Source organism: Ostrea edulis, chromosome 3, assembly GCF_947568905.1.
Source record: "Ostrea edulis chromosome 3, xbOstEdul1.1, whole genome shotgun sequence".
NCBI lineage: Eukaryota > Metazoa > Mollusca > Bivalvia > Ostreida > Ostreidae > Ostrea > Ostrea edulis.
The window spans coordinates 81,386,377-81,530,555 of NC_079166.1; the positions used below are offsets into that span (position 1 = coordinate 81,386,377).

The 144,179-nt window shown below is 35.2% G+C and overlaps 3 protein-coding genes and 3 long non-coding RNA genes across 6 annotated transcripts; 4 read left to right on the forward strand and 2 right to left on the reverse strand.

Annotated features, from left to right (window-relative positions):
* Positions 1 to 3,408: 3,408 nt before the first annotated feature.
* On the forward strand, positions 3,409 to 27,457 carry LOC125675317 (uncharacterized). The gene is made up of 5 exons (XM_048912847.2): positions 3,409 to 3,688; positions 8,278 to 8,409; positions 14,453 to 14,618; positions 16,569 to 16,953; positions 26,556 to 27,457. The coding sequence occupies exons 1-5, from the start codon at positions 3,460 to 3,462 to the stop codon at positions 26,763 to 26,765; spliced, it is 1,122 nt and encodes a 373-aa protein (XP_048768804.2). The 5' UTR covers positions 3,409 to 3,459; the 3' UTR covers positions 26,766 to 27,457.
* Positions 27,458 to 36,708: 9,251 nt separating this feature from the next.
* On the forward strand, positions 36,709 to 40,657 carry LOC125673669 (uncharacterized). Its single transcript, XR_007369690.2, has 3 exons — positions 36,709 to 37,100; positions 37,949 to 38,015; positions 40,280 to 40,657. It is a non-coding gene; the product is annotated as an uncharacterized LOC125673669 (long non-coding RNA).
* Positions 40,658 to 44,855: 4,198 nt separating this feature from the next.
* Positions 44,856 to 49,983, reverse strand: LOC125673667 (uncharacterized). The gene is made up of 3 exons (XR_007369688.2): positions 49,855 to 49,983; positions 46,443 to 46,533; positions 44,856 to 45,825 (listed from the first exon to the last, which is right to left on the reverse strand). It is a non-coding gene; the product is annotated as an uncharacterized LOC125673667 (long non-coding RNA).
* Positions 49,984 to 66,082: 16,099 nt separating this feature from the next.
* Positions 66,083 to 78,285, forward strand: LOC125673664 (uncharacterized). The gene is made up of 4 exons (XM_048910350.2): positions 66,083 to 66,822; positions 73,191 to 73,319; positions 73,936 to 73,998; positions 77,637 to 78,285. Exons 1-4 carry the CDS (start codon positions 66,138 to 66,140, stop codon positions 77,642 to 77,644), a joined length of 885 nt encoding a protein of 294 aa, XP_048766307.2. The 5' UTR covers positions 66,083 to 66,137; the 3' UTR covers positions 77,645 to 78,285.
* Positions 78,286 to 87,141: 8,856 nt separating this feature from the next.
* Positions 87,142 to 95,419, reverse strand: LOC130052927 (uncharacterized). Its single transcript, XR_008801310.1, has 2 exons — positions 90,533 to 95,419; positions 87,142 to 87,643 (listed from the first exon to the last, which is right to left on the reverse strand). It is a non-coding gene; the product is annotated as an uncharacterized LOC130052927 (long non-coding RNA).
* A 342-nt stretch (positions 95,420 to 95,761) lies between these two features.
* Positions 95,762 to 127,888, forward strand: LOC125673657 (single-minded homolog 2-like). Its single transcript, XM_048910340.2, has 10 exons — positions 95,762 to 96,837; positions 102,160 to 102,344; positions 113,287 to 113,363; positions 119,369 to 119,458; positions 120,556 to 120,664; positions 121,610 to 121,695; positions 121,862 to 122,061; positions 122,379 to 122,485; positions 124,045 to 124,192; positions 124,294 to 127,888. The coding sequence occupies exons 2-10, from the start codon at positions 102,170 to 102,172 to the stop codon at positions 125,414 to 125,416; spliced, it is 2,115 nt and encodes a 704-aa protein (XP_048766297.1). The 5' UTR covers positions 95,762 to 96,837; positions 102,160 to 102,169; the 3' UTR covers positions 125,417 to 127,888.
* Positions 127,889 to 144,179: the final 16,291 nt, after the last annotated feature.

The following is a 144,179-nucleotide window of genomic DNA, read 5'->3' on the forward strand; positions in this document are numbered from 1 at the left end:
TGAAGCATTGTGACGTCATTGTGACGTTATCAGTTTCAGAGGATACTGATACGGAATCAGAAAACAACAGGGTGTGTTACGGCACGTTTCGTCGTTTTGGTACGTTTGGTCGCCGAAGACCATTCATGTCGCACGTTTCACCGCCGACCGACCGAGCGTGTCTTGAGGGTGGACACGATTGGTCGCCAATTTTAGGCCATACCCGAGCACGAATGGTCGCCACCCAAGCCCCAACTCCACAACCCCAACTTGCTCTTCACGCCATATTTATGTTTACTCCTTTATAAAGATATCTAATATAATCTATACGATATCTTCTATTTTAAATAAGATATCTAATAAATTTCCTAAGATGTGTACTAAAACTTTATAAGATATTGGTGGCCTGGGTGACGACCATTCGTGCTAAGGTATGTCCTAAAATTGACGACCATTGGTGTCCACCTTCACGGCACATTCGGTCGCCGGGCGACGATACGTGCGGCATGTTTGGTCGCTGGCGACAAAATGTGCCGCATGAATGGTCGTCGGCGACCAAACGTGCCGCACGTATATCGTCGCCGAGCGACCGAACGTGCCGTAACAAGGGTGGTGATCCGGAAAACCGGATCACACTCTGTGAAATCCACAGTATCAAAGAACGATACATTGATGGGTATATAATAAATTAAAATATCTATAAAATAATTTTCAGTGATATAGTCTATTCTTTCATTTATATCGTGCACCCTTTATAATCTAGAGATGCATACGAATTTATTGCGCATTAGTTTACTTCGCATTAAATATTATCGCCGTGTGAACGCTATTTAATTCGAATTAATTTAATGCGCATTATTTTACTTCGCATCAAATTTAATATAGGATTAAACATTCTTTTTGAAGAATTTATCGATGTGTAAACTCCGGACATTTTACTCACAAACTGAATAAAAGTGCTTTCTGAAGCTAAGGACGCGCCGCCATTTTGCCCGACAACAAGCGAAAATTCGACATTTTATCGGATTGTTTACATTGGTTTATGTCAACGCAATTATGGTGAAACGTTGCTGTTGGGGCACTTGTAACACTGATAGCAGATACCCAGATCGGCTTCAAGGAGGGATAGTGTTCATTCCTTTTCCAAAAACCTGGAAGAAACTTGGAAAAAGCTAAGAGGTGGATACGCTTGTGTGGTCGTCCCCATTATCAGTTAAATGAAGATATACTCAAAGAAAGAGGGAAAGCGAAACATGTATACGTATGTTCAAAGGTAATGTACTCACCGATACTTGTAACGCTCATTAAAATATTATTAAACTCGTAAATAGAAAGTACAAAGGGGACATAGGCCTAGCTGCAGATCTGGTGCCCGTGCAGGTCGACTGCATCATCAGTGCATGATGACTCGTGTAAATACAAGTTTTTTGTCATGCACAGTTACATGTAAAGTGCTAGGTAATATGAACTGCAAATGAATAGGTTGGTATATCAAAATATTAGTGATTATGTTATACATATTTATGCAAACTCATGCAGTTAAATACGACCTGATCTGATGACTAAATATAGCATGGAAGGATCCAGGATTTTAACAGGGGGATAAAAATTTTGGCAAAATAACCATTCTATTGGTATTCATTTTGTTTTTATTTTAAGCTTCTGTCATGTATAACCTGAATTTTTTGTGAAACCTTTTAAACATATTAGACAGTAGAATTTCATCACTAAAACTTAGTGAAAAATAAAATTATGAGGAAAATGTTGAATTAGTCCCTTTAAGACTTAAGTACTGTACATGTACACAATCACTGTGACAGTAGATTCAGGTATTCTATAATCATATAACACGGATACTGAAACATGTATACATATTCTACAATGATGCCAACCAGAATTCTGTTTTAGCAAATTGCACTACATAGGGTTGGCAAAAAAGTGGTCAATATGAGTATTGACCGGGCCGGTGGTCAATACTGGTTAAAACCGCTCAATAATGGTCAATACTGGTTGATTGAAAATTCGTTGGTCATTATAGTCTGTGTTGTTGGTTATTTTAAATGTTTCAGTGGCCATCATTATGGTAAATACTGTAATTCATAACATGCACTATCAGTTTATAATATACTTGCAAGTCATAATATTAAATAAATAATGTAAATGACTCTGTTAGATTGGGATACTGTGATGGGGGAAGTGTTTTCTATTTCTGTTCAAATTCTTTAGTTTATCAAGAACTACCTATTGTTTCAAATCTTCATTTAACTGTTAAATAAACATTTGAGGGGGTGTGTTGGTGATGTTTTCATAACAATAACATGTACACTGGTCCTCTCTGGTCCCAGAGTATGCTAATTAACACCTGTCAACTTTGTTTCCTGTGCTCTGGTACATCTCCTGCTCTGTACATTGCAACACATTGTTTATCTAGAGCACCTGTCACCCAATTCATATTAAATAACTGTGTTTATTTAATGTCCATCTACCTGTTATTCTTAATCTGTCCAGGTACATGTATAAGCAGGTCTGTCTCCTATTGTCTAGTTATGCTATATGTGACCCTCTTTTATAGTTCTGAAGATATTATGATCACAGTTTCAGCAAACCAAATATATTAAACTTATGAAATTACATCTAATTATCTAATGAAAGTTATTGATAACCAATTGATCCATATATTATAAACAAGTAAAAACTATTTCAATAACTCAAAATAACCGTATACACACCCAGCTTTGCAACTGCAATGTGCATCGTCTAATTTCTTCCCATCAAAGTTGACATCAATGTTGATCTTGTGTGGGTCCTCCGTTTTCCTCTGACTCCGATATACTTCGGCTTTTATTAGCATATTTTCGCGTTCTTGTGCATATAATTTGACTGATTTAACATAAGAATCCTTCATAAACGCGACAGCCCGTAGTTTTTGCCGAAGGGACGGTGTATGTAACATGTATGATGCGGAAAAATCGTCTGGTATGTCCTTTAACGACATGATCCGCGCCATGTTGTTTATGCGTTTAATGTCGGGCTAGTTACCGTCGTCATGGTGGGCGGGGCTTACACGAAAATCGGCGATCCGCCAATTAGACTTCCTGGAAAAATTTGCTTAGGATAAAACATGCACCAAGAAAATCTTTTTCCGGATAAGACGACCTTGCTAAACCAAGAAAACATTTAAGTTTGACCGTAGTCCAAATGTTGGAATTTCGAAGGGTGTGCATAAAAAGCTGCATGTATTGCTGGACCTTTCTCTGCCGACACAAATGCCATTGGCCTACTGACGGATACGTTTTGAACGTTTCTGTACGACTGCATACCCGCGCAATTTATCTAAGGTCATAACGTCAATAATTACGTCATAGATGATGATAATGACCTTGACGTTGCAACGTCAACAATCTAGATGAGCCAGTACGTCATAGATGATAATAATGACGTTGACGTAACTTGTCCTTTTGCCGGATAATAAATTCAAAAATGGAAGAACATCATCAAATGAGGATATTATCCGCTGTGTTACTTGCTTTATTAACATTTTCACTTGTGTCTGCTGGCAGTCAGCCTTTTTACATGGTTGGAGAGGATGGGGGGTGTTCTTTGTCTAATCTAACAGCTGTAGAAGCCCCGGCAATCAACGTCCTTCCGTACGACAAAACTTTCCCCACCAAAGCAACAAGTTGTTCATTCTACTGGAATTCAGCACCAGGTAATTTTGTTATCATATGAAGCAGAGGAATATTTATGTATTAGGCACGACTCTGAGTTCTTGTAATGTTTGTCAATAAAAACGTCTCTCTTTTCAATGAAACATGTAGTCCGAAATATCTGACGTTTTCCTGGCTTTTTTATGATTTGGATATTTACCTGGCACGGTAAAATAATAATGATTAAAAAAAATCATAATCAAATCATAAAATAATTTAAAAAAGCCAGGAAAACGTCAGATATTTCGGACTATGAAACATGCAGTTCTAAGTTGGATAAAAGGATGAGTCTAGCCCATTAAATCTAAATCTGTATCTAAGCAAGGCTCACAATGTCATTGCTGTTTGTGAAAACTCGTATTAATCCAATCTGATTAAAATAAGATCTTTGATCCGCTCCGTTATTATGTCGCTTTGTGTAGCGACATAAAATCACACGTTTTTTCAACACTGAGTATTAAAATAATGAAATGAGTAATGCAGAAATAATCCTCTCTTACCTACTTGTACTTTAAAATTTTTAATAGTCCGAAATATCTGACGTTTTCCTGGCTTTTTTATGATTTTGATATTTAACATGCCTGGCACGGTAAATATTAAAATCATTAAAAAAAAAAAAAAAAAAAAAAGTTTCAAGTTTATATTTCTAATGGTCAAAAAGTATTTCCGCACTGCTAATTTTCACTATACAATTCATTGAATAATAGCATTTTAAAGTACTGACAAAAATATATTTCTACTGCAACCATCACAAATTTCATTTGTGAAAATTTCACAAATTGCCTAGATTTAAATCTGCTATTGATATTTTTTTCTATATATACAAATTTTAACACTCACTAGGATAACCATGCTGTAAGAACTTTATTTGAACTTAATCTTACACATTTCATATAAATTAGCATTAAAAACAAGTCTACCCCGTAATTTATAAATCGAACCACAATGAATAGATAGAAAATAACACTAAAAGTAGGATATGTCATGAATATTCTGAAAATTTTCTTATTGATAACATTAATCATCAAGCTTTAGCGAGGGTTTTTTTAAAATTTGAAAGTTGTAATAAATTGAATATGTAGTGAATATTATTTGTGCAGAAATACTTTCGACCTTTGAGTCCAGATAATTTTAGGGGCCAATCTACAATCTGTGGTTATAGGTTTTGATGTTAAAGAAGGGGGTACGAACCAAGACACTAGGGAACCGGGGGAGAGCTAGAGAGCCAACCCTCTCTCGAAAGCTCAAATGTTTTGAATGTAATGAAGCTTCTCCTCATCAAATTCTAATGGGGCAGTTTAATTTCATTCTGACAAAATATAAATTTCTTTTCATGCAAGCGATAGTATTACAGCGCCATTTACAAAACACGGACAAGTCACGGACGCACGAATGCACGAACACATATTCCCTACCAACATGCACAAAAAAAACAACAACAACAAACAAACAAAAAACACCCCCCCCCCAAAATAAAAAAAAATGCACGGAAAATGTTATCATCCGTGTAAAATGATTGATTGATTGATGTTCGCCACACACAACAATTTTTCAGTTATCTGGTGCCGGTGGCACCCAGTTTTTATTGGTGGAAGAGAGAACCCAGATACAATGTACCTGGGAAGAGACCACCGACCTTCCGAATGTAAACTGGAAAACTTTCTCACTTAAGTTACCGGCGCGAGCGGAATTCAAACCCGCGCCGAAAGAGGTGATAGGCCGTGTGATTTTAAAGGGAATCTTTTTATGTAAACAAACAAACCAGTGAAACGTTAATTTTTGTAATTTAAAGCATCTTCATTTTGTACAATCACAGATTTTAACTTTTAAATGATACGTTTTACTTAAAGTATACTTGAAATGTGATATATCTAATAAACTTGGATCAATATCCCTTTATTTTGAAAACTTCGTAAGCAATAACACGCCTCAATCTTTGTTTTCAAAACAAATAATAAACTCTCTATAATGAATAACCTTTTTTTTTTTTTTTTTTTTGGTGAAACCTTCTAAACATATTAGACTATAGAGTTTGATCATTTAAAGTGAAAAACAAAATTTGAGGGGAAATCGTGAATCAATCCCTTTAAGCGTGATGCTTTAACCACTCGAGTCCGTGCAAAATTAATCCGTGATTTGTACATTTTTTTCTCTATTTCCGTGCGTCCTTGACTGTGTTTACATCCAAAGAAATTTTCCTAAGGGATTTCATATAAAGCACCTTTGAGCGTACATAGTGTATGAAACGGGTGCTATATAAATATGGTATTATTTATTATTTTAATATTTATAGGTTATAGACTTTGTATGGGAAAATATGACGACCGAGTTTTTTGGCGCGTAGACGGACCGAGCTTGCGAGGTCCGTTCGCGACAAAAAACGAGGTCGTCATATTTCCCATACAAAGTCTATAACCTTTTTATTATATACTTTCAATTTCATTTAGAAACTAACAATAATTTTATTTCTAACAATAACTTTATCGGTTTAACTGATTAAAAGATGAAAAACACGAAAAATTTCAAAATTAACGGCGTAGAAATTTGATTGTGACGTAATGTTTGCGGGCCGGAATGTTTCCGGGCATATATCATGTGATATATGCCCGCAAACTTTTAAAGAAAAAAGAAGAGATGAAATTGAAAGTATATAATAAAAAACTTATAGATCTAGTTAAAAAAAATATGAATTAACCTTCATGAACTTTAGAAATGTCAGCGGTTGATGTCATAATGATTAGAATAATTAGTATGATGACTAATTTTGCAGAGATATAACGATTGGATTTCAAAGTAAAACATTTTAATATATGTACATGTACACTCAATCATCAAAAGTACATCTACACTGAGTGTAGACTTGAAACATGCCATTGTTGCAAGGGGATTGTTATATTTGAATTTTATTTTCTTTAGATACAGTATTGTGCCATTCAATTAGTGATCGTCCAAATTCAAAATGGCCACCTTCATTGCGCAACTCGCTTGAATAACTAAACTTGAAATAAAAAGAAAATAAACAACCATTTTTTCCTTACCTTTTTAGTTTCAGGCTCTGAATGCAGTCTACTAGGATATTTGTCCATACTTGTCTAATGGCCATCTCCAGTTCTTTATTTTCTTCTTTTTTTGTTTTTTTTGTTTTTTTTTGAGGTAATGATATTGTTGCCATTTTTTAGTTCTCGTAACTTGAGTCTAAGCCAGACATTTTCTATCAAAATCTGGAGTCTGGGCTGGACAAACCATGGAGTGAATGTTACTTTGTAATTTGAATTCCTGCACTATACGAGCTTTATGTATGGGCCCATTGTCGTCTTGGAATATATACTTCTAATCATTTCAAGGAAAATGCCGTGCAACAGGTTTTCATCAATTACAGTATTTCAATGTACTTTCGAAGGGGCGGATCCAGGAATTGTGGTTACCGGGGGGGGGGGGGCACTTTACGAGGCTGTGGGTCCAGGGCGAAGCCCTGGTGGGGGTCCAGGGGGCAAAGCCCACGGAAGCTCCTGGATTTTACAGATTTTATGGGGCTTGAAATATTTCTCCTATTAAGTCATTTGTACTATTTTCTTTTATTTTAATAAGGTGAAATCAATATTAAAATGATCCAAATTTTAAGGGGTTTTTGGAAAAAATTAAGTTCTCCCAATAAAGTAATTCAAGAAATCAAAGGATTTTGTCATTTATTTCTCCTTGAGTGGAAGAAATTATCGCTTCTTTTATCGTATAGTACTTTTTCCGAAACAAGATACAGCAATTTACCTTAAATTTGAAAATTTTAGGGGGGGGGGGGGCTGAGCCCCCTCTAAATCCGCCACTGTTTCGTGCATTTATATTGTCATCCACAACAGTAATTGTTCTCACACCGTTGAAAGTAACATAGCCTCATATCATTAAATTGAACTTGGGCGCGACTATAATAATGACGATGATGATAATTGGTTTTATATATAAGCGCTTTTCCCAGCGTATGCTGCTTAAAGCGCTTTACAATACATTATTACCCCGTCAGACCTTATATCAACCCGCACAATCCCCCTAAAATAGCCCTGCTTGTACAAAGTTCTTTGCACAGTTCGTTTGGAAACAGTTTCATATCATATATATACATGTATATTGATTAACAGTTCATCAGCAGCTACTCTATACGCAAGCATACAGAGCGCAGACAATACTAATTTAGTTAGTCTATGAATGTCTAAGAATAAAATAGCTCAAACAAAAATAGATTTCACCATTTCTCTGTTAAATATTTAAATGTATCAATCGTATGGTAGAATAAATAAATAATAATTGCATATCTGTCGAAATGCGCATCTGGTGCATCAAAATTGGTACCGTATAAGTTTTACATCTATGACCAAGTTCAAACATTTTTTTCCCGATAAGGTCAGTTTAATGTATACCACTGGGTGATACAAAGAAAATCTATGCTTTTACAACATCTATCGTCACCTACATATAAACACACCCTGTACCTACCCAAATATTCAGTAGAATACTGAATGTACCTCCATATTAGAAGAGTTGATATCTCTCAGTAAATCAGTAAATTTCGGGGCTTTCAATGCTGTGATTTTCTTTTCAGATTCTTTCATATCTGTACGAATAAATCTTGAGCAGAATACCTCATATGCTGCCTCCTGTGGTGAAGTATTTAAAACCAAGACAGAACAAAATGGATTGATAACTCAATATTGCGGAATCAACGGAAGCAGTGGTAATTCAAAATTAATTCTTCACAACCTTACCTTCCGCTGATTTGAAATTTTTCTGATCGAATGATGTTTTTTGTTTGATCGGTGCTTCTCTGTCGCCTATATACTTTGAAATTCTTTAGAACTACCGGATCAACATTAGCAATGCCGCCGGTTGGGATTTATTAAATATATATACATCAAGATTTTTTTTTTTTAATTTTTTAAATTTTTTTTTATTTAAAAATAAAAAAAATAAAATTGAAAAAAGAAATATATATACATCAAGATTTTGATTCCTCATTGATATAAATAGCAAAATTATCGAATATGAAAAGATGAAAATAACGAGCAGAAATTAATCCCATAATTCCTATGAAAATACAAAGTAGGACAAACACTAGACACCCTGAAAGTGGGATCAGTTGCCGAAGAGGAGTAAACATTCCCTGTTGACCGGTCACAACTGTCTTGATCAGGTAAACGCAGTAATCCTTAGTCAAAATTAAAATGTAAAGTTCACTGCTGGTATAAAAAATGTTAAACAGCATTCGACTTAATGACAGGTTGTAATTGTAATAAGACAGTAAAACGACCAGAAGTTGCGGAATGCTGACTTAAAACAAGACTGTTGAAACCCCTGTAACATTAATTTATTTGTCAGTAACCTTTCTCCATTTAAAACAGAGCATGCTCTTGCGTATCGAATCAGTTGAGAAAAGTGAAGATAAAAAACCTGCATATAGTGTTTATATTTCTCAACTGATTTGATACACAAGAACATGGTCTGTGCATGATACATTTTGAATGAAGACAAACTACTAACAGATACGTTGATCTTACAGAGGTTTCAACATTCTGGTTTAAAGTCAGACTTTCGTAAATTCTATGGGCTTTATAATAATCTAGTTTGCAACTTTTATACAAGCTACATATTGTATCACTTTATATGTACTGATTTTGTCTACGGATTACCCTCTTTACCATATCACGATTCAAGACTACAGTGGATCTGACCAGTTAACAATGTATGCTTACTCCTGATCTCACCTCTAGCATGTTCACTCTAACCATGTTTTACTGTAAGCAGGAATTCATGATAAGCGCATTTGCTGTAACTGCGTTTTACTGTAAGCATTAATTCGTTATAAGCGTGTTTGCTGTAACTGCGTTTTACTGTAAGCATTAATTCGTTATAAGCGTGTTTGCTGTAACTGTGTTTCAATGTAACTAGCATTAATTCATTATAAGCGTGTTCACTGTAACCATGTTTTACTGTAAGCGTGAATTCACTAATAAGCGCGTTTGCTGTAACTGTATTTTACTCTTAAATGTGAATTCGTTAAAAGTATGTTTACTATAACCATGTTTTACTGTATATTCGTGGATTCATTATAAGTGCGCTCGTTGTAACTGTTCTACGTTTTACTTTTAACGTGAATTCTTTACAGTGTATAAGCATGTTCACTATAACCATGTTTTACTGTTAACGTGAATTCTTTAGTGTATAAGCATGTTCACTATAACCGTGTTTTACTGTTAGCGTGAATTCATTACAGTGTATAAGCATATTCACTATAACCATGTTTTACTGTTAACGTGAATTTATTACAGTGTGTAAGCATGTTCATTATAACCATGTTTTACTGTTAACGTGAATTCTTTACAGTGTATAAGCATGTTCACTATAACCATGTTTTACTGTTAGCGTGAATTCATAACAGTGTATAAACATGTTCACTATAACCGTGTTTTACGGTTAGCGTGAATTCATAACAGTGTATAAGCATGTTCACTATAACCATGTTTTACGGTTAGCGTGAATTCTTTACAATGTATAAGCATGTTCACTATAACTATGTTTTACTGTTAACGTGAATTCTTTAGTGTATAAGCATGTTCATTATAACCATGTTTTACTGTTAACGTGAATTCTTTAGTGTATAAGCATGTTCACTATAACCGTATTTTACGGTTAGCGTGAATTCATAACAGTGTATAAGCATATTCACTATAACCGTGTTTTACTGTTAGCGTGAATTCATTACAGTGTATAAGCATGTTCACTATAACCATGTTTTGCTGTTAACGTGAATTCTTTAGTGTATAAGCATGTTCACTATAACCGTGTTTTACGGTTAGCGTGAATTCATAACAGTGTATAAGCATGTTCACTATAACCATGTTTTACGGTTAGCGTGAATTCATAACAGTGTCTAAGCATGTTCACTATAAATATGTTTTACTGGTAACGTGAATTCATAACAGTGTATAAACATATTCACTATAACTATGTTTTACTGTTAACGTGAATGCATTACAGTGTATAAGCATATTCACTATAACCGTGTTTTACTGTTAGCGTGAATTCATAACAGTATATAAACATATTCACTATAACCATGTTTTACTGTTAACGTGAATTCATAACAGTGTATAAACATATTCACTATAACCATGTTTTACTGTTAGCGTGAATTCATTACAGTGTATTCACTATAAACATGTTTTACTGTTAGCGTGAATTCATTACAGTGTATTCACTATAACCGTGTTTTACTGTTAGCGTGAATTCATTACAGTGTATTCACTATAAACATTTTTTACTGTTAGCGTGAATTCATTACAGTGTATTCACTATAAACATATTTTACTGTTAGCGTGAATTCATTACAGTGTATAAGCATGTTCACTATAACTATGTTTTACTGTGTGCGTGAATTTATAACAGTATATAAGCATATTCACTATAACCATGTTTTACTGTTAACGTGAATTCTTTACAGTGTATAAGCATGTTCATTATAACCATGTTTTACTGTTAACGTGAATTCATTACAGTGTATAAGCATGTTCACTATAACTATGTTTTACTGTGTGCGTGAATTTATAACAGTATATAAGCATATTCACTATAACCATGTTTTACTGTTAACGTGAATTCTTTACAGTGTATAAGCATGTTCATTATAACCATGTTTTACTGTTAACGTGAATTCTTTACAGTGTATAAGCATGTTCACTATAAATATGTTTTACTGTTAGCGTGAATTCATTACAGTGTATTCACTATAACCATGTTTTACTGTTAACGTGAATTCATTACAGTGTATAAGCATGTTCACTATAACCATGTTTTACTGTTAACGTGAATTCTTTACAGTGTATAAACATGTTCATTATAACCATGTTTTACTGTTAACGTGAATTCTTTACAGTGTATAAGCATGTTCATTATAACCATGTTTTACTGTTAACGTGAATTCTTTACAGTGTATAAGCATGTTCACTATAACCATGTTTTACTGTTAGCATGAATTCATTACAGTGTATAAGCATGTTCACTATAACTATGTTTTACTGTGTGCGTGAATCTATAACAGTATATAAGCATATTCACTATAACCATGTTTTACTGTTAACGTGAATTCTTTACAGTGTATAAGCATGTTCATTATAACCATGTTTTACTGTTAACGTGAATTCTTTACAGTGTATAAGCATGTTCACTATAAATATGTTTTACTGTTAACGTGAATTCTTTACAGTGTATAAGCATGTTCACTATAAATATGTTTTACTGTTAGCGTGAATTCATTACAGTGTATTCACTATAACCATGTTTTACTGTTAACGTGAATTCTTTACAGTGTATAAACATGTTCATTATAACCATGTTTTACTGTTAACGTGAATTCTTTACAGTGGATAAGTATGTTCACTATAAATATGTTTTACTGTTAACGTGAATTCTTTACAGTGTATAAGCATGTTCACTATAACCATGTTTTACTGTTAACGTGAATTCATTACAGTGTATAAGCATGTTCACTATAACCATGTTTTACTGGTAACGTGAATTCTTTAGTGTATAAGCATGTTCACTATAACCATGTTTTACTGTTAACGTGAATTCATTACAGTGTATAAGCATGTTCACTATAACTATGTTTTACTGTGTGCGTGAATTTATAACAGTATATAAGCATATTCACTATAACCATGTTTTACTGTTAACGTGAATTCTTTACAGTGTATAAGCATGTTCATTATAACCATGTTTTACTGTTAACGTGAATTCTTTACAGTGTATAAGCATGTTCACTATAAATATGTTTTACTGTTTACGTGAATTCTTTAGAGTGTATAAGGATGTTCATTATAACCATGTTTTACTGTTAACGTGAATTCTTTACAGTGTATAAGCATGTTCACTATAAATATGTTTTACTGTTAACGTGAATTCTTTACAGTGTATAAGCATGTTCATTATAACCATGTTTTACTGTTAACGTGAATTCTTTACAGTGTATAAGCATGTTCACTATAACCATGTTTTACTGTTAACGTGAATTCATTACAGTGTATAAGCATGTTCACTATAACCGTGTTTTACTGTTAACGTGAATTCTTTAGTGTATAAGCATGTTCACTATAACCGTGTTTTACTGTTAGCGTGAATTCATTACAGTGTATAAGCATATTCACTATAACCATGTTTTACTGTTAACGTGAATTCTTTACAGTGTATAAGCATATTCACTATAACCATGATTTACTGTGTGCGTGAATTCATAACAGTGTATAAGCATGTTCACTATAACCATGTTTTACTGTAAGCATGAATTCATTACAGTGTATAAGCATATTCACTATAACCATGTTTTACTGTAAGCATGAATTCATTACAGTGTATAAGCATATTCACTATAACCATGTTTTACTGTTAACGTGAATTCATTACAGTGTATAAGCATATTCACTATAACCATGTTTTACTGTTAACGTGAATTCATTACAGTGTATAAGCATATTCACTATAACCATGATTTACTGTGTGCGTGAATTCATAACAGTGTATAAGCATGTTCACTATAACCATGTTTTACTGTTAACGTGAATTCTTTACAGTGTATAAGCATGTTCATTATAACCATGTTTTACTGTTAACGTGAATTCATTACAGTGTATAAGCATATTCACTATAACCGTGTTTTACTGTTAACGTGAATTCTTTAGTGTATAAGCATATTTACTATAACCATATTTTACTGTTTAGCGTGAATTCATTACAAACATGTTCATTGTAGCTGTGTTTTACTGTCATTATTTTACCATTCTCTGTGAGTACAGGAGCCATGGTTTATACAATCTTAATTCCTTTGGAAGGCATGATGTTATATTTTCATAAACATAAACCTCTCTATTCCCTCGTGGAAGACATTAATTGGACATTCTAAATCTAACTAAGGTGACATGTTTTGGATCATGAAAATGTGGCCTGGTCAGAACGGTTTGATGGGCTTTGACAAGATACTGCAGTTTATAGAATCTCAGTTGGTACTTGGTAAAGTACCTGCCGTGGGACCCAGGGATCTGACTTTGGTTTTGTCCAAACTTTGTGTCTTAACCTTTTATTGCGGGAGGAGGGGGAAGGCTTCCCCTTTAAATGCAAACAAAACACTTTTTGTCATTTTGGAAATTCATGCAAAATGAGTGAAAGTGTGTAATTCACTCTTTCGATGATGAAATAACACGTCATATGCAGTGTTTTAACGAGTCACGAAATAAAACTTTGGTGTAATGAGCCACCTTAACTACAATGTTTAAATCTCTTTCTCGTCAATTTTATTTTCCCTTTTTTCCACTACAGAAAGATGCAGACAGAGATATATCCAATATTTACTTTAAAAGTTCTACTAATTATAATGTACAGAAAAACACAGCGACAGCAGGTTCACATCACTCGTGCAGAGAAGTGATTTTCATTCCCCACTGCTTTAAAACAATTTACAATCACCGATATTTCCTCTATTTTTCTGCAATGCTTACTACCTTCATCAACCGATGAAACAACAAAGAAAGAACTTTATAGTTTGATAATTTTTGAAAACTTATTGGATATAATGATTAACGTTTAATTGTTTGTCCCCTGCACTTCGCTATAAGCATGTTTTACTGTATATATGTGATTTGAAATGTTCGTTTTATAAATTCCAATTTATTGTTTATTACAAATTGTTTAACTTGCATTTTGTCAATCAATCCATATTTTCTTTTGTCTAGAAATATTTGTGGCGAAGTCGAGTGAATTTTATTTGACATACGACATAGCGGCAGGCACTCAATACAGCGGCTGGAAATTCTCTTTACTCATCACGCCATACATCATGAATGACGACGCCGAGTTGTGTCGATCACCTCCCTATACCTTCCGCTGTTTAGCTGGCGAGTAAGTATATATATATCTTTTTATTTACCAGATTCAATTCTTACACAAACTTATATTCATCCACGTTCAGGTCATTGAATAGGCATGAAAGCGACTGTGTTTGATTTTACAGCTTGGACAATGATATCATTTAATGTTACATGTTACACGCTTTTTCAGTGGTTGAAAAAATATTGGAATATCGTATTCAAGGGACAAACTCCCCGTCGAGGCCTCATTACGTCACCTACGAATAGACCTCTCCTATGTGACGCACCACAATATACATATTTGTATATTGTGAGTCCGCGATTATCACGCAGACAAATTACACTAAAGAAGTAGTTCGCAGTTAAAAGTTTGAAGATATTAATATTAAGAGCATTAATATAAAAGTATGGATTTTATTTTAAACATAAAATGATCAAAATATCATTAAAAAGTAGGGAGACTCTGTTCAAATTATTGTTTAAAGTAATGAACTTGATGTTTACGTTCTTGTTTTGAAAGTTGTTTACGTTTGACGTTATGTTTTTTCGTCATTCTACAGTGACGTCACAGTATACGCGGCCTAAAAAATCGCTATCCCATAATGCCTAAGTGGAAGAGTTTGGTTTGTGAGCAAACGAACTCTGGTGGAAGTTTGATTCAAGGAAGAAGAACAAATAAATGGCACGAACTACTTTCTATTGGAATGTTGGGGATTCCTCTGGATGCTTCGTATTTATATATAGATTAGGGAATCCTGAAAAGAAACACTTCACAGTTCTATCGATCTATATAAATTTATTAAACAAAAACAGATATCAAATATAAATAATAATTATGCAAAATGAAATATACATGGCTATTTGAGGACACCCCCCCCCCCCTCCAACCCCAACAACACACGTCTGCTTCTGCAATTCCGGGCTGAGAGTTAAATGTATTCAACCGGGAATGACAATAGTCCAGTTTGCACCATGCGACAACTTCTTTCATGTCACAAACCTAAATACCAGATACACCGCACACCGCCTCAGAGATACTGCAATATCGCAGCCTTGAACGACTATGGTTTCGAACTTCGGCATAATATGTTCATGAGTGGGTACCGAAACGAGGCTTCCGTACGACGTCACGCCTTAGGCAATCACTGATAAAACTCGAAAAACCCTATGTAACACTCACTTGTCCACCTGGAAGCCGTGACAACCTTCAAGAGAACCCTAACTGGCATCCAACATGCCCCATCTTGATTATGCACGTGTCCAACGCTTTCCGTTAGTACCGACATCGAACTTTGCACTTAATTCCAGTTCCACTCAACAAAATTTGTGTAATTTTCTCTCAACAGGACTTATCTCTAACTCATTCTTTTAAAACTGCATTCTTCAGTCCACAAGAAACCCGTTTGCTCAACAGTAAACGACAGTTTGTGGAAGTCGCCATTAGGCCTAACAGATTTAGGGTTATTTTTTTTTTAGTTGTGTATTCACAAATTACTACGCCCATCTCGAAATGACATAGAATGTAGTCCAAGAATAACTCGCTAATTCAACTCAAATCAAATGTTTTATCATATAAACTCAATTTTTAAAAAAATATTAAATGATACGGAATGTATTTATTATTTTTTCGTTGGATGGAGGTCTACTACGAAAAAAAAAAGACCTTTTTTTTTTTCGTGGTATACCTCCATCCAACGAAAAAATAATAAATTCATTCCTTAAATTCCATTGAATAGATATGCTCTGAAGTTTCATATTTCATCAAAAAGACACCCGGAATACCCAAGGAATTAAATATTCAAAAATACAAGAAGGGGGTACCGGAAGTCTTATCCACAAGCACCTGTGATGCAACATACTCTGTAAATATTTATGGTGTTCGATATGAGACCCTTTTTATTGAACCTTAGCTGCAGGAATCCTTATATAGCTAACTATGTTACTCTGCGTCATAGTGACATTGATTTTAATTCTCTTTCAGATGTATTCATCATTCTCTTCAATGTGATGGAGCTAGAAACTGTTGGTTAGTTTTTGATGAAAGGGACCAAAATTGCCCTCTAGTTAATACTACCACCAGCACTACCACCACCACGGTGCCCCCTGCCACCACCAAGTCAGTCACCACAACCGAAACTGTCACCACCACCGAGTCAGTCACCACCACCAAATCCGCCACCACTACTGAGTCCCCCGCCACCACCAAATCCGCCACCACTACTGAGTCCCCCGCCACCACCAAATCTGCCACCACTACTGAATCCCCCGCCACCACCAAATCCGCCACTACCACCGAATCGCCTCCCAAAACAACCATCACCATTAACTCCGCCAATTCGCCTGTCAAAATGTTATTCGCAAAAACGGTAATGAATTTATGTTTCTAATAGTAATGGTATAACTTCTATTATTTAAACAGGATAGCACAATATTAGTATCAAACGATTATATAGGTTACATCGTAGTCCTGCATAAAACATAAATACGAGAATAGATAGAAATGTTATAAAATGAAAATATATATACTAGCGGAAAAAAGAAACTGTACATTATTTAATATACGAAAAAATAATAATAATAATAAAAAAAAGAAGAAATTTTGTAATACTGTTGAAAAATGTATTCGTTACAACATTTCTTAATTCATTAATGTTAACGTCGAATAACGTCAATTTCAGCACACTCGAAAGACTGATATTCGAACTTGAATTAACAAAGTTAATAACGCGTGTGACCACCATTTGCATTCACGCATGCTTGACAACGGCGCCAATTTCACTGGCTGATTTGGTAAACGGCGTAGACGTCGTTCCATTTCATCCCAGACGTGCTCGATCGGCGATAAATCTGGGGAAACAGCTGGCCAAGGCAAGACATGGACATTCTAATGAACAAAGAAGTCCCTGACAACACGTGCAACATGTGGCCTTGCGTTGTCTTGCTGCAGAGTGATGTGATTTTGCTGTCTCTATATGAAGGGTATCACATGACGCTGAAAAATTTCGTCTCGATAGTGTACGCCGGTGAGATTTCCATTGACAATTTGTAGAGGAGTCCTTCCACGTGCTGTTATTCCACCCCACACCATAACGCTACCTCCACCGAATTGTCGACATTGCACAACACAAGCGTCCTGGTACCGCTCCCCAACGCGACGATACACTCTACAAAGGCCGTCACTGCTATTCAAATGAAATCTGGATTCATCAGTGAACAGAATATTGGCCCAGTCCTGTATTCTGAATCGCATATGTCGTCTGCACTACGCAAATCTAGCGATACGATGGCGTTGAAGCAGTATTGGGCGCACCGCTGGACGTCTTGGTCTGATATTGTGCTCGAGCAGACGATTACGCACAGTTCTTGGACTGATTGGTCGAAGTCCAGGAATGCTACGAGCAGTCAAACTTGCTGTCTGGAAACGATTTCTCAGGTGCACAAGTCTAAATGTGGTTGTCCTGTCGAAGCGACGTCACACGAGGACGCCCAGAACGTGGTCGTCCCGAGTGTTACCAGATTGTTGGACACGTCTCCATAATGACTGGATATTGTTCCGATGAACTCCAAAGTGTCTTGCTACGATATCTTGTGCCATTCCAGCACGATTACGTTGGTTTTCGCTGAGTCGTGGCATGACAGAAGGGTAGCTTTTGTCAATCCTTAACGAATAGTGTCCAAACAAACCTTTTACACTTCTTACTCCAAACAGTATTGGCCAGTAAAACTCGTGCGTACGAACACTTCAATAAACAACATGTGTTTACTAACCATGAAAAAGTCCGTGCATCTGAGTCGGGTACTATCCGATATTATTAAAAAAACTTTTACTAAATTCTATAATGCAGTTTCTTTTTTCTGCTAGTATACATGAAATATATTTATACATGATATCACTAAAAATTATGCATGCATATTCAAATCGTCAATAAAAAATAACATGATTAAAAATATTATACGATTAAAACAAGAATTTATCGATGTGTAAACTCTGGACATTTTACTCAAACTGAATAAAAGTGCGAAGTGTTGTTTGTGAGTAAAATGTCCGGAGTTTACACATCGATAAATTCTTTAAAAAAGGATGTTTGATTTTTATAATTCCAATTCATTCACTTTATTAACAATTGCAAAAATTTGAATAGTTTCCCCGCACTATGTTATTTGTTTTCAGGCGTGTATGAATACATCGGGTTTTCGGATTTATTGCTGGGTAAACTCTTGTTCAGCTTTATTTTTGTCCAATCAAAACAATTGTAATAAATAACATTGTAATTATATGCATATATGCATTATATATTTAAATCATAATGTTGCAAATTTAAATGCTGATTCAAAGATGAAAGAGAACTACAGGTTCTGACAGACTATATAAGGCAACTGATTTCATAAAATTGTGGAGGATACCGTAAAAGACTGTATATTTATAATATTTGGTAAATAGAAAATCCAACTATCACTACTAATTGTTGTCCTTGTACTAACTTAGCTGACAAAAATAGAAATAGTCATATATTCTGGTGTCACATTTTTCTTCGAATAAAAATCAAACAACATTTCTATAAATGAAAATAATCAGGCACAGGCATGCATTTTAAAATACTAAAATATTAACAGCTTAAGTTATTTTCACATTCAAAATAATTCTGCCAGTCCCATTTCTGTAATTCAAAAAGTCTATCAACAAAACCTTGATTTTAATGAAGCACTTAACAGTGGATCGAGAATAGAAATAAGGAAAGATAACTTTCTGATAAGGCTGCGTTTGACATACCAGGTAGAATTTCTCAGATGACGTAAAAGCCTAATGTCTGTCAAGGTTTCTTGTATTTAAGATTATGTGTTCAGACCAAGGGAGCCATTCATCTATTTGTACATCAAGACGTTTGGCAGTTTTAACAGTATCTGAAACAATATCACCCTATATGCGGACATTGTACTGTGAAATATTTCATTTAAAAATGGAAACAAAATTAAGAAAGAATTTGAATAAAAAGCATTAATACTATCATTTATGTAAGAGTACTTTTAAGAGTTTTAAAAATTATATAAATGTATTCATGGATTATCGTTTTTAGGATTTACTAGTGGATGTGTCCGGGTACAATTGCGGCATAACTTAATTGAAATAATTCATTTTAAAATGAGCAGGTTCGCCTAAAAATCTTACAAGTGTTATGTGCAACATGTATATCGAGGAGAAAACACAGGGCATTTTTTTTAGGACGTCACCCGAGTCTGTTTATGGAAGAGATGCTTCAGACACAGGGGACCAACAGTGTTATCAAACATGAATTGACGAAGTTTAAAACAGAAACATTATTTATTCCCAAATTAGACTGATGCATGTGTACTTGAAAATTTTATTAGTTTTATACCAGATTGTAATATTGAAATATATTTAAACACGGGAATCTCAATGCCTTTGGCTCCCATTAGGACGAATTGAAAACCTGAAAGCGACCAACATACCCCTTTTTTCACGCCCCTCTAAATTGATATCCTAAATCCGCCCATGATTGTAAGGTAATTTGTATTGAAATTCATTGATAAAATATTGAAGTACCATCACGATGCTATGCAAATGAAGCAAACATGTCATGACATGTAGGTTTTGAGTTTCAATAGACTGTAGAAACTAAAACACAGAATGCAATGACAAGGTATACCCCGGATCTATGTCACGTGCTGGTGGCGATATATCATTTACTGTGCATGTCTTTGTACATTACAGATTTTAAACAAAGTAAAAACCAAGATATACATATATAGATAACTATTTGCAACTGTAGCATATTCAAACCAAAATAACTTGTTTTTATCAATTTACTTATTCCATTGCTATCTGGAAACTCATAGTGAGTTACTTTTGTATTTTACACCTGTCATTCCGGGGAGTGTTTGTATAAAATCGTAAATTCATCATATTTGTTTGATAATGCACAAAAGTGAAACATATTGATGATAATAATCAAGATTCTTTATTTTTCCTCAATATGAGAATTCTATCTGCATTATACCTCAATATGAGAATTGTATTATACCTCAATATGAGAATTCTATCTGTATTATACCTCAATATGAGAATTCTATCTGTATTATACCTCAATATGAGAATTCTATCTGTATTATATCTCAATATGAGAATTCTATCTGTATCATACCTCAATATGAGAATTCTATGCAACGTGTAATCGGATACACAGTTGAATCACCTGGTTTTGGTTGATACAAAACAAGCAAGTAAATCAGCATTCAAGGAGAATGGAAATGCAACATCTGTTCATCATATTTCTGTATTTCGCTGTTTGTAAAATATACCTTGTAATACGTTGAAGGCGCGGTGTTACTTTTAGGGCGATCTCAACTACCTACTTGTAGAAGAGCGGACTACAAAATGCATTTTTGTAGTCTTGCTTTGTTTCGGTATGATAAACATTTTATGGGTACCTGTAAAATGCGAAACGAAATCGAAACGAAACGAGGTCTACCGAAACGAAACGAAATATACCGAAACGAAACCCATCGAAACGAAACAGATTATATAACCGAACTCTTTTAATTATAATGATTAAAAATGGTAAATTGGGCCCCTGTGAAAGTTACCACATATAAATAAAATTTCCCTCCCCTTTGATATAGGCTTTCGGCTTGACTGATATAAAGTTTTAAAAGTTGGAGGGGGAGGATGAGTAAGCACAAAGTACATATCTGAAGTTGATTAAATACCATGTGCAATTAGTTTTGGATCCATAAATTTCAGAGCGGAGGGTTACAGTCTCAGAGGTCTGAGGAAACACTAAATGAGGGGTGGGGTAGTTGGCGTTGGATCCACCTTTGGGCATAGATACATTGTTTGAAGAAGTAAATAGTATACCATATTATATGAATGCAATTCGGTAAGATATATATATATATATATATATATATATATATATATATATATATATATATATATATATATGTGTGTGTGTGTGTGTGTGTGTGTGTGTGTGTGTGTGTGTGTGTGTGTGTGTGTATTATTAAAAATTATTGATATGTAGTGAGTCTAAAGATAACTCTATACATTTGGGGTTTTGCTAAGACGGGGAATTGAAAACGGGACGGAAAACGGATTTTTTTAATGCAATAATATCAGGAGGAGGTCAGCATTTTGTAAAATCAAAAGGCTTATGAACAAGGGAAGCAGAAATTACAAAGAGAACGGGAGGACATACTCAGAATCCAACGTTTGATATACTACATATAAATACACAATATTCACATGTATACATAGATTTGTCATTAGAGCAAAAAATACTGAAATATGTATCTATACCCAAAGGCGGATCCAACGCCGGCGACTCCACCCCTCGTTCAGTGTGTTTCTCCAGACCTTTGACCTGTGAGACTGTAACTCTCCGTTCGGAAATTTATGAATCCGAAATTAATTGCACATGGTATTTAATTAACTTCGGATATGTACTTTGTGCTTACTCCCCCCCCCCTCCCACCTTCCAACTTTTAAAACTTTGTATCAGTCAAGCTGAAAGTCTACATCAAAGGGGAGGCGAATTTTATCTATATGTGGTAACTTTCACAGGGGCCTAGACACCATTTTTAATTATTATGATTAAATGAGTTCGGTTATACAATCTGTTTCGTTTCGGTAAATTTCGTTTCGTTTCGGTAGATTTCGTTTCGTTTCGTTTCGCACTTTACAGGTACCCACATTTTAATGCTTCCTCACTATCATGCAAAAATGTATAACATACTTTAAGAAATCTATTATTCAGAACTTTTAAACATGTTTATATTAAGAAATTTAACCTAAAGATCAATAATGAATTCTAATTTCGCCATTAATCTTTGTTAGCGCATTGGAGCCCAGAACATCTTGTGAACATTCCATATCAAAGTCTGATCCATCGTCAGGCTTTTCATTTCACAGTGATAATTTTTGTCGTATTCTTTACAATTAATTGTGTCAGCTGCAACGAAAAATGTTAGAAAGCCCTCTAATCGGATGTATTTTTCTCAAGAGTTGGTTGAGCTTTTTGTAAAATGCAATGACTTGAAGTTTATTTCTCGAGCATTCGTCAGTGTTATTTGTACGTCGGATTTTGAACATTAGGGTTGTGTAATAGGTATTAATGGTGTGTTATGGATATTACGCGTGATTCGGATATTAGGAGGGAGTTTTGAGACGTGTTACGGGTATCATGGGCGTGTGTCTGGTATTACTAGGAGTGTGTTGGGGGCGTGTTATGGGCATATGTCTGATGTTACTAGGAGTGCGCAGGGCGTGTTACGGGTATTATGGGCTTATGTCTGGTATTACTAGGAGTGTGTTGGGGTGTGCTATGGGTATTATGGGCGTATGTCAGGTATTACTAGGAGTGTGTTGGGGGCGTATTATGGGCATATGTCTGATGTTACTAGGAATGTGTTGGGGGCGTGTTATGGGTATGATGGACATATGTCTGATATTACTAGGAGTGTGTTTGGGGCGTGTTATAGGTATTCTGGGCGTATATCTGATATTACTAGGAGTGTGTTGGGGGCGTGTTGCAGGTATATGGGCCTACAGAGTATGTCTGGTATTACTAGGAGTGTGTTGGGGGCGTGTTACGGGTATTATGGGCGTTTGTCTGATATTACTAGGAGTGTGTTGGGGGGCGTGTTACGGGTATTATGGGCGTATGTCTGATATTACTAGGAGTGTGTTGGGGCGTGTTACGGGTATTATGGGCGTATGTCTTGTATTACTAGGAGTGTGTTGGGGGCGTGTTACTGGTATTAGGGACCGTGATCTGTTGCCGATAACCTCTCATATTCGTAGCGTCAGTTGAGTGACAATACAGGGCCGTAAATTAACCTTCAATTTGGAGGAGGCAGGAAATTAGGCGAGGGTCTGGGGGCCGCCCAGGCCCCTAGACGCTGAGCACATTTTGTGCACACTGAACACGTTTCGTGCAAAATCCTTGATTCTAGGGCCTTCTAAGATGTTACTTGACTAACACATTCTAAAAGAAAGATTTGGAATGCTTTTTAAGGGAGGTATCATGTTCTTAGTTATTGGAAACAACATAAATTCTAATGAACTTTAAATTTTAATTTTTTTTGGCTCAAAAGTTGGAGGAGGCAGCTGCCTCCTCCGCCTCCATGTAATTTACGGCCCTGCAATATTAGTTTCATTTCACATGTTTTCCTTTATGCAATTTTTCGAATATAAAAATGATTGGCATATAAGCATGTAAAGCGAATTGAAGAAATGTCCTTGGTTCCTTGATATAAGTTGAATTCAGCATCCTATGTCGACCGATCACTCCTGCTGTGAGTCCTATATGTTGATCAGGTAAACGGAGAATCGGTGTGTAAAGAACGACCTAGCTATTGGTATGAAACATGTCAGACAGGTTGTATGGTTATATGAGATCGTTATAACGACCATAGAATTTACGAAATCTGACTGTAAATGAGACTGTTCAAACCCCTTCATCAGCATGTTTGTCAGTAGCCTGTCTGGATGTAAAAACTGATCATGCGCAAAATATGCCTTTGTGTATCGACATATTAACACCACATACGGGTGATTATGGAATATTGGTACATGAATATGGGAAATTAACAAAAAGACTCTGAAGTCATTCTGTTTGTCAAAAAGTTAAGATGTTATTTTGCCATTAACATTTATGTTAGATAGAATATCCAAGTATGAAGCAGATTTGGAAGACTCTGTGGTGTCTTTTATTCGAGTTCACTGGGATATATTGAATCGACATATGAATGGAAATGGTTATTTTTGATAAATAAAACGTCGTCAGTGTATCAAAATGTCGAGTTGAAGGCCACAGCTAGATATTTTTTTCTTCTCATGTAGAGGCTTTTGAATAAAACCTGTCTCGTAGGTCTATATAAACAGGTGAGCTATTAAAGGAACACAATTCGTGTCCATGGAATCCCAACAGACTGTTTGAAGACATGACAAAAGATTACGAATATAATGTCAATGAGGAACTCCAGCATCTTTTTACCATCAACTTCATAGCACTTGTGCTTAGAATTAGAATACATGTAGATTTAACAAAGTAATATTTTAGATGACTGTCACAACATGTGAATACAATGTATTTCCTTTTCCCATTTTTATTGAGACGGAGCTGTCCACGATGTCAAAAAGCCTACTCTTTAATCTGTCATGAGGAATGTTAAGACGAGGAATCTTAAAAATCATTTTAGTTACACACTTTGTGAAATGAAAGAGGTTCACACCTAAGTTTTGGAGTAATGTGAATTTTGGGAAGTGTATTTTTGATTTCTACATTGAAGGAGAAGTAGGAAATTGACAAGAATAACTGGGATTGCAATGCTTGTTATTGAGTTACAGTGTTCTAAACGTGACCTTTTTGCACTTAAGATTAACTCAAGATTTATTCAAACAAACTTGATGTGTCTGTTAGTGTCAACACAACATAAGAAACACAAATCAATCATTATGTAAAATACATAATGTCTTCCAACAATACAGATAAAAAAGCTTAATATAAGTAATGGAAATAAATAATGACCTTTTTGTACTTGATATACGAAAAAATTCATGATATCAAATTTGAGATTTTGAAAGGACATATTAGGAGTAATATCAACATCTAAAATTTCACTTAATTTTCAAGGTCTTGTCTTAAAACTTAAAATGAAACTTTAAAACGTTGTATATTATATGTGAGATAAAATGAAAGGTAAATATAACGAACAGTGATCAATCTCATAACTCCTACAAGCAATACAAAATAGATAGGTGGGCAAACACGGACCCCTGGACACACCAGAGGTGGGATCAGGTGCCTAGGAGGAGTAAGCATCCCCTGTCGATCGTTGAAATTTTCGGCGAAAATACCGAATTCTTATACGAAATTTCGAGTAAATTAATCTAAACTTTTTAAAGAATCGTTGTTTTGTTTGGAAAATATATCAACAAAAGAATTAGATTACAACATCTGAATTAGTTCCAAGTCTGAACTACTTTGTTATGTAAATTATAAAACTGATATACAAGTATAGGAGTATGGAAGGTGAAGATAACGAACAGTGATCAATCTCACAACTCCTATAAGCAATACAAAATAAATAGTTGGGCAAACACGGACACCTGGTCACATCCTCCATGAACTCTATATCTCAATCAGGTAAACGAAGTTATCCGTAGTCAAAATCAGTGTACCAAGAACGGTCTAACAATCGGTATGAAACACGTCAGACAGCAATTGACCCAATGATAGGTTGTATTGACAAATTAGATCGTTATAACGACCATAGAATTTGCGAAATACTGGCTTTATATAAAAATACGTACTGTATAAATAAATGAAACAGAAACTTTGATATCATGCAGATTTAGAACTTTTTGAGTAATGAATTCTTCCGCCACAAAATATAATCCCTGTCAAACCCTTTCAAGATTTGAATCGATACAAACATTTTCAACTGGATAGATCTAGAGTTCAGTAATATATGTGTAATATGTTGTAATGGGATCAATACTGAAACAGTAGTTGTAGCATCCTGTGCACTTGCGCTTAAAAGCTCAGTGCCCTTTCCTCAAAACATCTTACGATTATGATGAAAATTTTAAAACACTAATTCTTTTGCAATTCTTCACTCATATATTGTGAATGAAGAAACTAAGTATAAAAATAGATGAAAAACCATGCGTTCTTACTCAGGCAATAGTTGCTCTCAGTACAAGAGAGGGACAGAACTTTTATCTTAGTCGTAAGTTTTGTTGTTGTTGTGAAAATGACCACATGAGCTAACTTCCTTAATGGTTAATGCAAAGAGCCTCACGTGGTGTATATTCACACGATAATCATCGACAGTTGTAACGAAGCATTACGTGTATATACACATGATTTGACTAAGATTTGAATTATATGATGAAACTGTTCAGAAGAACGACGTGGTCTAACAATGAGAATTTTATGTATTTCAGGAGGTGCTAACTATGTGGGAAGAATTTGGTACAATAGTGGGTATAACAGCTGGTCCTATTGTAGTCTCTATGTGCATCATCGCATGTATTGTGTGTGGATGTAGAAGAAGGAATGCTGGCCGTAAGAAGCCCAGTGTAAGAGATGCCCAAACCTCAACAGAGGACATTCAGAACGTGTATCAATGCTCAAGTCGTGGGAACAATGTTTAGGATAAACGATGTTTTATTTTCATAAATATCATATCTTTCATTATTTTCATGACATACTTTGATTTCTTTTGTACGTGATATACACATGGATATGTATTGGATATCAAGATAAAGCTAATTAGGAGGCGTGCTTGTTTAAAGTATTAGGCGTGTTTCGTGTTCCTCAGTCTGGTGTTCAATGAGTGTATGAAAGTAGAAGTAAACCACATATATTCAGATTTGTTCTTCGTTGTGTTTGATTGATAGATTGATCACTGTATGTTATCTTTACCTTTCATTGTCGAGGAAGTTTCTGTCGAGGGGAACAATAAACTTGATATTGTCCGAATAGTCAGTAAATAGGTGTTTTATTATACCGAAGTAGATTTTATCTATGTCAGACATACCAAAGTGAAGTAAACTAACATTCAGCATTAGCCTACATGGAATCGACCGACGGGATCCGAGTGGTAAACTAATTAGAGTTATCAGACTATGACGTCACAGAAAAGAAAACGCGGGAAAATATAGCATCCGGTAAATAGTTTCGAGACTATTTCCCTAGGGTGAGATAGTTCAGAAACTATTTCACGGCTAGCGTTATCCAGAAGAAATAGCAAATTTATTCACCTAACATTTATATAGCAAAAACATTCTGAGGTATAATAAATAAATATATATATATTGCCTATATGGTCGAGCGGTCTAGTGCGCTGCTTACACGCTGCTAGGATATTTGGTTCCGCAGGTCGTGAGTTCAACCCCGGGTAGGGGCGGAAGTGGGTATCCAATTAAAGTGAAATATTTTGTGCTTTATATAAAATATATCTTCACTTAGGCCAGTTATGTTCATTTAAGAGCTCATTGCAATTTCCATGCTTTATATATATATATATGTATATAATATGTTTTACGGCGTGACCGTGTTTGAGGGCGAAGCAAAAAATTTTGGCATTAATATCTATATCCAAAACAGGACAAAAATAACCCGAAGTTATCACGAGGACAGAGCTGTATCAAAGCATCCTAATTTTGGACATTTGATCCGCCTATATATTGAACACGGGAAATATAACACAATCCATGTAAACAGTACATTGTGACGTCATATTCAGCGTCGTTATTTAGCAAATTTACAAACATAGTGTTTGAACCACAACAAAAAACATGGCGTTAATCGTGGAGTGATTATATATGATTAAGAAAATAAGATTTACAGGTTTTTACGGATTTTATGTAACATCTCACAACGACGTGAACTAGGGTAGACGAGATTCAAAATGGAGGAATACATGTCCACGCGCTAATATTCGAATCGACGCCATTGGTACCAAACTTTTCAAGTTCCATAGGTATGGTTTAATTTTTCATTATTTTCCTATATTTTCCTTTTAAACATGTATATACGTGTTACCTATAGGGAGAGCTCCGCTCTCACGGGCCGTGAGAGGGCTTCGCCCTCTATTATATAATCATCATTACATAACTTGACCAAAGAGTCGGGTCACGTGGAGTTGACAAGAGTTTGAAGAATGTTGTTGGAAATATATAAGTCTCGGCTTACGGCGCTTCTTAGTAACCCTTGGCTGCGTAAGCACGTTTTTGTTGTCAACAATTTCCTGCATATGATTGGATGCAGGCCAAGTCCCCTGCATCTAATCAGATAGCGTGTTACGTTATACCACGTGGAAGACGATGGAATCTGTAAACAATTGGTCATTTCTTCAAAACACTTTCATTTGATAAGATTTACATAGAGTCTCCACAAAACATGGCGGTGTATAAACTGTACCATAAGGCTTTGCATTTAAGATCGTGTAACTCACCGGGCGCAGCCATTTTTATCTTAAAAACATACAAAGTGCAGTTGAACATGATGTAATTCAAACAGAGTTTGTTTCCGCTAAAGGACGCCACTCAAAGCTACGAAAATCGTGCTAACGCAGCCAAGGGTTGTAGAGAAACGGAGCGGATCATAAATCCTTAGTTAGCCTAAATTTTCATTTTTCATTTTTTATTCATGTCAATTTTCTACATACTGTAGTTAAAGTTTTATAACTAAATGCATAGACGGATCTAGGAATTTGTGAAAGGGGGTGTCTAGTTCTTGATCTTTTCCTACCTTTTACAACATCCACCCCTACCCCCCTTTACCCCTTTGTTGGTGTACATACATGTAGCATCTTTAGGGAGATCACGAGACTGTCTTTATACATGCTTAGTTTTATTTACTACTTGTTTTCAAAATTCTAGTCATTCTAATCTCCGTACTCAGACATCATTGTCGCAATGATAAAACGAGAAAAAAGATGATTTAAAGGTTAAAGGCGCGTAAAGTCGTGCTACCGGGACAACATACGTAAACATTACTTAGGCATACATAATATAAATTATGGTATCGGATACATATTATATATATAGCCGACTGCAATCCACAACACTGATTAAAATTCTAAAGTCTTTAGGAATTGATTATTCGTACAAGAAAAGAGACGAAGTTATTAAACTATGTGAGGGAGAGAAGATACTAAATTTGCCAAATCTGACCGATATAAAGCATCAATCGCAAGAAGAACTGTGAAGGGGAAAACCTATATGCACATCCAACACAAGAGCTTTTCTTGTAATTAATGTGATTAATATGTTGAATTCTGGGGTCTTTTTGTAATGTATAACAAATATTAATATACCGTCTCTGGGCACAAGGAAAACGAAAAATAATTAGAAATATGTGAGAAAATACTATCTTATGTGAAGCCATGAAATGTGAAGGTAATTCCACCCTCGGGGTTGCAAAAAAGCGGTAAAGCCCTCAGCAAAACCTCGGGTGGAATTACCTTATATACCTTATATTGCATGGCTACCCATAAGAGAGTCTTATAATTTACATGGAAAATCATTCTTAGACAATCGTATTTTGATATTGGTAAATTTATTTACTAACGTCAGAATCTGACATCGGATTTCAAACATTTCGGTTGAGCATCACTGAAGAGACATTATTTGTCGAAATGCGCATCTGATGCATCAAAATTGGTACCGTATAAGTTTTACATTATGACCCCTGGGTCGAGGTCTCTGCTGGTGGACTGTTAGTCTCCGAGGGTCTCTACAGCCCAGTAGCTAAATACTTCGTTACTAGCTTGAAAATACGGATGTATATTTAATTGCTGTTATAAAATTTAGAAATTTATTTCAAAATTAAGGAGTATCTCCCTCACGCATAGCTCTTGTCCTTAGACGAATTTGACTCAACTTATTTGGCACTCTGTTTTCCCCTAAAATAGCTCTAAAAGTTTATTATTATTTCGGATTTCAAACATCTCAGTTGAGCATCAGTGAAGAGACATTATTTGTCGAAATGCGCATCTGGTGCATCAAAATTGGTACCGTATAAGTTTTACATTATGACCCCTGGGTCGAGGTCTCTGCTGGTGGACTGTTAGTCTCCAAGGGTCTCTACAGCCCAGTAGCTAGGTACTTCGTTACTAGCTTGAAAATAAGGATGTATATTTAATTGCTGTTATAAAATTTAGAAATTCATTTCAAAATTAAGGAATTTCTCCCTCACACATAGCTCTTGTCCTTAGACGAATTTGACTCAACTTATTTGGCACTCTGTTTTCCCCTAAAATAGCTCTAAAAGTTTATTGTTATTTCGGATTTCAAACATTTCAGTTGAGCATCAGTGAAGAGACATTATTTGTCGAAATGCGCTTCTGGTGCATCAAAATTGGTACCGTATAAGTTTTACATCTACATGTATTGGTGGCATATTTCTGCCCCCCCCCCCCCCCCCCCCCTGTATGTAAGTTATTTTTTAATAGTTTATGTCTACATGCAAGACAAATATGTCGGCGTGCAAGATAATCATGTCAACATGTAACATTACTATGTTGACATGCAAGAAAAATGTAATCAGATAAGAACTTGTAAAATATTCCAAAATTATCAAATATCGCCCACATGTGACTTCCAACATAGGCCATACTAGATGCAACTTTATTGATGTTGACATGCAACTTATTTATTAACTTATTTACGCGTTGACATTCAACTTATTTATGTTGCTATGCGAGATAAATATCCATGGTGACATAAACAAGTTGCATGTTGACATATTTATCTCGCATGGCAATATAAACGAGCTATAACTGTGTTGGGATGCCAAAACAAATGTCTCCGAACACCTCCCCATGTCAGAAATGCTTTTTGATGTCAGATATGCACTCAGGATTCTCAAAAAACCCTAAAAACTGAATTTGGTTGAAATCCGACGGACTTGATTTTTGGCCGCCATTTTCTTAAATGGCGGCCATTTTGAAACATTTGAAAATTAATTGGAAGGAAATACTGATGCTAGAAATGAATTGTGGACCCTCCATTTACCCCAGAACCCAAATATTGTAGAGATTTTAACACTTTCAAATATTTCGGTATATGGCGGCCATTTTGAAAATGGCGGCTCAAAAAAAATTTTTGATGGTGGAAATGGATTTGGGGTGACCATATTACCCTAGAAATCGAATTTGGTTGAAATCTGACAACCTTGAGTTTGACGTTTTTTGGCCGCCATCTTGAAACGGCGGCCATTTTGAAAATTTGAAAAGTTGAATACACCCCTCCTAGTGACCCCCTATCTGCTCACAAAGTTTGAAGTGGATCTGTCGAAGCACTTTCACAAAATCGGTCGGACAAATTTCTCACTAAAGAAGAGGAATAATAAGAATAATAAGAAGAAAATAATAATGATAATAAGAATAACGAGCTATAACTGTGTTGGGATGCCAACACAAATGTCTCCGAACACCTCCCCATGTCAGAAATGATTTTTGATGCCAGATTTGCACTCAGGATTCTCAAAAAACCCTAAAAACTGAATTTGGTTGAAATCCGACGGACTTGATTTTTGGCCGCCATTTTCTTAAATGGCGGCCATTTTGAAACATTTGAAAATTGATTGGAACGAAATACTGATGCTAGAAATGAATTGTGGACCCTCCATTTACCCCAGAACCCAAATATTGAAGAGATTTTAACACTTTGAAATATTTCGGTATATGGCAGCCATTTTGAAAATGGCGGCTCAAAAAAAATTTTTGATGGTGGAAATGGACTCGGGGTGACCATATTACCCTAGAAATCGAATTTGGTTGAAATCCGACAACCTTGAGTTTTTGACGTTTTTTGGCCACCATCTTGAAACGGCGGCCATTTTGAAAATTTGAAAAGTTGATTGCACGCCTCCTAGTGACCCCCTATCAGCTCACAAAGTTTGAAGTGGATCTGTCGAAGCACTTTCACAAAATCGGTCGGACAAATTTCTCACTAAAGAAGAGGAAAAATAAGAAGAAAAGAATGATAAGAAATAATAATAAGAAACGGAGCAAAAACAATATGTCTCCGACACTTTGTGTTCGGAGACATAATAATAAGAAACGGAGCAAAAACAATATGTCTCCGACACTTTGTGTTCGGAGACATAATAAGGTGCATTTCGACATAAATAAATTGCAGGTTGACATAAATAAGTTGCATCTAGCATGTTGGAAGTCACATGTGGGCGATATTTGATAATTTTTGACAATTTTCTAAACTTTTATCTGATTATATTTTTCTTGCATGTTGACATATCTATGTTGCATGTTGACATAAGTATCTTGCATGTCGACATAAATAGGAGGCAGAATTATGCCACCATAGACAACACACATGCAAGATGTAAAATAATTATGTTGAAATGCGATTTATGTACGACAACAGGTAACTTTATGGGCATGAGACTTATCTATGTGGACATTCGAGTTAAGTCGACATGCAACATATTTATGTGGTCATGTAACTTATTCATGTCAATATGCAAGATAATTATATAGACATGCAATCTATATATGTTAACATGCGATATAATTATGTTGACTTTCGATTTATAAGTTGCATTCCTGCATGAATAAGTCGCATATCAAAATAAGAAATGCTGCATGTCGACTTAATCAACTCCCATTTCAACATAATTATCTCGAATGTAAACATGTCGCATGTTTACCTAATTATATGACGTGTAATTGTTGATATAAATGATATAGATATGTTGTATCTTGCATTTACGATGTTAGGTCCTGGCGTTAGTGAATTTGCTAATAATCAAAAATAGATTGGTAACTTAAAAGTCAATGTAGTTATAGCGAGCAAAGCTCGCGTCGCGAAGCGACGCGACGAGTTCGCTCCAATGATTACGCAATTGAGTCACGTGGTTTGCTCTTCATCAGCTGAAAAATGATGGACTACCCATAATGCCTCCGGAAAAATGTCGCCGTCACTGCGGTATAATTCATTGACAATCCCGTAATTAAAATAATTAGATTGTTTAGAAAGTACAATAAACGTTTTTAAATTCCAGACAAGCTTTCTCATAGTTTCAAACGTTTTGTTTTTGCTTGGTTTGAGAGAAGAAAAAAACATTGCAGCTAATATGACGTCACAATTTGTAACTGTTTACACCAAGCGCGTTATATTTCCCGCGTTAAATGAAGAGGCGGATAAAAGTCTTGTTGCAAGATGTTAATGGGCTTCGCTCGTCTCAACGGTCACACCGTACAACATAATATGATTACGGTGTGACCGTTGGGGCGAGCGCAGCATATCTGAATACATTTTCAAAAAAATTTATATTGAAAACAAGGAAAACTGATCTGGTTCACTGTCAATACGTAGGATTACTGTCTTGCTCTTCTCGCCAATGTAGGAACCTGTTTAGCGGGAAATGCAACGAGTGTGTTGTGACGTAGCCTGGTAGTTGTGACGTGACAGTTTACATTTCTTTAAACAATATTTTAAAAAGAAAAAGAAAGGGGGAAGAATATGATTGTCATCCTTTCCTTTCAAATAAGAAAGGTTTGGAATACTTCAAAGATTTCTTTTTATTATTATTTTACGAATCGAACCATCCGCCATTTTGTACGAGGGACTTCTGGGATTGGCGTAAAAAAAAATTCTTGTTAGAGGTTGAGATTTAGCTCGGATTATTTCCCGCACTCTAGTCATTAGAGCTCGCAGTACGAACCAGCGCTCCGCGCTGACTCGCTGCGCTCGCTATTATCTTACATGCTGAAATCAGACAAATAATTTTACTACTTCATCATCAAAGCATGTGTCAGTCTTAAGGAAATCAACACGATCGATGTTACAGAAAAACAAAAGAAACCGATGAGCAAACTATCATAGGCAACATTGTTATTGGGACATATCCATCCCGTAAATTGTCATGCAGGCAACATAGAGTATTACTTTGAAGCAATGTTGATATCAGGTTTGTAGGGTATTTCATAAAAGCATTCCTTAAATCTCAATGTATTGTGTATTTGCAACCCAAAATATTCAATTTTTCTTCCACTTCCTTAATAATGTACATACTTGTGTGCTGCCTGAATTGAATTAATGCTTCTCTACCCTCACTGAAACACACAGCAGGATGTATGGGAACACACTGACGGTAGTGCAGGTGTTATTTGTGATTTTTAATGCTAAAGGCTCCAATGATAAGGAACACCGGACTAATGTAATTGTCTCTTTTTTCATGCACGGTAACGATATTTTAGCACGTACACGGAAATGCGCAAGTAATAGCCGTTTTTAAAACTTCACCGGGATATGAAGTAGGACGGACTCATCATTATCATATCCAAAAAAGCCCTAGGGACTTCGCAGTTGATTTGGATATTAAAAAAAAGGGTAAGATTACGACAAGTGATCAATCTCATAAGACCTATAAAGAATACAAACTTGAGAGAAAGGCGAACATGGACTCCTCAGCACACCAGAGGTGGGGTAAGGTGCATAGGAGACGTAAGCATCCTGCATATGATATGCCCAGAAAATTTTGAATTGTAATAACTATAATCATCTGTCGTACACTAGGATTTAAATCGAGGCTGGTAATTGTCAAATAAGTTGATGTTACAGGGCTTTCAACTGTTTCGTTTCACGTTTACGGAGGCTATAACGATCTAATTTGCAAATACAACCTGACATTAGGTCAAATTTAATGTGACGTGTTTCATACAACTTGTGGGGTAACTCTTTAACCACTAATTTTGACTACAATTACCCCGTTTTACTGATCAAGATATAGAGCACAGGACGGGTGTAACCGGTCAACAGGAGGTGCTTACTCCTCCTAGGCACCTGGTCCCTCTTCTGGTGTGTCCAACGGTCCGTGTTTGTCCAACTCTTTTGCAGTCTTTGTAGGAATTATGAGATTGATAGATGTTCGTTATCTTCGCCTTTTGTATTTTTTGTATTTTTAATATCAACTTCAGAATAACCGTGTCTAGAATCAGAGCAGTGTGGTATTTAACAAAGTAATTTTTATGACTGAGCACAATATATGAATCTTACCGTATTCCAATTTTATTAAAAAAGCAATCGTCCATGATGCCAAAGAACTGATATTCAATTCATCGTAAGGAATGGTCGTGTAAAGTATTGAAAAAGTCGTACGTTTTGATACTAAAAAATTAGTTGCCAAAAGTTCTTTGAAACTTTTGATTTGCATCACTTCTTGCATATGCTGTGGCACAATTTGTCTGCATTTCTCCTTCACAGCAATTAATATTTTCGTGAGGAGTAAAAATAGGGGTTTAGTAAAACTAGGATATTCATATATACAATGTTTCCCTTGAGTAATAAAATAATCAGCTGATTTTAAACTTTGAAAAAGAAAAAAATCCGTTGTTTTCGATGCATGTACTTTCTCTTGAAAAGGGCAATCTGGGGATTTTAGAAATATTCCTATTCAAGCGTAGAACATTAGTCTTTGAAAATGTTAAACGGAGAGCAATCTTGAGGAAAATGGGAGAGTTTACACCCCTATATCTATTTAGTTTGACTTTAAAACTAATTTAATTTCAATTGGGACTGATAGACGACAGACATTGTACGAGCAATGATCAATACTCAAGAAGAGATCGTGGACTGTTAAATCTAATGGAGATTTTTTTTTTATATTTTAGACTCAGATTAAGTTTCCAGATCTTTGCTGCTTTTGAACATTTCAGTATAACAATCCTAGACAAAAACACATCCGTTCAAAATTCTCACGACGCATCAGACGCAACCTTACGACGCATCAAACGCGACCTCACGATACTTTGAGCGTCAAAGAGAAAAAAAGAAAGATTCCAAGATATCGACAGGTAACCAAAAAATTGGATGTGGGATCTGCACCTCAGATATCTGAGAGATCAAAAGCATATCATCGACAGCAATACTTTGAAGAATTAAAACTTGCTGAAGGTGGACTCGACGCAAGTTTTCAAAAGCAAAACATAAACAAGGAGATTCAAAACAAAATTCCCGAGTTGCCATCTGATCTCTACAAGGACGATGCATCAGTTGAAAAACTAACTATCCAACTTAAGACTGATTCTATGTAACTATCAAAATTCAGTGGCCACGGTATGTCACAGATTTTTATGAAACTTTGTGTGTAACAATATTATGATAGATATAAAACAAAAAGGACATGCAAAGGTTTGACTTAGCAACGGTTGCCATGGAAACCGATCCTCTAACAACAGCTGGACAAGATATGCACATGTATGTTATATTTTGAATAATCAAAAATTAAACGCTATTGTTTATAAAAACAACAATTGTAAAAATTATTTTGAGCTAGGTTCTAGCTTTTAGAAATTTTTTGTATTTATTTAATCCTTGAAAACAATAGAAATAATTATTTTTATGATGTATAAGGGTTTGATATATGTAATTTTTAGAGAGGGATAACATATATTTGCCCAGTCATTTGGTGTAAACTCACATGCTAGTAAAATGTATTGAATCTTACTTTAAAAAAGTACAGAAACACATTTGTGGAGAAACCAATGGTAAACACATAAACCAGTAGTTTCCTCTGGTGCACAAACCAAAATACACTAGAAAGAGTTATTGCCCTTTGTAACACTCTCTTGTATTGGAGATATGATCAGCCTTCATTTGTTTTCAGTATGGCAGGAGGTGGAAATTGAGTTTTTATTCAATTTGTTCTTCGGAAGTTTATCAATATCAGATGCTCTTTGTTCACTTAATTCACTACCACGATCTTTATCTTCAATTGTGCTAAAGGATTCCGGTTTATTTCATGGAATACAAATCCGTTTGATCTTTGCCATAGTCACCGGACTCTAGCATCCAATCGTCTACGTAATTCGTAGAAAAAGTAAATGTTGTGGAATTTAACGCTTTATTGCATCACATCCGACTAAAAAAATGACCAGGGAAACAGAAGGCTGACAGACATATTCATAGAAAATATGAAAAAGCCCTGCCTGTTGCCGTGTTGGAACTTGTATTGACGTAAGTATTCTATTTGATTTAGAATCCAAATTCTAAAGTAAAGGCTGAATAAAATGTATCAGAAAATTTGGCTTTTAGTAAACATATGAGAACCCCAATTTATTTTATACTGCCAGCCAGGCTAGTCAGCTATAGTCGTATATACATGTAGACTTTGTAGTCCTGTCATTTACTGGATGGGTGTACAATATAGAATACTAGTTAAGTATGTCCCCAACCTAACATTCACTCAGGGAGTTTCCTATCACATTTACACAGAGTTCAGGATCTGCAAAAATTGGGGAATACTTATAAAATCATGTTTCATGTGGAAATTTTCAAAAGGACTAGGCTTAATTTATGTAATCCTAAGTGATGACCTCTCTCTCTCTCTCTCTCTCTCTCTCTCTCTCTCTCTCTCTCTGACTGTCAAGTTTACAATAAAAACAAACATGTGAATGCCTGTGTGCATTATAGATAAAGATTGTTAAAATCATATATATTGGTGAGCCAGGCTACTTTCAAGTTTGTTTACCTGTGGTAGCCCCCACAGCACTAATATGTGATGGTTCTAATCTACAGAAGAAATCACACAAATACTATTATGATTTAAAGTTTTCTCATCTCTGTAATTATGAACTTTAGGACACTTGATTTGGAAGAATTAAATGATGAAAAATTGATGATTTTGAATTGGGTCCTGTAACTGGGCCCTCAAATTTTAATACATGTAGGTCCTGTCAACTGAAGTAAATCAAAAAATATTAAATGTAAATTGTAAATATTCAAATACTTTTGAATTCTTACTTTTTCATCCAATAATCACATATTTTGGCCAAAGTACATGACCACTATTTTCTGTGTTTCAGCTGTATGAGCATCATACTGTGCAAATCACCTAAAGATGGAGTTGACCAAGTTGCTGACTTTGAGGAGGTAAATATTCAGCATTAATACATACACATTGAATACATAATTTTAAATTCAAATTTGAATCCCAGTATTATAAATCCTAAAGCAAATTAATAGATGTGGGGAATGTGGTACATTGGGTTTAGTTTCTTGGTTATAGAGCCTGCATGGAACATGAATTCTCTAGAATAATCACAGGAGACCATCCATTTTTTATGCGACATGACTTGAAACGTTTTCATCACAACTTCCTAAAAAAATTTTTTATTACTTCACTTAATTAGCATACTCAAAAAGACTAGTTGTTTTGTTGTCAATGACGCACATATATATGTACACATGTGTATGAGCTCAGTATCATTTGTAAAAATGATTAATTCTAATTAGGTCAATGTTGAGAATCACTCAAGTGACCTACATGTTGCTATTTGTGTGCGTCAGTCATCATAAGACGTTAATTGAACATTAATATTTTTTCTTGATACCCACCCTTCCATTCTTTTCAAATTTCTTTTAAGCATCTTTGGGACAAGGGGAATTAACATAGATTGTAAATCTAAGGACTCTGGATTGACGGTACTTTTAAAAATGCTCTATACCAAAATTGAGAATTTTGTTTTAGAACCAGGGTTTGATTTCTTCAATTTTATGGAGAAAACTTTTTCAGATATACACTTCGTTAAATTGTAGAGTTGGGGAAGGGGGGTTATAAGTGTATTTGACATTTATTTGTGTCCAAATTATGCAATTAATACTGAGGATTTCAGTAGTAGTCTGTTTTTAAAACAACAGACACCTAGAATTAAGAGCACAATGAAAGCATACATGTGATAAGGAGGGGGGGGGGGGACTTCATAATAATGCCTGAAAATTCTGAACAAGTAAATGTTAACAAAAATTTTACACTAGAGATGCCAATTCAAGATAATTAACATGCTTTGTTTATTGTCATCTGGTGTACATTTAGCAACAAGTAGTGTTGTTCATTGTGAAACGATAAATTGATAATGTACATGTATGCGTTGGTTGTACATGTGTTTTAGGCATATCTTATTGCATGTTTTGTTGTGTTTGGTTGTCGAAAATATTGATAGAAATTGATAATGAAGAATTGCTGATATACTAAGGACATCATGATTCTGATCTAAAGAAATTGAGGACTAGTTAATATTTACATACTTTGTTACATCATGACCATACATTGCTTGCAAGAAAAACACACATGGGCCACATACATGTAATCAGTGACTAAGACATTTTGTTCAGTTATACTGTTTTCAAGTCATTACACTTAATTCTTAGAAAAATTCCTTAACTGGCAATTGATTGCCATCAGAAATTGCAAATTTTCTATTTATTCCTTACTTGACACCATCGAATGACAGTAATGTGATGCGCGCTCCCTGTAATCAGGGGGAAATAACTCGTATAGCATTGTGAAAAATGTAGCTCACTGATTATTCATATACGTTTGAAATATTTTATGGTTATACAAGATTTTTTACAATAACTATTGAAAAAGACTCGAACACAATTTATGTTCATGTTATGCATAAATCTTATTAAATCATTGACTCCGCAAAATATTATGACATCACAGGAGGGTGGAACTACCTTAAATAAAGCTGAATGCTTATGAAGGAAAAACAGAAAGGGGTACCAAAATTGCGAATTTTGAAAACACAGGGTTGTGAATGTGGGTCCAAAAGAGTCATATAGTGTATAACATGGATTTTGTAGCCCTTAGAGCTATAGTGATACTTTGAATTTTTTTAAATTTGATTAATACTCAGGTAACCAATAAGGTTTGTGGACATCTTGTTAATTTATGAGTATTAACACTATTAATAGCTCTTCAATACAACATAAACACATGTATACAAACTGTATCAAAACATAACATCCTTTAGGCCAATTCAACTTAATTATTAAGATTATCATCCTGGGTCACCAAAAAGTACGGGACAGACTGTGGGAAGATTTTATTTTTAAATTTTTATTTTCTGAGAAATATATTGATGACAAACGAGTTTTTGTCAACAGAAGTGCATAATTTAATGCCAGATATATAAATCTATGTTATTTCACAGATGATTTTTGAGGGGCGGGTGGGCGGGCATGATAATCTATCAACTAAGTAATTAATTAAGTGGTAAAATTACTATTCTAGCATCATGAATGATCTTGTTCATGTAAATTTAGTTTAATCAAATTGAATTAGGTGTGTACTGTATGAAAATGTGAAAAATAAGATGAACTTTTCAATATTTGTTCAACACATTTTTTAGAACTTGAAGAGCAGAAGATGCATTCCATGACTCTTATGTGATATAGAAGACAAAGAAGAGCTCTTGAGAATGGAAAAAAACTGCGAGTTTTACAGTCAATGAACACACCTCACGACACAAGTCCATCCTGATTCAGTAAACTATTCTTCTAAGGAAACACCATGACTTAGTTAAGATCAAGTTTTGGTGTCAGAAGACTAATGTAACTAAAACATTGCAAAATTAACCTGCAAGTGTCTTATGTGAGCCTACTGAATAAGGATTCATTACTCAACAGTTGAAGGAAAATCACTATTATAATGATTTTTAAAAAAAGATGATTGTGTTGTTTGGATAACATTGTGATCCATGTTTGTTGAATAAACAACTTTGCAAAAATGAGTTGTTCTGTGTAATATTATAAATTTACTAATTACTGGTATGTCAACATAGATTACAGTAACACTGAACAAACTTCAATAAATTTTAAAGTTTCATGCAGTTTCTGCAGTAGAAAATGACACCTATTGATTTTCTGGTCCAAAGGTCACCAGGTGCAATACAATACTCTGTACAATTGATGTCTGACCAGTTTCTTCAGAACCCTTTGATTGATAGTGATATTTCATACAGGGGTTGGTCACTGGTAGTATATGACCCCCATTGATTTTCAGGTCAAAAGATTAAAAATGGCAGGGGCCTCCGTGGCCGAGTGGTTGGAGCATAGCGTTCAAAATGACACGGCCTCAGTCGGCGCGGGTTCGAATCCCGCTCGCGCTGGTATTAAGTGAGAAAGTTTCCCAATTTACTTTCGGAAGGTCGGTGGTCTCTTCCCAGGTACATTGTATCTGGGTTCTCACTTTCACCAGTAAACACTGGGCACCACCAGAAAACTGAAAAATTGTTGAGTGTGGCGGAAAATATCAATAAATCAATCAATTAAAAATTACTAGGTGCAATGTAGCTAGTACTCTATGCAATGGTGTCCCCCCAATATCTTGGGCCTGTTGTTCAATTATGATATTTCATATGTTGGTTGGTTATGAATAGTAGATGACCCTAATGATTTCCAGGTCAAAGGTCAACAAATACAAGGCAGTACAATGAACAATTTATTGGTATCTACCCAATATCTTGGGAAGACTTTTTATAGTTATTGATAATAGTTTACATGACAATACAGTACATGTAATATAGCTCGTTTATGGAAATGATTGCAAAATCTACTTGGTGTTTGGGGAGGGTGGGGGGGGGGGGGTCCTACTGGATTACAGTTTATGTTTACATGGTTTTTTTTAATCACTCTAACTAATTTTTATTAATATGTTAAACTTCTCCATGTTTATTTTTGAAATATCAATTGCTCATATTGTTCATTTTAACTGAAAATGGTGTAGGTTGTATTATTTGTCATTAGTATGAATTTTTGGCAAAATGCCCAAATCTACAGTTTTCGTACTACAATAGATCAATTGCACTACGTTTCACCATTAATCTTTTTATATACATTAGGAGTCTTTGATATGGACATCCTTTGATGACAGTTGATTATGCTGTATGTATTTTCCAAATTATCTAAATTCATCAACGAAATCCAACAAAAAATCCCGTTTTGGCAAAGTGCCCAAATCTACAGTTTTCGTGCTACTACAGATCAATTGCACTACGTTTCACCATTAATCTTTTTATATATATTAAGAGTCTTTGATATGGACATCCTTTGATGGCAGTTGATTATGCTGTATGTATTTTCCAAATTATCTAAATTCATCAACGAAATCCAACAAAAAATCCCGTTTTGGCAAAGTGCCCAAATCTACAGTTTTCGTGCTACTACAGATCAATTGCACTACGTTTCACCATTAATCTTTTTATATATATTAAGAGTCTTTGATATGGACATCCTTTGATGGCAGTTGATTATGCTGTATGTATTTTCCAAATTATCTAAATTCATCAATGAAATCCAACAAAAAATCCCGTTTTGGCAAAGTGCCCAAATCTACAGTTTTCGTGCTACAATAGATCTATTGCACTACGTTTCACCATTAATCTTTTTATATACATTAAGAGTCTTTGATATGGACATCCTTTGATGACAGTTGATTATGCTGTATGTATTTTCCAAATTATCTAAATTCATCAACGAAATCCAACAAAAAATCACTTTTTGGCAAAGTGCCAAATTATAATACATTGGTACAGCGGTCAGTAACACACACTTTACCATAGGTGGATATAGATATCATAAATAAGGAGGGAATTTTATGGGGAATCGAGATTTATGGAGAAAATTAGTTGTCTTTTTTAATTTTTTATATACCACAAGGACAAAACATGGGCAAAACGGGCTGAATTTTGCAGTTCAATTAGCCCTCATAGACTGCTGTCGGTTTCCATGGCAACGAATGGTAGAAATTTGGTGGTGGGGTTGAAATTATGTAAGATGGTGCAAGTAAAGTTAATACTGTGAAAATCAAAGAAATCTGTGACATTGAGTGGCCAGACCCTATCTGATTTTTTTGATTTTTACATAGAATTGATCTTAAATGCTTCCCGACATTTTTACCGACGATGCAGGGAAGAAAATAGAGGAGAAGACATTTGTACGATCTACCGACTCATGGCTATGGATAAAGTTACAGTGGCTCCTCTCCGAAGTCGACAAACTTTTGAAAATCTATCTGACTATTTCAGTGACTACCGCCACTGCGTAGAATTAAAACGTATTTGTGCAGTACAATGACACAACAGTACTTAAACATGTTACCCCATGTCCACAAAAGTCACACTGATAATGTAGCAAATATTCAGATTGCAAAGCAGTTCGTTAGCACGAATTCAAGCCGTGAAGCTTTCTTCGGAAAGCATCAAGTACACTGAAATTATTGATGTAAAAATATGTTGGATTTTCTCATAGGCAAAATCTACGTATTCTCTGAAGATCCGGTTTTCCAACAGTCTGTTGGAGTTCCCAAGGGCACGAATTGTGATCCTTTTTAGCTGATTTTTAAAAATATTTTTATGACGCAAAATTTATAAATAAAAAGCTTCTGCATGAGAAGAAAACAATTTCTAGCTGTGAAACTCCTACTCGACATTTAGATATATCGACGACGTTTTATCTATTAACAATAATCATTTCCATTCATATGTCAATTCGATATATCTCAGAGAACTCGAAACAAAAGACACCGTAGAATCTTCCACATCTGTTTGATATTCAGATATTTTATGAAACATAGATGCTAAAGGCAAATTAACAACTCAATTTTATGACAAACGGGATTATTTCAGCTTCTCAATCGTACATTTTTCATATTTATAAACAATATTCCATTATTACCTGCAATGGTGCTTATGTCTCTCAAAAGACTCGAGCTTGTTCTGCATATGAACATTTTTTAAATTGAGGCAGGCTGCTGACAAAGGAGTTGATGTTACAGAGCACTATCGACAGTCTCTTTAAAGACAGCATTTCGCAGATTAAAATGTTATAACGACCTGGTTTCCCGATACAACATGTCATTGGGTCAAATGTTATCTTATGTGTTTCATATTAATTGTTAGGCCGTTCTTGACATACTGAGCTTGACTACGGATTACTACATGTATGTTTACCTGATAAAGATATTGGGCGCATCTTCCTAGGCACCTAAATCAACCTCTAGTATGTCTAGGGGTCAGTGATTGCCCAATTCTGAATCTTGCATGCGTTAAAAGAGTTAATGAGATAGATCACTGTTCACTATCTTCAACTTTTTATCAAGGTGTTTACAGGTGCAGTGGTATAGTGCTGAAATTTTACGCTTCATAAGATTTTTTTTATCACAAATACGCTAAATTTATTTAAAAAGTCAAATAAACCAAATGGTGTTTTCATCATGTGTTTTGTTGCTGCATATTCCTCATCTGACATCAAAGTGGTTATATCCCCCACCCCCCTCTTTTCACAGCACATGACTATTAGGAAATGTCTGTATATCAGCATAATAATACAGTTACAGATTTCAATTATTTCGTGTGACTCCTCCTAGGCACCTGATCCCACTCCTGGTGTGTCCAGGGGTCCGTGTTTGCCCAACTCTCTATTTTGTATTGCTTATAGGAGTTATGAGATTGATCACTGTTCGTTACCTTCGCCTTTCATCCTAAGGATTTATCAATCCGAATCATGATTCTGACCTCGACCTCGGTCAACATTATCTTTTTTGGATATGTGACTCTCAATCAAAGTCAGTAAAAGTAAACTGTGTTATACTTCTACGTAACATTCAATTGGCCGATAAGTATTTGAATTTTTTTTATTTCCCCGTTGGAGTATAAACCACACCTTTTAGGGTAATAACATTAAGGAACTGGAAAAATTACTACGCGACCGGTGATATTATGAAAAAGATCACATGAATAAAAAAGGTCCGCTGTAAATTGTCCTGGAAAGTGTCGTTTGGTATATAGGGAATACATGTGCCGTGTGACTCTCACAGAAATGAAGAAATGAATATTTCGAAAATGATCACTTTGGATTAATTTCAAAACTTTGACATCCTATTTGATATCTTTACGAAAATCTAGATTAAAAAAATAACAACCTAAAACCAACATCTATTTCTGTATTATAAATGTATATATCTAATAAATATATGATATCCAGCATAAAATGAGACATTGTGTGCATTCACGGATAGTATTGAACATTCTCACCCCTATAGAATATTGTTTATCAAAGACATGAAGTTTACATAAATGAATTTCATATAGTTATTCATACATTGTCACCAGTGCCAATACCGTAATGTATCTCCTTTATTTTTTTTATCCATCATTGTTATTTCCGTTATTGTCATATTCGTCGTTATTTCCATTTCCGCCATTGCCGTTATTGTTATATTTTCCATTTCCGCCATTGCCGTTATTGTTATATTCTTGATCGTCGTTATTTCCATTTCCGCCATTGCCGTTATTGTTATATTTTCCGTTTCCGCCATTGCCGTTATTGTTATATTCTTGATCGTCGTTATTTCCATTTCCGCCATTGCCGTTATTGTTATATTTTCCATTTCCGCCATTGCCGTTATTGTTATATTCTTGATCGTCGTTATTTCCATTTCCGCCATTGCCGTTATTGTTATATTTTCCATTTCCGCCATTGCCGTTATTGTTATATTCTTGATCGTCGTTATTTCCATTTCCGCCATTGCCGTTATTGTTATATTTTCCGTTTCCGCCATTGCCGTTATTGTTTTATTCTTGATCGTCGTTATTTCCATTTCCGCCATTGCCGTTATTGTTATATTTTCCATTTCCGCCATTGCCGTTATTGTTATATTTTCCATTTCCGCCATTGCCGTTATTGTTATATTCTTGATCGTCGTTATTTCCATTTCCGCCATTGCCGTTATTGTTATATTTTCCATTTCCGCCATTGCCGTTATTGTTATATTCTTGATCGTCGTTATTTCCATTTCCGCCCTTCCTGTTCCCGTTGTTTTTGTTACTTAGAGTGTCATCACCATAACGTGCGTCTCCATCTTCCCCATTTCCCAAGCTTGCGGATCTTTTCTTCACTTAAACAATGAAAACTAAGACATATTATCCTTTTATCATTTCTTCAATTGTAAGTCACTTCATGGTATATTAAAACTATGAACAAAAATTAAGTTGTAAATATGGTGGAACATTTCTGCCATCAATAAAAAATATTCCTTATTTCATTTCCATGAAAATGATAGATCAAAAACCAGACATCAATAAATCAAAACACATTCCCGTGTGAATTCGGATTAGAATGGGTCTTCAGTACCTCTTGCTTGTCGGAAAAGACGACTTTTGGGTGGTCCTTCGGGTGAGACACCAAAAACCGAAGCCACGTATCAGAGCAGGTGTACCACGATAAAGACCCCCCCCCCCACCTGCTCAAAGGTTCTAAGCTCCGAGTATAGGCCTACATTTTGCAGCCCTTCACCGCCAATGGTGACACCTTCATATGAATGATAAATTCTCAAGAGGGACGTTAAACAACAACCAATTAATCATACTCTTAGAAATATCGTTGAATACACCTTTTATTTGAATAAAATATATCTAAGTCTCTCGGTGAACTATTCTATCAGACAATTCTATTTTCATTGTGTATTTTCTTGGAAGCTATTTGGTAGAATTTACGTAGTTCTCTTCTACTTACACGATTTACTCTCAACGTTGGCGCCAATCACACAGACGACCAGAAGAATCACAAGCACGCGCATCTCCTGATGAACCCAGGGGGTGATACTCTAAAACAAACATGCAATATTGCAATTCAAAAAACCAATGTGATCTATAACACTAGGCGAAACAGAGTCCAGACTTTGGAAGATTGCAGCGCGAAATTTAACTCTATTTACGACAGAGTCCAGACTTTGAAATATTACAGCTCGAAATTTAACTCTATTTACGACAGAGTCCAGACTTTGAAATATTACAGCTCGAAATTTAACTCTATTTACGACAGAGTCCAGACTTTGAGAGATTACAGCGCGACATTTAATTCTATGCACGACAAAGTCCAGGCTTTGAGAGATTACAGCGCGACATTTAACTCTATTTACGACAGAATCCAGACTTTGAAAGATTACAGCGGGACATTTAACTCTATTTACGACAGAGTCCAGACTTTGAGAGATTACAGCGCGACATTTAATTCTATGCACGACAGAGTCCAGGCTTTGAGAGATTACAGCGCGACATTTAACTCTATTTACGACAGAGTCCAGACTTTGAAAGATTACAGCGGGACATTTAACTCTATTTACGACAGAGTCCAGACTTTGAGAGATTACAGCGCGACATTTAATTCTATGCACGACAGAGTCCAGGCTTTGAGAGATTACAGCGCGACATTTAACTCTAATTACGAGAGAGTCCAGACTTTGAAAGATTACAGCGCGACATTTAATTCTATGCACGACAGAGTCAAGACTTAGGAAGATTGTAGCGCAACATTTAACTCTATGCACGATAAAGTCAAGACTTAGGAAGATTGAAGCGCGATATTTAACGATCGTTTGCCAACCTATTACTCGGTCAAATGTTGTCTGATGTGATTCATGGCAATTGTTAGACCGTTCTTGGCACACTGATTCTGACTACGAATTATTCCGTTTACCTGATCAAGATATAGAACTGACGGTGGATGTGACCGGTCGACAGAGGATACGTACTCCTCCTGGGTACCTGATCCCGCCTGTAGTGTATCCAGTACTCCGTGTTTGCTCAACTATCTTTTTTTTGTATTCTTTATAGGAGTCATGAGATTTATCACTGTTCGTTATCTTCACCTTTGCATGCATACATTTATTGCTCTTCTAAGATGATAATGAATATCATCAATACTCGGTTTTACGAATTGGTTCGAACATACACAGAGTAGAAAGGTAATAAAGCTAAACCAAACATTTATCGCACAGTTGTCCTGTTCACTGCATGGCATGGCACTCTGATTCCAGGGTTGTTTTCTCTATCCGCTAGAGGGCACCACTCAAAGGTACGAAAATCACACTAAATCTGCCACGAGTTTGTTGAGAAGCGGATCGGATCGTGAACCCTTGGCTAGCGAATATGGTTCAGTGCCCGACACGGCACTCTGATTCCATGCACAAGTACTCCGAAGTTGATATCAAAAATATGCTGGAGTTCCTCATTGGAAATATCTTTGTAGTCTTTGGTAATCAAGTCTTCCAACTGACTGTTGGAAATCCATGGGCACGAATTGTGCTCCATTGTTAGCTGACCTGTTTTCATAATCTTTTGAAGAATAATTTATTCAAAATTTCTACGTGAGAAGAAAAAACTCTCTTAGTGTAGCCTTCAATGCGACATCTATATATATCGACGATGTTTTATTTATTAACAATAATTTTCATTTAATATATGTCGATTCGATATATCCCCGTGAACTCGAAGTAAAAAAACACCACATAGTCGTCTACTTCTGCTTCATACATGTACTTAGGCATTTGATTGAAAATAGATATTAACGGCAAACTAGGAACTCAACTGTATGATGAACGAGATTAGTTCAGCTTCTCCATCGTCAACTTCCATATTTCTGTAGCAATATTCCATTATCACCTGCATTTGGTGTTATATCCCTCAACTGATTCGATACGCAAGAGCTTGTTCTGCGTACGTGTATGATCAGGTTTTAAACTGAGGCAGGTTACTGACAAACAAGTTGATGGTGCAGGGGTTTCAACAATCTCGTTTACAGTCAGCATTTTGTAAATTCGAAGGTCGTTATACAAATGTAACAATCTAGTTTGCCAATACAACCTATCATTGGGTCAAATGCTGTCTGACGTGTTTCATACCGATTGTTATCCGCTCTTGGCAGACTGATTTTGACTACGGACAACTCCGTTTACATGTACGTGATCAAGATACAGGGCTCACGGCGGGTGTGACCGGTCGACAAGGAATGCTTATTCCTCCTAAGCACCTGATCCCACTTCTGGTATATCCATGGGTCCGTGTATGTCTAACTCTGTATTTTGTATTGTTCTTAGGAGTTATGAGATTGATCGCTTTTCGTAATTTTTGCCATCCATGGCAGTATATTGCCGAAAATCGTCGGCAGCCGAACTAACAAAGAGAATAGCACAATAGCAGCCCCATTGGCAACAAATTCACGACTGAATAAACGTACCTCAACAAATAAAGAACTATAATAACTACTGATATCAATAATCATTTAAAAATAGATGACGTTTTAAAGCCTGATTTCAAGGAAAAAATGTTTCTACCCCCTAATGAAACAGAGTTATAACTAAAAGCAATTGATTAATTAACACTGGTGTTAAAGTTAATAGTCAATTGATTAATTAACACTGGTGTTAAAGTTAATAGTCAATTGATTAATTAACAATGGTGTTAAAGTTAATAGTCAATTGGTAATGAAGGTTACATTAGGAAGATTGCAAAGCTTTTCAAAATATACGAGTTGAAAATGTAGTCGGGAATCCAGAGTTAACGTGTGTAGTTCTTTACAGTACTCAGTAAATTAATAATTACAACGAATATACAGTCATCAACACATTGAATTTATAGTACTCAGTAAATGAATAGTTACAACTAATTTACAGTCATCAACACATTGAATTTACAGTACTCAGTAAATGAATAGTTACAATGAATTTACAGTCATCAACACATTGAATTTACAGTCCTTTTCAAATGAAGAGCCAAAACACTTTTACAGTCTAAAAAAGAATTACCAGGCCAAAGAATTTTTCACTCCTCAGCAATTTAATAACCACAGTGGATTTACAGTCTTCAAATATTAACAGACCCAACGAATTTACTTCCACAAACTATAAAACATAACGACTGTACAGTCCCCAACAGATCAACTGCCTTCAATCAATAACACACCCAGGAAATTTACAGCCACAAGGAATTAATATTTTTCAAAAGTTAAATGATAAGAAAGAGGTTTTCAAGTGCTAATCATTTCACGGATGCATGTCCCCGTGAATAAAGCAAGCATCAGATCAGAACGATATTCAACATATTACTAAACTAAGAAAATTAAAACTGAGAAAACCATTACTTCTAACCTGTTATGGATATTTCTGATTTTCCACCAGCTGTCCACAGGAGCGCGGGAGAGATGAGTATTCCGGAATTGTGTAACTTGGCGGAACTCTGTTCTGATTTATATACACAGATGACCTAGAGGTATGGTTAGGTCACAAGACGTCATATGCGTTTACTAATGAGGGGTGGAGCATTGCAGGATGAGGACTTATTTTTTTCTGCTTCTAAATGCAGATTCTCTGGTAGGTGAACATTTATCAAACAGCTTCACCGGTGTTGTTCCTTGTCATAGCTAAAATTAACCAAATTTATCCCATATGTTTTGACCCCAAATTTGCATAGTTGTAAGTAATATGCAATCTACAGGATTAGAAAATGCAAAAACGTTGACTTTTTAAAATTGTTTTTAAAGTGACAGCTTAGTTGAAACATGTGTTTAAGGATATTCACAGTAAGGTGCAATGTGAAAGGTGAAGATAACGAACAGTGAAATTTACAGACCTTTACATCCTCCATAATATTGTCAACAATACTAGTTATTCACCGTCATCCGTTGTCACTTTTACACCCTCTCTATATCAATACTAGTTATTCACCGTCATCCGTTGTCACTTTTACACCCTCTATATCAATATTAGTTATTCACCGTCATCCGTTGTCACTTTTACACCCTCTATATCAATACTAGTTATTCACCGTCATCCGTTGTCACTTTTACACCCTCTCTATATCAATACTAGTTATTCACCGTCATCCGTTGTCACTTTTAATCCTCTATATCAATACTAGTTATTCACCGTCATCCGTTGTCACTTTTACACCCTCTATATCAATATTAGTTATTCACCGTTATCCGTTGTCACTTTTACACCCTCTATATCAATACTAGTTATTCACCGTCATCCGTTGTCACTTTTACACCCTCTCTATATCAATACTAGTTATTCACCGTCATCCGTTGTCACTTTTACATCCTCTATATCAATACTAGTTATTCACCGTCATCCGTTGTCACTTTTACACCCTCTATATCAATATTAGTTATTCACCGTCATCCGTTGTCACTTTTACACCCTCTATATCAATACTAGTTATTCACCGTCATCCGTTGTCACTTTTACACCCTCTCTATATCAATACTAGTTATTCACCGTCATCCGTTGTCACTTTTAATCCTCTATATCAATACTAGTTATTCACCGTCATCCGTTGTCACTTTTACACCCTCTATATCAATATTAGTTATTCACCGTTATCCGTTGTCACTTTTACACCCTCTATATCAATACTAGTTATTCACCGTCATCCGTTGTCACTTTTACACCCTCTCTATATCAATACTAGTTATTCACCGTCATCCGTTGTCACTTTTACATCCTCTATATCAATACTAGTTATTCACCGTCATCCGTTGTCACTTTTACACCCTCTATATCAATATTAGTTATTCACCGTCATCCGTTGTCACTTTTACACCCTCTATATCAATACTAGTTATTCACCGTCATCCGTTGTCACTTTTACACCCTCTCTATATCAATACTAGTTATCCACCGTCATCCGTTGTCACTTTTACATCCTCTATATCAATACTAGTTATTCACCGTCATCCGTTGTCACTTTTACACCCTCTATATCAATATTAGTTATTCACCGTCATCCGTTGTCACTTTTACACCCTCTATATCAATACTAGTTATTCACCGTCATCCGTTGTCACTTTTACACCCTCTCTATATCAATACTAGTTATTCACCGTCATCCGTTGTCACCTTTACACCCTCTATATCAATACTAGTTGTTCACCGTCATCCGTTGTCTCTTTTACACCCTCTATATCAATACTAGTTATTCAGAAACATAAGCTGTCTATCGTAAATCCTCTACAACAGCAATCCTAGGTATTCACAGACATAAATTGTCTATTTTATACGGAGATCTATTAAACACATTGAAAGTTCTATAAATGTACGGGGTCCATTTAACATCTTCTAGATGTGTTATACCGGGTGTACGGGGACCATTTAACAGCTTCTAGATCTGTTATTCCGGGTGTACAGGGTCCATTTAACATCTTCTAGATGTGTTATACCGGGTGTACGGGTTCCATTTAACAGCTTCTAGATCTGTTATACCGGGTTACAGGGTCCATTTAACATCTTCTAGATGTGTTATACCGGGTGTACGGGTTCCATTTAATATCTTCTAGATGTGTTATACCGGGTGTACGGGGATTATTTAACATCTTCTGGATGTGTTATACCGGGTGTACGGGGTCCATTTAACATCTTCTAAATCTGTTATACCGGGTGTACGGGGACCATTTAACAGCTTCTATATGTGTTATACCGGGTGCACGGGGTCCATTTAACAGCTTCTAGATCTGTTATACCGGGTGTACGGGGTCCATTTAACATCTTCTAGATGTGTTATACCGGGTGTACGGGGTCCAATTAACAGCTTCTAGATGTGCTATACCGGACGTACGGAGGTCTATCCAGCATTTTCTAAATCTCTTTACAGAGTGCACGGGGTTCCAATTCAAAAAGCATAAAAAAGCCCTAAGTTGATTAAGGGCGATGATTATCAAAGAAGAAGTTTTATAGAAAGTTGTGAAATAGTTTCTATTTAGGCTTTATCATTGCTAAAATACATATCTCTTTCAATGTCTTTTTTCTCTCTGTACGAAAAGCTGAAGTATTCATATTTGTGTCAAAAATGATTATATTAATGTGAATAAAATGAATCATCTCGATTACCCTAGATATTTAATGAAACTGAATCTTACGACTGGTTAACTTAAGAGGAATACAATTAAAGTGGTAGATATGTAGATAAAAATATGCTGTAACATGCATGCACATTGTGGTCATATTGTCATTCCCCAACGTGAACTAAAATCGCATTCTGAATCCTAGCCCTGCTGAAAATCATATATTAAACGGTAAGCAGACTGTATTTTCTGAAATGCTGTTAACGACACAAACCTGCTTACCACCATAAACGTATACAGATAATCAAATGCAGTGTTCGTGCAATGGTAGCGTTTGTAGGAATACATAATACATTTTCAAGGCTGAATTTTTAAAAGCTCATTAAATCTGTGAAGCAAGTCCTTATTCTCTTGATAATGATCCGACTTAATGCAGCTGCAAGACATGTGTCAAATGTTTTGACTATGTTAATATTCTAATTTTACTTAAATACATGTAATAGTGACGTCTGATGCATGTTGATTAATGAGATCAAATTATTAAATCAGTTAGAGAGAGAGAGAGAGAGAGAGAGAGAGAGAGAGAGAGAGAGAGAGAGAGTTGACAAATTGATATGGAGAATAAACATAAGGATTTTTACTATCTATACACGTACATAATTATTTCACAAACTTCCTCATTTCATGTAGGAAACAAAAGTACAGGTGTATCAAATAACAGTTTATAGATTTAAACAAATTTCTCAATAAAACACTTAAAACTAGTTAACATTTGCCACGACATCCGTGCGGTTTTTTGTCGTAAGAGAAGACTAGATGGGACCGCAACCCCCCCCCCTCCCCCCAACAACAAACAAACGAGGCCTCGTGTTTTACAGCAAGTGTGACACGATAAAGACCCCTCCCCCTCCTGCACAATGGCCGTAAGCGTCAAGCATAGGCCTAATTTTTGCAGCCCTTCACCGGGAATGGTGACGTATCCATGTGTAAAATGAAAATTTCCTGAGACGAACATTAGATAATATACAATCAATCCTTCGAAAATCGTGCACTTGTTCGACTAGCACTTCTCTTCAATAAATTGACTACGGGAATCGTGCAATACGTCGTATGGCATTTTTACGGGCTTGTGGTGTTTGAAAATCTGTCGAACTTATATTTAAACAAATTGTAGATGACAAGTACTGCTCGTGAATCCGCAGGAAACGCATTGAGGCATCATGGGAAGGTGGATAAAGGTATGGCAGCCCAGACCAAATATAAATCATTACTGTGGAATCATGGCTAAACTCATAGATTGGCGACATTTTATTTCTAGGGATCAACACTAAATGTATCTACCATTTTATCATAAGAAACTTACCACTGCAATATTTAAGAAATATACATTTTATTTTTTAAACACATGAGGATATGGCTTCATGAAGCGCGTTAAAATGACCCCTTCATGAAAGGAATGCCAGAGCGACGCGTGGCAGTTTATGCCTTAATGTATTTCAAAAATGAAGTTTATTTCTGATATCTACAATAAACTATCGTAATTTCCAGCCGTCAAAATCGACGTACTATATCTATCAAAATTCATACACGCATTGTTCACAACGGCAACGAAATGACTATCCTTAGACCGGCGAACATAAAGTGGCAAGAAATGAAATATACAACATTCGTGAAGTTCATCTGTTAATATTTACATTCTCTAAATCTTTTCTCTTAGATTTCTTTTGAAATTGATATCGCTTTCAACACACAATTGCAAACTAGTTGGATCCGGTTTTTTTGTACCACGTGTCAGCATTATCATTGCCAAATATGGAGCGTCATCAAGGTCAAAGGTTACATTGACTCGAACAGCCATACGAACCAAATGGATCAACTACATATTTTAAAACTTAATTCCAGTTTATATCTTTAAAAATACATAAAAATATAAATATAAACAATGAAAAACTTATAGAGTACCAATTTTAATGTCCCAGATGCGCATTTCGACAAATAATGTATCTTCAGTGATGCTCAAGCCTAAATATTGAAAATCCAAAATAACAGTAAACTTGTAACAACTAAAAGGAAAAACAGAGTGTCAAAGACTGGAGCCAAATTCGTGTAATAAAATGTCTTTCTTTGTTGTTACATCGGGTGGTGAAGGTAGCAATCACTGCAGAAAAAAATGCATAATCTGCGGTTATGGATTTTGTTCTGCAATGCTTGCTACGTGTACTTACCATATGAACCAACAAAGAAAGCATTTTATTGTTCAACACAGTCAAAACATCTGACATCACAATGCAATGGACCGACGGAGAACAGATCTAAACTTATCGACGCGTACGAATGGGAGCTTGTTTTTTTGTTGTTGTTGTTGTTGCTTTTTGTTGTTTTATTTTAACACGGACTGAGGATTTTTGAAATGAAACCGCTTATACTTGAAAGCGCTGCTCGTAATTGCAGTTAACTTTTTTGCGATAACAATATAGTATGCGTAGAATGATATGCATGAGAAAAGGGAACAGCTCTTTTTTTCGTAAATCGAGATCCATATTCACATACAGCGTTTTCTTGAAGTGTTAACCGTACAAATATGCTTTAATGAATATACGGATCACATGTGTAGTTGAATTGAATTTTAAAAAAAAGAAAAAAAAGATTAATCTGACATAAATATTTTGCGCCAGAAGTGGAAGCTACATGTTGATTGAAATCAGGAACTGCAGTTTTCACAGAATCCACAATTTCAATATCTACAAATGACTGTTAAAATGAAATATTTACATTTCTAATGTCTTAGTCTTGTTATTTCCTCATGAATGTGAACAATGTGCGTATGAATCTTGATAAATATAGTACGACAATTTGAATGGCTGGGGATTCCGACAGAATTGAAAGTAAGATGTGAACATTTCATTTTTCAAAATCACGACGGCATGAACTGCAACGCTTTGGTGACCGACCAGTATTCCGACGGTCCGATAGTCCGACGGTACGGTAGTCCGACACTCCGATAGTCCGACGGTACGGGAGTCCGACGGTCCGATAGTTCGAAACTCCGATAATTTGTGGCCACATATACATGTAAGAGATCGCTATGTAATAGGCAGCAGAAAACAGGATTAAGTGCCGTGTGCCAGAGCGATTTTTTATGTCACAAGAGCAAAACATCGCACAGTGGGAAAACTTTGAACGGGTTCGACCTACATCGGGTACCTGTAAAGTGCGAAACGAAACGAAACAAAATTTACCGAAACGTAATCCACCGAAACGAGACGAAACAGATTGTATAACCGAACTCTATTAATTATAATAATTAAAAGTGGTGTATAACTGAACTCTATTAATTATAATAATTAAAAATGGTATCTTAAGCCTCTGTTAAAGTTGCCACATATAAATAAAATTCGCCTCCCCATTGTAGTAGGCTTTCGGCTTGACAGATACAAAGTTTTAAAAGTTGGAAGAGGGTGAGTAAACACACAAAGTTCATATCCGAAGTTGATTGAATACCCTGTGCAATTAGTTTCGGATCCATAAATTTCAGAACAGAGGGTTACAGTTCGGCATAAATACACGTTTCAGTATTTTTTGCTCTAAAGACAAATCTATGTATACATGTGGATATTGTGTATTTGTATGTATTATATCAAACGGTGGATTCTGAGTATGTCCACCCTTTATCTTTGTAATTTCTGCTTCCCTTGTTCATAAGCCTTTTGAGTTTACAAAATGCTGACCTCCTCCTGATATTATTGCATAAAAATTCTGTTTTCCGTCCCGTTTTCAATTCCCCGTCCTAGCAACAAAACAAATGTATAGAGTTATATTTAGACTCACTACATATCAATAATAATTTTTAATAACACATGTATATATATTTTACCGAATTGCATTCATATAATATGGTATACTATCTAACTTTTTCCATTATTGAAAGTACTCGCACCTCAGCAGTTAGAGATAGAATAAAAGGTTAAGAGCTCTTCCTGCTTTCAATTTTCTCAGACACCAGTTTCTTAAAACAATGTATCTATAACCAAAAGAGGATCCAACGCCAGCGACCCCACCCCTTGTTTAGTGTGTTTCGCCAGACCTCTGAGACTGTAACTCTCCGTTCTGAAATTTATTGATCTGAAACTAATTGCACATGTTATTTAATCAACTTCGGATATGTACATTTTGCTTACTCACCACCTCACCACCTCCCCCCTTTCCAGCTTTTAAAACTGTGTATCAGTCAAGCTGAAAGCCTACATCAAAGGAGAAGCGAATTTTATTTATATGTGGTAATTTTCACAGGGGCCTAAGATACCATTTCTAATCAAAGAATTCGTTTATACAATCTGTTTCGTTTCATTTCGGTAGATTTCGTTTCGTTTCGCACTTTACAGGTACCCACATACATCTACATGTATATATTTCCGCATCGTCGGAAGTCCAAGGTTGATTACGCTTCGTTCCTTTCTCCATCACACGTGTGTTCATTCATTCCTACTCGCTGTGTGTGTGTCTGTATGTCTGTCTGTCTGTATGTATGTATGCTGAATTTAAGGAACATTTTCATCGTGTCCTTATAGAGAGCTATGTAGATATACATATATATACAGATATCTATAGGCTTGTAGGGAGGACTGACAGCGGATACTCGTCAGGGACGTAGCAACAGAGGAGGGGGGGGGGGGGCTGATCCCTTCCCCACTTTTTAAAAAACTTCCCTTTCTTCTTTTTTACATGTTAAAACTCTTTTTGGTTCGGCTGCCCCCCCCCCCCCCCCCAACCAATCCTTTCTGGCTGGCCCCCAGCTTTCCCCTTTCAAAAACGATGCCACGCGCCTGCTCGTGTCCCCTTAACACTTTCAAAAGTAGGGAGTGGGGACAAGAGTATGTATGTGCCCCCTCCTTACACTTCTGGGACCCCAAACGAGATCTTCATCTTTATATCAAATGTTGTTTGATAACATCCTCCCCTTAATTCTAGTGCAAGAAATTTCTGTTCAAAAGTTGTTATTTGCTATAAAGAAAGGTATACCATAAAATTGGTATAAAATTCGGATATACAGATTTGCGTTGAAAAGTTAGATAGGCTCTGATTGGCGCATAATTGCATTATTGTCGTCCCATACAAAAATTGATTTCCTTATTGAATGTGTTATGCCCCGTTATACAGAAAATTTTCATTTAATAAACTTTTGCCCGTGGATGGGGGAGGGGGGGGGGGGAGGGGAGAGAGACTTGAGGCCTACTTCAAACTTTTAAGAATGAGCAGGGTGTAGGGATTCCTATCATATTTAGCTTGTTATTTCAGGAGTTGGGTTGATTATGTAGGTTACCGTCGCCATCTTTATGACGTTTATTTGGAAAATTTTGGAATTGAATCCCATTTTAGCATGTGCCCCAATCTAAGTTTTGTGCTCTCCTACCAACACTTTACGGTATTTGACTACGGCATTGGCGTTACCTTATAGCTAATAACAAATTCGTCCGAACAAATTGCTAATTCGTCCGAAAAAATAGCTATTTCGTCCGTACGAATTACTAATATATCCGAACAAATAGCTAATTCGTCGGAACAAATTACTAATTTGTCCGAACGAATGTCTATTTCGTCCGAACAAATCCATAATTCGTCCGAACGAATTACTAATTTGTCCGAACGAATTACTAATATGTCCGAACAAATAGCTAATTCGTCCGAACAAATTGCTAATTTGTCCGAACAATTTTCTATTTCGTCCGAACAAATCGGTAATTCGTCCGAACGAACTACTAATTTGTCCGTACTAATTACTAATATATCCGAACAAATAGCTAATTCGTCGGAACAAATTGCTAATTTGTCCGAACGAATGTCTATTTCGTCCGAACAAATCCATAATTCGTCCAAACGAATTACTAATTTGTCCGAACGAATTACTAATATGTCCGAACAAATAGCTAATTCATCTGAACAAATTGCTAATTTGTCCCAACGATTTTCTATTTCGTCCGAACAAATCGGTAATTCGTCCGAACGAACTACTAATTTTTCCGTACTAATTACTAATATATCCGAACAAATAGCTAATTCGTCGGAACAAATTACTAATTTGTCCGAACGAATGTCTATTTCGTCCGAACAAATCCATAATTCGTCCAAACGAATTACTAATTTGTCCGAACGAATTACTAATATGTCCGAACAAATAGCTAATTCATCTGAACAAATTGCTAATTTGTCCGAACGATTTTCCATTTCGTCCGAACAAATCGGTAATTCGTCCGAACGAACTACTAATTTGTCCGAACGAATTACTAATATGTCCGAACAAATAGCTAATTCGTCCGAACAAATTGCTAATTTGTCCGAAAAAATAGCTAATTCGTCCGAAAAAATAGCTAATTCGTCCGAACGAATAATATATTTATATATGGCCTTTCTACGCCGCCGCAAGTTCACACTTGAATGATTTTGGTCAGAAGTTGATTGTCTGATTTATAATCAGGCCGTGTCGATTTTGGCGGTTTCTGGTAATTTCCTTAAAATAATGCCTGACATGAATAAATTTTAACTCTATTAATTAACATTTTTGGTGATAGTCAACATGTCGGACTATCAAACCGTCGGAATATTGAACCGTCGGACTATCGGACCGTCGGACTACCGGCCCGTCGGACTATCGGGCCGTCAGACTACCGGCCCGTCGGACTATCGGACCGTCGGAATACTGGGCTTGAATCCGACGCTTTAGGCTAGCATGCTTCATGTAGCGCTTCCTGAGAAGTAGGCTGGCATGAAGCCGTGAAGCTTAGCTTATACATGTAAACACATTATCAAGGTATGAGGAAAAAGCGTAATGCATATATGTAAAATCACCTTATCTTAAAAACTATGTCTGACTCTGACAGTAGGAAATTGAACATTGTGAAAGGTAGCTTTTATGAAATACATCATGATGTATGGTCTTTGTATGGTCTTAAGATGCAGGATGCTCACTTTCAACAGGAGTTGGACGTTCTCTAAGGCGTGAAAAACTTAGTAACAGCAACATTGAATCTCCATATAAACGTGCGGCATTGTACTTGTCACTGGGTTGCTGCAAGGTGAAGGAAGTTTTCCCTATGAGCATTTGACTCCATGTCATGTTCCTATTTGTAGCAGACCATACGCTTTTTGGCTATTTGCCAAGTTTATTACACGTATGCGTCAGTTTCACATGACATCTAAATTCATCGTGGTGGAAGAGAACTGAGGCGATATTCTCGTCTTCGTGCTTCACAAGTCATTAATCAATTCATCGCCATTATCAAGACGGGGGCATACCGAATAAGAAAGTTCAAGATGAAGGTCGCTAAAATGAATCGATGTTAGGCACACACGGTAACCTACATTCATAAATCCGAAAACCTCAAGAAATTCACCAATATACACGTGTTGCGGAGTTGAACATAACATTTGATTTTTCCTAAAGGGACTTTTTGCATTGAATGGACTATACCAGAAAACACCTATAAAATGATTTTGAAAAATTATTGGTATATCGTATCATTAAACTTTCTATTGGAGTGTTGAGGATTCCTCTGGATGCTTCGTATTTATAGATACCGTATTTATACGAGGATATTTATTGATAGATTGGGAATCCTGAAAATAAAAACTGAATAATTTCGGTCCATATGAATCTATTCAACAAAAAGCAAACAAATATGAATAATAATCAATTATGCAAAATGAAATAAACATAGCTATTTGAGGACCCCCACCCCACCCCCAATAATAATAACACACGTCTGCTTACGCAATTCTGAGAGTCAAATGTACATATGTATCCAACCGGCGATGCCAATAGTCCAGTTTGCACCTTGCCACTACTGCCTTCATTTCACAAACTCAAATGCTAGATATATTGCACACTGCCTCATAGATACTGCAATATTGTAGCCCTTAACGAGGACGGTTTCGGACTCCGGCATAATATGTTTATGAGTGGGCACCGAAACCAGATGTGACGCTTTGACGTATGTTTATGAGTGGGCACCGAAACGAGGCTTCCGTACGACGTTACAACAGCTGTGACCAGTGGCGTAGCTTCCATTGAGGCAACCGAGGCAGCTGCCTCGGTAAAAAAAACTCACCTTTTACGTTGTTAAAATGTCGATAGCTTTTGGGGGCTGCGCCCCCAGACCCCCTGCCTCGGTAATATTCGAACCCAAGCTACACCTATGGTGACGCCTTAGGAATTCACTGGTAAAACTCGAAAAAAAAAAACACCTCTCTAACACCCACTTGTCCACCTGGAAGCCATGACAACCCTCAAGAGAACCCTACCTGGCATCTCACATCGTGATCATTCACGTGCCCCGTGCTTGTCCCTAGTACCGACAACGAACCCGCACTTAATTCCAGTTCCACTCAACAAAATTCCAGCAATTTTCTCTCAACAGGACTTATCGCTAACTCATCCTTTGAAAACTGTATTCTTCAGTCAACGCAGTTGTGTTAAGTAGGGCCATAGAAATATGTCAGGAAAAAAGCATTAATAAACAGATCAATTTGTGACAAATTCTGTAAACACAACCCTTTTATACAAAAACAATATGTATATATCATTAAGTGCATATTGACCTCTTATACATTTTTCATCAGACCGAGAGTCTCTACATCAACTCTGTATCACGTGATCAAATATCAAGATAAAAACGTATCGTGTATGTATAAATCGTTGAATTGGCACGATATCCAGATATCAATGCAAGTTGAAATTAATATAACTTCAAAGCATATTGATTTCCTAATTTGAAAAGTGCTGAGAGCAAGTTTATTGTTACTTGTAACATGTCTAATTTTTGCATTGAATGCAAGATGCGGCGATTTTTGCACATGCGAAGTTGAATCTAGCCTGAAAAACATATTTTCTGTTGAAGCCAGAACTTGTTTCCCTAACTTTTCTTTGGCACTAAAGTTCACTTGTCACATAAATCAAACATCTTTCACTTAAAAACCTCGGGGTGTCGTGCCAATGATGAAATTTTTATGTACGGAAACCCTGTTTATGCAAATGAGTCCATTGTGAAAGTAACTATACGTGTAGATTAGGGGCGATATCAAGATCACAATATAATATGGATATTACTTTAGCATGTATGCTATATAAAGAAGAAATTGAAACTTTTTCAATATCAAAGAGAATTAATATAACCCATTTGACAGAAACTTTTACGCGATTGCAGTTTACCGTTTGACAGCGGTGGTAAATAACGAAACAATAATTCGACATTTCCAACCACAAAAGGACTGTAGATATGTACGTCATGACCTTCGTCATGACGTATTTTTCATTGTGACGTCGTGCAATGTGCCAGTGAGGTAAAGTATATTTATGTACAGCACTGGTAGTAAAAATGTTATGTGGAAAGCCTTAACTCAAACCTGCTTGCTCAACAGTAAACAACAGTTCGTGGAAGCCGCCATTAACGGATTTAGTTGAAGATTTCAAGTTGTGTATTCACGAATTACTACGCCAAACTCGAAATGACATAGAATATAGTCCAAGAATAAATCGTTAATTCAAATCAAATCATATCATGTTTTGAAATATCAAATGATAAGGAATAAAATCGTTATTTTTCGTTGGATGGAGGTATACCACGATAAAAAAGACGGACACTGTTTGCATCATGCGCTACGCGCAATGATGCAGTTTTCCGTTTTGTTTTTTTTTCGTGGTGTACCTTCATCTAACGAAAAATAATAAATTCATTCCTTAAACAAACAAATATGACCACATGAAAATATCAATAAAATTTGGAGAGTGTGCTGTGGAAAGAGTAAAAAATAACCACCCCATTTCACTACCCCCATTTTGAGAAGAAATGCCCCTATTCCGACGCACTATACAACTTTACAATACATATATCCAGAATAAACATTCAATTGTAAAAAGCTCGATGAATTATCTCTATGATGTACAAATTTATAAGCTTTAATCTATGACATAACAAGTGAATCAAGCAGTTCAAAACATGTTTACAGCACAGAATGTCACACAGTTCAAAACATGTTTACAGCACAGAATGTCACGCAGTTCATCACATGTTTACAGCACAGAATGTCACACAGTTCATCACATGTTTACAGCACAGAATGTCAAGCAGTTCATCACATGTTTACAGCACAGAATGTCACACAGTTCATCACATGTTTACAGCACAGAATGTCACGCAGTTCATCACATGTTTACAGCACAGAATGTCACGCAGTTCATCACATGTTTACAGCACAGAATGTCACGCAGTTCATCACATGTTTACAGCACAGAATGTCACACAGTTCATCACATGTTTACAGCACAGAATGTCAAGCAGTTCATCACATGTTTACAGCACAGAATGTCACACAGTTCATCACATGTTTACAGCACAGAATGTCACGCAGTTCATCACATGTTTACAGCACAGAATGTCACGCAGTTCATCACATGTTTACAGCACAGAATGTCACACAGTTCATCACATGTTTACAGCACAGAATGTCACACAGTTCATCACATGAAATCCACGAACAGGAAAGTCACATCACAGAGTTCGGAAGCACGGTACATCATGTAGTCATCATAACACGCGACAAAGGGCGGATCCACCACGTATCCTGCCAGACAACAGCGAAATGTTCTACTCCTAAGATCAGATCCACCACGCATCCTGCCGGACAACAGCGAAATGTTCTACTCCTAAGATCAGATCCACCACGCATCCTGCCAGACAACAGCGAAATGTTCTACTCCTACGATCAGATCCACCACGCATCCTGCCAGACAACAGCGAAATGTTCCACTCCTAAGATCAGATCCAGAGTTCGTCATAACCTTTACAGCGGTTATGGAAAAAACAACGGGTACTCTTGTCTGCATAACATCTTGCTGAGTTCTCGTGACCATTGCCTCAACCAGCTGGATAAAGGACATCAGCTTCCAGTTATCACTGCTCTAACAAACAGAATAAAGGACAACACTGCCCTAATAAACAGGATAAATAACAACAACGCCCTAACAAACAGCATAAAGGACAACACTGTCTCAATAAACAGAATAAAGGACAACACTGCCCTAATAAACAAGATATAGAACAACACTGCCTCAACAAACAGGATGAAGGACAACACTGCCCTAATAAACAGGATGAAGGACAACACTGCCCTAATAAACAGGATGAAGGACAACACTGCCCTAATAAACAGGATGAAGGACAACACTGCTCTAATAAACAGCATAAAGGACAACACTGCCTTAACAAACAGGATAAATGACAACACTGCCCTAATAAACAAGATAAAGGACAACATTGTCCTAACACAGGATGAAGTACAACACTGTCCTAACAAACAGTATAAAGGACAACACTGCTTTAATAAACAGTATAAAGTACAACACTGTCCTAATAAACAGTATAAAGGACAACACTACCCTATTAAACAGTATAAAGGACAACAATGCCCTGACAAACAGAATAAAGCATAACAGGATTGGTACTTCCGCTTTCTCGCTTGTAATCACTTTCAACTTTCAGTTGCAGTCTTAACTCTGTACAACGATGCCCGACCAGTTGCACACACCGTTTTGTAGGTTTCAGTAGCCAGTTTATTCAGTCAATAATTGTCATGTTCACTGTCTACCCGATGCTTTAGCTACCCTCGAAGTTCAGTATTCATCTGGTTATCCGAGGTCGGTAAATATACTTCTTACTGACTTAAAAATATCAATGATTGTATTAACTGTATACTGTTGAATAAGTAAATTGGAGCTGTGCCTCGCTTTTTTAAACATGTGATTTGGAAGATCATTAAATTTTGAAGAATTGAATGCCCTATCCTCAAAAACCAGGAGCGGCTGGGATTCGTCTCTTATCTTTCATCTTCGTTCTTGAATCACTGGAGGTGTATGTAGTACGCACATTACCCTGCTTCAGACAAAATTGTAGATATATCATTGGACGAAAGCGAATCACATGACGCTCCGATATTTTCAATACACCGTCCCCGTGCAGAGGGTGAATTAGTTTGACTATTACATCACTATTACATCACTGTGTCATCACTTACGAATCACATAACGCCCCGAAATATAGCTTTAAATGTAATATTAATATATTTGATTTTATGGTGTTCAATGTGATACGTGATTAATATGGTGTTCGATTTTATAATTGTTTAATATTTATCAGCAATGTTACTGAAATTTGAAGAAATTTTCTATAGCTAAATTCTTACACAGTCAGTTTTTGCCTCGACCAATACGAATTTCCATTTCACACCCTGAATGACTCCGTATTACGTCGCGAACTGATTGTGTAGCTATTGAACTGACTGTATAGCTAATGAACTGACTGTGTAGCTAATGAACTGACTGTGTAGCTAATGAACTGACTGTATAGCTAATGAACTGATTGTGTAGCTAATGAACTGACTGAGTAGCTAATGAACTGATTGTGTAGCTAATGAACTGACTGTATAGCTAATGAACTGACTGTGTAACTGATAAACTGATTGTGTAGCTAATGAACTGACTGAGTAGCTAATGAACTGATTGTGTAGCTAATGAACTGACTGAGTAGCTAATGAACTGATTGTGTAACTAATAAACTGACTGTGTAGCTAATGAACTGACTGAGTAGCTAATGAACTGATTGTGTAACTAATAAACTGATTGTGTAACTGATAAACTGATTGTGTAGCTATTGAGCTGACTGTGTAGCTAATGAACTGACTGAGTAGCTAATGAACTGACTGTGTAGCTAATGAACTGATTGTGTAACTAATAAACTGACTGTGTAGCTAATGAACTGACTGTGTAACTGATAAACTGATTGTGTAGCTAATGAACTGACTGAGTAGCTAATGAACTGATTGTGTAACTAATAAACTGACTGTGTAGCTAATGAACTGACTGTGTAGCTTATGAACTGATTGTGTAGCTAATGAACTGACTGAGTAGCTAATGAACTGACTGTGTAGCTAATGAACTGACTGTGTAGTTAATGAACTGATTGTGTAACTAATAAACTGACTGTGTAGCTAATGAACTGACTGTGTAACTGATAAACTGATTGTGTAGCTAATGAACTGACTGAGTAGCTAATGAACTGATTGTGTAACTAATAAACTGACTGTGTAGCTAATGAACTGACTGTATAGCTAATGAACTGACTGTGTAGCTAATGAACTGACTGTGTAGCTAATGAACTGACTGTATAGCTAATGAACTGACTGTGTAGTTAATGGTCTGACTGTGTAGCTTATGAACTGACTGTGTAGTTAATGGTCTGACTGTGTAGGTAATGGTCTGTGCCGGAGGTGAATTTACACCCTGGTTATGGCTTTCAATGATTAGATATTCCATATCTCATATTGATAAGATATTTTGAACTCTTGACATGTACCGATATTTATCAATCGTTATCAATATTAGGTTACACTTATGATGTATCTTTGTACACTAACATTCAGTTTATCAGTAACCCGATAGACAAGTATATATATAAAACTATATCAAGCATACACCAGCGTTGATGTTTAGTGTACATGTATATTTTACGATAAACTAACTTCGAATAAACTAACTTACAAAAAATGGCGTTTCTATTCATTCTGTTGGTTTCCATGAATGGTGCCTTTATTATAGGACTATTGGGTGAGGAATTACCATTCTCCTCGACAACTCAGTCGAACACCCCTAACAAAGGGAGTAGTGATGCCGCGTTGTTACACCAGATTCTTATACAGGAAACTACATTGAGGATAGAACTGGAGAAGAATGTCCGGAATATGATGACAGAAATCGAACAGTTGAAGAAAAACCAAGCTGCTATGGAAGTGAAAGTTGATGGTCTAACTCAAGCGAAAATCGAACAGTACGATTTAATCCAACAGCTGAGTAATAACGTGACAACACTATCTATGGAGAATATACATCTGAAAACTGTGCTGTTCAACTCTTCAAATGGTTTTTATAACACAGGATCAAATAAATGTATGTGTGATTTCACAAATATATCCAAAGATATTCAGAGCGTAAAGAAAGAGGTCCGCTACGTGTCGCTTTCATTTCTGGATCTAGCAAGAGATGTGCAGCTCATGAATACTAGCATCCTGGAAACGATGAGGAACGGTACAGGGGAGATGACTCGTGATGTTTTAAACATTTTATCTGATATTCAGAATCTGTCAAGGATACAAGACCAGGATCGACAATACCAGATGTCTGTTAATACAGACCTTAAAATACACCAAGAAGATGTTTCGAACAGAATTAAAGGTAAAGTGCATATACATGTATAACCGAACAGGAAGGCAGGTGCTGATTTCAATAATTTATTCAGTAAGAAATAAAGGCATTGCCCTACAATAACAGACAAATACTGTTACAAATCAAGAAAAAGCATAATCAAAATATGACAATTGCAAATTACACACACAGTAAACGTTTTAGAAGAATACTGTACTTTATAAAAATATGTACATATGTTTTGTAAATAATTTAAATTAAGATCTTACAGACTCATATAATCATTACAACTTTGAATGCAACATTACAATTACGTAGGGAAATTGCAATCAAAATAATGACGGATATCAGCTCTTTATTCGAAATTAAAATGAAACAAAATCAAGTATAGAATTAACATACCATAAGTTGCGAATGGTGGTAGCTGGTGGGAACTCATCAAAACGTATTACTGATATGACTGCATATATAGGTAAACGTGGTAGATTTATAATTATACTGACCACCCCAGCGATAGAGCGTTCGACCCGCATGCGGAAGGTCGGGGTTCGAATCCCGGAGGCAACGGACCGAAGTCGTTAAAACAGGTGGTGAGAGTTCCATCGCCAAACGCTCGGCATCAGATGTGAATGTCACGGGTCCTCAAAGATGACCTCAAAAAACGGATGTCCCGTGTCGTAGTAGGTGTGGCACGTTAAAGAACCCTCACTGCTCAGTGGCCGTAAGCGCCGAGGTTAGGCCTAAATTTGAAGACCTTCATCGGTTTATTTTTTTTTCCTTTCAATATCTTTTATTTCTAGCTAACATACATTTGATATTTGGGGGTAATGTCTCCGCAGAGACCCCCGAATAATCCTCACCTAGGGTGCCAGGGGCTCCATGGATTGGATATATGTATATATATGTGTTAACTATACATGTATGCATATTTAAGAAATATATCTACATGATATCAGACAGTATAGTTGATAATATTGTTTTTCTTTTAAACTTAAAGATTTACATGCTAGATAGCAATATTTTTCAACTAAAAAAAAGCAAAGTATATTTAGGTGTCAAAATTATATCAGTATGCAAAATCTAATCTACTTAATACATATAAAGCAATGATTGATCCATATTGTTGCAGGGGAGACACAATCACAAACAGTTCACCACTCCCCTAACAACAAGTACTGAGGAACAGGTCACCCTCAAGTACTGGTGGAATGCTATTGTTGGAAACTGAATATCAGATACATAGTACATACCGATTATTGCAATACATGTGTTATAATATAAAGCATTAAAGTAACAAAGAAAGTCTCTCAAATAATTTGTGATCTAGGAAATCGTACTTTGATTTTCTTAATGTTAAGTATGTTCTATAACAGTCTAATTTAACCTGTATCAACAGATTATTCACACTTTCAGTTTTGTTTTCAAGTCTTAACATCATTTTACTTTTGTAAATTCTGAAAGCAATATATGAAATCACAAAGTTAAATGTATGCACTTTAGGATTATCTTCATGAAAAAAGCCGAGAACAATATGTTTCCATCGAATGTCAATTTCAAGCACCATTTCAACAGTATTTTATATCTGTCTTACATTTTGACATTCAAAAATTAAATGTGCATTGTTTTCAATGACATCAGCACAAAATGTACAGTTTCTATGAACATCTTTTTTCCATTTGCTAAGTAGATAATTGTTGCATAAAAGATTGTGCAAAAGTTTGTAGTTAAATTCAGCAACATTTTTATCAACAACTTTACATACATTATTTCTATAAATATTAGTCCAGTCTGACTTTTCCAACATAAAAGTCTTTTCCCACATACTTTCCATATATGATCTTTGAAACTTGTCATCAACAAAAATGTCGTAAAAGAATTTACAAGATTTGCCAATTATAGATTCAATTTTTCCATTTTTAAATAAAAACACGTTTTCTTTTTCTATATGGTATTCTGTCTTATGACTTATTTTATTAAAAACATTTCTTAGTATTTTATATTCACACAACCAGTTATGTTTGTTTGTAAGATTTGAAAAATCAGTAATATCCTTGAATCCAATTTCATTAAACAGCTCATCTACTTTTAAAACACCACTTTTCATCCAATTTGTAAAACAAAGTGTCTCATTTTTATAAGTAAATCTTTTATTTTTCCAAATATTTTTGGAAAATTGTAATGTTGTCGAATTGCCCTTAGCTTCATTGAAATATGTAATAATTTCTCTATAAAAATAGGGTATGTATTTATGTAACATTCCACTTTCACTCAAAAATGAGTCGTTTGTCTTTAATAGATAGTAAATATCATATTGATTCCTTTGACAGAAACTCTGGAAAAAGTCTTTTAATTTATGGTTACACGATATTATTTTTGGGATCCATGATGCTTTAAACGCTTTGAATTTGGATTTTAAGTCAACTATGTGTATTCCTCCTTTTAGTTTATCTCCTATCAGGGTGTTTCTTTTAATCCTGTCTTTTAGCTTATTCCAAATGAAATTAAATATTATTTTATTTATTTCTTTGATAAATTCATCACCAGGAGTTGGTAATAAAGTTGCTGCATATACTAATTTTGATATTGCCAAAGAGTTTATTATGCAGCATTTTCCAAATATTGTAAGTTTTCTGGTTCTCCATGAATCTAATAATTTTTCTATGTCTCTTTGATACTGTATCCAGTTTTCTTCAAAACACTCTTCTTTACTATGACCAATGTGGATACCTAATGCTTTAATTGAATTTCATTTACTTTCAGATTAAGAATTTCTTTTTTTGTTCCTTTAAGCTTTCCTAATAATAAACATTCTGTTTTATCTTTATTTAGTTTTAATCCTGAATGTTTACAAAAAATATCAATTGTGTTTAACGCTATTTGTAATGATTTTTCATTCTTAATAGGAATCGTACAGTCGTCAGCATGCTGAACTATTTTTATTTCTTGTTTCATTTCTTTGATCTTAAACCCATTTATATCTTTATTTGATCTAATATTACAGGCAAGGACTTCTGCTACAAAAATAAAAAGCAGGGCAGACAATGGACAACCTTGTCTGATTCCTCTATTCATTTTACACGTTTTAGAAATCCATCCATTATTTTTCACTCTAAAAATAGGGTCTTTGTACATTATTTTTATCCATTGCATAAAACTTGCACCAAAATTAAACTTCTCCAGTGTTTTAAACAAAAAATTCCACTCCACCGAGTCAAAAGCTTTCTCAAAATCACAGAATAACAAAATTTGTGGGTCATTTGAGTTTTCACAATATTCATATATATCAAGGATAGTCCTTGCACTAAATCCAATAAATCTGCCTTTAATATAAGCAGTTTGGTCTTCATTGATTAGATTATCAACTACTTTTTGTAGCCTTCTAGCTAACACGAATGCTAAAATTTTGTAATCTGAATTTGTTAAGCTAATCGGTCGATAATTTTTTATCTTATCTCTTTCTCCCTTTTTATGCAGTAATGATAAAAGTGAGAGCCTTTGTGTAAAGGGCATATTACCAGTTTCAAAAGTGTATTCAAGAGTTGCATAAAAAATGTCTTTAATTTCATTCCAAAAGGTTTTATAGAATTCATTAGGAATTCCATCCATCCCGGGTGATTTATTATCTTTAAGATTCATTACCGCTTCTTTACATTCTTGAAGAGTAAACATTTCATCGCAAAATAATCTTCCATTTTCATCTAATTTTTGTTCAATATTTACTTCATTTAAATAATTTTGTATTTCATTATCATCAATGTGCTTTGATTCATATAGTTTGTCATAAAATGAACATATTTCATTTAAAATATCATTATCATTATAAACACTTTTTGTTTGTTCTGTTACTTTTCTAATCACATTGTCTGATTGATGGTAACGTGGTAGATTTATAATTATACTGACCACCCCAGCGATAGAGCGTTCGACCCGCATGCGGAAGGTTGGGGTTCGAATCCCGGAGGCAACGGACCGAAGTCGTTAAAACAGGTGGTGAGAGTTCCATCGCCAAACGCTCGGCATCAGATGTGAATGTCACGGGTCCTCAAAGATGACCTTAAAAAACGGATGTCCCGTGTCGTAGTAGGTGTGGCACGTTAAAGAACCCTCACTGCTCAGTGGCCGTAAGCGCCGAGGTTAGGCCTAAATTTGAAGACCTTCATCGGTTTTGGTGACGTCTCCATATGAGTGAAAAATTCTCGAGAGGGACGTTAAACAAGATACAATCAAGCAATGCACTTATACTGAAAGACTATTGACCAAAAAAAATAAAACTTTACTCTGCTAACTCAATCCAGATGCGCAAAAGAACTTTCGGTCATTCAAAATTAAAGATTATATTCATGAAACGATAAATGAAAAACGATAAAACGAATAAATACATATAGAAATTGATATTCATACAATCACATATGTACTAGAAAATTTACCTATAGATAGATAGATAAATAGATAGATAGATAGATAGATAGATAGATACCGGTAGATAGATACCGGTAGATAGATAGATAGATATATGAGAGATGGAATTCAAAATATCCTAGAAGTTTTAGATAAATATGCTATACATTCGACATTTCTAAGAAGAGACAATATTTTAGGAATAGAAGTATATACATGTAAAGGAACCTTTATGACAATGTTTAAAGCAAAATAATTAAAATAAGAAAACTCGTGAAACTTTCATTGTGTGATTGGTGAGCTGATGATCAAATTCTGGTTCAGGAATTATGGAAGTAGCAAACGTCAACGCAAAACACACGTCTTAGTGGCTATATTGGATGCTTTTAATGTTTCTAGAAATATTGATTTACAACAGAAACATATCAAAATTACATCTGTTGTACCTATTTCGATCAGTGGTCTCGGGTTTCCGCCCATTATAGATTCCGTACGAGCATTTCTATCCATAGAGCTAGAGAAAATCATTTGTTCAAACATTAATGCACACTATGCATATTTCTTAATTTTCTAGTTGTATTCTATATTTTCCCATGTGTATTCTTTATCATTAAACATTTGTATTCTGTATTTATTCTTACTTTTGTCATAAAGCCGGCATCAGGTGTTACAGTTTATAACCTCATGTATTTTCAAAACTAAGATTTATTTCTTATATCTACATTCTACTTCTCTTTCTGTCGGAATTCCCAGCCTTTAAAATACACATACTACACTTATTGATATCCGCGCGTGCATTGTTGACAACTGCAGCATGGTCACGAGGAAATTAAATGGCTATCATTACAATTTGTAAAAGATAAATGTAAATATTTTTATTTGCATTATATGTAACCAAAGTGTTTTGAAACCAAGCAAGCACTGTTCCATCGCATACAAAAATTAGTCGAATGCATGAAATCAGCTTTTTGACAAGCGTTCTGGATTTAATCTAATGCCCACTTTTTATTTTGGTACAGTGATTCATTGTCATATGAAACACATTCTCTAATATTTGTTGACGTCCACCAATTTATTCTTAACTGGTTTAGGTTTAATTAATTATTCTAAGTAATTAATTATGTCTTTATATATTCATGTTACAACGTTATCAAGTAAGTTTTAATTTTTTCAACACGCCGATCTACATTTCTGTTCGTATCATGGGTTAGCTATTGAATGTCTATAATTCATAAGGGAGTTATAGAAGTGTACACATTTATCGTAAGCGCGTACTCATATTTTATATTATAAATTGATTCAGATACTTAAATGCTTATCTTTACATGATTTACGTGATGAAATAAAAAAGGATCATTTTCATTCATATGTTGATTCACAAGTTTTTCCTAGTGAACTCGAAATAAAAAAACCCACCACGTATTCTTCCATATCTGCTACATATTTGAATATCTTATTAAACATGGATACCATCGGCAAACTAACAACACAACTTTAAGACAAACGAGATGAGTTCAGCTTCTCCATCGTCAACTTCCCATATGTTTGTATAGCAATTTTGCATTATCTCCTGCACAAGGTGTTTATGCCTTTCAATTGAGAGCATCGTGATCTGCTTATATTTTTTTCTAAATCGAGGTAGGCTACTTGAAAAAGAACCTGACGTTAAAGAGGTTTCAACAGTCTTGTTTAAAGTCACCATTTGTCTTTCATGCCCATTGTTTTGTACATACTGGTTTGGTCCACGGATTATTCCATTGACCTGGTCAGGATATAGGGTTCAAGGTGGATGTGACCGGATAACTGGGGATGTTTACTCCTCCTAGGTACCTGATCCTACCCCTATTATGTTTAGGGGTCCATATTTACCCTACTCTTAATTTTGTATTCTTTATAGGATTGTTGAGTTTGATCACTCTTCGTTATCTTCACTTGTACATTTCGGTTATTGATTTCGGTTTTCATAATTCTTTCTTTTCATTAACATAATCATGTTTCAGATCATATTGATAAAGAGATATTGAATTTGACGGCAAAATATTTCGAGTTGGAAAACCAAGACCATTACCTTACATCAACTTTAAGAAATTCGGAACTTTTCTTGTCAAAAGTGGCTGTTTTTATGAACGGTAAGTGTAAATAAAGCATAAACATTTGTGCGTTATGGCATAGTTTGCATCAATATGCACTTCCTGAATAAAACTAATACATTTGTTCGTAAAACTTCAATTTGTACATGGAACACAGATTCAATAAACTTTTGTTACTCTTTTTATATTCATTACATATATTTGATAAATATATCTTGTACTTTCACTACATGTAATTTTCAATTCACTCTGAAAGGGGGATCACACTTCACCTGATACCTATGTACATGTTTCAACCGGTATTGTTTATTCAGGTGACCCCCCCCCACCCACCCACCCCTTAATGGTTTGCTATACATTTTAACTAACAATTTACCTTATGTCATTCAAATAAATGACATATTCGACAAAACTACATTACAGTGTTGGGTTATTATTCGCAGATTGGACTGATTCTTGTCATACGAGGCACAAATGAATTTTTCACACTTGTGTGTGAAAGAAGTTTGAGCCTATAACACCCCACACTATATTAGCTGTTATCATGCAGGTGTTGTGAGCATCTACAACACTTGTATAAAACAGTGACACGTAATTCCAAGCGTACATAAACGCACCAACATATCACAATAATTCAAAAGGTTAAATTTTACAGAAACTTGGAATTTACAGAAGATGTTTCTGAGAATGCAACAGGAACAAGTTCAGATGTCAACAGGTATTTCAGATTTAATTAGAAATGGATCCTCAATTTGACAAGGTAAGTAGGCTGCATACGTTGGTCACACGTACGGTCAACTTAACGTAGTTTTTTTTTTTATCAGTCCTTGTGTATTCGGGGTGGGGTGGGGTACAATACCGACCTAACTGCGGTGTACGAGAGCCGGAACCATCCTGGAGTTGCTGATACCTAGCCTGGGATCAAATCAGATCATATCCCTAAAACCAGAGGGTGAGATAAACGATAGAATTAATGGAACTCAATAACAAAGGAAGTTGTCCACCCTCCACTGAACATGGACCCAGATAGTTCTCCACCCTCCACTGAACAGGAGTTCTCGCTTTGACACAATGCTTACAGACCAGTTTCGGAATCATGAAATATATTTTGTCTAGAGTGTACGAATTCGGATCGACGTTACAAATGATAACTTGATATTTATTTTTGTGACATTAATTGTGTTCATAACACGCAAGCAATTAATTTCATCAGCGCATCACGAACATTTGTGTGCACACCGCTGCAGATCAGAAATAAACATTTTGCGCGTATATTTACAGTTTTAGAGGAAATTATTGTAATATTCAGTTGGTTTTTTTTAAAATATCCGTTCTTCTCAGTCAAGAAGTTGAAACAGCCACGGAATAACCATTTATGGTTTCTTCAATTTAATTGGTCAGTCATAACAAATCCATCTTGACAGGTAAATATATTCATATAAGACAGGTATCCGCCTTCTGCAGTACATCACTAAGACACGGTTTCTTCCGGGGGGTGTACTTTACCTGAACCAATAATGAAAGTAAGACGGGACACTTAAAGTCTTGCGGAGAACCGCTAAATCAGAAAAAACTAAAATGGCCATCATGAGGCTATGATTAGAATATAATTCTTTTTGTGGAAAATTTCTACTTCTATATATAGTGAGTTGAATAAACTGCACGTAAATTTAAGTGACGAATGTGTTAGTGTAATATTTTCTATTACATGCGTCACACGTACTTGTCTTGGGCGAAATACAAATGCTCTTAGTAAATAAACAAATAGATGAATTCCAAAATGCCTTTCTCATTACTCTTTAAGAGTTGAAATTGTCAGTTTGACGAACAATATGTTGAATTTCTGAATATGAACGTTAGATTGTTCGTCAAACAATCTGTGTTGTAGAGTAAGACTTCCCTGAAGTCTGAAGCTAGGGTGATATTCTGAATAGATGGGATGCACTCCCAATTCCAAACCCTCTGTCTCTCAACTGATCCCAAACCCACCGTTTCTCAACTGATTCAATACGCAAGAGCTTGTTCTGCGTATGGTCATTTTTGTTTAAAATCGGGACAGAGTTGATGTTACAGGGATTTCTGAAGAAGGCATTTTGCAAATGGTATGGCTATTATAACGATCTAATTTGCCAATACAACCTATCATTGGGTCAAATGTTGTCTGACGTGTTTCATACCGATTGTTATGCCGTTCTTGGTACACTGATTTTGACTACGGATAACTCCCGTTTACCTGATCAAGGTATAGGGCTCACGGCGGGGGTGACCGGTCGACAGGGGATGCTTACTCCTCCTAGGCACCTGATCTCACCTCTGGTATATCCAGGGGTCTGTGTTTGCCCAACTCTCAATTTTGTATTGCTTATAGAATTTATGAGACTGATCACTGTTCGTTATCCCCATCTTTCATATGGTTGTTTATAACGATCTAGTTTGCCAATACAATTTGTGATTGGGTTAAACGAAGTCTGGCGTTTTTCATATCAACTGTTAAGCCGCTCAATACACACTGATTTTGACTAAGGATTACTCCGTTTGCCTGATCAAGATGCTTCCTCTTGCTAGGCAACTGATTCCACCTCTGGTGTGTCCAGGGGTCCGTGTTTGCTCAATTCTTAATTCTATACTCTTTAATAAGAGATAAGATTAATCACGGTTCGTTATTTTCACTTTGTCATCTGGGAATTCTAGTCAAGAAAGATTTTATATATCAACAATCTTCCCATAAGCTTGATGCTGATATGCCTCCCAGCCAATTGGTTTTTTTCTTTTCTTTATTTTTCATGACATATATTTTTCATTTAGATAAATGACACGCTTTTACACCATGGCATGTTTTCGAAATGGTATGATTCCTATGGAAACAATCAAAGCGGCCTTGAATTAATTAACATAAGCAAGATTAACACGATTGAAAATATACTTGTATTAAAAGTCAGTATTAAACGAACGAATACATCACTTTCTTGTCCCTTGTTTATTTGTTTTCATTTTTAACAAATCAATAATGCCCAGAATTAAGAATATGAAAATCTATAGAAATATGAATAACACAGACGTACGGTTTGCTACGTGTCTGACGAGACTTTGCTTCTGACCATTGGATCTGTTTATGGTTATTCATAGATGATTGTGCTGCATAGATTGTATGTTGCGAGAGTTTTCATATCAATACTAATTTAGTCTAAATATAACACATAGACTGAGCAAAATAAATATAATAACATTCGCATAAATTCTCTACATTGAATCGACACAGAAAATTACATGCATTTATTCAGAAGGATCACGGGGCACACAGAACCTTATACAACCCATAAAAAGTTACTGCGCGGTGTTTCCGTGGTGACTTAAGAAAACATACAGTAGTTCAATTCCCGAAAAGTAATACATAATGTAATAATATATAAGTGTCACGTCATTCCATTACATTCAGCTATAGAATTAACGTAATCACATAAAGAGAAAACCAGAGTAAGGATAGAAACCCGTGAAACCAGGATAGGGAAATTAAATCAGGAATTCAGATATTACCCAGTGAAAGCCGAGTAAGACTGTGAACCCGTGAAACCAAAGAAAGGATTTAAACTTATAGAACGAGAGTAAGGTTTGGGTCCTCTTAAAACAGAGTAAGAAAGTGGCGAGGTCGTTTAACAGCATCTCATGTAAAATGGCGATGTCGTTTGACAACATCTGATGTAAAAGTGACGAGGTCGTGTGACAACATCTCATGTAAAAGTGGCGAGGTCGTGTGACAACATCTCATGTAAAAGTGGCGAGGTCGTGTGACAACATCTCATGTAAAAGTGGCGAGGTCGTGTGACATCTCATGTAAAAGTGGCGAGGTCGTGTGACATCTCATGTAAAAGTGGCGAGGTCGTGTGACAACATCTCATGTAAAAGTGGCGAGGTCGTATGACAACATCTTATGTAAAAGTGGCGAGGTCGTTTGACAACATCTTATGTAAAAGTGGCGAGGTCGTGTGACAACATCTCATGTAAAAGTGGCGAGGTCGTGTGATAACATCTCATGTAAAAGTGGCGAGGTCGTTTGACAACATCTTATGTAAAAGTGGCGAGGTCGTGTGACAACATCTCATGTAAAAGTGGCGAGGTCGTGTGACATCTCATGTTAAAGTGGCGAGGTCGTATGACAACATCCCATGTAAAACGAAACTCGTGTCGGTCTCTAGAAATTTCATATTTCTCACTTTCATTTCTTATGACATAAATTTATAAGACATTTGTTAACATAGAAAACACCCTTTCAAGGCTGAATATCATATGTGTGTGTGTTGATTGTGTACTTGGAGTGTTCAATATATATCCTATCTTAAAGGTGGTTTATTCTTACAGAAATGTGAAACAAAGTTGCATTTAGCGCAACAATAACTTCAAGCGTAACTTCTCTAGATGGGCAAACTCTGATATTTCCTCATGTCCTGTGTAACGTGGGCGGTGGATACAACAGCCATGACGGGGTATTTACAGCGACTATTGACGGTGTCTATGTGTTCTTTGTTAGGATCACTCAATCTACGAACAGCCATGACTTGCGTGTGAATATAGTCTTGAATGGAATCGAAATGGCCCAGCACTTTGTATTTGGAAGAAGTGATAATCATTTCAGAACATCCGCCAACTCAGTAGTATTGAATCTGAATCAGAACGACCGAGTCTGGGTGAAAATGAATATCGGAGGGGAGATGTACAGCATAGGCGCCGACCAGTCGTTTACGGGATACAAACTTTGACTCCTGTGACTAGAGAACATGATTATTGCATTACCGTATGTTGTTGTCATGAATCACGTAAGAAACGAATAACAGTAATACGTGATAATACGTTATCTTATCTAGTAAAATGTAAAGTAAAAAAAATCATTTTATCTGTGAAATTGCTTCAGAAGTTATGAAAGCCGGATAGTCTCATATTTGAAAAAGTAAAAAAAAAAAAAAATTAACTCGTTATAACGAGTTAGTATCTCGTAATAACGATTTAATATCTCGTTATAACGAGTTAATTATCTCGTTATAACAAGTTAGTATTTCGTTATATCGAGTTAATTAATTCGTTATAACGAGTTAGTACCTCGTTATAACGAGTTAAGTATCTCGTTAAAACGAGTTAGTATCTCGTTATAACGAGTTAGTATCTCGTTATAACGAGTTAGTATCTCGCTATAATGAGTTATGTATCTCGTTATGACGAGTTAGTATCTCGTAATAACGAGTTAATTATCTCGTTATAACGAGTTAATTATCTCGTTATAACGAGTTAATTATCTCGTTATAAAGAGTTAGCATATCGTTATAACGAATTAATTATCTCGTTAAAACGAGTTAGTTATCTCGTTATAACGAGTTAATTATCTCGTTATAACGAGTTAGTATCTCGTTATAACGAGTTAGTATCTCGTTATAACGAGTTAGTTATCTCGTTATAACGAGTTAGTTATCTCGTTATAGCGAGTTAAGTATCTCGTTATAACGAGTTAAGTATCTCGTTATAACGAGTTAGTATCTCGTTATAACGAGTTAGTATCTCGTTATAATGAGTTAAGTATCTCGTTATGACGAGTTAGTATCTCGTAATAACGAGTTAATTATCTCGTTATAACGAGTTAATTATCTCGGTATAACGAGTTAGCATATCGTTATAACGAATTGATTATCTCGTTAAAACGAGTTAGTTATCTCGTTATAACGAGTTAATTATCTCGTTATAACGAGTTAGTATCTCGTTATAACGAGTTAGTTATCTCGTTATAACGAGTTAGTTATCTCGTTATAGCGAGTTAAGTATCTCGTTATAACGAGTTAAGTATCTCGTTATAACGAGTTAAGTATCTCGTTATAACGAATTAGTATTTATGGAGGGCCTGTACTTTCCAAAATTTCGACAAACTGATTAGAATTTTTTTTGAATTGCATATGATTATTTCATAATGACTATTGTGCAAGATTTTATTTGTCGTAAAGATGACAAGAAAATGTTAGTTATTGCTTCAAACAAATTAATATGTGATGATTCATTTTTTTTCCTACTCAACAAAAATACCTACTTTCCCTTGTCAAGAATAAATGTAAATTGTGTCGTTTTGATAACAAGTCGAGTAAATACAACAATGCTTTGGCAAAATGTTTGAGCTAATTTCATATTTGAGCAAAAATCAGCCAGCCTAGATGCTGATGATTCTTTTGAGAATATAGATATATTTATACATCTTATGCAAGCTTGTTAGTACAAGAACTAAAGTCCCCTTCCCCCTTTTTAACAGCGTTGATTTACCGTTAATTTCTACATTAAAAACTTTCTTTGCAATCCAAAGTAAGATATTTTGGGTTATTCTCCCTTTTATTTCCTTTTTTCAAAGTATATCGAGTGTTAAGGATGTAGACTTGAACAAGTAGAGGTAACGAACGTTGACGGTCACACAGCCGTGAACCCTATATCTGTAAGAGATACAAGACTCCGATGGTCTGTCATGTCAGATACGGGACTGGCACGATCCGTGTAGCGGCGAGTGATCAGTCCCGTATCTGACATAATAGACCATCGGAGTCTTGTATCTTACTTAAAATATTGTTCTGTCTAAAACAGTACTTCTCATAATATTGGCCTGCTCTTAATAATACTGGACTATGTTCAGTACAGTATGAAAAATAAAGTACTGTCAAGACAAAAAAAAACTAACGTCACAACAATGTTTTAATGATCATGTAAACAAGTAATCCGTGGTTGAAATTACTCTGTAAAGAACGTCCTACCAATTGATATAATGAATTGAACTCATGTAGAAAAGGACGAATACTCGCTAAACCCCGCCCCTCTGATTACAATATTGTGGGTGTGCTTTCACTTGCGCCCACCCCATCCCGGATTTTAAAGTTTGGATTTTCATTCTTTTTTATTTGATTTTGCTTGTCAAGAATTACATGTATAGACAATTGTGACGTCAACTTCCCAGAAGATTACCCCTACCACTTCTCTCACTTTGAAAACAGTTCTACGTGCTTGAATTATCAATCCACCAATAAATAATAGAATCATTCATGGGTCAAATGCTGTCTGATGTGTTTCATACCAATTGTTAGGTTATTCTTGACGCGCGGATTCTGACTACGGATTACTCCGTTTACCTGATCAAGATATAGTGCTCTTGGCGGATGTGACCGGTCGGCAGGGGGTGCTTACTCCTCCTAGGCACCTGATCCCAACTCTGGTATATGCAGGGGTCCGTGTTTGCCCATTTTTAAAATCTGTATTCGTTATAGGAGTTATGAGATTGATCACTGTTCGTTATCTTCACCTTTTCATGAAGATAGAGCAGGTAGCAGGACATATCTGTCTTGCAAAGAAAATTAATACTACATGTACTTTAAATTCATGCTTTTAATAGACCCAAGCTAACAGCAGATTGGATTTATTTATGTTATATCACCATAAAAAGGTATAAACGATAAGTAATATATTTACTTACAAACATCGGTAAATTAATATACAGGGTACTGTGGTGATTTACTTTTACAGCATACACGCATTTTAACCAACATTTACAAAGATGATATGTGTATTTTACTCTGAAAAATCTAGATTAAGAACACATTTTCAGATTCTCTTAATGGTTCTTTTTTATTTCTTTAAGTACATGTAATTGTATTATTGCAACGACTTGTTTAAAAACTAATCTTAGATTTCAGGAACAATCTTGAGAAGGACCTACAAAGTTTCCATAATATATCTTGTTATTGCAAGTTTATTATCTCGTTAAAACGAGTTAATTATCTCGTTATAACGAGATAATTAACTCGTTATAACGAGATACTAACCCGTTATAACGAGATAATTAAGTCGGTTAACGAGATACTAACTCGTTATAACGAGATAATTAAGTCGTTATAACGAGTTAGTTATCTCGCTATAACGAGATAATTAACTCGTTATAACGAGATAACTAACTCGTTATAACGAGATACTAACTCGTTATAACGAGATAATTAAGTCGTTATAACGAGATACTAACTCGTTATAACGAGATAACTAAATCGTTATAACGAGATAATTAAGTCGTTATAACGAGTTAGTTATCTCGTTATAACGAGATAATTAACTCGTTATAACGAGATAACTAACTCGTTATAACGAGATAACTAACTCGTTATAGCGAGATACTAACTCGTTATAACGAGATACTCACTCGTTATAACGAGATACTCACTCGTTATAACGAGATACTAACTCGTTATAACGAGATAATTAAGTCGTTATAACGAGATAACTAACTCGTTATAACGAGATAATTAACTCGTTATAACGAGATACTAACTCGTTATAACGAGTTAAGACTTTTTTTTTTACTTTTCAAAAATGAGCTTATCCGGCTTTCGTAAGAAGTAGTGGAGTATGAGAAAAAGAAACATGGAATTTGATTTCATGACGGGAAACTTTTGTTTCGTTAAAAGACCAGTTTCAATTGGTGAACAATCGTTCAAGATGTTGCTATAGATATTGTAACCAGACAGTTGAAAAGAACAAACTCCGGGGTACTTTGAATTTTATAGAGTCTTTTATTATTGAGAAAACAAAAGACAGCGGGTTTTTTTTAGCACTTCCTAGCTTTACACGCTTCACGGTTTTTGTACATGTAAAAAAAAAAAAAAAAAAAAAAAAAAAAAAGAACCAGTACTACAGAAAAGAGGAACCAGCATTACAGAGGGGAGGAACCAGCACTACAGAGAAGGGGAACCAGCATTACAAAAAAGGAACCAGCACTACGGAAAGGAAGAACCAGCACTACAGAGAGGGGGAACCAGCACTACAGAAAGAAGGAACCAGCACTACAGAAAGAAGGAACCAGCACTACAGAAAGGAAGAACCAGCACTACAGAAAAGAGGAACCAGAATAAGGATATGCAAATGTCCCCCACAACGTATTTAATGTTCAAAGTATTTAGATATTCAAGATATTTCATATCCAAATTATTTCATATTCAAAGCATTTCATATACAAAATATTTCATATCCAAATTATTTCATATTCAAAGTACTTCACATATGTATACAAATCATTTCATATTCAAAGTGTTCATATGCAAATTATTTACTATTTAAAGAACTTCATATTCAAAATTTTCATATCAAAAGTACTTCATATTCACATTATTTCATATCCATATACATATACAATGTACATGTAACTGACACTATTTTCTTACCAATTTCAACTTTGAAAATTGTTAATTCGAACTTTGACACATTCGTGTATGTTTACGTCATGAAAGGTAAATATAATGAACAGTGATCAATCTCATAACTCCTATAAGCAATACAAAGTAGAGATTTGGGCAAACACAGACCCCTGAATATACCAGAGATGGGATCAGGTGCCTAGGAGGAGTAAGCATCCCCTGTCGACAGGTCACACCCGCCGTGAGTCCTATATCTTGATCAGGTAAACGGAGTTATCCGTAGTCAAAATCAGTGTGCCAAGAACGGCCTAACAATCGGCATGAAACACGTCAGACAGCATTTGACCCAATGATATGTTATATTGGCAAACTAGATCGTTATAACGACCATAAAATTTGTGAAATGCTTACTTTAAACGAGACTGTTGGAACCCTTGCACCATCAACTTTTTTGTCAGTAGCCTGCTTCCATATAAAAACTGACCATACGCAGAACAAGCTCTTAAGTATCGAATCAGTTGAGAGATGTAGACACCATATGCAGGTGATAATGTAATATTGTTACATGTACATAAATATGGGAAGTAGAAGTTGAAATCATCCCGGTTGTCATAAAGTTGAGTTGTTAGTTTCCCGTTAATATCTAATCAATAAAATATCTAAGTATGAAGCAGTCATGAAGTACATTTTACGTCGATAGACTGATTGTGTCAATTCTCCGAGACTACTTTCCCTTACGAATAATGATATTGCAGTTGTAGCATAACGGAATACACTGACCTGATCGGAACTTGGATTGCATATTGCTTAACGTCACTCATATGGAGATGCCACCATTGTCGATGAGAGGATGCATAATTTTTGCCTATGCTCGTGGCTTACGGCCTTTCAGCAGGGAGGGATCTTTATTATGCCACATCCATAGTGTCCCGGGTTTTGCGGTCTGATCCGAAGGACAGCCCCATTTAGTCGCCTCTTACGACAAGCAAGGGGTACTAAGGACCTGTTTTAACACGGATCCTAGTCAATACAACTGCGTTCAGTTTATCAGAGGTGAATATGTATAGACATGATAAAACATCGACAGGGGCTGACGTCCAAATTTGACTGATCCCGGGTTTCGTGGCATTCAGAATAGCACTAAATGCGCCCGTCTACAAATAATAATTTCTATATCGAAACGCGTATTGGGACGATTTGTAGGAGTTATCGCTCTTTCCCAAACGGTGGGGTATACGTCTGCTATCAGCACTAACGTACTGCTATTTTTCTGTTACATTGCTAGGGGTGGAGGTGGGGCTAAGCATGCAGCGTAGGTATAATCTATATAGAAATAGAATACCTCAGTAACTCGGAAAACTTCTTAACGTAACAATCAAAATTTGCAGTGGTCTAGACAACTTAACTGAGCCTGAAACTGTTATACAATTAATTGTATCAACCCTTTTGTAATATGCGTGTATCTTCGTGTTTCTTATTTTATGTCTATTACTGTAATTAAAACTTTACCTAAATTTCTCGCTCATTCGTTTTTACCAACCTTCTATTCTGGACCTCGCCGTTGTCTCTCATAAAATCATAATTTGTGTAATAACATTTCGTGTTATTTCCTATTGTCGTCTTCTAACAAAAGTACCAGCGTTTTTCTTAAATACGAAAATAAACGTCTTTTGTATTAGATGTATATAAATAAAGGACTTAAAATCGATATTGACAAGAAAACTCTGGAGTATTTTATGATTTGATGGATAATGATAAACAATAAAAATCAACCCAGGAAATGATATTACATGTACATGTATTTCTACTTTAATATTTAGATCATTTACAATTTAACTCAATCTGATTAAAACCAGATCCTGAGATCCGCTCAATTAGATCGCTACACTAGAGTAGCGATCTAAGTGAGTGAATCTCAGGATCTGGTTTTAATCAGATTGAATTTAACTGGATGCAGTGCAGTCATTGATGTTTTAAGAGGATGCAGTGGGCGTTATATTTGGATGACACAAACAGCCATCTCTCAGTCTATTTTAAAAGCAAATGCTATTCCAATCAAAGCTTTGGGATTACCGCTATTTCAGGAAAGATTTAATCGCACAATTATCATTTTCCACGAGTATATTTAAAGTAAACAATTTGTAAATTCATCGTTTAGAACTTTATCATCTTCGCAATTTCTGAAATAGGTTATAGCTAGGTTATTAACGAGTTTGTTAGTAAGTGTAGTCGCGAGTCTTTCTCCAACAAAAAGATGCAATAGTTTGGGACTAACAACTTATTTAGGGTGAAGATCAATTAGCTCTGGTGAGAGTTAGACCGTGCAGAAAGTAGAAGAAAGTCAAATTCCCCGCAGCGCACTCCTCTCATGCCATGTCACCGTGGTACTAATCATTCGCGTCGATTGTGGTCTGACAGAATGTAAAGACTTCATTGAAAAGACGTAGAAAACATTATAACATTTACGTTTTCGTTTGTTTATCGTAATGGTTCATTCTAACATGATAATTCCGTGTGGAGCCGGGTTAGAATAGGTCCTCAGTACCCCTTGCTAGTAGTAAGAGGCGACTTAATAGGGCGGTCCTTCGGATGAGACCGCAAAATCCGAGGCAAATGTGTTACGATAAAGATCCCTCACTGCTCAAAAGCCGTACGCGCCGAGCATATGCCAAAATTTTGCAGCCCTTCACCGGCAAAGTTGACGTCTCCATAGGAGTGAAAAATTCTCGAGTGAGACGTTAAACAATATCCAACCAACAAACTACACACTGATAAAAGGAGGTGAGGCATATGGCACTTTAATGTTTTGTGCATCATCCACACAAGCACGAAGAATTTTTGAATGTATTTGAAACAATTGATCATTACGGTAGCAGGTAAGCCGAACTTCTCAATAAATGATATTCTTATAGACGTCTGACGGACCCTAGATGTCGTCCTTTTGTCCTTTTTGGAAAATTAGTATGGCAATTATAATAAATAGTTGGAGAGGTGCGTGTTGGCAGTGATATGGCGCTGTGTGATAATGTTTACAGTTGTTTTTTATTATCATTCCATCCAGAGAGTAGGCAGGTAACCGCTATTGATCAGTCTTATCAAAGTTATCTCGCTTTATACGAAATCATTCACAAAAACAACAAAGACAACCACAATGAAGTTTTCTGATTGGTTATAATAGCATAAGAATAGGAAAACAAGTAAATGTCCCTTGAAAAGAAGTGCAATATGCGAATGCTAAGCATGTTTCTAACAGAAATTAATTTCTATGTTGAAATTACATATATTTAATATATTTATTTTTTTTACTCTTGTGTAAAACTTTCATTATAAGTATTATTGCTAAAGCTGCAATATTTTAGCTTTGACCAGAATTAAAGAGTCATCCTTGTATTTGAGCTAGACCTTAAAGTTCAAATTCAATATGGGGAAACGATCTGGTCTACATAATAACTTTTGAGTTCCATTCTTTAATCTCATTGGCGTATTTAGCGCCGGTGCACCGAGCGCACGCCTCTCCCTTCACAAATGCGATACATTTATTACAGTAACGTGAATCCGTCTTCTTTTGTCAGTACTCAGATGTTGATGCATTTTGTCCTTAGAACCCCACAAGGAATTCGCTCTAAAACCACTGACGGCGTAAAAACAGACCCCAGACTCCCAGCCGTTCAATCCACTGCTCCAGTTCACTGCCACAGCCCCCAGCTGATCACTGCTCCAGCCCCAGGCACCCAGTCATTACATGTAACTGCTACAGCCCAGACCCAAGCCGTTCACTGATCCATCCCCCAGACATCCAGCCGTTCACTTCTCCAGCCCCAAGCCTTTCACTGCTCCAGCCCCTAGACACACAGTCGTTCACTGATCCATCCCCCATACATCCAGCCGTTCACTTCTCCAGCCCCAAGCCTTTCACTGCTCCAGCCCCTATACACACAGTCGTTGACTGCTCCAGCCCTCAGACATCCAGCCGTTCACTTCTCCAGCCCCAAGCCGTTCACTGCTCCAGCCCCTAGACACACAGTCGTTCACTGCTCCAGCCCCCAGCCGTTCACTTCTCCAGCCCCAAGCCGTTCACTGCTCCAGCCCCTAGACACACAGTCGTTCACTGCTCCAGCCTCTAGATTTCCAGTCGTTCACCGATTCAGCCACCAGACGGCAAGCCTTTCACTGCTCCTCTCCCCCATTCAAAAATATCTGGATTCGCCACTGAATCTGGCGACAAATACTTTTATCCGTTTACATACATTTGACAACAAAATATCGATGTCTACAAGTTTGAACGTCATTTTCTCATATCCATAGCTCACTGTAACCACCAATGCTGTCCATTTCAAGATATGAACCACAATATTCTACCTCTTTTGTTGAGTGTGTGTGGAGTAAACATTAGACTCCATAACATGAATAATCTTTATCTAGATAACTTTTTACAAATCATGAAATTTTTGTTCACTTTTCCCGACAATTGTTATTGAAATATTACCGATCTCAGTGAACCTGTACTTTTGTTTGCACGATCTTACTGTTTCCAATGTGTATGTTGATATGCTACCCTGTTAAGTTCCAATCTATAAACAAGGCAGAGGCATCAAGCATAACTGTTGAGGAATCCTGATAAGTGTAATTTCCTTCATACTCCGCTGATTAAGAAATCAATAATCAAAAAATGTAATGAATGGTGCTTACCTTTACATTATTCAGATGCATATGTTCAATTAATTTGTTATCATTCGGTACATATACATATATATGTTCGCTATATATACTGTTCGTTATCTTCATCTTTCACTGTTTTGTAACAGCTTTAGTCGGGTCTCCACAAAACAGTTCAGATCTGTGCTAAGCTTTAGTCGGGTCTCCACAGAACAGTTCAGATCTGTGCTAAACAGTACGGACCACATCGTCTAACCTCTGTTAATTCAAAATTTCTGTAACAGACTAAAAACAGATCCACCAGTGACCCAATGAAAACCCAACGGCTCAAAACAATCAGCAATTTAAGCAAAATGAAGGAAGTGAAATCGAGTGAGGGTGTAGTCATCTTGAAAACCAACAAAACATTGTTTGGTTGCGTAATAATCATGACACAATTGAGTACTTTGCAGACGGAGAATATTCTTCTGCAGCCAAGAGGACTTGTCCTGACCTCTATCGACACCAGACGACATGCTGCAAAAAACAACAGAGCATCATTAGTAGCAATGTTACAAAAATGACCCAGTAACTTAGCAACTACCAGATGATTCAGCATCAATAATTGTTAGATTGAGTCTGACTGATTGATTGATTGTATATTGTTTAACGTTCCACTCAAATATTTTCACTCATATAGAGAGGTCACCATTGCTGGTGATGAGCTGCAAAAATTTGGCCTATACTCGGCGCTTACGGCTTTTGAGCAGGGGGGTCTTTATCGTGTCATACCTGCTGTGACACGGGACCTCGGTTTTTGCGGTCTCAACCAAACGACCGCCCCATTTAGTCGTTTCTTAAGACAAGCAAGGGTGCTTAGGATCCATTCTACTCCGGATCCCTACGGAACTGATTCAGAAGATAAAAGGTGATCAAGTTGCATTTGGAGATGTTGCATACACATTGTTTTCTATGTAATTAAGATCTTGGGTAAATAGTGACCGGATAGATGTTGTATTAACATTTACATAGAAAACTCGATCACGAACAATGAGGGATGACATAGAGAAGAAGACGTCACCAACTTCAAGATATTTCCAACGCTCAAACTGACCGGCAGTGGAGGGTATTTTCTTAGCACAGTTAACCAAATATATCACTTAAGTTTCGGTGAACAAATGGATGAGGCTAGAATTTATGGATTAACTACATGGAAAGGTGAAAGGCAAAGATAATGAACAGTGATCAATCTCATAACTCCCATAAGCAATACAAAATAGAAAGTTGGGCAAACACGGACTCCTGGATATACCAAAGGTAGGATCAGGTGTCTAGGAGTAAACATACCTGTCGACCGGCCATATCCGCTGTGAGCCTTATGTATTGATCAGGTAAACGTAGTTAAAATCAGTGTGCCATGAACGGCCTAACAATCGGTATGAAACATGTCAAACAGCATTTGACCCAATGGTAGTTTGTATTGGTAAACTAGGTTGTCATAACGACCATGGAATTTGCAAAATGCTGACTTAAAACGAGACTATTTCATTTAACACACGTCATATGTAGAAAGGCGAAGATAACGAACAGTGACAAATCTCATACTCATATAAGCAATACATACATACATATATTAAAAGAAATAGAATAAACAGTACACAAAGTTAAAATGTTAACTTTGTGTACTGTTTATTCTATTTCTTTTAATATTTTATACCGGACACTGTGATTTTTTAAAAACACAATATATATATATATATATATATATATACATATACATATATGTAAAGCACAGAAATTTAAATGAACATAACTGCCCTAAGTGAAGAAATATTTAATATAAAGCACAGCAAATTTCACTTTATTTGGCTACCCACTTCCGCCCCTACCCGGGGTTGAACTCACGACCTGCGGAACTAAATCTCCTAGCAGGTTTCAATGTACGTGATTTGAATATATTTTGGAACTGCATATTTTCCTGCTTTTATATTTAATTATTTTGACTGTGTGATATCAACTATTTCTATTTGGATTATATATATATATATATATATATATATATATATATATATATATCCAAATATGAAAAATTGCCTCAGTGTCCGGTAATCAATAGGTAAAATATTAAATAAAATATGACAACACGTTGTAAAACGTAAGCGCTGTTATTTTTAATATATATATATATATAGAAGAATGTTCTAAATATAAAAATATCACAAAGCTTCAGAATATTCATCATTACACTCCTGAGGAAGTGAAGAATTGCAAAATATCCGAGTATACGATTTACTTTGTAAGCCTTTATTATATATGTAAACATATATATATATATATATATATATATATATATATATATATATATAATCCAAATAGAAAGAGTTGATATCACACAGTCAAATCCAAATAGAAAGAAAATATATTTTGGAACTGTATATTTTCCTGATTTTTTTATTGAGTGATTTAAATATATTTTGGAACTGTATATTTTCCTGATTTTTTTATTGAGTGATTTAAATATATTTTGAAACTGTATATTTTCCTGATTTTTTTATTGTGTGATTTAAATATATTTTGGAACTGTATATTTTCCTGATTTTTTTATTGAATTATATATATATATATATATATATATATATATATATATATATATATAATTTACCGAAAATTGAGTATATTTTCCGGAAATGCATCTTACTATGACATCGTTATTTTTATTTATAAAATCCTTATGTTGTGTCACTTGAATGAATTGTAAATTTTGTATAGTAAGCTTCTTCAAGCTTTATTTCCCATACACTGCAATAAATACATTTATACGAGTATACATGTTACACGCAAATTGATTGGATGGGCTACACAGTTAGTAGTGACGTTTACCCTGGAACCCTACTACAAAAGAGCATCTATCAGGAGATGAATGATAGGGAATGAATCTGTCAGGAACGTAACCCACGGTGATATAACATAACCTGGTGAGAATGGCGCATTTTTATATCAACTGTTTTGGAGTTCATGTTATAAGCGTAAACTGCAGCAAGTTATGCGACAAACCAACGACGCGCTTTGCTCTTAAACTGACTCTGATAGAAAAATTATCTACAATGTGTTTAGTTCAGATTCAGCTATAGATGTAAAATTGTTTGTTTCAATACCTTCTTTACTTTGATTTAAAAGCTGATAGGTGTATTGTACTACCTTGAAATATCATCCTGCTACAACAGAAGTGATTTTTGTCGATTTATTTATTTACTTACTTATTTATTCTTGTAAATGCAGATCAATAACATGTGTAATATTGTCTCCTCGTGCCGCTTGTGATTTTCTGATGTTTTATAAAATAAAACCGAAACACATAATAGAAAGAGGGGTATTTTATGAAAATAAATAAATTTGCGTACTATGTTTTGGACTTTTCATTCTTACCAGGAAATAAATATGTCAATATGAATCACCATCTCTTCCAGCGCCTCTGGCTTTCTAATTTTCACCCCGTATTTCAGCAAATGACAAGACGCGAGCGCTCCGTATCCCGTGTTAATCAGCGCATGTGCGAACCGGACAGTAGAGATCTTGCAGGGACGGATCAGTAGATCTAATTGTTGACGTACAAATATTATCAACAAATCGCCATCACATCAAAGTCTGCTGGGGTTCTAATATTTTCCGCAAATATTGAGATTCACTTTGTGCGGACGAGTTGAATTTCTCCTTCACACCAGATTCTTGTTGGCTTCGGTTGTTTTAAATACCGTTGATCCTTTTAGTCCGACATTGTATTCTTGTTTGTTGTAGAAATAGCCCCCTTCTGTTGGCCACTTGGCGTCTGGTGGGTTATATATAAATCCCAGTTAATCGCTGATGTAGTACCATCGGATGTATTTGCTTTTTTGAATTGATTTCGTACGTCTATCAAAGAGAATAGTGGAGAGTCTTTGTTTATTTTCCACTGTAATAAACCATGTAGGGTAACGCTGAATTTTTTGTCGGGGGTGTTCTTGTATTATCACTTTATATTATAATTTATAATAATGATAATCTTTTCTTCTCATTCATGTTGTATTATCATCATTGTTATTTTTCTCTAGTTCTAAACTTCATCATCTTCCATCAGATATTGACTAGAAATGAAATACATACGTAATAAAACGCCTCATACATCGAAAGCAAGTGTTCATTGATTAATTAAAAATCTCTTTAATTTATAAATACAAGTAATATGTGTTGCATATATTTATATGTACAACGTACAAACCCATGCCTGCATTATGAGAGTGGATGTCCTATAAATAGGGTTAAGTGTTGCTTAACAATTTTCCTGTCGCGATATATTGCGATACTTTAAGCTGTTTTGCGAGATTGGGTTGCAATATTCATAATGACAAAATAAACTAGGAATAGGATTCTATGCCTATTTTTGAACATCTCTTTTATTCATTATCAGCTGAGAGAAAAACTTCCTTGAAGAACAAAGATAAATTTCAACTATAGATGCATGGTAGAATTTTTAAAGATAAAATTTCAACAATAGATGCATGGTAGATTTTCTAAAGATTAAATTTCACAACGTATGTAATATCTTATGTTTTATGTGAAATATCATGTTTTCACATTTATTCGTCTGAAAATGGGAAAGGTTTCAAAGCCAATACTTGCATACCAAACGGTACAATAATTTTAGGACAATATTGCAATGCAACAAAATGTTGATAATCTAAAATATGTATTTGAAATTTGAAAGATGCTAATACACGTCTGAAATACTCGTGCATTTTTTTTTTATCAAAAAAAATAAAAAAAATCCCAGAATGAAAATAAGCAAAACAGCAACAACAAAACAGGGCTATTGACACAAATATTTCTCTATACTGTTATAACGGGAGGAGAGAATGCAACAGAGTTAATGAAGCGTATTCACAGCAATGTCATTTTAACTATCTTCACGTTTGAATTGATTTGAACATATTTTATTGTTTATGATATATACAAAAGGATCGTACAACTACGAGTTCTTCTCTTTACGTTTGTTCCAAATTACACATATATACTACCAGTCCTGTTTGCAACCAAATTATAGCACTATATTATAAATACCAATCTCGATACACACACACACAGCAGTTACAATTCATGCATAAGAACACGCCCACAAACGGATGTCTATCTTCGTATAAATGTAATTTTAATTGATAAGCACGTGTCCATTGTATGGTACAATTAATGATGATAATCTAATGGTTCTGGTTTAATGTTTTAATTACATTTCTGATTTGTGTGTGATCAATATTCCACAACCAACTTTCATATATTATGTAGTAAGGATAATATGTTAACAAACATAGGCTATATTATGTAGTAAGGGTAATATTTTAACATATGGTATTTTTTCTACACGATTACTTATTTTGTACACAGTTTCAGACAATTATCGAGCCGTCAGATCATTTGGTATAGATACATGTACTCAAAGAAACGAAAAATAGACATAATTAACCATTGCTTTTGTTTATATATTTTAATGCAACGGAATATACAAAAGTCATGTGTATTGTTTATGGATAAAACTTTTTTAAATATAATTTATTGTGAACTATATCCTATGTCTGCATACATTATAAATTCAACATCTTTTGCAATCCAGCTTTTACACTTCAAAAATACTTCAAATACCGAAGTCATGCACAGGGGTACAGAAATCTCACAAAGATTCCGGTCCTCTTATTCATATGTACATTGGGGTCAAAGGTTGTCTGCTTTACAGTCCGGCATGGGAGTAAATTAACAAGTAATATCATTTATAACTGCAGAGGGTACTCGAAAGGTATTTACGGAGGATTATTTTCCTTTTATCTTTCGGCGGAGTAAGCGCCAATATGATGGCGGACAGTGTTTCTGTAGAAGAAACCAGTCTCCATTTAATTTACACTGTCTCTTCGAGAAATAAAACATCAGCAAAAAATCTCAATGCAAATATTTGATATTAATTGCAACAGGAAAATATATTTTTCATATATCAGTCTCTTAAGATCATCAAAAACTGTTCATTCCTTTAAGGTCTGCGTTCGCACTTTGCTGTGTTAGATTTCGTACTTTTTCTGGCAGTTAAAAAAGAACATATGCATGAGACCTGGCACTTTAAGGATTAGCACCTCCATTAATTACATAACTTTCTTTTTTTTTTTTTGCAATCGAAAGATTTGTAAGGACCCTGGTAATGGTTGTATGTTTTATCATGCACAAGACGGGCGCGGATCTGACACATTTATTGACACGGGTGTTTCATGCTTATGTTCTATCCACTGACTTAAACTTAATATAGCTATCACGAATGATGATTTCGCCAATGCTCTAATCAACAGCATATATCAAATTATATTGTTTATTACAATTTATTCATTATTTCCCAATTATGATCACCAATCTCCTAAATGTACAAACACACGTAGATTACCATTCAATCTTGTAATAGAAATCGTCATGATTTTTTCTCTCTGCACAGTGTTGTCTTAGAGTTATGACGTATAACATACAACCTACTATATTAGTCTATAAGCTTACTATTATCAGAGAATTGCTAAATGTTTTCATAACGTGTTGTAATTCACCAAAGACACAGATGCTGAATACATCTGGACGCAATCTCTAGTTCAGTAACTCTCCATTAACACATAAATCCCACTCCATATTACACAAATTTTGTCTCAAAACACGTCGCATTAATGTAATTTACAAACAACTAATCATTATAGCTAATCGGACAGCATTTGCATAATTTGCATATTTTGCGTCATATTTCTTCTGAAGCGTCCGGCCACCTGTTCAAAACATAAAACTGACCAAGACATTAATGGTGGCTCGTCGAGGAGAAGATGGACAAAAAAGACCAGAGCGACAAGAGCTTTGAATGACTAAATGCTGATCAATGAGTAATTGACTACTGGGTAAAGCAGATATAGCCTCCATTTGCTCTTGTCGTCAAGCGCTTAACTGAAGAAGATTAAACACCCAGCTGAATTCTACTTGACTAATGAAGCCGAAGCATGAAGCACATCCAAAAGTGGACAATGAATGGGGATGAATACCTGGTTGGCGAGGTTTCAATGTTTTTCTAATCAGGCGTATAATTGTTCAATTTTAAGGAACATTTCGATAATTCATTGAACCATAAATCTAGTTTGAACATAGTGATGGCTGTCGTGTCTAAGTCGTTATTCAATCAGGTTGTTTACTTTTCTATAAAGTACCAAAATATGATTGATTGATCGAAAAATCTGTTACTGTGACGGGTAGGATAATTCTGATCACCTGTGCAGGACTTGAATATGTCTGTACATTGAAATCTACGACATGACTTTGTTAAACCTAGTCGTGATTTTACGAAAAACCCATCATTTTACACGTGTATGTTACAAGCAATATTTCATCCTACTCAAGTTCGAATATTGATCATTATTACAAATCCAATAATGACTTTTTTTTGGTCCTCTCTATTTTGTGTTATTAAACATGAAAAGCACACAAAGTGTAGATATAGAAAAATATACACCAGTAGTAGTATAATAAAGATATACAGCGGGTTGAGTATACTCGGCTAGTTTCTTCAATTCTTCAGGAGAATATGAATATTGCTTAGTTACGCATGGAATCACGGTGTACATGTAACTAAGCAATATTCATACACCCCTGAAGAATTGACGAAACTAGTCGAGTATGCTCAATCGGCTTTGTGTGGTAATGGTTGCGTTCATTTTTGATCATTCCTTCTCTAATTACCGATAAATCGGAATATAAGATCCAGTGTATTAAACTTTGAATTCTATAAAAAGAATAATTTTGATAAAGATATTCCTTTCTTTACAATTTATCTTGATTCGTTCATAAATTAGTGAGTATTTTAATCAAACATTACGGAAGTGGGTAGCAAACCACAAAACGTTTTACTATACTTATATAAACAACAAAAAACACAAAGAATGAAAGAAAATTTCAGAAAAAAAATTAGCGTGTTTCAATCCTGATTTATGATTTTTCCCTTTAATATAACGTATGTATGAATTATCTAGTTTGAACTTTATTAGAATATATTAGCTTTACGCTATATATGGGCAGTTTTCTGTCTAAAAGAATGACTTTTGACATTGAAATGCTATTCGCCATCTAAATCCACGCGTCTTCGGTATTCCATATCCTCTTTCATAAATTTTGCAATCAAACGTCCTTAGAAAAGAAGATTACTAGATAACGGTGGACGACAGTGCAGTGATACAGACACGTGGTATTGGAAATAATGAGATCAGGATGTTCTTCTGCATCACAATATTCCGATGGAAGCATTGAAGCAAAGTTTTTTAAATTTAAAACAGTATATGTCTTTAAAGTTGAATTTAAAAATTATATATTTAATAGAGAGATAATATTTTATCGGGTTTGTAATTGTATATATAAGAATAGCTTTATTGCTATATAATTATTTACGATTACATTTATCAAATATATCGTGTCGCTTCTTCTTGATATGCATCGTTCCCAAAGAGACGAAATGATTCAAATTTTGAGCAAATAAGGGATTTTATGCATGCGATTTGGCTGATTTTTCTTTAAACATTACATATAAGTACTCTAATGACAATTGATGAAAATAAATGATTGTGACGTGTTTAAATATCTGTTTTATTTTCACGCAATGCTACTAATGATAAATTTTTACCAATTCGGAGTACTTAGTATATAAATACTTTCATTTTTTAAATAAAGACATAATTGATAATTTTATACACACACGTCCGATTTTTTGTCAACGGTTCATTCTAAAATCCCAAATTTCTCCACCGCGAACAACACTGACTGTCAGATTATCAGTTGACAATGCGTAAGAATTACTGTTAAATACCCTTTTCATGAACTTCTCTTTGAAAACAAAATGCAGGGAAATATTTCAAAGCTTCGTCAATCTTTCGATATTTTCATATCTAATTTTACACTATTACATTTTATTTTTCTAATAATGAAATAACACTCCAGTTTGCAATAAATCCCGTGTTAAAAATCAATTCCTACTCCACCAATCAAACATCAGATCTTATTTGACTGACATCTATAGGTGTTATCACTCGACGTATTGGGCGGAGCTGAATATTCAAATCACCACGTAGATATCCAATTTTCCCCTTATATTTGCATACGTTATAAAGTAAATTTTATCTCTCTCATTCACAAGAGTTTTAAAAAACACTCGTCAAAGATTCACATCACATCGAAAGAAAGAAAAAAGGAACAGCGCAGAGAAAATTCCAATTTCCCATAAATTCCCACTGGAAAAAAGGACACAGTGTACCAACTTCGTCCATATGTTGTGTGGTGACGGTTAGAAGCATCTGAACTAACTACGAGAGATCGGAAGGTCCCTGAGACGAAATATAAACTCTTCTACGTGCCTAATCGCGGGTCTGTGACACGTTTTGCGGGAGTTTCATTTACACTTCTCCGGGAGCTGAAAAGCACGTTTCTCTGTCTGTATACTTTTGGTTTTTGAACAATAACTTCTCCGTTGTAGCATTACCAACAGATTCTAAACCGTGCGTGATTTTTTTCCCGTTTAATCCGCAAGCCAGTAATTTCGCATTTCCTTTGACTTTCTTTGGGAAACACAGATATGGAAAACATGACGTAAAATTAATTTCACGGATTTCCTCAGTCACGTGGTTTTGCTGCAGATATGACTCTATTTTTCGGTAAGATTTGGAAATTAATACCATATTAAAATTCTATCTTCACTACTCAGCAAGGTATTGATATTTGAAAATAATTTTGCTTTACACAGTAAATATTTAATCAGTTCCTGTATGCTAATATTAACTAGATCCCATGCACTGGGACGTTGATGGGGCCTCGGAATATAGCCCAATTAATGACATTCCAAAGTCATTGGAGTTTCTTTACGCAAGAAAGCTTTCTTTGCATTATGAAATATATATATATATATCTGTACATTGAAGAACAATTACCCAACTTAAAGCAAATATATTTTCTTTTGCATTTCAAATAAAGAATAAAGATCTTTTTAAAAAAAATTCTATAAAACATCTCTCTCTCTCTCTCTCTCTCTCTCTCTCTCTCTCTCTCTCTCTCTCTCTCTCTCTCTCTCTCTCTCGTCAATTTCTTACTCCCAAGAATGTAAATTTATCTTACATCTTTTAGACAACTTTCCACTTTATTTGAAAAGACGCGTTTGCTTGACTCTCCACCGGCTGGGGGACTTTAACCACACACCTGGGCCGTGGAGGGCCGACATACGTGGTTAGCTTCCATTCATTCAAATTGAGAAACATCTGACATACAAAAGTTTTAATTATTTTATCACAGGGTAGACCCTGGTCCAATCTTTCTCTATTGTAACGCACATTGTCGATCCTTTTTCAAACCAGATTTTCAGTTTACAAATAAATGTGTTACTCCCCGAAAAAAAAAAAGCAACAATTTTTCCGCTTACTTGCGTAAACTACTAAATATGGGTAAGTTAAAGAATATAGACAAACTGCGTTTATATTATAGATGGGTTGAAATCAAATGGTCATTCTATAACTTGCACTAACATTTACTGCCTTTTTTTAAATTTTAATTATTAAATATGAAAGGGAAAGCTTGATAACTGTGCATGTTATTTCACACAGTACTGATACCACGTAGTACTGAAGTCGATTGCACTCTTACAGGAAATACTAAATCTGCATAATTTTCCCATGTTACCAATAATTCAAGATTTGTGAAAATCCAAAATTAGAAGAAAAAAGAATCCTTATTACATGTGATTTGAAATCGACGAGGCGGTTAGAATTAAATTGCAAGACATACCATTTATCCATTACACGCTCCATCCAATAGAACTGTACGAAATATACTTTACTGCTTGATATGGTAAAAGATTCAGCCCAAATTTAATCACAGTAGATTAAAAAATACATATACTCCTTGCTTCGGTCACTATCAGAATTTCTCTTAATAGGGAAAAATAAATTACGCGAAATTTCTCGTTATATAAATTTAAATTTCTAACAGACAGACTTCCTTTAATTTATTTAAGCAGTAAAATATCCCCTCAACCGCTTAAACTTCACAAGGAACCTTATCAGCAAGCTCTTGTGTTGGAAAACTTCTACACATAGTTATCGTGTTATAATTTTGGGCACTTTGATAACGAGGGTGAGACTTATTGTAGAATTATTAACCCCGGTGTATAGGTCGCTTCAATAGACGATAAACCAACATAAATATCGCTATGAGACCAATCTTATTAAAGCAAGCCCTCTCTAATCCCGAGGACTTGTCAAGAAAATCTGCGAGATTCGGAAAATAGTCTTTTTTCTCTTTCAAGGAAGGAAAAACAATCATTTACTAATTAAAGATGGACCCAATTGCTTGATCTCATTTACCAGACAATCGTTACTTCAAACCCAATATTTCACGCGCATTATTAGAGCGAATTAGTGTTTATTTATGCATGTAGCGACGCACGTGCATCGGGGAATTCGCTGATAAGACGGGGTATATTGGGTGACTGTACTTAAAACAAAGCGTGTCAATATTGCTCATTAACATACCTTGATATTGAATGTTTGCTTGCATATTCGCTGGGTAATTGAACGGTTTTGGTTTTATATCTTTATGGAAAGTTTAGAAACACTGAAATATCTATTTTGTTTCAACTTTAGAGAAATGACACTCATATGCGTTTCATTCAGATAGTTCATTTTAGCGTTGCCAGTAATCATACACCATTCTTACACGCACTTAATACACAGTTAAATCACTCACTGGCAATTATTATATTTTCACCATTCCTTTTGAAGATTCATGTAATACAAAGAAATAATAATTTCATGCCCACCACCATATACCCTGGTTTACAACGTAAAAACAAATCGAAAGCAAAAATTATTAAGAAGTTTGAACAAAACTATCGAAAAAAAAAATCGTCGTTCCAATCCTCCCGTACGAGTAGCAAAAAAAACCCTATCTTTTATATATATATATATATATATATATATATATATATATATAACACAATGAAATCAAAACGGACAATGCAAAGGTAAATCATGCTATATCAAAACAAGGAGTTTACGAATAAAAAAAAAAATAACCCGTGTCAAATCTAGAAAGGTTATCTGCGGTCACGAATGAGTTGGTGAATGACTGATACAAGGCGTTGTGAGGACCACTCAAATATCACTTGAAATTATGATCCATCTGAAGGGGACTCGTCAACAATCGACTTGCCGGCCCGGACTTTGATAGAAAAATTATTAAAATACATCGGACAAGTCTTATAGTTCTGAATTTTCACATTGGTTAAGGTAATCTTCAACCGAGAGAAAGATTCCAAAATTATCCGAATTGAACAAAATTTATAAGAATTGACCAACGAAATAAAATACACCAGTATATTCAATGAAATCCTTATGATTATACTCAGATCTGCATATATAAAAAAGTATTATTGGTCGCATGCTTCTATGTTTAAACTGGTACAATTGATGTCAATTCATAATAGAAAACAACTCTGTAATCTGGGTAAATTTTTAAAAAGTGCTTTACTCTTACAATCTAGCCAAACTATCGTCTAATGTATATGCTGGTTTTTGTTGGTTTCTTTTTTATGTAAACTTGTCTTATAACTCTCTTCATGTATGTCCATCCTCTAATATTCACTCCACTTTTCATACTGTATACATCTTTTTTGTTTATACTTTTGTAATTGAATATGTATTATGCTGATGATCCGTAAGGCTTAAAGCCAATAAACAATACAATACATGGTCCATGGCAATCAATGCCGTCCTATTGTATGAACGCCGTGCATTTCGTTGATGCACTCACATTGTAAGAAAACAGCTCTGAGTGACTTGCGTAGAGAGACAATCACGTGATACAATGTGTATCTCCTGCCTCTCACCAGAGTGAAGTTGAGATTTATCAGTCAATATGTCTGAGCACATCAAACATATTAAAACTCAGAAAAAGTGTAAACTATGAAGCTGTGATCAAGATAATCTGGTGATTAAATAACAATACCTGAGACCTAAGGTGGTAAAATAATCAAAGATTGTGGACATACAGATAATAGCTTTGTCAACGACTTCTAAAGTTCCGGCCACTTGAAAGGGAAAATTGATGCACCAGATAGGGTTCTTGTTTAGATAAATTTATACCAGTAAACTGGGAGAAATCGAGCTCTTCAGAGGTCTTCGGCAACTTATTTGACACAACGAGCAATAGAGGGATTATTTCTTAAATCAATTTTTGTCTGGACTCAGATAAAGAAGGGAGATGTTATTTATTGTTATGTAAATAAAGCGACGATTTAGGGTGTTAGATTTAAAGTAAAGTGATCTTGTTGTATGTATATTTAGTACACCAGTGAAACTTTAAGTACTTCAACATAAATCCCGTTTGTTTGCTCAATATGTTTTCCTTTAAATGAATTCGTTTCAATTAATTTATTATTTTTAAATTGTCGACCAAACGCGAATCTAAACTTGTCAAATGGACGCTCATTGCGAGATTTGCATGGAAATTGGGTACTGTAATGATTTTTTCTTGGCGTGAAACCAAACCTTTGTTCAAGATACTAGCTCTTGAAGTGTGTGCAACAAGTTGCATAGGTTAGATCCATTTGACTGTGTTTATCAGAATATCATTCTAGCTTCATGAATCAATATTCTACACTCCTTGTTCTGTGATTTAAAGAAAGCCCTCTATAGTGTTATCAATAATATATCCTTTGGTAATCAGGTCTTCCAGCATTCTGTTGAAATTCTCATGAGCACAAATTATTGTCCATTATTATATGACTTGCGTTTTGTATTCCTGTGATACGGAATTTGCTCAAAAACTTCTTCATGAGAAGAAATTTCTTGCTGTGTGACCTTCAACTCGACATGTAAAGGTAGATAACTGACGACTATCTTTTTGTATTATAACAATAATCATTTTTGTTCATATTTCGATTGGATATACCCCAGTGAGATCAGAATTAATGACATCACAGAGCCTTTTACAGCTGCTTCATATTTGGGTATTTCATTGAACAGACACGTGAATGCAAACTAACAACTAAACTGTTGAACAAATGGGATAGATTCACAGCTTCTTCACCTTCAAACTTCTCGTATTCATGTAATGAACAAATGGGATAGATTCACAGCTTCTTCACCTTCAAACTTCTCGTATTCATGTAATGATATTAGATTATCACCTGCATATGGTGTTTATGTCACCCAACTTATTTGGTAGGTGAGATCATGTCCTGCGTATGATCAATTTCTAAATCGAGGCAGACTACTGACAGATAAGTTTATGCTTCGGGGATTCCAACAATCTTGTTTAAAATCAGCATTTCACAAATTGTAGGGTCGTTACAATAATTTGATTCGCAATTACAGTTTGTCATTAGTCGAATGTTGTCTGATGTCTTCCATGACAACCGTTAGGTCATTCTGTTTGTTACTTATTTTGACTATGGATTACTACTGATGAAGACAAAGGGCTTACGGCGAGCGTGACCGGTTGACATGGGTGCTTAGTCCTCCTAGACAATTGACTCCAATTCTTGTGGTTGTAATAACCCATATTTGCCATGTTCTTGATTTTGTATTCCTTATCATAGATTTATTAGATTGATCACGTATTTACATTTATACATGTAGTTTGTGTGATATGTATTTACATTTACAGTTTGTATGATATATATTTATATATATATTTATATTTACAGTTTGCGTGATACGTATTTATATTTACAGTTTGTGTGATATATATTTATATTTACAGTTTATGTGATATATATTAATATATACAGTTTGTGTGATATGTATTTATATTTACAGTTTGTGTGATATGTATTTACATTTACAGTTTGTGTGATACGTATTTATATTAACAGTTTGCGTGATACGTATTTATATTTACAGTTTGCGTGATACGTATTTATATTTACAGTTTGTGTGATATATATTTATATTTACAGTTTGTGTGATACGTATTTATATTTACAGTTTGCGTGATATGAAGTGCAAATCCAAGACGGCCGCCAGAACAAGACGCGAGAAAGAAAACGCCGAGTTCTATGAACTGGCAAAGTTACTTCCCCTTCCGTCCGCCATAACGAGTCAGCTGGACAAGGCTTCCATCATACGGCTATGCACCAGCTATCTCAAAATGAGGACAGTCTTCCCGGACGGTGAGTATACAGTGTATTTATTAAGTGTGCAACAATAAGTAGATCGCCGTGAGCACATGGTAATTTTCTATACAGCAAGGTCTGTCTTCTGGGACATTATCTGACAGAGAAAAGTTATTTTTTGAGATAATTCCAGTACTAAAAATAGGCAAATAGGAATGAAATATAATAGGAATTTAAGGTGGCTCACTACACCCAGAAATAGTTTCTCAAATCAGTCCGAATTGATTTAATTATATAAGATATGATGATATACATTAAGTATATATGCCAAAAAGACAAAATATATACAGATTTGGATAAAAATATGATTTTTGAAAAAAAAAATTATTTCAACACATATAAACAAAAGACTCCGGGGGATTTGAACTCGAGATCTTCGGTATACCAGCCCATTGCTTAAACCACTGAGCTACGATGATAACCAAACAAATTGATCGATACAAATAATTTCACAAAACATTTAAATCGCCAACTTGTGACGTGGTGTCATACAGAGTATAAGCTTTAGTGTAGTGAACTACCTTAAAGGGAAACGGAATATACGGATTCCGAGTTAGACAGGTATCACTGTATACGTGTTCCTAATTCTGAAGAGCATGCACCGTAAAGAATCAGCTTACTGGTTTAGAAATCAAGATGGCGTTAACATTACATTAACAGTACGAGTTAGAAATGTATTTCACAAAAAAAACAAAAAAAAAACAAAAACAAAAAAACCGTGGGATTTCTTTAGGTATATGGAACGGAAAGTGGATTTGATTATCAAACTATCTAGATCTGGTTTAGTTTCTTAAGTATCAAATATTGCCGTGTTTTAATTTGTTTGTTTTTTATTGTAGTTTTTCTTTCATTTTTTAATCAGTGGGGTATTTTTCTTTCATTCTTTTGGGTTTGTTTTATTGATTTTTTTTTTAAATTTTTGCATACTGTGAAATTTAGTTAAAAGAGAATGCATTTGTGTATAACGCCAGTAGTGTGATTTGTGTCAATATTGCGATAATTTAACAGTTTCGTTCCAAATTCTCCGAAACTGTGTGTACACACCGGAAATGATTATATCCACAATTAAAAATAATTACAGTTGTCACCTGGACGACTTTCAATCGGGACGTGTTCTACTAAGTCGCCGTTAATAAGTTACTTAGGAGCGCACGGTGGGAAGAGCAGAATGTCTAATGGAAGGGGATCTATTCCCAATATAAAAAAAACCCCAAAAAAACAAATTCGGTTTTACTCTTTCAGAGATGTTCTTTAAAGACCACGTTTTCCTGCGAGAAGGAAATCTGTCAATTTTTTAAACTATCATTCTATATATCTATTACATGTATAATTTTCATTTTATTTTTGATTGTTGATATCCTTATATGAAAGATTAAAATACCATAATGCAGTTACATTTAAGCTTTGTTTAAAGAACAAATAATAAATTTTGAATTATTGACAGTCTGACAGGGATATCTTTTAAATTGTAGCAGTTCTACCAAAATTCCTACGCACGGCGATAAATGTATAGTTTAATTAATCTAGTTGTGATGGATGTGCATTGAACCATGTTGAATCATTTTGACCAGTAAAATGGAAGAAAATGATTCCTACTTGAATTCCAATTTTCTTCATTACAAATTGGACCCCCAGAACTCTTCCGTGCACGTGATAGGTCTATAACATTTTAAAACAATTTAACTATACAAGAAACATTTATGAAATAATGGAACTGTTGATACTAAATAGGTCATTGGTATTTCTTTATCAGTTATCGGAGGAAAATATTCCGCATTTAGAGGCACATGTATCTGATAATTGTTCGCAATTTATTTCATTTCAATATACTCCAGTTTTCCAAATCCCTCATGAATTTCAAAATTGCTTTTAAAAGTCAAATATTAGTTTTATTCTAAACAAAAAGATAAAGGTTTCGTTCAACTCACAACATGACATGGAGAAATTTTAATTAAGTCTATAAATTGGTGAGCTCTGGCAGTCAGTTTCGATATCCTACCTATTAAGCATCAAGCAAACCTTGTAATATTTGTACCCAGTAAATATTATTTACAATAAGAAACATTTTACGTGCATTGTTCGATGCAATTAAAACATTGAAAACGTGTGTACGTTTAATCGCTAGTATGTAGCACACGTTCATATTTATGGCAATAATGCATTAATCTGACGATGAAATGAATAAATCATTGCAATAAATTAACTGAAATATAGTTTAGATTTATATCATAGCTCAAAAGTCCACGATTTTTTGGCTGATATGAATTCCATAACCCTGTATTATTTGGGTGAAAATTTCATATGATAAATAAAGCACAATTAATCATTGGTATATCAAAATATTTGCCTCTTTTGAGAAGAAAAGCGTGTAATTGTTATAATTGATTTTTGTACTTATTATTTTTTGTTTACTTTTTTGTGGAAGAAACAGTACCAATCATAGCGTCATTGTAATATTGACTTTTAACGGACTTTAATGAGTCAATTCACCAAGCTTGTGGAATTAACCCGAAAGTTGTGAAGAATAGTGCGTAAAGTACTTTGTTCTCCACACGAGTGACTATGACACATTTCACTAACGTACATATATCCCTTCAACAGAAGACCACGATAGTCAGTTTCGTTTACCCTTCACCTTCATTAACCACGCTATCTTATCTTACTTCAGTACTCCAGTATTCTGTCAGCACAATAATAAAACCTAGGCTGTTTTACTGTACCTATATATTTCTCGATGAACGTGCTAATCTTTTGACATATATTCTAATGTTAGTATGATCCTGTACCTTCTACGGAGAGGACTTATATAGGCAGTGCCTACTGTCCGATCCTATTATGAATTATCATAACAAAATACTGTTAAATTAAAAAAAAATCTTTTTACTGGATATAAAGACCATTTACAAATGGATTTCAATACATACACAAGGAAGAACTGGCGAACTTGTTGTATTGAGGGGAAATGTGGAAACAATGGATGATTGGGGCAATTTGTATCATTGGCTTCTATACCGTAGGCATATTGGGAGTTGGAGGTGAGGTGGGTATGATACCGTCCTTTTTTCTTGTCAAGAAATTTAAGACGCCCCATTGCCCCTTTCGTAAAATCCTAGATCCACCACTGTATAAAAGAACAAAGTAGGCATACATCCTTTCAAAGTGGATTATATGCTCCAATTTTTATGTTATATTTTCGTAAAGATATCAATACTATGGTGCTTTCTTCAATACGACCATGAACACAAGACCGTGCACTATAACCGTGCACTATAACCATGTACTATAACCGTGCACTATAACCATGTACTATACAAGAACGACAGAGAACGGTAACATGCACTATGAACAACATTCTAATTTTAAATGGCTGTTCCTGAATCCATATAAAATCGCGAAGAACGACCCAGTACTTTAGAACCCTGTGTTTATGTGCCGAAAGAATGGCATAGCACTTTTGTTTCTGAGTAGAAATGCTTCTCGAAATTTGTGAAAGTGCAGGTCATAGAAGTATTTTTCATTAGAATTAGAAAATCAAGTTCCATTATCAAATAAATTTTATTTGATGTTTTAAGTTTTCTACCCCTTAAATTGAAGAGAGTTGTGACCATGACAATCGAGGGTAAAAGTACGTACAACTGTACAAAGACTTTTTGGGGGTCTCTCGATCAAACTTCAGAGACTTTTATTTCTGTTCTGTCTGTTCTATTCATCTGTTCACATGACCAAAGCCGCGATACAGCATGTAATGTACAGATTGATTGGATTCCAGAGCAAGATGTGGATTTCTGAGAGTTTTTATTCTGCTCCAGTATTCCACCAGACAATAGCTCGTGCAGGTGCTAGACTAGTGGGGGTGCTGATGTATCGAACACGTGACCTCTCCCAGGAGTATCTAGATGGGGTGATACCACTGTGTTTGGTCTTAGTACAAAACAACAAACTTACGTTAACGTTCCTTCGGTCATCTGCATTCTCTTTTCTAAACAAATAATTTTGGTGAGATGTCGATGTTTACATAACTCTAATTTTAGAGGTGTGCTACAATTTGAACGACAGTAAGGTGAGAAAATGGAAATTGGGTCCTCTATAAATGGCTTGATAATATGACCAAACTGTGGTATTATATTAACCTTAAGATAAAAATAGTAATGTAGGTTAGTCATTATGGTCACCGTGGCCGCCTAGATTTCCTTACTTTGAACTCAAATATACGCAGATGACATGAAATAGGTACACCAATTCCTATACTATTTTTATGCGTTTGCACATACGCTTTTCATGTCAATACCGCTTTCAAAGCAACACCCCCCTCCCTTTGTTTTGTCGCTGTACTTTTTCAGAAGGTTTGTGTATTTAGTGTGTTCCGGCATCTGTTTATCTACTGAGGCTGTGAACGACCACGTCAACCCACAGGTGTGTCCTTTACGGACATTAGTATGATCCCAAGATAACGCTAACATACGGACAGTATCACACAGGATCGGACATTAGCCAATGTTACTAAAATTTAAAAAAATCAACAGTCCTTTTTTAGTGAAAGGACCAGGATAGTAATTGTTCTTGATTATTTTGGGGTCTTGATAAAGAAAAGGCCCCGTTTATCATCAGGGATTTTCTCCCAACGATTAGGGAAATACCACTAATTATGAAGTTCAGAGGCAATTTTTTTCACCCACCCGCCCTTTTCTCGACGTGATCGACCGTTCTTGTTTTTCCTGTTATTTCCATTGGGAGGAACCCACCATTCGTTTTTCATGGGGTGATGATCATTACAAGTAATCTAAACCCATTGAAGCCGACCAAACCAAGCGAACAACGTGAGGTCTCACAATAAACTTAATTCTAGTTTACGATGGCATACTACAGCCTGGTCACATCGCGCTTGTAAAAGGATTGACCAAATGGTAGACCCGCCTCTTGGTTTTTCTTGTAATTTAAGATCTAAAGATAATTCATCCAGGACTATCTGTCGGCGAGTAAAATTGTGGACTCTTGCTCGCTACTGTTGACGTGCCAATTCAATAACGAGCAATAAGTGTTAAGGATTATAGCGGCCCTGTTGTCTTTTTTATTGACATAAGCGGGCTCGACATTTTCCAATAAAGATAGCCTCGCGAACACCTGTGCGAAGAATCCGAACCCAACGTTCTTAAAATGTAAATTAACTTATCTTTGAAATGTTTGTCACAGAAAATAACTAACATTTTATGAATTCTTCATTTATGACAGCATAGGGTTTTCTCTCCTTGTGATTTCTTGTAGATTGTGCTTCATTCATGATACATTGTATTTAAATGTTGTTTTCTTAAATCACGGCATGTTTACTCATTTGTATAGCATATATACCAAAAGGTTTTGTTCCCCTGTCTGCTTTACAATCACAATAGTGACAATATACATGTGACTATATGAACATACATTTAACTTCCTGGTATAATTTACAGACAATTAATTAAATATTATAGTTTATGAATGAGCAGGGGGGGGGGGGGGGGGGGGGGGCGGTTTCAGCTAGTACAAGTATTACTGAGCGCGAATGACAAGTCTAGTTATGCCAACCATGTAACCAGCATCAAAACATTGTTGGCGATGTTTAATACAGTAAAAATAAAACAACAAAAAAGAAACTTATTTACTTAGTTATACTTTTGCGGTGAAATTAGAAATTTTATCACCCGTTTCATTACATGCGCACCTTCTGCTCTTTTTTTAACTCTACGGTGAAATTTGTTCCAAGCCATTGTAAACAAATTGGTATGGTCCCGGAGTACCTAACTTAACCCGTCCCGTAAATCACTTGCAATTTGTTAAGGTTGGGGACCCGGTCCTTTGAAAGTTGGAAAATTCACAGGGTATAAAAGTGCAACATATAAGAAATGTGCCCCTTTAAACTGACCCCAAATAATAATTTTACAGAAATCAAAAGTGGAGCCCTAAATCTCACGGTATTGTGTGTACTCTCCTTATCAGAGAAGAAGAGAGCAGCGGGCTTTGATTATGATGCACGTGTGCACACTATTGAAGTATATTCATTTAGTTAGGATGTCTAGTATCTAAACACATGTAGACACAGTTGTGGAATGATATACATTAGGTTAATTTTCAAGCGATATATACGTACAAAGTCTGCAAAGGGAGAGTTCTATCGCTATGTCGGGTCGTTTGATAATGTTCGTATTTTCTCATGATGTCGTTAGTGCAACCTGGACGGATCACTATTCGTGGCCTGGTGTATACATCTCAGAAATAGCGTACAGAAGCATACATAAGCAATTAAATTATCATTTCTTTGTTTCAACATTGTTCGTCACGAAGAATATCAGATCATTTAGAAAATTCATACAATGATACTGATAACAATATAAGGTATATTTTGCCCCGTCTTCATTTGGTAAAAGAAATCAAAAACCAATACTATTCCATGTTATACTACACATATTATTGTCTAGTACATAATCTACTATTCCATGTTATACTACACATACTATTGTCTAGTACAAAATCTACTATTCCATGTTATACTACACATATTATTGTCTAGTACATAATCTACTATTCCATGTTATACTACACATACTATTGTCTAGTACAAAATCTACTATTCCATGTTATACTACACATACTATTGTCTAGTACAAAATCTACTATTCCATGTTATACTACACATACTATTTAATGTTATACTACACATACTATTGTCTAGTACATAATCTACTATTTAATGTTATACTACACATACTATTGTCTAGTACATAATCTACTATTCCATGTTATACTACACATACTATTGTCTAGTACAAAATCTACTATTTAATGTTATACTACACATACTATTGTCTAGTACATAATCTACTATTCCTGTTATACTACACATACTATTGTCTAGTACAAAATCTACTATTTAATGTTATACTACACATACTATTGTCTAGTACATAATCTACTATTCCATGTTATACTACACATACTATTGTCTAGTACAAAATCTACAGGTGAAAGAAATTGGAGCGTTTTCTGAGGAGTACAACAACAGTAGGCCGTATTTCACAGCGACATTAAACTTGTCACATTCAAAAGTGGATATTGAAAACACAATGGTCTTAAGTAGGCAATAACATATTCATCTTGTTTGTAAACCCAATGACAGCAATATTATTAATATCCCAAATCCAGTAGGATTTGCAGGAATAGGTCTATTAAAGAGAATCAATGAAGCCCTTCTCCAGTAGATGACAAACTTTCGTCTTTTTTCCTTATCGTTTAATTCTGTGTCGTCTTTGCGTCCTAATCATTCTTTTGTGTTGGTTATCAGAGATTTTCGCTCATTTTATCATTGCTAATCTAACCAAGCACTGTCGAATTTTGTTGGCCTTCGTTGGAAATTTTTATTAAAATGGACCCCCAACCCGTTAACAAATTGAGGAGGAATAGTGGGCCTCGATTAGATAAATCTGCTTTTCCTCATTCAGATTATTTGTCCCTAGGTGTCAGAAGTTTACACAAGGATTCCTTTCCAGATTTGCTTTCGACACCTGGAGAAAACCTTCACATGTGTCAAGGTGCGAGAAAAAAGTCTTCACCGACGATTCGGAACCTTGAGCACGACTCTAGGACACGGGGTATTCCGAATGGATTGTCAATGGTGCGATAACTATTTCCTTTAATTTCCGTTCCTCTCCGGATAAAACGGACAGGTGCACTTGAAAAATAGCTGTTGATGGCCAGAGATACAAAAACTCTGACTCTACCTCGTCCCTGGCTTGTTTTCGGAATAGATTCAAACATGCGAGTTTGGAATTTAAGGCGACCATAGCCACTTTTGATTATAAAATGCACTTCTAACCAAAAGAATTTATCGAAGTATCATAGATTAATTCCCGCTGTCAGTAGAGTGATCGAGGAATTCAATATTAATTTATTGAATGAGCTGGGAAACCTTAATAACTGAGCATGGATTTACACGTTGTCATTTATTGTTTTATTTTTTACTTTAGAAATAAATACAAATGAATTTTTGTACAATATGCCAATACAAATTCATGAGGATGGAGAATTTTCAGTCTACAATTGTTCATATTATTTACTTATTTTTTGAACTAGAATATTGGCTGAGAGCAACAGTGGAAAATATGTGTCATCTGTTCTGTCTTAAGTTAATTTATTTATCAACATGCATTCATAAGCATTACGAACGAGAACTTAGTATACTGATGTGGATAACGAAGATAGCATGCCCTTTCTTGGGAATACCAGCAAGATGTACAGAGATTTATCAAAATAAAAAAAAACTTACACATAATAGAAAAAAAAATCAGTCTTGTCAAAAAAGTGAAGGTTGTGTGATGTGGCATTTGAATTTAATTAAAAATTAATAATATGTCAAGGTTTGCCAAGAATTGTCTTCCTGACAGACTGGTGTGAAATTAGATCTTGTTTTATACTGGAATTGTTTGCAGTTCATTGACAAAGTGTTTGCTTGTGCTTTTAAAACCCGACACAGAAGTTTGATCGTTACCATCGCGTACCGCTGTCAATCTATCGACATGATAAAACACCGTATGTATGGCGATTTTTCTTCTTCTGTAAACAACGGTTTCTTCTTTGTTAAAAAATAAATATCTGTATGATTCCTCCACACCTTTTGTTTTATGTATGATGGATAAATATAAAGACATATTTGTAAATGAAATTGTGAAAAGATATTTGCCTTTCCTAAAGTCTAGCACTGGTACACGTGTACACCGTATTTATGTTCAGAAATTAAATATATACATGCATGATATGGTGTATATAAAAATACCAATTGATATCATTTGTAGCACATCAAAGTGAAAATTTTGCATTTTCATATATCTTTTTTTTCTTCTTAATTATATAAATACATACACACGTGTCACCTCAGACTGAGCACCTGTGTCAAATTTTATCGAGTTTCGTCGAATTTTGAAAGAGGACGTAAAAATGCAAAAAGCAGGACGCAGAAGGGATATAAATTAAATCAACCCCGGTCTCCTTTCATTGCATGATATAGAAGAAGAAAATCAAATATTTGATAAAGGAGAATTCTCCAAACAAAAGTTTATAAAGTATAGTTATGGTGGCGAAGACCTACAGCGATGAACGCCCCAGCTCTGGTCTATTTTGACGGAGCTGGCTATAAAACGTCTAAACACTTGCTATTGACATTGAATAATAATATAAATATTGAACTTGCGAATCCTTTTATGGGCGATATTTAATCCCCGGAATCTGTCCGTTCGACGTTTCCGGTTTCTGTGTTTACATAGCCTCTTCTGCCTGCACAAAGTAAAATGAGCACATTAGAGCAATGCGACAGAATTTTGTATGTAACAACGCTTTATTACGCTAAAGAAAATAGCGCGAAATATTTTATTCATTTCCACTTCAATTTCTTATCACATGCAACGCTTTATTACGCTAAACGAAAATAGCGCGAAATATTTTATTCATTTCCACTTCAATTTCATGTAACATGCAAGCTTAAATCTTAATTTTCTAAAAGGCTATTAAAAAGAAAATTATTTTTAACAAAGAGGAATATAATAGTTGTCTGTAAAGAAAATTATAATAAGGTTAATATATGCATTTCTAATGTCTTTCAGTGACGTCAGACCACAGACATTTATACCAGAAAGACGGAAATACTCTTTAAACATCTTAACCAATTATTGAAGGAAATCTTGTTTTTCCAAAAATCGCCCTTCTTTTACAAATCAACCTATAATTACTGGGCAGCACCAAATAACGATTAAAGCATTTGTCGTATTTGCCCTGCTGTGATATCGGAACCCCAAGGGAGCTTTCCTACAAAACCAATATGTTCCGATGACTACATTTTGTTAGCATCGCGCGCGGAAATCATGTGTCGTCTGCTGAACGATGAAGCTCAATTGAACACTCACAATTAATTTAAAACTTTACCCGACGGAGAAGGTGTCTAGAAATTGATTGGATTCCTCATTAAAACGCCAATGCTATGAGTTGGGATTCATCTGAATACTTCTTCATTTGCCGAAATGAACGCTTTATCATTTAATTAACGGTTGAAAGCAAGAAACGTCCAAATTAAAATTTAAAGTACATAAATTGCTCATGTATTTACTTTTCGAAAGAAAATCAAGACCGAAAAAGGATTTCTGGAGTTGGTGGTTAGTCTGACATCATATTGCTCTGTGGAACAGTAAAGTGTACATTGTATAGAGTTTTTAAAAAATCGTACCTTTGAATATTGATGGGAAGAAACAGAGACACTTGGATTTTTATCATTTTCATTTAATTAATGGTAATCACTGAAGTGAACGTGGCAATGTCACTTTGTAATCCCCATGTCTTGTTTAACAATAAACAATGAATTAATGTTTACAAAACAAAGTCTGGGAAGAGAAAAGAGCATGTAAGATGAAAACTACTCTTCACTTAAGGTGAAATAGAAAATACTGCTGTTTCGGGGGGTTGGAGTTAAAATTTTGTTTATTGTTTTTTGGTTTTTTTTTTTTGTTTATTTATTTATTGGGGTTTTTTGTGGATTTTTTTTTAATGTTATTTTTGGATGGAGGACTTACGCTCAGTACAAACACTCGTGTTTTACTATGCGGAGATGACTCGAGTCCATCAATATTACCAATAATAATTAAAAAAAAATTCAAAGTACATCTGTGAAAAAGACACTTTCAGTTGATAATATTTGTACGCACTACATGAACACCAGATTGTATGTAGATCTACGGATATCGTTCATTATAACTGTTTATCTTTTAACCTTTGGTGCTATTGTGATCAGTTCTTAAGCTGGAATATTATTTTGTGTCATTCGCTGTCATATTGGAGAGGGTGTTCTAAGTTTACTATTACATCTATAGACAGTGTAATACGTTCAAATCAACTAGGGCCTATTGTTTTTATTTCTTTAATTTTGCAGGTCTAGGGGATGGTTGGGGTCAAAGGTCACCTCCAAGAACTTTGCTGGAAAAGGAACTCGGCTCACATCTTCTTCAGGTAGCCTCTCTCTCTCTCTCTCTCTCTCTCTCTCTCTCATTACCCGATTTTAAACAGATTACCATATATGTCCATGCATCATTATTTATGGCATAGGTGATCGAATCTTGCCCCTTATTTAGTATGCAGATTTGCTATTTTCTATTCCAAATCATGCCCTGCTTCTAGTTTCGGGGAACTGTTTTCATTTATTCACTACACGGGTGCCGTTAGCCCATATTTATATTATGTAATGCAATCGAAAGTCGAATGTTTGGCACTTCCTCTAGATATATTGTAATATATTGTAAATCAATGCGCATAAAATTAACATTTCGGAAATTGAAATTCTAGTTGGTTATCATTATGGCCTTACTTTATTTGTAAACTTCACGAATATACTAGTGGCTGATCCTGGTTTTTGTTTAGGGGGAGTAGGCTCGGGGTCTGGGATCCGTCTTATGGCCCCCAGTGGGTCCAGGGTAAAGCCCTGGTGGGGACCCATGGAATGAAGCCCACGCAAGCTCCAGGGGTTTGATGCTTTTCAAGTTACTTTTATGGGTAATTCCAGCTATACTTTATGCATAATAATGTAGATATTAAAAGTTATTATTGTGCAGCAATCACATTTCCAACATCATGAATAACATTACCATTTGAAATGTCAATCATTATTCTTGTGATGGATATCATTAACCGTTACAGCTTTATATTTAGTATAGTCTAGCTACACATTGTGTCCACCCCGTCAATATAAATCAGTATTCAAATGATACATAACAAAATTGTAAAGCTAATTGCAAAATGTATAGAAATGGGGAAACAATCTTCAAATTGCAATACATGTTAAACAGAATATGTACATCATCTGATGGTTAATTGTATTTCATTTCTTGATAAAAACATACGATACGTTACCGACAGTGCCGGCACATTTCTCGATGAAACATACGATACGTTACCGACAGTGCCGGCACATTTCTCGATAAAACATACGATACGTTACCGACAGTGCCGGCACATTTCTCGATAAAACATACGATACGTTACCGACAGTGCCGGCACATAACCTGTCAACCAGGCATACTTTCTTTTGTATATATCTAGTCTTAATTAAGAATGAAAAAGGAGTTCATCTATAAATTTAAAAAGATATTAGTACACGTATAAGAAATACGTAAGGTGTAGTTAATTAGTACAATGCATCGTGAAGGATATGATCTTGATAGCAACATGGTATAATTTGTTTATTGGACTGTAAATGGTTGATTATATACCAATTTAATGAAAACCATTTAGGCATCCATTCGTTATAGATAAAACAATGAAATAAAAGAATACCTTTTAGAAATAAAGAAAAGATAGGTCATTCTATTACGAGGATCCATTGTGAGAAATGACTCCTGTTGAATACTGTCATGTTGTGACTAACTTAGAAATGATAAATCACTGTAGCGTGACGATGAGATGGTACAGAAAGGACTCACGGACTTTAGAACTTCTACAATTAATTTGTTAGTGGTGGATTTCTTTTTAATACAATGTTCAACATTTTGCAAGGAAAATAGTTGCTTTTGCATTGTGGGCACGTTTCCCTAACAAGTATTGACCGCTATCGTAAACTCACGTTTTTTATACAATGTAGAGTCACTACAAGTTGTCTAGATTTATTTTAAAGATAATTCCAAGCTCAGCATAACCCTTTAAATTCGCAGTCTGTAAATATAGCTTTTGTTTTTCATGTACCAATGTTTTAGTTTGAGTGGATAGAAAAGTAGAATAATGAAACTGATATCAGTCTCGCTCAGATCTCGCTCAGATCTCCCAGATTCGTGATTGTGAATAAATTGCTGTCTTTTTTGACTAGCCAGTGTCAAAGACCGTTGACTGCAAAGTTTTGATAAGATAGACTGTTTATCGTGTCCCCTTTATCTGTCATTAAACTCGTCAATGTTACTTCTCATCCACGTGTAATCAAACTTCAGAATTTAAAATAATAATAATAATAATCATTCAAAGTCTCTAAAGAAACATACTGTTGATAATCCAATATAGATTATTATTTATAGGTTTAATTTATTTTACAACTGTTAACAAACATGTTTAATGCTTCTGTTCAGCTTAGTTAACTGTAGTATGTTAATTATAGGGTCACGTAGTAATACATTTACCTCGAGAAAAACTTGGATACTCTAGATACATGTAACTAGGCCTATAGGGAAAACGTTTGATGTCCTCATTGTCAAACTAAAACTTTTGCTACTTTAATTTGCTATACTGTTAAATAATCTTTATTTATGTAATACCCGTTTAATGTTGATCACAGAAACGTGTTGCTCTGACCCCAACAGTAAGACAGACAACATTATTTGTATGTATTGTCATTTATTGTGATGACAATGTAAAAAGGGGAGATCACCCAGAATGACATACATTGGTACTAATTAAAATTGCGCAGTGATCTCCCCTGATATAAAACAAATTAATGTAAAAATAAAAATGACACTGTAAAAAAGGGGGGATCACCCAGAAATATATCATACATTGTTATTAATTAAAGTTGCCTAATGATCTCCCCTGATATAAAACGAATTACTGGAAAAATTAAAACCGGAGAACAAAGTGTAAAAACATATATACAAAACAACTCAGAAGTTGGCGTTCAAAAACAAAATCTTTATATAAATTGATTTACTTTTAATGATTAAAACAATGTCCATGCGTTGCTTAGCGATAAAAATATTGAAGTCATAGTTACTAAGGTTACTGAGTAAGAATGAAGAATAGTTTTTATGGGATTTCGTCGTCTTCTTTTTTTCTTTTTTCTTTTTGTTAAGGCCAGAATCATATATATTTCTTTACATTAAAATGGACCTTTGAAAATCATTTACAAAGATCGGTCTTTAAGGGATTTTGTTTTTCATTTTTGTAAAGCGTTTGATTTGATTCTAATTTCCTACAATCATATTGTGTGAATAAATCATATCAAAATCGCATACCGGTTTTTATAAAGAAATTTCGGTGGACTATGAAATTTAGATTTTTGAAACATTTTGCACTTGTTTATTGTTATTTCTTTTGGACAAGAAATAGAAAAAACAAAAATAATCATAAATCACCAAACATTTTTTATGGCTACCTCCCCATTTCTTTGTGAGATCTAATAAATAAATGTTTCATACCACATTTTAACAATACTGTCTTAAAGTTGGACTTTGGGTCAGATATATCAGTACAAATCATGCGTATTCCACGGACTTCAGTGTTAAACTTGTCAGTACAAATCATGCGTATTCCACGGACTTAAGTGTTAAACTTATCAGTACAAATCTTGCGTATTCCACGGACTTCAGTGTTAAACTTGTCCGTACAAATCATGCGTATTCCACGGACTTCAGTGTTAAACTTGTCCGTACAAATCACGCGTATTCCACGGACTTCAGTGTTAAACTTGTCCGTACAAATCACGCGTATTCCACGGACTTCAGTGTTAAACTTGTCAGTACAAATCACGCGTATTCCACGGACTTCAGTGTTAAACTTGTCCGTACAAATCACGCGTATTCCACGGACTTCAGTGTTAAACTTATCGAACGCGCGTTTATTCCTTGGTGAATGATTTTACAGTTTTTAACACCTCCCAATTGATACCAAGGATATACATATCTAATAGTGATTTTCATCACTATTGATAAAAAAAAAAATGAAATATTGTTCTTCTGGACAGACAACATGACCTGCATTCTGCTGTAACTGTTCTCTATATTTTTGTATAGATACCATGCAAAAAATATCTTGATCGTTATCTGTTTTCATGCATTAAAAGGATATTGAAAGTATTCCAAAAATTAGAATAGAATATCGGCCTTTAACATGTTGGTTTTTAGTTTCTTTAATCGCTTGTTATTCTATTCTCACAGTGTATAATATAGTCTGATTTTTCTTCTCTCTGTTAGTGCAGTATAGGTTTAATTATATAGTCTGATTTTTTTCTCTCTTAGTGTTTTAGAGCAGTAGCCACGGCTGCATTGTATAGTCTAAAAAAATTCTCTGTTAGTGCTTTAAAGCAGTAGCCACGGATGTGTTATATAGTAAGATTTTTCCCCTGTTAGTGCTTTGAAGTAGTAGCCACGGATGTGTTATATAGTAAGATTTTTCCCCTGTTAGTGCTTTGAAGCAGTAGCCACGGATGTGTTATATAGTCAGATTTTTCCCCTGTTAGTGCTTTGAAGCAGTAGCCACGGATGTGTTATATAGTCAGATTTTTTCTTCTGTTAGTGCTTTGAAGCAGTAGCCACGGATGGCGGACGCTGAGGTGACAATGGCTTTCTCTGGCCGCTAATTGTAATCCGTTCTGGCAGTTCCAACTCCTCGCTATCGCAAAGAACGGAGAAAAAGCTACTTTTAATTACATCTTATCCTCGCCTTTTTGCAGAAAAACAGATAAAAGAACAAGAAAGTGACTTTACGTGTTAGCCAATTACTTCACTGATTGTTATTCAGTGCGGGGCTGTTTTGCTGTCAAATGGAGACTTCCTATTTAATGCGAAATTGATTTTGTTAAGGATCCTCATTCGATATAAAAGACGTTAATGCGTTATCTTTTTATGATAAAACGCTTATAATATGACCTCGTTGGTACCGGACCAGAGGAAAGCAATTAAAACGAAAACGTGCGAGCCCGCTTATGCACTTGGGGCTATTTGAACAACTCTGGAGTGCTTATTGTAGCGCCAAGTGTCCAATGGAGACAAAAAATTCTGATTGAGAATCAATGTCAAATAAAGGACTAAGTCGACGCTTTAAGACTTAATTTGTGACAAAAATCTGAGAAAATATGGGCCTTTGACTGTAGCCTTATTGGGTTTAATGATACGGAATACATCGTCAATAGCATCGGGGGCGTGTACATTGCAATTGTTCTTAAGTATAGTATAGTATTGCAAATTCTCCCGCTAAATCCACCAAGTTCTTTTCTGGATATATGAATAACATATAATGAATAAATAATATTTTTGTATTTGAGATTTATTTCAATCCGTTCAATAAGGAATATACATATTTTGATGTAATAAATTATTATCCAATTATATTCATACTGTATATTGCAAAAAGCTCTACTTTGCTCTAAAAATGGTTGCTCTTCTTTAAAATGTTTTTCAATATAGGCATACTGAATAAATGATTTTTAAAAACATGATTCAATGCAATAAATCATAACTTCTAAATAATTTGTTATGTTTTATTATATTAACAAATTTGCACGAATATGCTATGTCTGTTTATACGGAATAGAAAAATAAACGTTTGGATTTAAAAAATCCGGTTTAGTACTTGATTATTTCATGCACTGAATATCGCACTTACAGTGAGTCACAGAATCCGATATTACACAACTCCCAGGAGATGGAAAAGATTCCTTTTATATTTAAGAAATGAATTTAATATTTTAAAATACAAGAGTGTATGAACTGGGACGCTTCACGCCGGTTTATTTCAAGAACCGCGGTTTGCGTTTTATGGAGCACGCCGGTGTAAAGTGTTGCATGTCATGCCCTCGTGTATTTTCAAAATTTAAATTCATTTCTGTCGGAATTCCCCGGCCGTTAAAATAGACGGACTATATTTAAGTAAAGAAGATTTGTATTCATACGTGGATTGTTTACAATTACAACGCGTTCATGAGAAAATGCATAGCATTGCAATTTGTACAGATATTTAAAAAAATTGGAACATTATAATGTAAATATTTGGAAATAAATGTTGTGATTTTCAAGACTGTTTGTGACATCACACTACACCCCACTGTTCAAAGTGATTGTGACATCACACTACACCTCACTGTTCAAAGTGATTGTGACATCACACTACACCCCACTGTTAAAAGTGATTGTGCGTACAACGTCAATTTGCAATGCTTTGATTAATTCATATAATTTGTCTATCTGCTTACAAATTTACATTTTTGAAAACCTGACAGTGCATTGAGAAAAATCCTATCTTGCAAGGTTATTTCTTTCTTTCAGACATTAGATGGCTTCATTTTTGTTGTGGCCCCGGATGGAAAAATAATGTACATCTCAGAAACAGCATCCGTTCATCTTGGACTGTCACAGGTAAATACACAAACTAAACAGTAACTGTATATGTATTCCTATAAGTACAGTAAATGTATATTCGATATAGCGTTATTTGGCGGAGTCCGTAATTTTCAAGGACACTTTTTTAATGCAGCAATGATTGATTGATTGTATCTTGCTTAACGTCATATGGAGACGTCTCTAATCTGTATGAATTAAAATGAGCTGAGAAAATTTGAATTTATTTTACATATATATACACATGCTGTTGGTGAATGGTGTACAGAGATCCCTGTTTTGTATGTAAAATTCTTACAGAATCAGTGATTAAGCTTCCGTGTGTTATACATTGCTCAGCCTTACGTCTTTCACTTTTAAAATACCGTGTACAGGTAGAGACTATAAGCGTGTAAATTCAAGAACTAAATTTAGTCGCTGAACATTTTAAGAAATGACCTTGTTCAAATGGAAGTGGTTGCTGAATATTAAAGGTGAACCAGATTTAGGTCACTGAAATTTCTCAGAAATCGCTTTGTCCATATGAAAGTGGTTGTTAAGAATTAAGAACATGTTGTTCACTGTACATATACATATCTCAAGTGTAAGCACTGTTACCCAATACCAGCATAAACTACTGTAATTAAATGAAAAACTTCATTCACCAGCAACTTCTTGAGAAAAATACGGAATAATTATATCTACAAGACAAAGATGGATCCCACAAAGCTAAAATATGAAACATCCAATCAACAATAGAGGGTATCCACACAGTTATGTAACAGACATTTATAAATAGTTTTGATTATAAAAGTTTTAACTTTCCTAAAAGACATATATTCTTTTTGTCTTTTGTCCCGTTGGATCCATCTTTTATTCTTGCATTTCATTGAAAGTTGGGTCTGCCGTTGATATTCATTTATATCAGTAGTGTCAAAAAAGAAAAACTTCCTCCAAGATTTTCATGGGTTGTTGTATTTGATGTATGTATGATTGACTAACATTGGGGAATCCCCCTATGACGTAGCTCGTCTGTCTCCGGATACTTCGTTCATCTACTAACGCCACCACCTGCATGTCCTTTGTAGAATACGCCCATTTTCTTTCTTGTCAGCAATGGATGATATTACTTACAGATTGAGTTAACCGGGAGTAGTATATTTGAATACATTCACCCCTCTGACCACGAGGAAATGACCGCCGTCCTTACTTATAATCCAACCTATTCAACTTCCGGTATTGCAGGTAAACACAGAACCATGTTTAGAATAATCAGACATCCTTTCGATTTCAGCCCACCCGAGTTCCATTTCGAAACATTGCTCTCATCGTACCAAAAACAAAATACAGACGTTCCAAAAAAAAAAAAAAAAAAAAAAAAAAAAAAATACTGTATATTTTTTTTTTATATTGAAAGAGTTTATCTATTTTTGTGACTTTGACCATCTTTTGGGGTTCAATTTCCTTATGATGAGGAAGGAGAAAACACGACATACGTTAATTTTTTTTCTGGTAAGACGAAGTGCAATGTGAAAGCAGAAAACGAAAGTTGGAACGGAAGAGGAAGCATACAGGCGCGGTGTGTTATGCACACGAATTGTACAACGTTTTATGTTCTTCTAGGTAGAACTGACAGGAAACAGTATTTATGAGTATGTACACCCGGCAGATCATGACGAAATGACTGCAGTGCTCAATTATCACTCCTCCCCTTTTCCATGCAGTGATAAAGGTAAATGCCGAGAGAGCAGTGATGTAAATTATAGGAAATCTGAGTGGCATACAGAAATCCGTGATTATTTGTCATATCTAACATAAATCCTGATTCAATTGATACTTGTAGAAAATTCTTAATCTTGTGTTAAGGTATTAACTAAGATAGTACAAGGAAAGATGTACAATAAAAATCTTCATTATGATATGCGTTTGTATGCGTGTCAGGAAATTTTACTATGGTCCTCAGGAAAGAAAGGCGATGTAGACTATTCATTTTATTGTCTTATGTATATGAAGCAAATGGCATAAATTTTTATGCACACATTTCTCAAAAGTGAATAAATCCATTAACGCATTTTGCAATAAAAACAATTTCCCCTGCAATGGCCATTCGTTTTTGTTGTCCATTAAATTGCTGAAAATAAACTTTTGAATTGTATGGATGAACAAAAACAAATTTTCTTTTATTTTCAGAGTTTGAGATAGAACGGTCCTTTTTCATAAGAATGAAGTGTGTTCTTGCGAAAAGAAATGCCGGTCTCACATCTGGTGGATATAAGGTAGCACGAATACGACTAGTATTATTGTCACATTAATGTTATGTTTTGATCATCATAATCATCACCACTATTGTCATCATCAATAACAACAACGCCATCCCAGATGAACTGATTTATTTCAATAAAAAACACCTATATATACACACTTGTCTTCATTCTACGACAGGTTATTCACTGTGGGGGGTACTTAAAAATCAAACATTACAATTTGGAGATGCCCCCTTATGAGGGATGTCAACAAAATGTTGGACTAGTCGCCATTGGACATTCACTTCCGCCCAGTGCCATAACGGAAATGAAGATGTTTAACAACATGTTTATGTTCCGTGCCAGCCTCGATTTGAAACTCATTTTTCTAGATGCAAGGTATAAACTATGTTATGAATTTTCAAAATAACAGAAATTTATATTTCATTTATTTTAGTTTTAGATTATTTGATAATGACGATGTTAGACTGGACAATTAGTATCATGAAATAGTGTATTTAAATTGTTGAGCAAGTTACACATTTTTTTGAACAAGTCGTTTGTAAAACAAAATATTTGAATAGAATAAATGCATTTATCCGAAGCTAAAATGAGATGTATTTTTTACCAGCAAAATTCACTTATTAAAACGATGATAACGTGTATTTTGTAATGATGGTGTGATTGAGAGATGCTATTTGAATCTCCTTGGGCAGGGTGGCTCATCTGACTGGTTATGAACCCCAGGACCTTATCGAGAGGACCCTGTATCAGTACATTCATGCCTGTGATATCCTACATATGAGATTTGCTCATCATACACGTGAGTATACCAAAAAACTCTGTTCTTTATTTCTTTCATTATCATCAATCGTGAAAACTGTAGTGAACACAGCGAACAGGGAATGTGTGTGTGTGGTTAGTGTGTGTGTGTGTGTGTGTGTGTGTGTGGTTATTGTAATCGGTTTCTACTACGCTGCTGAGAAATGGGGGGGGGGGTACTCTTATTAAGTAGGAAAAACAGGAAAGAATGTGACATCAATTCCATGTAACACCAGGTGTAACATTTCACCCTTTCAATACTCAGTACTTATATAACATCAGGTGTAACATTGTACTTTTCAATACTCAGTACTTATATAACATCAGGTGTAACATTGTACTTTTCAATACTCAGTACTTATATAACATCAGATGTAACATTGTACCTTTCAATACTCAGTACTTATATAACATCAGGTGTAACATTGTACCTTTCAATACTCAGTACTTATATAACATCAGGTTTAACATTGTACTTTTCAATACTCAGTACTTATATAACATCAGGTGTAACATTGTACTTTTCAATACTCAGTACTTATATAACATCAGATGTAACATTGTGCCTTTCAATACTCAGTACTTATATAACATCAGGTGTAACATTGTACCTTTCAATACTCAGTACTTATATAACATCAGGTTTAACATTGTACTTTTCAATACTCAGTACTTATATAACATCAGGTGTAACATTGTACCTTTCAATACTCAGTACTTATATAACATCAGGTGTAACATAGCACCTCTCAATACTAAATATGTCTGTTCCTTTACAAAATCAGGTTCTCAATACTAAATGTGCATGCTCTTTTATAACATCATGCTTCAATACTAAATGTGTACGTTCCTTTAGCAGCTATATTTTGCTCTATACAAGTCTGCAAAATTTTCACATTCTGATAAACCTTGTGTTACTGAATATGAAGACTGTGTTTCTTTTCCGCACTCCATCCAATTCATACTGGATCTTACAGACTAAAATTTACATAAACAAACAACATAAACTGCACATATATTGCTTTGATAGTTGTGGCGTGTTGTAGGATTATTGCTATCAATGAACCACTGATCACAGAGTATTTACCTTTATTTTCAAAATTAACACCTACAGTGAACGAGAAGCAATGTTGCTTGATAATCAGAAATATCAATGCCTGGATTGGGCGATTCATTGCGACTAAGAACTTAAGCAAACACGCACTGCTCTTCTCATTTTGTTTAATTTCCATAAAATTCAATGTCTTGAGTTATTATATTTAGAGAGGTAGCATGTCCTTTCAAGAAGCACGCACAAGATCAATTGCCATATGGCGGTGTGCGATGACACCTGTCGGGATCGGTATTCAAACAGACTTCAATGTTTTTTGGAATACCGACTCCGATAGTGACTTTCACGGATATTTTCTTTTCTGTTGGAATCTGTCAATCCGACGTGTGCATTAAACAAAAGCCAAAAGATTAGAAGTAGTGCAATATATAATAGCTTGCAATTCGGATACTTAAGTATATAGTTTCTTTTATCAACATGTCTTGCTGAAATCATGTTTTTCCCTTTAGTATTATTAAAAGGTCAAGTCACCACAAAGTATTATCGATTTTTGGCCAAAGATGGAGGATGGGTCTGGATTCAGAGTTACGCCACAATCGTGCATAACAGTAGATCGTCCCGCCCCCATTGCATCGTCAGCGTGAACTACGTTTTGAGGCAAGTTATAATTTTATTGATTTATATATGTCAATATATGTCTGATCTGTCGTGTCATTTGTTCTACTGATTGAGTGTTGATTTTTTTGTTCTATTTTTAGCGAAGTGGAAGCCCGGGGTCTGCAGATACAGTTAGAACAAACAGTTCACAAAGAACTGACGCCATTTTCTACTATGTCAGGAAGATCTCCAGGAAAGGCAAGGTCTGCCAAGTCTAAACATCGCCGATCACCATACTCACAGAGTGCAAACAGTCAGGAGTTCCCGTCAGATTACGAATTAGTTCCTGAAATGGCTCCCAGTGACCTCTGTCACATTATACAGCCGAATCACCACTACGAGGATCCTATGGCAAAGTTTGAACCTCTTTATGGACCTGCATACCCAGGCGTCTTCCACCCTGACTATTTCCCTAACCCACAGTATCATCCCTCCACTCAATCATTCGCAGACGATCGACTTCATTGTAAAACTGAGACGGAAAAGTATTTTCCATATAAAAATATGGACCACCTCTCGTCTTGTATGAATTCCTCTAGTCCAAAATTAACTCACCTGGATACGTCTACCGACGTCAGAACTGACATTTCGCCACGATTTGAATACAGATCGGCTGGACCATGTTCACGAAGCAGCAGCCGTGATGCTGTATCCGGGTACCCATACAGTAACCAATCAGAGTCTTCGACGTCAGAAATCGATGTAGGTAACGAAGAGATTGAGAAACGATCTCTATCGTCTACTTTTCAACAAAATCTTGATACCGGTCAAAACTCAATCAAAGAGGAGCTATCACCGAAGACGTTAACAGTGACAGACAGCCACCCACAGGCACGCAGTGTTCAACAATCTGTGATCACTCGTCACAGAACCAACATCGAAGCTGGTACATTGAGTCATACTCAGAAAACAATTCAGCAAAATCAGGTGAAATACCCGGAAACCGACGTTAGATCTGATCAACATTTTCGCAATCCACGTTTGAATGGACACGAGAATGGAATGGACATGCAGGCGATACACGATAGGAATTTCAATGCTCAAGATATTTATTCGCACTGCCTACGTGCGTCTTGTGCTTACGACTCTTACAGCTGTCCCACAGATTATAGTCAAACCCCGATCCCGACTCCAAAACATTACTCGCCCGTTCCCCAACCGGGATATGCCAGTGTGATTGTTGATACTCAGCAGTACCATATAGCGAACGGTTATGTCCATTAAAATGTGTCATGGTGGAAATCTAGATCAATGTTTGAATTTGTGCAGTTTTATATTGTAATATCGATAGTTTCGATCAAATCATTGCCAAATATCAGTTGGTTTATAAATGCGTTGTTTATATATATATATATATATATATATATATATATATATCCATAAGTTCAAATTGGTGCTATTTGAAAAAGATGTTACTGCGATTTCTTCTTAAGAATAATTTAAATTTAAATTTTTTGTTCATTTAGTGATGTTAGATAGCAGTCCATATACTGATCGTAGAAAATGAATATGATTTATTGATTGTAGAAAATGGATATGATTTATTGATTGTAGAAAATGGATATGATTTATTGCCAATATTATTAGCGAGATTATGTAGATCTACTACGCGAAAATATTTTAATTTCCGAAGGAGAGACGATTTCGTTATTTAGATGCCCCAAGATTAGAGTATTCTCAAACTTCGCGAAACTGGCATGAATACAGGTAGTTATATATATGTGTGTGTAGGACAGGTGGAAACTGAGACAGTAAAATCATTAACTTAACATCATTAGCATGTAACTGTGTAGAAATTCAACGTCCAACTAAGAAGGGTCATTTGTCATAAACTTCTCACATTGTACACCCCCCTCCTTAAGGTAACACTTGCAGGAAATGATTCATGTACACTGGACAATCGTTGCAATTCCCGGGGGGCAGTTTTGTTGATATTTTACATTTGGAAACGTCATATAATTTGTGAATTGGTGAATTTCATTGTTGTTTGTTTGTGGGATATGGTGTCTAGAATTTTCACGAAATAAAGGTCCCTGTGAAATTTAATGATTCCGCGGAATTAAGGCGGATGCGTGTGTACTGTCTTGTCATGTTTGTACATCTGTCTCTTCTGAAAAGGTTTTTTTTTTTTTTTTTTTTTTTTTTTTTTTTTTTTAAAGTTTCCTATCTCTTTATAAAATAGAATACTGTATCAGTGATGCTGAGATTCACTTCTAATAGATAATATCTTTCCCTAATTCTCGGTCAAATAGCATCAGAGTTTCATGTCTATGAAATTTTAAGGGATGCAGTACAAACAGAGCAAAGCGTGAAAACGTTACTTTCTGTATATTGCTGATGCAATTGAGAAAAGTTCTCGACACTACTCGTATTCATCATCTTCGTGCTTCAAACATTTGTGAAGGAAAATTCTATTTGGTACTGTAAGATACGATTACCATTATCGAAAAACACGTGTTTACAAAGAATATTTTCACAAAGGTAGACCTACGTAATCACTAAAATAGAAAATATTAGAATGTATTGTTAAAACAAAAAGATCTAACTGTGCTACACTTAAAATAATCTAATCTGACTCTTGTGTAATCCGTTTAACTGTCATTTCCGATTGTCTTTTGAACATGGTTTTTACACTGTGAAACCCAACATCCTGTCTAATTCGATACAAAATCTTGTCTTCCAGAACATGGCAGAGTATATGGGTATCATTGTAGGTATATTCTAGTTATCCAAAAAAGTAACAGTATGAATTTATTACATTTTCTATTGACAAGTAACAGTATAAATTTATTACACCTTCTATACGCGTTTTACTGTTATAAACATATCTGTTTTTGCTGTACATTTTGGCACTATTCTCAAGGTAATTTTGTGTTACCTGTTCAAAAAACAAGATTCAAAACATGAACATATTTAACCTGTAAACCAATAAAACACTGCCTGTACGATTTCACATCGACTGTTGTCTGTTCTCTAACCGATTTTTTTTCTAAAGCTTGAATCATCTATACCCCCCCCCCCCTTTTTTTTAATACAAAATTTGACCGCAACTGATAATAACGCTCTTGAAGAAATCGATATCGGACATACATATCGCCATGTAAAAATCAAACCGATATTTCTAAAATACCATATTTCGGAAAACGGACGCATGGTTCCGCATTTACATTTGATTTTGGCGTAGGCTGAGTATAGGTCGACTTTAATTATATGAAAAGCACGTCAGTGCGTGTAATCAGAAAGTTGAAAGATATTAATTCCATTGTAACCAGATATTCCTTCAAGTTCTGATTCGAAGTAATGATGTACATGTATGAGAGAAATGAAATGAAAGGGGCATGGTCGAGTGATCTGGACATCCCAATAAAATATACTCAGAAAGTGAAATAAGAATATATCCAAACTTATGATGTATGCACCCGTGATACAGGGATCCAATCCACAGATGTAATTTGATTAAATCCTGTACTAAAACACCGAGGTACTCGTTGCTTTGGTTGAAAAGGGGAAGTGCAGATTTATTCCACGGGAAGTAACTTATAAATGTTGAATCCAGGAATTAGATTTTCATCCATTTTAACTGTATACTATGCCTGTTTGGATGTCTGTAAAGAAGTAGGTTACTTGTGTGAGTAAACAGGGTTTATTTTCAATTTGTTAACGAGAAGCCATAATAAAACTAGACTGAACTTCAAACGTGTCGGTGTTGTATTTTACGAGTTTCCAAAAGATGTCGTGAACACTTCTATATAAAAAAGTTAGTTAAGTTTAACTGACAGTTAACATCTCATTGACACTGTTTGAATTCAAAAGTTAATAACAATTTAACGTTATATGAATTTAAAAGTTAATAGCAAGTTAATTAACTGTCTGTTAAAGTTAACTAACTGTCGTGCAACTGGGTGTTGGTGAAGTTTTATACAAAAGTTCAAGGATGCATACTTTAATTTTATTCGGTCCAAGAAAACGGGCTGTTTATCACCATTGTTACCTGTGTATGTCATTGTAATTCTTATATTGATTTAATTTGGCTCTAGCAAACATATGAATACGTGATTAATTTAAATCTTTGAAACATAAAACTTGAACTTAAATAGCGTAGCAGTATCATCACATAGTATTTGCAATAGATTTCCCACATTTTGTGCTGTTTGACTAAGAAAAAAATTTCTGTTGGTATTTTTGACCAAAAATGCTTGGTATCTCTATTGACGCGTGATTTTCCCTACACAAAGAACAAGTCACGTTATTGGTCAAACTATTCCGCCAATACCGCACCTTGTTCTTTAAACCAGTTAAAACTGGTACATTTATGACGTCATATATTCCATCACCAGCATTTTTCATAAATTCCATAAAGTTGAATAAAACATCTTGCAAACTGCACTCACACATTTCACCAAAATCAATACTTTGTATTCTTTTTTAAGTCTACCTCATTTTGCTGGTGTTTGTCAGCTCTGTTTGGCTAGCACCTGAAATAGTGTGTGCTTTGAAAATGCAATACATGCTGTATGACAACTTCTGTAAAAAGATTATAAGCTGCATGTCAATGACACAACAGAAAGCTTGCAATAAGAATTCCTTTTTTTTATGCATGATAGTTTTCTGAACCACAAAACAAATAAATAAATAGAAAAATGAATTAAAAAGATAAAAAATTACATGTACGAACAAAAATTAGAAATATAGCATGCATATTTTCTTCATTTGAGAATCATTTGTATGGTGGCATATTTTCACCATCATTTGTCCAATGATAATGTCCGATAATCATGTCGATCATGCTGACTTGTCAGACGATAATGTCGATTTGTCAGAAATCCTCGTTCGTTATTTTTTTTTTCATTCTCCTGATTTGCTACTGCTAACCGCTGATATCTTTCCATCTGAATATCTGAAAAGTCAACATTTCGATCAATTGAGTAAATATAATTATCTAACAAGTCGACAAAAAAATCTGATAAGTCGATATAATGATTTATTGTTGATCTGTCAGATCATCGTATCAACTTGTCAGATCACTATGTTGACTTGTGAGATCATTATGCTGTTAAGTAGATGCCACATTGTGGACGTGAAAGTATTTTTACGGTTACTAAATTGTTTTAACTTTTTATTAATTATCTGACAACTCGACATAATTATCTGACAAATCGACATAATTATCTAAAAAGTGATGGCAGAAATATGGCACCATACATTGGAAAGAAGACACAAAAGTATAACTTTTATGGCAATATTTGTAAAATATAAGCTTTAATTTTGAATAACGAATACTCTATTGCGTATTTCATCTAGAACCTAAAAGGGATACAAGAGATACTGTAATTTGTTTGACACGGAACTAAAATAAAGACAAAACTTTCACCTGAGATCTCTGGAATCAGAAACAGCGAATCGTTCTCTAAGTAGCGATCTATAGATCTACTAATAGAGATCCTTTACACCAGTTTTGTCCGATAGCTTGTTCTTAGACACTGCTCTATCACTATCTGTGTTTGTAGATAGCTTGTTCTCAGACACTGCTCTATCACAATCTGTGTTTGTAGATGTTCTCAGACACTGTTCTATCACAATCTGTGTTTGTAGATAGTTTGTTCTCAGACACTGCTCTATCACAATCTGTGTTTGTAGATGTTCTCAGACACTGATCTATCACAATCTGTGTTTGTAGATAGCTTGTTCTCAGACACTGCTCTATCACAATCTGTGTTTGTAGATAGTTTGTTCTCAGACACTGCTCTATCACAATCTGTGTTTGTAGGTAGTTTGTTCTCAGACACTGCGCTATCACAATCTGTGTTTGTAGATAGCTTGTTCTCAGACACTGCTCTATCACAATCTGTGTTTGTAGGTAGTTTGTTCTCAGACACTGCGCTATCACAATCTGTGTTTGTAGATAGCTTGTTCTCAGACACTGCTCTATCACAATCTGCGTTTGTAGATAGTTTGTTCTCAGACACTGCTCTATCACAATCTGTGTTTGTAGATAGCTTGTTCTCAGACACTGCTCTATCACAATCTGTGTTTGTAGATAGCTTGTTCTCAGACACTGCTCTATCACAATCTGTGTTTGTAGATAGCTTGTTCTCAGACACTGCTCTATCACAATCTGTGTTTGTAGATAGTTTGTTCTCAGACACTGCTCTATCACAATCTGTGTTTGTAGATAGTTTGTTCTCAGACACTGCTCTATCACAATCTGTGTTTGTAGATAACTTGTTCTCAGACACTGCTCTATCACAATCTGTGTTTATAGATAGTTTGTTCTCAGACACTGCTCTATCACAATCTGTGTTTGTAGATAGCTTGTTCTCAGACACTGCTCTATCACAATCTGTGTTTATAGATAGTTTGTTCTCAGACACTGCTCTATCACAATCTGTGTTTGTAGATATTTTGTTCTCAGACACTGCTCTATCACAATCTGTGTTTGTAGATGTTCTCAGACACTGCTCTATCACAATCTGTGTTTGTAGATAGCTTGTCCTCAGACACTGCTCTATCACAATCTGTGTTTGCAGGATGGTCATGATCATTGCGCATGCGAGAATCAGATAACGTTTTACAACGTGTACATCGACTTTAATGCGATAATGGTAGGAAGCAGAGGCAATATTTTGTCAATTGTCATTTACAAAAGCACTGCATTTAGAGCTAACAGCGGATGTGACCAGTCGACAGGTGATGCTTACTCCTCCTAGGCACCTCATCCCACCCCTGGTGTGTCTTTGCCCAACTCTATATTTTGTATTGCTTATAGGTGTTATGAATTTAATCGCTGTTTGTTACCTTCACCTTTCATTGGTCACTGTTTGCTACCTTCCGCTTTCATAATACAATTACGCACAGAGAGGATAAAACGCCACCATTTCCTATGTTGCGACTTATAACTCTTCTGTTATTCATAGACATGATGCAATCCGAACACTGCATCCGGCGGTACCCCTCCCCCTCCACCTCTTCCCTTTTTGGTATTTTTTTTTTTTGTTGTTGCAATTTTTAAAATATCACAATCGAGGTCTTTGGACGCTATGAATTCTTGTGAATTCGGCCAAGATGTACGATTTTAAGCCTGTTCACCCTGCCCTTTTGTGACATGACTTTTGTAGCGTCGGTAGCCGAGTGGTTAGGCCGTCAGACTCTCGACCGAAAGGTTTTGGGTTCGAGTCCTGGCCGCGGAAGGGCTGACGTTGTGTCCTTGGGAAAGGCACTTTACATGAATTTCCTCACTCCACCCAAGTGTAAAAGGGGAACCTGACTACAGACAGTGAAAGATATTGTTAGAATGTTAGTGCTCTAGCGCTTGTAATGGCAGCTTGCACTGTATGCTTCCTAGGAGGCTGAGAAAGTTCTAGTTTGATACAAGGTCTGCCGGGGTAATAATGTACATTGATTATTGTAAAGCGCTTTGAGCAGCATACGACGGAAAAACCGCTATATCAACCAATTATTATTATTATTATTATTATGACTCCTCTGTCTGAACTGTTCACCCTGTATTTCTGTTAAGAAAACCTTTCTGTCTGAACTTTTCACCCTGTATTATGTTGACATTATTTTTCTGTATGAACTGTTCACTCTGTATTCTGTTGACATCATCTTTCTGTATGAACTGTTCACTCTGTATTCTGTCGACATCATCTCTCTGTATGAACTGTTCACTCTGTATTCTGTCGACATTATCTTTTTGTCTGAACTGTTCACTCTGTATTCTGTTGACATCATCTTTCTGTATGAAGTGTTCACTCTGTATTCTGTCGACATCATCTCTCTGTATGAACTGTTCACTCTGTATTCTGTCGACATGACCTTTCTGTATGAACTGTTCACTCTGTATTCTGTCGACGTTATCTTTCTGTCTGAAGGCGAATTATTCTGTCTGTCATGACATATTTCCGGTGATTGTCAAATTAATAATTCTTGTATTTAGCAATACTAATATCTACACTGATGGCTACAATGGATTTCCCCCATAAACCAAACTGTGTTACATGTACTTGATAATCATGAGACAGGCGTTTTATTTTATACTGTTATTTCGTTTTTTAAATGATTCACAGAAATCAATGTCTGGCTAGATGAGGTTTGCAAAAAATTAAAGGAAGAGAAAGACATGGCACTTCATCAAAAGAGTTCAACGTGTGCATCACCAAATCATTTCCATCTTTGAGAAAACGAAATGACCAGTAATCTGTGAGGCCAACCCGGTATTTTTCAGGCATACTCCAGGAATGTTTTGAAAACATTTAAATCGCAGGTCTTTGCACATGAAAGTGAAGTGGCAATGCCTATTTCAATAGCTTCAAAATTATGTTCCTTTCCCAATTATGCAGCAATGATAAAAATAGAACAAGATCTTAATTTAGTAAAACTCAACGTGGCTATTTACATAATTTCCAATGTTTTTACATTCGATATCTTTACATGTGCCCATTGTAATGATAGCCAGCCGTTTCCTCATGAATATGATAAAGATGTGAGCAGTGTGTGTATAAATCTTGATAAATGTAGTAGTACGTCTATTTTTCAGTCGGGAATTCCGAGAGAAATAAGATGAAAATACATTTTATTTTTGAAAACAAATGATGGCATGAATTGAAACATTTCACACTAGCGTGCTTCTCGTGAAGCTTGTTAGCGCTTTATGAAGAATGCTGGGGTAAAATATCGTAATTCATACCCTCATGTATTTTTAAGAATGCGATTTATGCCTTAATTATATACCAACAATCTCGCGTATTTCTGTGTTTAAGAGTCATAGTATAAACATCACTGGGAGCCTCGGGAGATATCGTATAAACATTACTGGAAGCCTGGGGGGATATCGTATAAACATCACTGGAAGCGTGGGGGATATCGTATAAACATCACTGGAAGCCTGGGGGATATCGTATAAACATCACTGGAAGCCTGGGGGATATCGTATAAACATCTCTGGAAGCCTCGGGGGATATCGTACCCCCACCCCACTCCTGTTCTCGGGCAGATACCACCACCTTGTGCTGATAACATGGTCCAATTAAAAAAACAACAGTGTGATATTCTACTTGTACAACATACACTCCGTTTGGTATTACAATGTAATTACATGTTATTTTCCTTTTCATGAAAAAGACGAAAATCCGGACTATGTTTATCAAATCAATCAATCAATCAATCAATCTATTTATCTATCTATCGACCGACCGACCGACCGACCGACCGACCGACCTACCTACCTACCTATCTATTCATCTCTGGTTCTTGTCCCAAAGTTGAAAAAAAAACAGAATAGAACAATGCCATTATAAATTGAAAAGTGACTAAATAGTTACTGAAAGGTGACTAAATGGTGACTGAAAGGTGACTAAATGGTTACTGAAAGGTGACTAAATGGTTACTGAAAGGTGACGGAATGGTTACTGAAAGGTGACTGAATAGTTACTGAAATGTGACTAAATGGTTACTGAAAGGTGAATAAATAGTTACTGAAAGGTGACTAAATGGTTACTAAAAGGTGATTAGGTAGCTACTGAAAGGTGACTGAATGGTTACTGAAGGGTGACTAAATAGTTACTGAAAGGTGACTGAATGGTTACTGAAAGGTGACTAAATAGTTACTGAAAGGTGACTAAATAGTTACTGAAAGGTGACTAAATAGTTACTGAAAGGTGACTGAATGATTACTGAAAGGTGACTAAATGGTTACTGAAAGGTGACTAAATAGTTACTGAAAGGTGACTAAATAGTTACTGAAAGGTGACTAATGGTTACTAAAGGTGACTAAATAGTTACTGAAAGGTGACTGAATAGTTACCGAAAGGTGCTTAATAGTCATTGAAAGGTGATCAAATAGTTACCAAAAGGTGATTAAATAGTTACTAAAAGGTGGCTAAATGATTACTGAAAGGTGACTAAATGATTACTGAAAGTTAACTAAATGGTTATTAAAATGTGACTAGATAGTTATTGAAAGGTGACTGAATAGTTACTGAAAGGTGACTAAATAATTACTGAAAGGTGACAGAATAGTTACTGAAAGGTGATTAAATGGTTACTGAAAGGTGACTAAATAGTTACTGAAAGGTGACTAAATAGTTACTGAAAGGTGACTAAATGGTTACTGAAAGGTGACTAAATAGTTACTGAAAGGTGATTAAATGGTTACTGAAAGGTGACTAAATGGTTACTGAAAGGTGACTAAATAGTAACTGAAAGGTGACTAAATGGTTACTGAAAGGTGACTAAATGGTTACTGAAAAGTGACTAACTGGTTACTGAAAGGTGACGGAATAGTTACTGAAAGGTGACTAAATAGTTACTGAAAGGTGACTAAATGGTTACTGAAAGGTGACTAAATGGTTACTGAAAAGTGACTAAATGGTTACTGAAAGATGACTAAATGGTTACTGAAAGGTGACCGAATAGCTACTGAAAGGTAACTAAATACTTACTGAAAGGTGACTAAATGGTTACTGAAAGGCGACTAAATAGTTACTGAAAGGTGACTAAATAGTTATTCAGAGGTGACTAAATACTTATTGAGAAGTGACTAAATAGTTATTGAGAGGTAACCTAATGATTACTGAAAGGTGACTAAATGGTTACTGAAAGGTGTTAAATAGTTACTGAAAAGTGACTGAATAGTTACTGAAAGGTGACTGAACAGTTACTGAAAGGTGACTAAATAGTTACTGAAAGGTGACTAAATGGTTACTGAAAGGTGACTAAATAGTTACTGAAAGGTGACTGAATAGTTACTGAAAGGTGATTAAATGGTTACTGAAAGGTGACTAAATAGTTACTGAAAGGTGACTAAATAGTTACTGAAACGTGACTAAATGGTTACTGAAAGGTGACTGAATAGTTACTGAAAGGTGACTGAACAGTTACTGAAAGGTGACTAAATAGTTACTGAAAAGTGACTAAATAGTTACTGAAAGTTGACTAAACAGTTACTGAAAGGTGACTAAATAGTTACTGAAAGGTGACTAAATGGTTACTGAAAGGTGCTAAATAGTTACTGAAAGGTGACTGAATAGTTACTGAAAGGTGACTGAACAGTTACTGAAAGGTGATTAAATAGTTACTGAAAGGTGATTAAATGGTTACTGAAGGTGACTAAATGGTTACTGAAAGTTGACTAAATAGTTATTCAAAGGTGACTAAATAGTTATTGAGAGGTGACTAAATAGTTATTGAGAGGTAACTGAATGATTACTGAAAGGTGTCTAAATGGTTACTGAAAGGTGACTAAATGGTTACTGAAAGGTGACGGAATAGTTACTGAAAGGTGACTAAATAGTTACGGAAGGTGACTAAATGGTTACTGAAATGTGACTAAATGGTTACTGAAAAGTGACTAAATGGTTACTGAAAGGTGACTAAATGTTTACTGAAAGGTGACGGAATAGTTACTGAAAGGTGACGGAATAGTTACTGAAAGCTAACTAAATACTTACTGAAAGGTGACGGAATGGTTACTGAAAGATGACTAAATAGTTACTGAAAGGTGACTGAATAGTTACTGAAAGGTGACTGAACAGTTACTGAAAGGTGACTAAATGGTTACTGAAAGGTGACTAAATAGTTACTGAAATGTGACTAAACAGTTACTGAAAGGTGACTAAATAGTTACTGAAAGGTGACTAAATGGTTTCTGAAAGGTGCTAAATAGTTACTGAAAGGTGACTGAATAGTTACTGAAAGGTGACTGAACAGTTACTGAAAGGCGACTAAATAGTTACTGAAAGGTGACTAAATAGTTACTGAAATGTGACTAAATGGTTACTGAAGGCGACTAAATGGTTACTGAAAGTTGACTTAATGGTTACTGAAATGTGACCGAATAGTTACTGAAAGGTGACGGAATAGTTACTGAAAGGTGAATGAATATTTACTGAAAAGTGACTGAACAGTTACTGAAAGGTGACTAAATAGTTACTGAAAAGTGACTAAATAGTTACTGAAAGGTGACTAAATGGCTACTGAATGGTTACTAAATAGTTATTGAGAGGTGACTAAATAGTTATTGAGAGGTGACTAAATGGTTGCTGAAAGGTGACTAAATAGTTACTGAGAGGTAACTAAATGGCTACTGAAAGGTGACTAAATAGTTACTGAGAGGTAACTAAATGGCTACTGAAGGATGACTGAATGACAGATCTCTGCTTTCCAGATCTGTCTGTGAACAATCTATTGAATGCCACAGTTTCATCCTGTGCGTCTTGTGTATCAATTTTACAAATTGTATCCTTGGGTTCTATAGAAAATTTTCAAAGAATTGTCTGGTAGATTCCGATGTAAAATGTCAACCCTTATTGCGGCACTTCATATACCACGATTCAAATAATTGAATCAACATTACACAGGTGGGCATAATCGCCAGTTTGAGCTTTTTCGTGTCAGTGGTTCTTGAGAATAAGATTGTTTAATTAGTCTACAAAATAGAGGAAATCCTCCAAACATATTGGAGTATTTATAAATCGAAAAAGCTGCATTCTTAGGACCACCCTTCATAGTGAAATTTACAAAGGTTAGTAACTTGGATATACTTTAGAATATCGCTAGATCAATCACAAAGAAGTACGGGAAATATGTCGAGCTAAATAACTGCATTTAAAAAAAACCAAAAAACACCTGTTCTACAACAATGACTAGTCTTGTCATATAGATAGGTGGTGAAGCCAGTACTCAGTATCTACATTTGTGAAACGCATGGCAATCCACGCTGGTCGTATATTTTCACTATAACCTTACATACATACGGAGAAAGCAACAAGTTATCATCTATGATACGTTATCTTTAAAATATCTAAGACAAAATAATCCCCCAAAACAATGAACAATTGATGATTACAAGTAGTGATCAATCACATAATTCCTTTAAAGAATATAGAATGTAAAGCATACGACAAATTACAACTCAGACCCCTGGACATTAAGAGGTGGATTCAGGTGCCTAGGAGGAGTTAGCATCTCGTTGACCGGTCACATCCATCTTGAGCCCTTCAAGGTACATATACATCTTCCTTTTATTTTTGTTTCTCACTTTGCAAAACTACGTTTCTGATATTTATTATGGCGCAAGCTTGTCTGGTTCACCTCTATGATAGAGGAAAAAGGACACGTTTTAATCTTATATTTCTTATGGATGGAACAAAAACCTCAGTTTGAAAAAAAAAACTGTATGCAGATTCGACATATCTTTTTTTTTTTTTTTTTGATTTATTTATTTATTTATTCCCCCCCCCCCCCCTTGTTTATGGAACTTGATGAATCTTTCCGTAATAATAAGTTTGAAATGTCAATGCATATATTCTAGGTAGTGAATATGCATGTTTCTATGACATGTATAACAGGCTATAGTTAACGTAAGATTGGATCCTATTAGACGGGCCATAACAAGTGAAATGCAAAGAAGAATTAAATCAGGTAAATATAACAATAAGCGACAGTGGAATGCTTATTGCTGGTTCAAGAGTGTTGATATAACATGTGGCGATACATAGGTGTTCTCCAAAGTAGTCCCGAGCCTTGGGGGCCAGATGTAGATCACCTCAAAGTGTGAATTTCAGGTGTCACCAACACACGGAACTCTTCAGTGAATCGAGGCAACATTCCGCGGGGTCAGAAAGGTCACGATACGTCATCAGTAGAAGATTTTGTCAGAGCGGAGGGATCAAGAAAGGCAAACAATATCCCGCTATTTCACACCTGCAAGAAGTCGCGAAAAAAGGCGCATAAAATTGGATCGGTGCGAAATCTTAATTGATTTATCGGTTTATTGGCCAAACACCTGGCGAATTGTTTTGATATGTTTGTAAAAATGATATGAAATGAGTGATTTAGATATGCGTGAAGTTTTCTGTGTTTAGAGAATCTTCCAGTTTTGGTTTAGAGTGCCATACGTTTTCACTGTGTGTTGGAGGTTGAAATATTTAGAATGAAATATGAAAAGAGGGTATATTCCAATTAGAGACAGGTGCTATACCCATAACTTCTATGTTACGAGATCATTAGACAATCCTCGATTCTCAATAGTAAAATGTGCAAGATACTCTGGAAGAATGCCTTTGGGTGGGCTGTTGTATACCCGTGGATATGTACATGTATAATGACTGGTATCTCACATTGTTGTATACTCGTGGGTATGTACAAGTATAATGACTGGTATTGCACATTGTTCTGGCCATTCCATTGTTACCCTGCCCAATTTGATTATGTTTACAATTCCAATGACTTTGCCTTTGATATCTCTAGAAATTGAAACGACGGCAATTTCCCCTTGACTGCGTTGTATAGTTGTACACAATGCACGAATAAATACAGATAGATATGGTCCTTATATTTTCACGGCTGTAAATTCCACCGGAAATGAAAGTAAAACAGGAATATAAGAAATAGTTAAATTTCAAAAATACAACAGTTCATGCCGGTATGTGAATCACTAACGCGCTTTATGAAATATGCCGGCTTGGGGCGTCGCAGTTCACGCCCTCGTGTATTTTTCAAAAATGAATTGTATTTCTTACTAATTAATTTATTTCTCTTATACATACCGTAAGGCCTCTAAGAGTCATTATATGTTGTTTTTACTCAAAAGCGGAATTACAACTACATGTACCATACTTATGAACAATATTTCAAATCGGATTACATAAAAAAAAGTTAACCTACATTTTCCGTAATATTCTAACCTTTTTCAACACACAAGGACATTGATTTTCATAAGACTTTAAATATTGGTATATGTTGTACTGTACAGAACAGTCTGAGTGTGTTTGAGTAATGTTGAATTACAAGTTTGACGTTTAATCTTCTACAGCTTCAAATATACTCCAAAAATCTAAAATGTTTTTTTTTTTTTTTGATACTCACAAAATCATAACTGAAGATTACGAACAGTGATCAATCTCGCATCTGTAGTGACACTTCAAGACATACACTTTGTAAGAAATGTTGAAATCGACAAAAAAGATAGTTTTCTGCATTGTTTTTTAAACAGTCAAACAAATTATTATGCATATGGTTCTATTTCATCCAAGAAATAGTATATAATCCTCGTAGCAACGGGATTAGTGAAATATATATTTCTAACAATCCCTTTGTAACGCTATGGATCCCCGGAGCATTTTCCCGTCGAATTTTGGAATATCATTTACTACTGAGGACCTGAAATCGCTTATTTTACAAGCCCAAATTGAGAAGATCCCAATCTTTCATTTGGTTACAGAACGGCATCGCTGTTATGAAATCTGTCGAACATTATGTCGAGTTTAAGCACATTTGATATATCCCAGTCAATGAATGGGATCAATGAATATGAGTTACCGTACCTAAACTGGATTCTTAAACTTCACAAAGACCCTTACAGACAGAGATACATCGCTGGATACAGCGAATGTACTAACAAGCCCCTTTCTTTCTTCCTCGTGAAAATATCAACAGCTATGAAGGAGAAACCACAAACGTACTGTGCTAAAACATATGCCAGGAATGGTTTACTAGTAAATCAAATGTGGATTCTTAAAAATTCTAAAAGTCGTTTAGCAAATTCAAATTTGAAATCACATACTCAAATCAACAACATTAGAACGTACTACTTTTTAACACTATACACGACCACTCCTCATGATAAATCAAAGACTAGACATTTTGACATCATATACAGTTGCTTCGTCAACAAAAAGGAAAGGAGGAAATATTCATATCTAGCAATCAGTCATACGAAAATTAATTTCTTAAATACAACTCTGATTCTGCTTACAAAAATCTGAAGTTGATATTAAAGAGCTGCTGAAGTTCTTCATTGACAATATCTTCGGGGGCTTTGGTGATCATCGCTTCCAACAGTCTGTGTGAATTCCTATAAGCACGGATTCTGTTTCTTTACTAGCTGATTTGTTTTTATATTCTTACGAGGCAGAATTTATTCATAAGCTTCTACATGAGAAGAAATATTTCTTACTGTGCCCTTCAACTCGACACTTAGATATATCGACGTTTTGTATATTAACAATTCTCATTTTCATTCATATGTCAATTCGATATATCTTAGACAACTCGAAATAAAAGACACTTTAGAGTCTTTCAAATGTGCTTCGTACTAGAATATTTCATTAAATATAGATGTTAACGCCAAACTAACAACTCAACTTGTCAAATGCTGTCAGATGTGTTTCATACCAATTGTTTCGCCCTTCTTTACACACACACTGATTTTGACTACGGATTACTCCTTTTACCTGACGGCTGAAAGCACCTGATCCCACGTATGGTATGTCCAGGGGTCCATGTTTAAGCTACTCTTGATTTTGTATTCTTCATAGGAATAATGAGATTGGCCACTATTGTTATCTTCGCCTTTTCATGTTTGCATTGTATATCATAATTATAAATTAGGATATAAAGAAAGGGTATGAATCGCCCTAATTCCGAATGATGCATTGAAGGAATCGCCATTCTTATAACACTGAAACCAAAAATCGATTAAAGGACTATTGAAAAATCCGATATCAGATTACGTCTAATTAAAACGCAAGCTATACTATATACATGTACCAAGATCGAGCACAAATTAATCATCGCCGAAAATAATATACTGCTTACATGACCCACTCCTTATAACAGTGCAATATGTAAGAAAGAAAGAAAGAAAGAAAGAAATATATAGATAGATAGATAGATAGATAGATGGATAGGGAGATAGATAGATGGCGAGAGCCGGAGAGAGAATTGAATCGTTCAAATATAAAGCTGCTTTCAACTTTGAATATATAAATCATGTTTTATTTATATAGGGACAAAGATTTAAACTTATCTTTGCACATACTTAAGCCTATATTGGGCTATTGACTAAATCCTTAAAAACCCACTTAAACAAATTGAAAGATAAAATTTCCCTGTCGATGCAATTTGCGACTCTTGAATGAACTTGGTCGGTAGAGACTTTTAGGTACTATGGGTTATCGCTGTCTAGTTTTAAGTCTAGAGCTATAATGTATACGTTTGTCCGAGGCGATTCGAATTAAACTATTTCCTACCAGACCCGCAGCAAATGTCATTGAATAAGTTAAATGGTTGTAAATGAAAGAAAATTTGATTTAAACGCGTCGTAAGTAAATTGGTGGGGACTATCGCCTTTACGAGTTGCTAAGTTACAAACCAACGGCTAGAATAAACTTTTGAATTGTTATTGAGTTTGTTGCCCTGGGGCGGCCCCATGGTGCGTATTTAAACATTGCAATGAGTTGGTGATTTGTAATGACATCAAAATTTGATATGATTTTATCATAATCTAACGTTAATATAATTATGCATATAACTCGATACATTGGTACTTTTGTTGCTCAAATAAGTCGAGTATCAAGTTAATTCTATTACAAATCCAAGTTTTTAGATTAAAATTTTCAAGTAGCCATAGTTATTAAAGATGTAAAAGTTTTTGCTAAAGTAAATCAAAGTCTTTACTTTTATTAATCAAAGTATTCAATATCTCGATTTTAATTCATGTAAAACTTATACAGTACCAATTTTGATGTACCAGATGCGCATTTCGACAAAGAATGTCTCTTCAGTGATGCTCAAGGCGAAATTTTGGAAATACGAAATAACAATAAACTTGCAAGAGCTAACAGGAAAACCAGAGTGCCAAAAACTGGAGCCAAATTCGTCCAAGGATCAGAGCTATGCATGAGGGAGATAATCCTTAATTTTGAAATGAATTTCTAAATTTTATCCCAGTAATTAAATATATAATCGTCTTTTCAAGCTAGTAACGAAGTACTTAGCTACTGGGCTGTAGAGACCCTCGGAGACTAACAGTCCACCAGCAGAGGCCTCAACCCATGGATCGTAATGTACAACTTATACATACTATAGTATACTATATACATATTATACTATATACATATTATACTCATATATATCAGGATATAGTCAACTATTTTCGATTATAGTCTATTTTAGAACATTGCTGGCATGATGCCTTCTAAACTCATATCAAACTTTCTGTTTCATAAATTTGGCGATGTTTGGAACATAATTAGTTTTTTACTCTAAAAAAAAGAATGCTGGTCAGCAACTGCTCATGACCACTTTACCAACGAAATTTTATGAATATGATATGATTTTAGGCTCTTGTTACATGTGTAAATAATATGGCGATTTGTGTATCATACAGGAAGAATTGAATTCATGATTTATTTTTCACCCCCTTACCGTAACAAATTACACATGAGCCGTTCCTAGCACAATTGTCCCATAAGTATCTTAGTGCTAATGTGTGAACTAGAGAGAACAAATCCCCAAAATATTACAGCAATATTGATTGTAGTTAGAATATTACAACCAATGAAAGATGACAACCAAAAGTGAACAGAGGTTGTCTAATATCGAATAAACTTGCTAACTATGAAGTATAATGAAGAAAGTAATGTAGCCAATTATTTGTCAGAGTGAAACAGCATTTTCTCTACCGACTGATAGGTGCAAAAATAAAAGCCATGTTTGCTGATTATTACCAACATGACCAAGACTAATAGAATCCTTCATTAGTACGGGTTTGGGATAGGGAAATTCCACCGAGGGGACAAGATTCGCAGCCTAGGACGAGGCTTTGTCGAGTCCTAGACAGCGAATCTTGTTCCAGAGGTGGAATTTCCCTATCCCACACGAGTAAATAATGAAGGATTATTGTTCTCACATTTTACCTACAGTTTAGTGCATAAATTTAAGAGCTTTGAGAAAATTCTAAATTATCAAAATCGTCATTTGAACTTCGATGCATATACTAATTAGATAGGCAGAAAGAGCGTACCCGAAAATGGTTTACACTGCAAGTGTAAACTAAAAAACCCAAGGTTGTCCATCAGAAAGCTATATACATTAAAATTTAAAGATAACAATGCAATATAGTTTGGCTTCATCATGTATCGTAAATCTTCACCGTATAACGCAAATCATAGAAAATATATGACGTCACAATCAAATGATGTCGCAGGAGTGCGAGACAGAAAAATCTCACATGGCTGTCTCACATGGGTAAATTCTATCTCACACTGGTGATAATGTGAGAAAGCTCTATATCATGGAAATATCGCCGTCGTATTCAACTTTATACACCCTTCAACATTTTGTCAATGACCGATCCGGTATTATTATATGGGAATATACAATTCACTGCGGTGAAAATGTAACCATTTTCATAAAATTATATCGCAGAATTTTTTTCTACGACAATAATAATTATGATAATAATAATAATAATAAATCTGTTTTGTAAAGCGTAAAATCCATATTGCTCTACACGTTATTTAAATAACAATAAAATAAGTAAAATAAGTTGTATAAGAACAAATAACTAGTAGGTGAAGATAAGGAGTCCGTTTTGACTGCACAACAAAATAATCTTGACTTAAATTTCATCTGCACAGACTAGTTGTAATGAATTGTAAACAGATGAATTTTTAGTTTAGATTAGATTTAAAGATACAGAGATTAGCAGCAGTTCTGATATCTTATGGCAGAGCATTCCACAGTTAAGGACCAGCCACACTAAAAGCTCGAGTTTGAACCACAGATGAGGTGGTGAATGACACTTGTAGTAGGCTCTGATCACTGGACCGCAGAGTTCTGGAGAGAGCATAAGGTGTTATGAGTTCCTCTAGGTAGTATGGGGCCATGATGTTGACTATTTTATACACTAACACTAACACCAATGTTTTGAAGATGACTCTTTGCTGAACTGGCAGCCAATAGAGGGAACGTAGTACTGATGTAATGCTGTCACATTTGCGGGTGCCTGAGATGATTCTGGCTGCAGAGTTTTGGATGGATTGGAGCCGCTGAATCTGCTTTGATGGTAAGCTGTAATAGAGAGAGTTACAGTAGTCCAGCTTTGTTGTTCTGACACATTCCAACGATTCCCTGTCCAGATACTGTATATCTCCCCAGCTGGCGCAGGTTCTTAAGATGGGTGAAGGCACCTCTGCACACTGAT

Bases quoted from the DNA above. Each gene is read 5' to 3' on its own strand.
- LOC125675317 (XM_048912847.2), top strand. From the start codon at position 3,460: ATGGAAGAACATCATCAAATGAGGATATTATCCGCTGTGTTACTTGCT. The intron at 3,689-8,277 runs GTAATTTTGTTA...TTTTCTTTTCAG, and splicing joins CTACTGGAATTCAGCACCAG to ATTCTTTCATATCTGTACGA. The intron at 14,619-16,568 runs GTAAGTATATAT...ATTCTCTTTCAG, and splicing joins TTCCGCTGTTTAGCTGGCGA to ATGTATTCATCATTCTCTTC.
- LOC125673664 (XM_048910350.2), top strand. From the start codon at position 66,138: ATGGCGTTTCTATTCATTCTGTTGGTTTCCATGAATGGTGCCTTTATT. The intron at 66,823-73,190 runs GTAAAGTGCATA...ATCATGTTTCAG, and splicing joins TGTTTCGAACAGAATTAAAG to ATCATATTGATAAAGAGATA. The intron at 73,320-73,935 runs GTAAGTGTAAAT...TAAATTTTACAG, and splicing joins AGTGGCTGTTTTTATGAACG to AAACTTGGAATTTACAGAAG.
- LOC125673657 (XM_048910340.2), top strand. From the start codon at position 102,170: ATGAAGTGCAAATCCAAGACGGCCGCCAGAACAAGACGCGAGAAAGAA. The intron at 121,696-121,861 runs GTAGCACGAATA...ATTCTACGACAG, and splicing joins TCACATCTGGTGGATATAAG to GTTATTCACTGTGGGGGGTA. The intron at 122,062-122,378 runs GTATAAACTATG...CTCCTTGGGCAG, and splicing joins CTCATTTTTCTAGATGCAAG to GGTGGCTCATCTGACTGGTT.